This window comes from Ahaetulla prasina, chromosome 4, assembly GCF_028640845.1.
Source record: "Ahaetulla prasina isolate Xishuangbanna chromosome 4, ASM2864084v1, whole genome shotgun sequence".
NCBI lineage: Eukaryota > Metazoa > Chordata > Lepidosauria > Squamata > Colubridae > Ahaetulla > Ahaetulla prasina.
In genome coordinates this window covers 28,080,657-28,186,486 of record NC_080542.1, presented here as the reverse complement: position 1 = coordinate 28,186,486, position 105,830 = coordinate 28,080,657, and the positions used below count along the sequence as shown (strand labels likewise).

At 42.0% G+C, this 105,830-nt stretch overlaps 1 protein-coding gene across 1 annotated transcript; it reads right to left on the bottom strand.

Annotated features, from left to right (window-relative positions):
- Positions 1-7,043: 7,043 nt before the first annotated feature.
- Positions 7,044-67,101, bottom strand: KREMEN2 (kringle containing transmembrane protein 2). The gene is made up of 8 exons (XM_058183895.1): positions 65,945-67,101; positions 51,820-52,086; positions 49,883-50,007; positions 41,811-41,964; positions 21,368-21,700; positions 19,234-19,362; positions 14,538-14,610; positions 7,044-8,104 (listed from the first exon to the last, which is right to left on the bottom strand). Exons 1-8 carry the CDS (start codon positions 66,009-66,011, stop codon positions 7,807-7,809), a joined length of 1,446 nt encoding a protein of 481 aa, XP_058039878.1. The 5' UTR covers positions 66,012-67,101; the 3' UTR covers positions 7,044-7,806.
- Positions 67,102-105,830: the final 38,729 nt, after the last annotated feature.

Sequence of the window (105,830 nt, the reverse complement as noted above, 5' to 3'; positions counted from 1 at the left end):
AATATACGTTAAGATAGATATTTGATAAGTGAGTTTTGTCCCATTTTACGACCTTCCTTGCCACCCTTAAGTGAACCATTGCAGTTGTCAAGTTAGTAACAGGGTTGCTAAAGTGAATCTGGCTTCTCCATTGACTTTGCTTGCCAGAAATTTGCAAAAGCTGATCATATGATCCTGAAAAATTGCAACCACCATTAATACCAAGGAGCTGCTGATCCAATTCTACAGAGGAATTATTGAGTCTGTCATTTGCACCTCTATAACTGTCTGGTTCGGTTCTGCAACCCAACAAGAAAAACACAGACTTCAGAGGATAATTAGAACTGCAGAAAAAATAATTGCTACCAACCTGCCTTCCATTGAGGACCTGTATACTGCACGAATCAAGAAGAGGGCCGTGAAAATATTTGCAGATCCCTCGCATCCTGGACATAAACTGTTTCAACTCCTACCCTCAAAACGACGCTATAGAGCACTGCACACCAGAACAACTAGACACAAGAACAGTTTTTTCCCGAAGGCCATCACTCTGCTAAACAAATAATTCCCTCAACACTGTCAGACTATTTACTGAATCTGCACTACTATTAATCGTTTCATAGTTCCCATCACCAATCTCTTTCCACTTATGACTGTATGACTATAACTTGTTGCTGGCAATCCTTATGATTTATATTGATATATTGATCATCAATTGTGTTGTAAATGTTGTACCTTGAGGAACGTATCTTTTCTTTTATGTACACTGAGAGCATATGCACCAAGACAAATTCCTTGTGTGTCCAATCACACTTGGCCAATAAAAAAAATTCTATTCTATTCTATTCTATTCTATTCTATTCTATTCTATTCTATTCTATGAGTCAGTTGCCAAGGATTTGAATTTTGATGACATGACCATGGGGATGCCGCAGCAAGTGTGTAAAATAAGTCACTTTTTTCTGCGTCGTTATATCTTTGAACAGACACTAAACAAATTGTTGATTCCTGCCTTAGGTACGGGGTTGGACCAGGGGTGAAATGTAAAATTTGTTGCTACCAGTTCCGTGGGCGTGGCTTGAATGGGTAATGTGACTGGGTAGGCGTGGCCGTGTGATCATCAGAGATTTTTTTTTTACTTTTAAAAGCATTTTTTGGCTGAAGAGATTGTAGAAAAAAATGCTTTTAAAAGGCTCCTCTGAGGATCCCAACTGAGCCACGCGATCATCAGTGGCTTTGTTTTTACTTTTAAAAGCATTTTTGGCCGAAGAAAAAATGCTTTTAAAAGTAAAAAAAAAATCTCTGATGATCACGTGGCTCAGCTGGGCATGGGGGGCGGGCAGGGATTTTCTCCAAACCACCCATCACCATCACTACCGGATCGGGCAATCCAGTCTGAACTGGGAGCATTTCATCCCTGGGTTGGACTAAAAACTTCCAAGGTTCTTTCTAGCAGTATGATTCTATGACTACTCTTGGTCTTTGTATTATAAGATGCATTTAATTTTTAAATTGTTTGTAGAACACTTTTTCTCATGTAGATTATCTCCAAAAAAAATTCCATAAACAAGCCAATTCAACACTACGAAAGCATGTGCAGGTCTCCAAATTGCCCATCATAAATGAAAGTCTGAGCAAACTGTTTTGAGTTTTGAAGCCTGAGTGACTCTATAAGATTTCTTCAATAAGGGCTAACAGAACATTCCCTCTTATTTAGGAGGTTTATTTGTGCTTTTAAAAATGCCAAAGCATGTTACAGGCATGCAGTTTTCAGCAAGACAGAATTGGTTTGATAAGGCTTTCTTTTCAGATGCTTTGTGATGAACCCACAGGCCTGGAATTCCAAATCCTAATCAGATCTGATCTTGCATAGGCTATCAAGTTCAGAAAAGGTCAGGGCTCAATAATATTCCCAACAGCCCGGTGTGATAGTCTAACCACATATCATTTCCTTTAAATTGCTGATTGTTGACAATGATTTATCTGAGATCAGAGTGAGTGTTTGGCAGAAATAGACTTTGAAGAAGAAACTCCTAGTCTGTCAATATTCTGCCATTGTAAAAGGAGAGAATTCAAATCATATACTGTCGAAGATTCGCCATATATATGAAAGGAAGATACAAAATTGATGGAGTTTGGAATTGCGCTCCTTCACTTATTTTTGATGTAGTAATTTATGAATTTATTACAGGTTCTTTCACCATTCACCCACAAAATGCCCACATTCAGGACAAATTGACTATATTAGTCCTATCCATGTGAAAAAATTGTGTTTCTTTATTCCTTATTGTGTCAGTTTTAAATCCTGCCCAATGGAGGGTACACTATCCCAGTCACTGTCATACAGTGTATCTGGGCCAATGTTCAGTATCTGTTCAGTTGTATCTTAGCATCTAACCCAAATACACAAGTAATGGGCTTGCATCACAATGTCACAATATATATAATTTGTTCCAGGGGTGAAATCCAAAATTTTTCCCTACCAGTTCTGTAGGTGTGGCTTGGTAGGTGTGGCAGGGGAAGGATATTGCAAAATCTCCATTCCCTTCCCTCCTGGGGGAAGGATATTGCAAAATATCTATTCCTACCCCATTCTGGGGCCAGCCAGAGGTGGTATTTGCTAGTTCTCTGAACCACTCAAAATTTCCGCTACTGGTTCTCCAGAACCTGTCAGAACCTGCTGGATTTCATTCCTGATTTATTCTCTATTTCACTTCCCATTCCCCATAGATTTTTATACTCTGGGTAGTGCACACCAAGGGAATAAATAAAAGTGTACAAAGTATAGTGGATAATACTCAGATTAAGACTGCAAAGGGGATAAGAAAATCCATCATTAAATAGTAGTCATTAAATGAGTCATAATGTGACTACAACCAATTTTGCAATCGTTTTTGTCAGGCCATTAAGCAAATCACAGTGGTCATTAAGTGAGACATCACATGAGTGCAACTTGGAACCTTCCCTACCGACTACCCCATTGACTTTGCTTGTTGGAAGCTGGCTGGGAAAATCACAAATGGTGATCATGTGACTGCAGGATGCTGTGATGATCGTAAGTGCGAGGATCAGTCATAGGTCTTTTTTTTCAGTGCTGTCATAGCTGTGAAGTCACTAAATGAATAATCATTAAGCAAGATTTACTTATATTTCTATTAAAAACAACCACGAAAATCATCTGTGATTGTCTACAATCAAACTCTTGTCCTAACCCCACTGAAATAAAATAGGCTTTGGGGCCTTTCTAAATGCAAAGTGAGTCGAGGAAAGATGTACTTCAGATACGACCTGTTCAAAGGAAATCTGTTACTGAGAAAGTCTAACGCAGGGGTGTGAAACTCAGGTCGTCACGGCAGTGTCATGTGATATATATCGTGACTTTTTTCCCCTTCGCTAAATTGGGCAGGGGCATGGCTAGCACGTGATGCATCCAGCCTGCGGGTTTGACAGCCCTGGTCTAAGGTAAATAGCAAAAGAACACCCCTGCAACAGTAAAAAAATGACAATAAAGGTTATTTATCTATCAATATAAGCAATTCTGCTACATCTGGAACACCTCATTGATGTAAGCTGTACGTGTATAATATGGAATTGAGGGATTGGCACAGGGGTGAAATCCAGCAGGTTCTAACAGGTTCTGGAGAGCCAGTAGCGGAAATTTTGAGTAGTTCGGAGAACCAGCAAATACCACCTCTGGCTGGCCCCAGAGTAGGGTGGGAATAGGGATTTTACAGTATCCTTCCCCAGGAGTGGGGAGGGAATGGAGATTTTGCAGTATCCTTCCCATGCCACGCCCACCAAGCCACGCCCACAGAACCGGTAGAGAAAAATTTTGGATTTCACCCCTGGATTGGCAGGATATGAAACTTGCTATACCAGATTTTGGTGGCTTTGCAAGCCATTCTCAGTGGAGGATAAATCAACTCGTCTTTCTCTCTACTGATTACACAAATGGGGTTTGCAAACTGTTTATAGAAACTTGCTAGGTAGGAGGCAGGGATGTAGAGGGGGGATCAGCTTCTCTGTTCCCTGGCTGAAGGTCAAGGAAAGTCAAATGTCTCTTCCCCCTGATGCAAGCAGAATCATGGTTTTATAAAGCTCACGGAGCAGCTGGGTTCTTCAGCTGATTGTGTTACATCACCATCACAGTGCTGATATCAGCAAGACGATTGCTTTCCCTGTGTATGGTAGATTCTATTGTCTTCCAGAAAAGAAGACAATTTTTATTTCACTAGGAACATTGTAAAAAGATTTACTTTTGTATACGAAACTCACTTCTGAACATGAAGGTGTTCCCTCAAATAAACCAATGTGTATTGTCAGACCAGGCCCATATCCAGATCACACAATTAATTTTAATGGCTACCTGCTTTATTATGTTTTTCTTAATATACATGCAGCACAATTATTTCATAATAAGTTAAATAATTAAACAAATTTTAATTTTATACAAGAGAATGATAAGAGGAGTCAGCCTGATAAAAGTTTCGGATATGGATTCGATTCATTGAAAGGACAGAACAAATACCTAATATATTTGAATGTAGACTGTAGTAAATGATTCTAAAATAAGGCCCTGGAGATTCAGCAAACCTTAAAAAAAAATGGAGAAGGAATAGGGCATTAACCCAGGTCCCTTTTTGTGGAAAGGGCCCCATTCCATGCATGGTTTGGTATTTAAAACTGTCCAATGGGCTGCTATCAACACTTCCTAGAATACCATTTCAGCATCTTTCCAGGAAATTGTAAATAGTGGCTTCTAATCATTTCCAGTTGCCACAAAATGATTCTAAAACTGAGAGCTAACCAACATAGGGTGGGGCCCATCAAGAGACAAATCTGCCAGCCCTTGTTTTACAGTGCTGCCCTAGGCACTTGATGTAGTTACTAATGGTTGAGGGAAAGCACTTCACTGTTCAGTAAAGTTCAGAGGCACTCTTTATTCTTTCACATACTTGAGGGCTGAGCCCACAGCTCCCGGAGTCATGGTCTTAGGTTTAGGTTTAGTCTTGTTCTCTTTCAGTCTTAAAAATTTCTGGACTCGTCTTCTTACAAGTCATTGAAGAATTCCAAAGACTGGTCTCTGGTACCTAATATTGACAAAAGGCACGTGTGCAAACAAGGTCGAAGATCCTGAAATTAAAATGATTGGAACTGAAACATTCTGTACATTCTATTCGAATTAAACACACACACGCACACACACGCACACACACACACAACACACACACAAAAGTTTTCCCTAATTAGCATTGTTCCCTTCCTGGGACACACAAAAAGGATGCCCATTCAAACAAATCCTTTACAAACTGGGATATGTTAGAAGTACTAGGACTGTAATTCCTAGTTTCACTTTGTTTACAGGTTCAGCTATTAAATTATCAATTAATTTTATAATAATATATTTCTGTAATTGTTGTGTTGTTCTGATTTGTACTAAACCTTGGGAAAAGCATATAACAATGAGAACCTCGGTTGGAGGGCACCAGGTTGGAAAAATCTAGGGCAGGGGTCTGTCAAACTCAAGGCTTGTGGGCCAAATCCAGCCCACGGGGTCCTTTGATATGGTAGCGCTGCCCTGGAAACAGGGAAGGACTGGCTTGCATCACCTCTGCCGGTGTGTGGCCTACCTGAGCTCCGTTTTCGGGTGCAACGGCCTCCTGCCACTCTCTGCCAGTGAAAACGGAGCTCGGGAGTGCTATGCGCGTCCCTCCCAAGCTTCGTTTTTGCTGGCAGAACGCTCAGGCCAACACAGGTGCCCCCAACATGAGTGATGTTGAGCTGGCCATGCCCACCCAACCCCTTGAGATCACACACAACCCTGATGCGGCCCTCAATGAAATCGAGTTTGACACCCCTGAACTAGGGGATATTGTTTTGAAGTTAATAGCTGGAGCAGACACCCCTCCCCCCCAATTCCATTCTTAGTTGAAGAATTACAATAACCAGTGGATCACACTCCAAAAATCTGACTTTTATAGATGTTGAAAGAATAAGGTCTTCTCTTGCTCTCTCTTAAAGATAGTACATTATTTAAAAAAAAAAACCTGATAAGCTACATCGGGTTTTTCAAACTGGGCAATTTTAGGATATGTGGGTTTCAACTCCCAAAATCCTCTAGCCAGCATGGAAGTTGAAGTCCAGTCATCTTAAAATTGCCAAGTTTGAAACACACTGCATTAAATCAATGGCAGAGTTGTTCTGGATCCTGTTTCACTTTGTGGCTAACCAGATGCTACTGTGTACTCCAAATAGGAAATGAAAAGGAGATTATGCTGTCCTCTTCTTTTAAACAATTCTGCGCTGGCAACCATTATGACTAGGGAAGGAACACTGAAAGAATTTGGCACACGGACCTGCAAACAGCCTCATCACCACCAATCTAGTCTATGATTCAATAAAATAACACACTATTTGTATGCGGCAGATTCTGTCCCATTAGCTAGAATTTGCTTTGTGACAAGAAGAAAGTTGGTATTTCTTATATCAGTTCACTTTCACTGCATGTACTCATGTTCTACTATTGATGATTATTCTGCATAATTTTATACAATCATTGCCTGTCTTGCTCACCTCCTCCTCCTCATGAAATTCATCCCAACGTTGTAAAAAAAGTAACCTTATTTGGGAATTGCTCAAGGCTCCTAAGGATTTTGGTTGCCACCCTGTATTCTGTACCTTTTTTTAAAAAAAAAGAACAGCATAGATGCATAGCCATCCAAGCCTTGGCTACAGCTACAGGACTCACAGAGCCTTACGGATAGCCCCACCACACCTTACCTCCCAAACACACTGCAGGTCCAGTAGGAAACCAGGAATCTGAAACCAGATTAGCAAAAGTCAGGAGAAAGTACCAATGTTCCTCACTTTCTTCCAGAACCTGTCCTCTTATTCAAGATCACTTGGTTCCCCACAACTAATGACAAAATACTCACAGAAATGAGCCATGTTCAATGAAAAATGGACAATCCAGTGTATCTCCTACTCAGTCCAGGGAAGCAGAAAATCTATCAAGCTCTGAACACAACCCAACAGAGCTGATGACTTATAACACAGAAGCATCCTTGCCAATATGAAAATAATTTAATGAAGGCTTCGAGTTCCAAAATCCATCCTGTATCTGTGGAACAAAGGACAGCTAGTTTTCCTTTTCCTCATTCTTTGGTGTGTCTACAAAATTCCCTGAAGCCAAGTAAATAATGTTTCCATGGATCTCGAGGTCTTCGGACTGTTTGCAGCTAAATGTCTCACTGATGATACAACCACAACATGAGAACTGGTTTTCCCTAGTCAGTGTCCAAAAATTCATCAAGCATACTATACCCAGGCCTCCATTCCTTCCAAAGTTTTCCCCCTTCCATCGGTTATAAGGAACAAGTGTGTTGTCACACAAACCTACATTACTCCAAAATGCCATTGGGGAATATTTCTGGCATGATGGGAGTTTCTACCAGTCCTCTTTGTCCAACAGGACCTTTTTATAAAATCCCAGTACCATAAAGGCTGCTTTGAGATTAAATTAAGTTGACATGCCTTCCCCAGGGAGACATGGCAAGAGCGTCTCCACTCCCTCAGGCTTTTCCTGCCTCAAAGAAAGCTGTGATGTGGGGGATATTGTTACGGAGCCTTGCTACCCAGTGACCTTTGGCTTTCTGGAATTTGTTTCTCAACTAAAAGCCTCGACTTCCACTACGTCATACAGCCACAGCCGCTTGTCTTGAGTGGCTAAACACTGTAAGGCCCCAGTGTTTTTGTCCCTAATGAACAAAGGAAAATCCACTTTAACTGTCTGACAGCAAAAGTCACAAACTGCAGGATCTGAGCTCCTCAGATGGTGGAGATGAGAGATTTGAGAGAGGACTGGTTGGTAGAAGAAAGGTTCTCATAGCTGTGGCACAGGCATGAGCAGTCGGAGGACGTCTCGTCGTCTCCCCCGGCAACTCCACTCCCATTGTGCAGGGGACGGTGGTGGGGGGCCCCACGCGTTGTGCAGATTACCACACGGGTGTGTCGGTAGGCTACAGCCCATGCCTCACCCCCGAGACATTGGCAACGGTTCCGTGGCCCTTTGGAGGAGAATGGGACTAAAGAATTCCCCGTCTTCTTTTGTACAAAAAGGCAAGACCTGGAAAAGAGAGAGAAACAGGTGACATGGCCAGCTAGCTCTGATAGCAAGACGTCAGCAATAGCCACACAATCATGCCCAATGCCCCTCACAGAGCACATCATGAAAATCACATTTCATCACTTTCCCAGGCAGTTGGTTATACAGGTAGATTTGTTTAACAACTATCTTGTTTAGCAGCCATTCACTATTGCAATGGTGATGAAAATATAATTGGCACGAGTCTTTGCATTTTTTTACCTTTGCAGGTCTGTAAAGCAAAGGAGAACTGAAATAAGATTATAAGCATAATGGGAATTTTACTTAGAGACCACTTAGTTTAACAATTGAATTGTGGGTCGCAATATGGGAACTAAACACGGACTATCTGTACATTTCTAAATTGCCTTTAGTTGTCTTTTTCCCTATAAACAAACCAGCTTCAAAATGTAAAATTGACAGCTTTGGGTTATCCATTATCTTGGAGATAAGGTCAATTGACCGGTTGCTGATATGACAACCAGAGGAGTTTGGAGGGATATTGGTATGCCTCCTCTGATCATTTTTCATCCTCCATCTCAGCCTTTAATGCTCAGTCCTCTTTATTAATGCTTAGTTCTTTGAACTAAGTGAGTTTGGCTATAACTTAGGCCGGGGGGGGGGGGAGATGTCACCTGTTGGGTCATCTCTGGTGAAATATAAAATTTGTTGCTACTGGTTCTGTTGACGTGGCTTGGTGAGAGTCATGTGACTGGGTGGGTGTGGCCAACTTTTTTTTTCTTTTTTAAAGCATTTTTTACTACCTATTTGCCGGAACCAGTAGTAAAAAAATGCTTTAAAAAAGTAAAAAAAAAAAGGTTCCAACGATCATGCGGCACAGCTGATTGACAATTGACAATCAGCTGTGTTGTGTGATCCTCAGAACCATTTTTTCTTTTTTAAACCATTTTTTTACTACCAGTTCCGGCGAGTAGGTAATAAAACATGCTTTAAAAAGTTTTTAAAAGATTCCGACGTTTACGTGGCACAGCTGTGCCACGCGATCATCAGAACTTTTTTTTTAACCTTTTTAAAGCATTTTTTTACTACCGGTTTGCCTGAACCGGTAGTTTTTATCACTACCGGTTCTCCTGAACAGGTGCAAACCGGTAGCATTTCATCCCTGAGTAGGTGAGTCTTCTTTCATTCGCCATGAGCCAAAGAGATTTCTTTCACTTGTGGTAACAGTCAGAACAATTAATCAGTGGAACAACTTGCTTCCAGAAATTGTGAGTACTCCAACATTGGAGGTTTTTAAGAAGAGATTGGATAATCCATTTGCCTGAAATGGTATAAGGTCTCCTGCTTGAGCAGAGGGTTGGACTGGAAGACCTCCAAGATCCCTTCCAACTCTGTTATTCTGTTATTCTGATTTTCATACCCATTACTTCCTGGAGCAGATACCAAAATAAATAGATACCAAAAAAAATCTGAGGCTGACCTCAAAAAAGGAGAATAGAGGACAGCCACCTTCCAGTATTTTCTAGGAAAGAGAAGGTGGGGATATGTTTATCTCTGCTTGTTTTAGCTGTATCCTGAAACATGTCTTTATTTTAGCATGCAGAAGTCTTGCTTTTCTTCATGCAGAGAAGAAAGAAGGAAGCTGAACTGGGCTTCTGGTGCTTATTTGCTAGTTTCCCTATATTTGTCTGTTTTAATCATTTGTCTTCTCTTCTGGAAGTTGCTCAACAATTAGTCTATCAGATCTTTTCTCTACAGGACATAGCTACCTGCAGTTTCATTCCTGAGACTATTTCTATCCTGATGTCTTCCATTCATTCATTTATTTGTTCATTTATTTTACATTATTTTGATTTGGGAAATGCCAAATGGAGTAGGGTAGAAGTATCAGCCTACAGAACAGAAACCAAATCGTACACAAAATTTCTACAAGGCAGGGCCAAAAGAGGCAAGATGGCCTCACAGCTGGACTTAGGAATAGCACTTAAGACTTATATACCACTTCATAGTGCTTTGTAGGACTCTCTAAGCGGTTTACAGAGTTAGCATATTGTCCCCAACAATCTGGATCCTCATTTTATTGACCTCGGAAAGATGGAAGGGTGAGTCAACCTTGAGCTGGTCAGGATCAAACTCCTGGCAGTGAGCAGAGTCAGCCTGCAATACTGCATTCTAACCACTGCGTCACCAGGGCTCCTCACAATCAAAGCCCCCCCCCCCTTTTACACATTCATAAATGCCACAAATAGGTAGAAAGGGATTGAATTCGTTTGCACGGCTTGCACCCACCATCTTGCTAGATCAGGGATGTCAAACTCATGGCCCACGGGCTGAATGCATCATGTGCTGGCCTCGCCCAGCTTAGCCAAGGGGGGAAAAGTCCCAATATGTCACACGACGCTGCCGCGAATTTGACCCCCACGTGCAAGATGATTTCCCAGACCCCAGGTCACATATTCAAATGGAGACAACTTATCGCCTTGCCTGTAACAATTGCCCCATTCGTGAATCAAAACAAGGCCATTCAGCAGCAGCTTTGACAGATGCAACCAAGATAATAGATACCAAAAATAGCTGAGGGAATGGCCCTGGTGAGGCAGTAAATGTTGGCCAAATGTTGGTCAACATTTACTGCCCCCTCTAGACCGTTTCCTCAACTACTTTCCCCTCTGTGCTGACTCAGGTAAAAACGGGTGGGCAGCACTTTAACCCAGGAGTGGGGAAAGGTCCTGGGGCTATGCTGGTTGCCCATTCAAACTAGGTCTCCTCATAGTACTTGAACTACCAGTTCCATCAGGCCAATCAAGACAATATATACCTGGATGAGGAGGATAATGGACCCAGTTCATATGAAGCTAAATTAAATCAGTGACACCAATTGATTTCCACATTTTTGCTATAGCTGATAAAGCATGCTTCTAAACCGAGGGTCTCAAATTCCATATATCATGCAGTTACAGGTAGTCCTTGACTTATAACCGTTTGTTTAGTGACTATTCGAAGTTATAATGACACCAAAAAAAGTGATTTAACCACTTTTCATATTTATGACCGTTGGCCACATGATCAGAATTTGGGCACTTGGCAACTGGCATATATTTATGGCAGATGCACTGTCCTGACGTCACATGATAACCATTTGTAAACTTCCCAGACAGCTTCTGGAAGCAAAGTCAATGGGAGAATCCAGATTCACTTAACAACTGTGTTATTAACTTAACAACTGTAGTGGTTCACTTAACAACTGTGTTATTAACTTAACAACTGTGTTATTAACTTAACAACTGTAGTGATTCACTTAACAACTGTGGCAAGAAAGGTCGTAAAATGGGGCAAAGCTCAAAATAAATGTTTCACTTAGCAACAGGGATTTTGGGCTCAGTTGTAGTCATAAGTTGAGGACTGCCTACAATCTGTCCTTTTCTTCTTAGCAAAGCTAAGAAGTTTTGTTTGTTTTAGGTAGGTGAGAAAGCGTTTGAAGATTACAAAAAGAAGCAACAATTTCTACATACCTGAAGTTCCATGAATGAGGCAAAATGATTGTGTAACTAAGATGCTTGTTTTGAAAATGCTAAACTTGGGTTTAACACAACTATAGCAAAAGTATCCACAATAACTTGCGTGAATACATCGCACAGAGTCAAAATAACAGAACAGAATAACAGCGTTGGAAGGGACCTTGAAGGTCTTCTAGTCCAACCCCCTGCTCCCTATACCATTTCAGACAAATGGACCTCCAACCTCCTTTTAAAAACTTCCAGTGTTGGAATATTCACAACTTCTGGAGACAAGTTGTTCCACTGATTAATTGTTCTGTTAGGAAATCTCTCCTTAGTTCTCCCCCTGACTAGCTTCCATCCATTGCTTCTTGTCCTACCCTCAGGTGCTTTGGAGAATAGCTTGACTCCCTCTTTTTTGTGGCAGCCCCTGAGATATTGGAACACTGCTATCATGTCACCCTAGTCCTTCTTTTCATTAAAATAGACATACCCAGTTCCTGCAACCGTTCTTCATGTGTTTTAGCCTCCAGTCCCCTAATTATCTTTGTTGCTCTTCTCTGCACTCTTTCCAGAGTTTCAACATCTTTTTTACATCGTGGCGACCAAAACTGGATGCAGTATTCAAGTGTGGCCTTACCAAGGCATTATAAAGTGGTACTAACACTTCACGGGATCTTGATTCTATCCCTCTGTTTATGCAGCCCAGAACTGTGTTGGCTTTTTTAGCAGCTGCTGCACACTGCTGGTTCATATTTAAATGGTTGTCCACTAGGACTCCAGGATCCCTCTCACACTACTATTGTTGAGCGAGGTACCACATAACAAAACCTATGTGTTTTGTTTTTCTTGCCTAAATGTAGAACCTTACTTTTTTCACCATTGAATTTCATTTTGTTAGATAGCACCCAATGTTCAAGTCTGTCAAGATCCTTTTGTATCTTAAGCCTATCTTCTGGAGTGTTGGCTATTCCTGCTAGTTTGGTGTTGTCTGCAAATTTGATGAGTTCCCCATCTAGCCCCTCGCCCAAATGATGAAGATGAAGATGTTGAAGAGTACTGGCAGAGGTGAAATGCTCCCAGTTCGGACTGGCTCGTGCGATCTGATAGCAATGGCGACTGCTGGTTCGGAGGACCAGTAGCAAAAATCCCTGCCCCCCCCCCACCTCTGCTGAGCCGCACCATCAGCAGAGGGTGTTTTTTTTTTTTTACTTTTAAAAGCCGGTTTTTCTTCAGCCGAAACATGTCTTTAAAAGTAAAAAAAGCCTTTGAGGATCCCGCTCCTCAGCTGAGATCGGCAGAGCCTTTAAACTTTTTTTTAAAAATGTTTAAAGTCTCCTCTGGCGATCTCACCTGAGTTCCTCATCAGCAGAACCTTACTTGTACTGTTACTTGTAGAAAACATGTTTTCTACAAGTAAGAGTAGAGATTCTAAGGCACTTACCTGATTACTGATGAACGCATGGCTTTTTTCCAGCCCGAAAGCAGTTTCACTTTCAGCCCAGACAGAATCAATTGCTTAGCTAATCTATTTCCTCAGTGATCAACTAATGCTGGCTGGCTTTGCTGGCTGAGGAACTCTGGGAATTGAAGTCCAAAATAAAATAAAATAAAATAATAAAATAAAATATTTATGCAGCTTTCTGAGATTTGGTGCGTTTCTGTAGTGTTTCACTCTAACTACACAAACACACAAAATCTCAGAAAGCTGTACATGGCATTTTGTGTGTGTGTGTGTGTGTGTGTGTGTATGGGTGGGTGGGTCAGTTGTGGTGTGTGTGTGTAAAGTGTGAAAGTTGGTTTTTGAGTTTTTTGTGGCTGTGTGAAGTGTGAAGTGCAACTGCTTTTACATTGTGTGTGAGTCAGTTGTGTTGTGTTGTGTTGTGTGTGTGTAAAGTGTGAAAGTTGGTTTTTGGTACCTCTTACTGTTTTTTATACTTTGTTTATTATTTTTATTATTTATTGTTATTGGCCATGTCCACCCAGTTATCTGACCACCAAGCCATGCCCACCAATTAAGCCACGCCCACAGAACCGGTAGGGAAAATTTTTAGATTTCACCCCTGAGTACTGGGCCTAAAACAGAGCCTTGGGGTACTCCACTGCATACTTCCCTCCATGTAGATGTAGTTCCATTGAGGACTATACATTGAGTGCGGTTTGTCAGCCAGTTATGAATCCATCTGGCGGTGATGCTGTCTAACCCACATTTTTCTGTTTTATCTAGTAGTAGGTTATGGTCTACTTTATCAAATGCCTTACTGAAGTCCAAGTAAATTATATTGACAGCATTCCTCTGGTCCACTAATTTTGTCACTTTGTCAAAGAATGCAATAGGATTAGTCTGGCATGACCTCTTTTTTGACAAACCCATGTTGGCTTTTGGTTACTACTTTGTTTGCTTCTAGGTGTTTGCTGATTCGTTGCTTGATTATCTTTTCCAGAATCTTCCCTGGTATTGAGGTCAGGCTACTAGGTCTGTAATTTCTTGGATCTTTTCCCCCCCATTTTTTGAAGATGGGAACTACATAAATGCTTTTTCAGTCCTCTGGCAGTTCCCAGGAACTCCAGGGTTTTTGAAAGATATGATTTGATGGTTTTGAGATCTTATCTGCCAGTTCCTTCAGAATCTTGGATGATTTGAATTTGTCTAGGGTAGACAAGTGCTCACTTACCATTTTAAGTCATAAGTGGTCATAAGTCGAGGACTTATGTGCTTGATGACAACTTTTCTTTCATGGGCCTCAGGGAATTAGCCTGTACTTGTGCAGCCTTCACACACCTTGTTTTCAATCTTGGGCCTTAACTTACTTTTTCCAAAATTTATTCCCTTTCATCCTGCAAAACAGGAAGGGAAGCCACCACTCCTTGTTCCAAGCAAGGATGCCTGGACTTCCATTCCTCCAAGAAATTGGAACAACAAATTACACAACATCTCCAAGTCAGCTTGAACCTACCTCTTGCGCAAATGATATGAGACAATGATGATAGCTAAGATGAAGGTGCCTGTGGCCGAGTACATCACCCAAGCTGTGTCACAAAAGAACAGAAGAAATCAATGGGTGTTCAACAAATGTTGAACCATTAATCATGCTAAACACAACAGCCCTCCTCAACCTGGTGCCTTCTAAATGTATTGGAACTCAAGACCCCTAATTTCCTGCCACTAAAAAAAAAGAAGAAGAAGTGATCACAGAATTCCAAGCCAGGTTCACTTTGGCTTAACTGGGGCAGTTTTAAGACCCTTCATTGGCCTCTCTGTAATTGCAAAGCGTCTGCCACTAGGTGGTGCCAAATTTAATCTATTGAATAGTACCAATGTCTTCCACATGAGGTAGATAATGCAGAGCAGCAACCTCATTATTCTGGAGGAGGCAGAAGGCTAGAAGATGACACCCAATTATATAAAATCCCAGTTAGCCTGATGGACAAGAGGAGTAATTTACTGATGCCAATGTTCTAAGAACGTGGCACAAATTTCAGAAATGGAGATACTCGCTATGAAAATATGTGTCACCCAAAATACTTCTATGTATGGTATGTATATATACACACATGCAGGTTTGCATGAACCCAAGCCAACCAGAAATGTAGCCAAAGGAAGGCCCCTTTTATTGACAGCATGCATTCCATTCTCCTTTGACTGCGTCATGGAAGTATATGCCAAGCTGAAAATTTTTGGCTTCGGCTTGGTGTGCTCTTCTTAGTCCCTCTGGCTTAACTGACAGATTTGAAACTGGCAGAGCAACACTTAGTAGAACTGAAGTCAGGTAAGGCAGAGGCTGAACAGAAGCCAAAAAGGAAGTTTTCCAAATCACTTTTCCCATTCCCATAAAGGCAGCAGTAAAAGGTGTGCCAAATAAGCATATAGCTACGAACTTGCTAACATTGCATTCACTGTGCCCTGTTTTCTTGCACAGAGACCTGATTTATCTTGCTTTTGTTATTTTCCCATGCAATAGATTCAAAATCTTGTCCCATATAAGAGGTTATCTGCTAGGACCCTGGATGTGTTCATTCACCCAACTTGGAGTACAAACAGTACTTATATACATATATACTTTATATACGTATGTACTTTATATGTATATAAAGTATAGGTAAAGGTAAAAGTTCCCCTCGCACATACATGCTAGTCGTTGCTGCCTCTAGGGGGCGGTGCTCATCTCCGTTTCAAAGCCAAAGAGCCAGCGCTGTCCGAAGACGTTTCCGTGGTCATGTGGCCGGCATGACTCAATGCCAAAGGTGCACGGAACGCTGTTACCTTCCCACCAAAGGTGGTCCCTATTTTTTCTACTTGCATTTTAAGTGCTTTCGAAACTGCTAGGTTGGCAGAAGCTGGGACAAGTAACGGGAGCTTACCCCATTACACGGCAGCACTAGGGATTCGAACCACTGAGCTGCCGACCTTTCGATCGACAAGCTCAACGTCCTAGCCCCTGAACCACCGCATCCCTATATATAAAGTATATATGCATATAAAGTGCATCGGGAGCCAGTTTGATTCAATGGTTAAGGCTAGAAAGCAGGAAATTGTGAGTTCAAGTACCACATTAACCATGAAAGCCAGCTGGATGATTTTGGGTCCGTCTCAGCCCAACCCACCTCACAGGGTTGTCCTTGTGGGAAAAAGCAAGAGGAAGGTGTGTTGAATATATTTGCCATCCTGAGTTATTTGTAAAAACAATAAAATAGAACAAAATAAATATCAGAATGAGAGTAAGAGATAACCTCTAGTGCAATGTTTCTCAATCCTGGCAATTTGAAAACTCCCAGGCTGGGGAGTTCTGGGAGTTGAAAAGTCCACACATTTCCAAGATGCCAAGGTTGAGAAACATTGCTGCAGTGGTCCATTGTAAGACTGTGATGCCCCAGTTCCACAAGCTGACCAGACAGTCTCAGAATTAGGGAAGTTGCTGTGCTAGCACATCTGGAGAGAGACCATATTAGGAAAAATTGAGCTGCACATCAACCTGTTTCTTTTCCATAACATGATTACCTGTTTACAATGATTATATCCCTTTTCAGTGTGGTTTTTTGTTGTTGTTGTTTATCCTGCATCTAATTTTACAGAGCACTAGATATTTAAATAATTACATATTTTCTTTCAAATATTCCTTTACAGGCAGTCCTTGATTTATGACCGTAATGGAGCTGCCATCATGGTCATAAGTCATGACAGTTGTAAAAAAAAGGATCTGTTACAAAACTAATCTGATTTTATGACCTTTTTTTGCTCTAGACATTGAGCGAAACATTGTGGTCATTTAGTGAAGCAATGGTTTACTATGGGTGCGGTTTGGCCAAAAACCAAAAGTAAATACTGGGTTTTGGCAAAATCATGGTTTATGCAAAATCCATAAATACAATCATGGTTTATGCAAAATCCATAAATGCAACCTGGTTGCTGAGCACGCAAAATTGTGTTACATGACCATATATGGGGGGATAATCATCAGAACTTTGAATCTGGTCATAAGTAGCCCCTTCTGGTAGGTCTATTGTAACTTCAAATAGTTGCTAACCGACTGGTCGCAAGTTGAGAACTACCTGGTATGAACTCATTTAGAAAAATACACGTTCCAAATATGTGGCAACAAGAGAATACAGATAGTCCTCGACTTATAACAGTTCATTTAGTGAATTCAAAATTACAACAGCATTGAAAAAAGTTACTTATAGCCATTTTTCACATTTACAACTTTGTAGCATCCCCATGTGATCAAAATTCAGATTTTTGGCAGCTGTTCCATAACGTATGACCATTGTTGTTTCCCAAGGTCATGTGATCACCTTTTGTAACCTTCTGACAAGCAAAGTTAATGGGGAAGCCAGATTCACTTAACAACCATATTCACTTAACAACTTAATTAACAACTGCAGTGATTCACTTAACAACTGTGGCAAGAAAGATGGTAAATTGGGGCAAACTCACTTAACAAATGTCTTACTTAAGAAGCAAAATTTTGGACTCAATTGGGGTCCTAAGTCAAAGACTACCTGTAGATAGCCTTGCTTCAATTCATAATCGGCAGAAGAAGGAATGGTTTGTATAAAAACGTGAAAAGAACCCATTCCTCAAATGTTCCTTTTCTCTATTTGAAAAATATGTTTTAGATACTTTTGGAATAAGTTTTAGGGCTCCCCAGTGGGTTTCTATTTCTTTTTTTCAGCCAGGAACTATTTATGGGAAAGAGAAATTCTGCAAAGAATCAATAGGGAGAATGCAAGGTTGGGGATCTGCTTTCCATCCATGCTTGTTGCTCCATTCCAAATTATCAGCCTTGAAAATATCCAAACATCATCATCACTGTGGAAGAAAATGCTGAAAGAGTGCTCAGCTTAGAACAGTATCTCTCAATCTTGGCCACTTGAAGATGCATGGACTTCAACTCCCAGAATTCTACAGCCGATGCTGTTGGCTGGGGAATTCTGGACTTTGAAGTCCATGCATCTTCAAGATACTGAAGATGGATAGGATGCATTAATGTATTAATCAATATTCAGTTATGGGCGATAATATGTTTGTATGTGTTGGGGTTTTTTTAAAAAAAATTTTTGATGGACTTTTTAAATGTCTTGATTGTTTTGTGTTTTTTGTCCTTTTTTGGATTTTTATTTTTGAAGTTTTGTATTTTAACTTTCTTTTGAATAAAAATAAAATTATGATAGGAAGAAGATGGATATTTTTAGCTCTGGACAAACCTAGGGGAGGGTTATTTATATTTTTATAAATATATTTTGTATATTGTATAAATATATTGTATAAATATATATATATATATATATATATATATATATATATATATATATATATATATATATATATATATATATATATATATATATATATATATATATATATATATATATATATATATATATATATATATATATATATATATATATAGTTATATATATATATATATAGTTATATATATATATATATAGTTATATATATAGTTATATATATAGTTATATATATAACAACAAAGACTATATACTGTCACTAGAGGAGGGATTGAAATCCCCTTTACATTTTTCCAAGCCTGGAAGGCTTTAAAAGGCTTAAAGAATGCAAAAAAAAAATGTTGGTTAAACCTTGGTATGCCTCATCTATTATGCCTATTATGAGAGCAAAATCAGGCAGGGGCAGTTTTAAGCACTGTGATCTGATGATTCTTCTAAGAAAATGAGTCTGAAGATACATGCCAACCAATGGTACATACAGTTGGTTCACCCTAGATTCAGAAGAAAGAAACAGATAGGAAAAAGGATTAACTACATTTCATCTTGCGAATGAATTCTCTGCTTCGAATTCCCTCTTTCAAATATTGTTAAGTTTAAAGGCACCCTGATTCTCTTAGCAGGCATAACTAGAATGGGTTCCTTGGTCCAGGGCAAATCTACAGTGTCAAAGAATCTGTTTATATAAGGGGCGTGCATAAGCGCACAAACGTGCCTACCGTTCCTGTCCTATTGTTTTTCTTTTCTTCTTCCTATATATATATATGCTTATACCTCCTAACATTTACTCATATATATGTTTATATACTATATAATCTTTTTGTATGATGTTGTGACAAAATAAAAAAAAATGTAGCATATAACAGCTTCACAGTATAATATGCCCCTTCCAATCTAGTCCTTTACCTCCTACCCCAATGGCAGAGTCATTGGCACTGTAGGTCCAGGTTGAGTTCAGCCAATCAGAAGAGGTAGGGGTCAGACGGGATCCATCTCCTGGAAGGGTCCGTAAGTTGACCGATGAAGCTTTCAATCCTAGAAGGAAATCAGAATCATGAATCATGAAGAACTTTATAGAGGATGTAATAGAGGATAAAAAGTTAACTTTTTTATCAAAATCTCAGGCTTTCCTGATATGTTAAACTGTAACACAGCCTCACCAATTTTGTAATGATGAGAGCTGTAATAAGGCAGGTTGCACAAATGCAATAAATGCAACAAATGCAGCTCATTAGTAACTTTTTTGAATCCCCATACGAGAGAACCCATTTTTCAGTTAGTGGAAGCTCTGGACTGCTGCTTTAGAGAAAGGTTGAATAAAATACAAGAATTTAAATCACCCAACCAAGCAAAAACCTCACTGCAAAAGGAGCCAGATCAAAGCATCTTTAAGATTTGGAGATGCTCAACTGTAAAATGTCCATCTGACTTTTTCTTCTCATTGCCCACATATATCAGTTTAGCTTCCCCCCCCCACACACACACTGAAATTAGTGGCCCCATTAATGTGAATACGTAGAGATATATTTTTACTTATTACTAGGATGAAAACTACTGATCCAACCACTCATTTCAAAGACCCAGCCATACCTTGTGAAAGCCTGGCACAATTGTGCCTCCTAGCTTTGCAAATTCAGCTCTGGTCATCTCTATTAAAAGAGATTTCTGGGGACACAGCCAGATTATTGATCTAGGGCTACAGAAAGATTCAAAGGGATGTCAAGAGAAACTGGCCTACATTAACCCTTTGGGGATATTATAAAATTTAATTAAACTAAATGTAAAAACGTAATTAGAAAAATGTAATTAAAACATTTGGGGACATTACAAAAAAGCTGTTGAGACTTTGGAAAAAGCACAGAGAATAGCAGCTAGGATGATTAAAGACCTAGAGACTAAAACATATAAAGAACGGTTGCAGGAACTGGGTATAGCTAGTCTGGAGAAAAGAAAGGTTAGGGGTGGCATAATAGCAGTATTCCAGTATTTGAGGAGTTGCCATGAAGAAGAGGGGGTCAACTTATTTTCCAAAATACCACAAGGCAAGGCAAAGCAAGGCAAGAAACAATGGATGGAAACTAATCAAGGACAGAAGCAATCTGGTATTAAGGAGAAACTTCCTAACCGCAAGGACAATTAACCAATAGAACAGCTTGCTTTCAGAAATTGTAGGTGCTCCATCACTGAAGGCTTTTAAGAACAGACTGGACTGCCATTTATCTAAAATGGTACAGGGTTTCCTGCTTGAGAAGGGACTTGGACTAGAAGACCTTCAAGGTCTTCAAGGGCCGGGATAGCTCAGGCTGTTAAGAAGCCTGTTATTAGAACACAGTAGCCTGCAATTACTGCAGGTTCAAGCCTGGCCCAAGGTTGACTCAGCCTTCCATCCTTTATAAGGTAGGTAAAATGAGGACCCAGATTGTTGGGGGGGCAATAAGTTGACTTTGTAAATATACAAATAGAATGAGACTATTGCCTTATACACTGTAAGCCGCCCTGAGTCTTCGGAGAAGAGCGGGATATAAATGTAAAAAAAAAAAAAAGGTACCTTCCAGCTCCATTCTGACTGACTGACTGACTGACTGATTGAGAAACATTTTCATATAAGCCAGATAGCAATAAATTTGGTAATAAATTTGGTAATAGATTTCTGGCGTTTCTCAAGGAATCCTGAAATACGTTCCAAGATAGAACATCTCTACATATATGGATCTAGAATCTACTAATTGGGGAAACAAGCATAAGGGGAAAAGGTTACAAGCATTGGACTGAGCCCAGAATGCAGGGGTAAGATGTCACTAGTACAAGTGAGTACAATCTACCACGCAGGCCAAAGATTATCTATGGTTACACTGCCTGAAAAGTTGACTTCATTCATCTTGCTAAAATGGTCTCCCCTGTCCCACTCTGTAAGCAGGGCCACTTGGGAGACAGAAGGGGAGGGGGAAAGAGAAAGAACATCATCATATAAGTTTTAGAACTTTCCTCTAACATTTTAGTCAGGTGACCACATCATCCAGGAAGCTAATTCAGTGCCTACCTCGATATAAGATGGCAAAGCCTTGGGCTTGCAGAAACTGGTCTGATTGGAAGGAGAGAGAAAGACAGTCCGTGGGGAACAGCAGAGGTGCAGCTGGCCTTCGGCGCCCATCAAAGTGGGCCAGTAAAAGATTGCTGTGTCCATCCCGGACCTCTAGGCGGTCGTTTGGATCACGCACATCAAAGATCTGGAAGCTGAGCTCTATAGAATCATAACCTGCAGGATAAAGGACCCAGCTGCAGTTGCTGTTGGCCTCATAGTCATCTGGGAACTGCGGAGAGTAGATCACTCCAGACAGATCACTGAAGTTCCCCTGACAGGCCCCCATGGAGACTGGAATGGGAGGAGAAAAATCAGAACAGAATTGCAATCAATATTAAAGGAAAAGCCTCTGATGAATTAAGCTCATCTTCAGGTTATGAAATTTAGATATTTTTAAATTTTTAAAAAAATGATCAAATGCTGAAATACAAAGAAGCGCAACATTAACATAAAAGGGTACTTAATAGCTAAGTTACAAAAACTGTATGTTGTATAATGATGAAAATAAACTAAATGTAACAGAACAGAAAATAAAAAGAGTTGATTTTAAAAGATCCAAATGCTTGTAAAATTCATTTCATGTTGATATGAGATTATTTCAATCTTTAAGTTTATCATTAAATCTAGACCATATAGAGACATATTGCTTTGTCTTCTTATTTTTGGAATAAAAAGATTTCAAAGATAGATAACAGACTCATATTCATATCCTGAATCAATTCTTTAATATCAGGAGGATAAATTATATCTAAATTATATAAGATCATCCACTTTACCAAGCCCTAGGTTTAGGGTACAGCCAAATCTCTTCATAAAATACCAAATTCCTTGTTTTAGGAATATAATAAATATTTCATTTACATTCCATTTCTTTTCAAAATGATATTAAAAATATTTATAATGCTAGTACAAAAAAATCTAATGTCCAACTTTTTAAAAACTTTATTTGAGGAGTCCAGTAGACATAAAATAATAAGTTTTGTTGAATTTCTTAAATTGTTAAAAATAATAATAAATATGTTTACATTTTTTAAAAAAAATTGCACCCTTTGATTTTTCCAAAATTGGATGTTCCAATTCTTCATTCCACAGTACAGATATATAATTAAAGCTAGTCTTCCTTCTATTTTTTAAATTCCATATAAAACTGAATTGTTGGGTTCACTTTAAGTGCTGCATCTCTTAAGGATCTCAAGACTTAGGTACTTCTAAAACTGTTAAAAGCATCTGGGTTGTGCTGTTTTGTCAGTACATGTTACAACAATACGTACTGCAAAACAGATGTTATGGGTAAATCTTATTCAGAATACAATATCTCAAAATATTTAAAACAACTGCTAAAAACCAACTGACTTAAGGCATTTTATCCTTTGTTTGGTCCAGACATTCAAGCTGAAAATCCTCTTCTCTATTTTCAAATTTGGATAATTCAGCATTAGTTTCCTCTTGTGCATCAAAACACAAACACTTTACTACCTTCCAAATACATTTAGAGAGAAATCCACATAATGATTTAATATAACTTGTTACTTCAGACAATGTCCTTTAAGATAGTTAAAATTGAAGGATTTTGATCAACCAAAAATATTTAATTAGATTAGAACCAGGAAAACCCAAAATCTATCGTCCTCAATAGAAACTCACAGGTGACTCTCTTTCAGATAATCTTTGGTTAGTTGGAATCTTTTTCTGGACTTCGAGTTTCTGGAAAAAAATTGAATTAGCCTCTTGGCCCTTTCTTCTTTGTCTACTGGAGAGCACAGAACTTCACCCAACAAATTTTTCTTTTTTGATCAAAGAAATACAGGTAGTCCTTGATTTACAACAGTTCGCTTGGTGACTGAAGTTACAACGGCACTGAAAAGATGTGTCTTCCATTCATTTTTTGCACTTACGACAGTTGCAACATCCCCATGGTCACATGATTTACATTCGGATGCTTGACAACTGACTCGCATTTATGACGGTTGCAGTGTCCACACGGTCATGTGATCCCCTTTTGAGACCTTCTGTTGTGTCTTGCCCGCTCTCACAGCAGCCGGGGCCTTCTTATCTGCTCCCGAACACGGAGGAATGTATGCCTCCCGGCCCCAGTCCTGGCTCCATGCCCAGACAAGCTGAAGAGGAGGGGGCACCTCCCGGTCCCAGCCCTGGCTCCATGCCCAGGCAAACGGAGCAGCTAGACCCCTCCCCCTCCTCCACAGCATGTGAGCCTGAGAAAAGTTTATTTCCAACAGCTGCTGATTGGAGTGACCCTCGCATCAGAAGACTGGATAGGCGGAGGCAACAGAAGGAAGGGAGGGGCAGGCCTGGATGAGTGCTGAGTCATGGAGCCACACCCCATGGCCTATATAAAGGATCTGCTTTCTGGCAGTCTCTGAGTCAGGCAAAGTCGAACTTATCTTGCTGAAGTCACTTTCTGGTCTCCTGCTTGCTCTGAGGACTTTGCTAGGACTTTGGGCAGAGCTGCAGAGGCAAGCCTGATTCGGATTTCCCTGACCCGGCCGTCAGCGGAGGAGTGGGACACGACACCTTCTGACAAGCAAAGCCATTGGGGAAACTGGATTCACTTAGCAACCATGTTACTAATTTAACAACTGCAGTGATTCAATTTACAAATGCAGCAAGAGAAGTCGTAAAATGGGACAATACTCACTTAACCAATTTTTCACTTAGCAACATACATTTTGGGCTCAATTGTGTTTGTAAGCTGAAGACTACAGTCTTTTTATAGTAAATAGAGGTCTGTACGCAGGTAGTCCTTACTTACCAACTGTAATTGGAATTGGAAACTCTGTTGCTAAGTGACTCAGTTGTAAAGTATGTTACATGACCACACTGACTTGTGATAGCAGTTCTGCAATCCCAGTTGCTGTTGTTTGATGAATCTTGCAAAGGTTGCAATGTCCTGTGATCATGTACCCAGCATCTGAGACCTCCTGCTGGCTTCTCCATTGACTTTGTTTGTCAGAAGTTGACAGTGAAGATCACAAATAGCAATCATGGGACTGCTGTATGCTGTCACATGCAAGCTGGTCCTCCTCATTCCGCCCCGTCATAACTTTGAATGGTTGAATGAATGGTTTTTAAACAAGGACTATCTATTATCTATTATTACAATAACAGAATCTTGCAACTCTGAATACATCTCCCTCCTTTAATCTTCTTGAGAACTAGGGGGGGCGGGTGGTTTGTCTGAGACATTTACGCACATTACATTCTTGGTCTGGGCTGAGGCCCCTTTTATCTGCCCATGGCCTTGGTAGCAGCTCTTCCTCCTATCCCTCAAAGTCATCCCTTCTTCCCCCAATGGCCAGCAGATCCCATTATAGAATTTATTTATTTTCCTGATTGCTATTGCCAGCAGGACAAGGTAGGGTGATGAAAACTCCCCTTTCATACGCATAACAGGACTGTGAAGATGTCCATAAGGTATTGCTTGGGAAGCAGTGAGAATTGCCCAGCCACTACAAGTAGCAAGAGGTAAAGTCCTGATATGAGTATCCCAGGAGAGAGGACGAGATATCCAACATTTCCATGCTGCTGCTACACCTCTCCTAATAACTCTGTTGAGTTCTCATAAAACTGAAGAAAGGGGTTCCTCTCATTTTTAAATTTGCCCTGCCTCCCACTAATGTATAACCAATATTCTTGCCCTGACATATCCTACTTATTATTATTCATTAGATTTATACCCGATTTCACTCACATACAATTCCAGGAAAAGGTAATTCACAACAAGAGTTATGTGCACCACCCATGTATGCTCGAAATTCAGTGTAGACCTTTGAACCTGGATTGCTGCATAGCCTTAATGATTATAGAGGGCTGGTGAAAGCTGAATGGGAGCAACTTGCCTAAGGCTAAGCAGTAAGCACTTGGCTGAACTTAGATCTGAATCGAGCTTGTCAACAGCTACAGTAGTACATCCCACATCATAACGCTAAAGGCAATTAGCAGGGAGTATTAAACATTGCATCCAACTATCATGGAGTTGTTATAACCTGGCCAAAGGTAAGAGCCACCTACATGAACAGTTGGATCTTTTCCTATGCAAGCAAGATTCTTGCATCTTGCAGTTGGCTCAGATTTAACAATTATGCTTCATAAGCTCATCCATTTCTGTTTGCAACCTTGGAGATAAGAGGAACCCAGGAATGCAGCTGTTTAGAAGAACCATATGCATATCATAATACTCTTGCATAGTTAGGTAGCTTCCTTTGATGGGATGTAAAAGAGCTTGATTAAACTACCTCAATTTTACAGAACTTTCGCAGAGCATCAATTCTGCTTCCCAGGCTCATTCTCCCACCCCCACTAATTTTTTATTTTATTTTGTCACAACAGTATATATAATCATCAACATAAACAATAACCCATCACGAGAGAAAAAGTATATATAAGTAAAAGTATAAGTAAAAGTATGCATATAATACTATAATGAAGAGAACAATAGGACAGGAACGGTAGGCACTTTTGTGCTCTTATGCACGCCCCTTATAGTCCTTTTAGGAATGGAGTGAGGTCAATAGTAGACAGTTTTTGGTTGAAGATTTTGGGGTTTTGAGTAGAGACCATAGAGTCAGGTAGTGAGTTCCAAGTGTTAACAACTCAAAAGTCATACAAAAGTCATATTTTCTGCAATCAAGTTTGAAGCGGTTGACATTAAGTTTGAATCTATTGTTTGCTCTTGTATTGTTGCGATTGAAGCTGAAGTAGTCTTTTACAGGAAGGATATTACAATAGATGATTCTGTGTGTTAAACACAGATCATGACGGAGTCGGCGGAGTTCTAAGTTTTCTAAAACCAGGATTTCAAGCCTGGTGGTATAAGGTATTTTGTTGTTAAAATAAAATAAAATAAAATAAAATAAAATAAATAAATAAATAAATAAATAAATAAAAAAAATTAATTAATTAAATAAATAAATAAATTAAATTAATTAATTAATTTATTAATAAATAAATAAAATAAATAAAATAAATAAAATAAAATAATAAAATAAGGTATTTTGTTGTATAAGGTATTTTGTTATTTGGAAACAGACCTGAGATTGTTCCACTACTTGGAACTCTGAGGACAAGCAGGGCTGCCATAAAGCCAATCCCTCAAACTAACCCACAGGTGAGCACAAAAAATGCCATTTGTTCTTGACCTGTACACTGAGGTACAGCAGTTTCAGGAGCCACAAACTCCCTTTGCCTCTAAGCCAAACTGAAAGGTGGGTGGGGGGAAACCAAACTGCTAAGCCCACTCCAATGGTGGCATGCAGAAGCAATGTGTTTTCCATACATATTGTGTGCTTTTGTGGTTGGCATTTTGTAAAAACGTCCCTAAGCTATTAGGGAAAACTCCTTTTTCAGATAGTCCTCAACTTATGACCACCATTGACCCCAACATTTATATTGCTAAGTGAAAAAAATTGTTAAGTGAGTTTTGCCCCATTTTATGACTTTTCTTGCCACAGTTGTTAAGTGAATCACTGCAGTTGTAAAATTAGTAACACATTATTAAGTGAATATGATTTCCCCACTGACATTGCTTGTCAGAAGGTTGTAAAACTGGATCATATGACCCCGGATACTGCAACCGTCATAAATATGAATCATTTGCCACGCATCTTAATTTTGATGACGTGGCCGTGATGCTGCTGCAGTGTTCATAAGTGTGAAAAATGAACATAAGTCAACTTTTTTTCAGTGCCACTGTAACTTTGAAAGATCATTAAACGAACTGTTGTAAGTCGAGGACTATCTATTTATGTTTTGTTTTTTTCCTGCAGATAAATTCTCAAAGTCAGCATAATGCTGTAGGGTGCTACCTGCCCTTGTGTGGAAACTTCTTAAAGAAGGTGGGAAAATGTTGCAGGGCAGTTTTGAGGTATGGTGAAACTTGCTAGGAGAATTAAGATTGGGTTTGCTGATAAGGTTGCAAAATGCACTAGATCCAGGCTTCTCATCCAGGAGGACACATACCAATGATGGCATGCAGAACCAGTCAATGTGAGATGCAATTCTCCTCCCCAAATTGAGAAACAGTCTACAAGATAAAGGGGAGGATGCCAAAAAAGAGAAAAACAGGCCAGGCTCTAGTTTTAAGATGAGGCAGGCATATTAACAGTCCTGAAAATTCAGGACTAGAGTAACTTCCAAAAGATTTGGCCTTGGAAAAAAGATCAATATAGGTAGTCCTTTAGCAAGTTTTTTATTTTATATTAACAGTAACAGAGTTGTTAATGCTTGGAATACACTACCTGATTCTGTGGTCTCTTCCCAAAATCCCCAAAGCTTATAGTGACCAGACATCCCGCTTTTGGCGGGATAGTCCCGCTTTTTAATAATTTGTCCTGCGTCCCATGGCAATTCCAAAAAGTCCCGATTTCTTTTTCTTTTTTGTTTCACTCCCATTCTGAAAATGGGAGGCGGCAACGCAAGAGGAGGAGGCGGAGAAGGGGGAGTGGCAGAAAAGGGGGCGCGAGAGGGAGGAGAAACACCGCTTGACTTCACCCGAGAGGAAGAGAAGAGCCAAGAGGAGAGCCAAGCCTGCCTGGAAGAGCGGAGAAGCAGCAGCCGCTCCTCCTCCTTCAGGCAGATGGCAAGACTCAGCATGCATGCGCAGCCCCTCCTCCCCCCCGTCAATGGTGTCCCGCTTTGCCATCGCTGAAATCTGGTCATTTTACCAAAGCTTCAACCAAAAACTATCTACCATTGACCTCACCCCATTTCTAAGAGGTCTGTAAGGGGCATGCATAAGAGCACAAGAGTGCCTATCGTTCCTGTCCTATTTGTTTCCTTTCATTATATCCAATTAATATAGTTATTACATACTCATACTCATATATATGCTTATATATTGTATAATTATTTCATGCTTATGCTTATATATACTGTGTGACAAAATAAATAAATAAAATAAATAAATAAATATTGCATACCATATTTTTCGGAGTATATAACACTCCGGAGTATAAGACACACATTAGTTTTGGGGTAGGAAAACAAGAAAAAAAATTCTGCATCTGCCTACCAGCATCCATGGTATTCCTCTGGCTAGTGTCCTTGCAGCAAACAGCAAATAGCCTGGTCAGCTTCAGCACATTATCACAGCCTGATTCAGCATGAACAGCTGACTGGCAGTTGGATTGGCCTCACAGAATACCATAAATCAGCTGCTCCAGGCTGCAGGGATCGCCACAGTCCATCGCTGCCTCCGTGCGTCATGCTTTCAGCCTCCGCATGCCCCATTTTTGGCCTTCATTCATTGCATTTTCGGCAGCGGCAGCTCAACCCCTGATCCCCACCATCTGGAACCAGCCGTAAATGCAACGCACAGAAGCAAAAAAACAGGGAGTGTGGAGGCCAAAAACACAACATGCAGATGCCAAACATGTGACACGCATAGGCAGCGATCAGCGGTGATATGCTGTGGCAATGTCTGCAGCCTAGAACAGGGCGTGCGGAGCAGTAGTAGGTTTCAATTTCGTCTACTACCGGTTAGCTTGTGGGTGTGGGTGCACATGCGCTCGTTCAGGCAACACTTCTTCACATGCACAGAAACGTCCGGGCAGTTGGGCGGAGCTGCCGCATCCACCACTACCAGTTCACCTGGTCCGGGGCGAACCAGTAGCAACCCACACTGGTGGGGAGGCAGAAAACGCAAAGTGCAAAGACCTAAAACAGCCAAAGGGTGGGGGCTGGTGTTTGGGCGGGGCCTTGGCAACATTTGGTGCATAAGACACACTGCAATTTTCACCCACTTTTAGAGTGAAAAGTGCATCTTATACTCTGAAAAGCATAGTATACGTATCAATGCGTGAACAGTATGATGCTTGGGTGCATACATTTCAATACAGATAGTATAATATTATTGATCATAGTTATCACATTCATTCAGGTTATATATTTCTAGTAGTAATACACATTTATATCAAATTATAATCTTTCATTATTTCATATTGTTTAAACATACTGTGTTTCCCTGAAAATAAGACCCTGTCATATTTTTTTGAACCCTGACATAAGCGCTTGGCCTTATTGCCATGCCCTCAAAAGCCCAATTGGGCTTATCAGGGGATGTCTTATTTTGGGGGAAATAGGGTACATAATACTACTGCCGTTCAGTTTCTAAACCTCCCTCTTATCATTGCACTTGTCTTGTTTTATAAAAATATGTCTACTAATATTCCCCTTTCTCTTATTTCTGTCTTTATTCTTTTATACATGTCATCATTATATTAAAAGATGCTCTCTTTGCATTACAGTACTATCCTTCATTATTTCATTGTTCAATATTTAAATATACAATTCTAATACCAATCACAATATTATTTAAACTTGCAAATTAATTCTATTCATATTCTTTACATTCTTCCAATCTATATGATTCCACTATTAATACACCTGTTTATATTAAAATATGTTCTTTCATCATTTTATTACTCATTATTTCACTTTATTATTCCACTGCAAATCATAATATTATTTAAACAAACTCAATAGTACCATTATTTAATCTCTAATTTTCCCATTTTTAATGCTTAGTTCTTAATACATACTTAACAATTAATACAATTCACATTTCCCATATTTCCCTCTTTGAATCTATTTATATTAAAATCTTATCCTTCATTGTTTCCATTATTCAATGTTTCAATATATTTGCCAATCACGATATTATTTAAATATACATAATAACTCTACTCATATTTTTTGCTTTCATCCAATCTATATAATTCTTATATTAAGATTATAAGAATATTATTATAATGTATATTATAATATATAATATGTATTACTTGTATTAATACACATGCTTATATTAAAATATGTTCTTTTCATTATTTATTTGTTCTACATTTACCAATCACAATGTTATTTAAACTTACTTAGCAATTCCATCATTCAATCTCTGATTTTCCCATTTTATTATTACTTTTGTTTTATCATGTAAAGGTGTATATATATACAAGTAATCCCTCAATCTCTTATTGAACACATTCCTAACTCTATTCTAATTTCTCCTCCTGCCACCATTATAAAAAAAGGAAAGAAAAAGAAAAAACACTTTTTTCTTTCTTCTTTTTCCTATCCACCTTCTATCCATCATGTCTTGTCTGCATCAATACTTTAATTCTTATTCTTTTTTTAACTTGCCTTCCATATTCTTTTCTTAAATCTTTATCTTTGTCTGTATTTGTGTCTATATCCTGCCTAGTCAATCTAAGTGTTTGTCCCATCCCTACCCTCTTCCACTGTCTAGCTTTGAAATTATCAGCTGGGACCCCTGTCTCCCTTCCCCAAGTATCTTCCTGCTCGTCCCATTCTCTTTTCAGATTTCTTAGAATGTCTTCCTCCTGGTTTGATTCATCAAACATTATTAATTTTATTGATGACTCCTCATTATCTTCTTTTTGTTGATTCCTCAATTCTGTTTTCCCTCTCTTTCTTCTGATAGCTCCTTCCTTTCCTGGACATCTTGGTCATTACTCATTGTCCTTTGTATAATATTTTCCAATTTTTGATCTATGCCATCCATTAATTCCATAATCATCCTATGTTCTTTCTGTATCATATCCTTTATGCTTTGAAACATCCAGTTCATCTCGTTCAAAGTTCCGCTCCAGTAATGGTTGATACTGGTTCGGCCCGGATCAGGTGGTGGCGGTCGTGGGAGGCTCCACCCACCTGCCCGGAAGCTTCTGTGCATGCGCAGATGCAGAAGCATGCGCAGAAGCATCACCCATGCGCATGAGCGCCTATGCGTCCACAAGGAAACCGATAGCGATGGGTTTTGAAACCCGCCACTGTTCTGCTCATTTTGCCCTAATGTTGCATCTTATCTTGTTCTAATAAATTCCACTTTTGGCCAATAGCCCAAGAGGCATTTGTTCAAATCTGAGGTTACTTTTTGAAGTATACACTAATCACAGTTCTTTATGTTCTATAACTAGTCAGTCAGTTCCATTTACATAGTCCAGGGAGTTATCCAAGCCTCTTTAAGTCACCCTTAGATTCAGTCATATAATTTAACATTCAGGGGTCACTTTAATTAAGTGTCTTCCTTGTTCCCACATTTAAATCTCCAGTGGTCATAGGGTAGATGTATATAGTCCAGTAAATATTTTCAGTTCTTTAAATGGATATTCCCAGGCTTGTATATTTTCCTTTCACCAGCAGGTGGCACTGTCAGGTTAATTTTCAATTTTATTACTAAAAATCTGGTTTTAATTATTTTAAATTGTAATTCAATTATAGAAGAAGTGTTAATTTTTTAAATCCGTAATTCCAGTATTTTAAATTGCTTTCCAAATGTCACGTCTTTCCAATTCGAGAGTCCAATTTCCTACGTTTTTGGAGAATTTTTTTTCTCTCTCTTTAATGCTTTCCTTTTGGTCTGGTAGTTTTCTTAAGCACTTTGAAAAAACACTCAAAGAGGCGATCACTTTAACAGATAATTCTGAGTAAACCAGAGATTTCTCTTTTGAGGTTAACTTTTAGGTTGAAAAAAAATCCTCTCACCCAGTTCTACACTGTTCACAAAAATCTGCTCCAGCTCAAAGTTTAGATGGTCATCAGCTGTCCCAGCTTTGTGACAGCCATCTTAGGCTGTCTCTTCTCGTCATGGCTGAGAGGGAAAGTAAGTCCCGGGTCAGGCAGAAGAGTTGTAACTCTCCAAGACCTCGGAGGGCATCCGTCTTTGCTTCACCACCCTTCCAAGGCAGCTTTGGCTCCTTTCGGAGCCCACCAATGGGGAGAACTCAGCACAGAAACGCAGAGATCCGCTTTCCATGTCCGATCTTGCTGCGAAGTCAACCGAAACTTCCTCAGGTAGTCCTTGACTTATATTGTAATTGAGCCCAGAATTTCCATTAGGATTTTCATCATAATACCTTCATCCTGCTTCTGTCAATCTGTTCCCTCTTGCCCCTTCTTCCAGATGCTGTCCAAAACCAAGTTCTCTGATAGATGGAATTTAATACACAAAGGATGCTAATTTGAGGATTGCTATCCTAGAGCCAGTTTGGTGTTGTGGCCAAGGCATCAGGATAGAAACTGGGAGACAATGAGTTTTAGTCCCATCTTAACCTTCTTGAACTAATCACTTTCTCTCAGCCCTAGGAAAACGGCAATGGCAAATCACTTCTCAAAAACCTTGCCAAGAAAACTGTAGGGACTTGTCCAGGCAATCTCTAAAAATCAAACATGATTGAATGGAAGAAGAAAAAAAACACCTAGCGAATGCCAAGTAGAGAGGCAAGATTCCATCTATAGAAAAAACAGTCCATTCAAACCTCCATAGAGCTCCAGCACTGCAAATCAATTGTGGGAACTCAATGCCATGATGCCAATTGCTGGACTGGCATGATTGCTATGCCTGAAGGGCTCCTGAGTTGGCTATCAGGAAGACACTCAGGTACTTACTGTTTAGAGCAGTGTTTTTCAACTTTGGCAACTTTAAGATGTGTGGACTTCAACTCCCAGAATTCCTCAACCAGCATGCTCAGAGAATGGGTACCTAGAACTACCTTTAACAAATGTTCGTACGGAAAAGGGATTCTGAGTAGCACAAAAGCTAAAGCTCTTGACAACTGGAGCCATTCTCTCCCAGGCAGTTGACTTGTTGAACTCAGGGACTAGCAGAATGAGATTAAACGTAGTTAAATATCTGCAGCCATTGCAAAGGAGATACAATTAGATTGTCTGATTGTGGAGAAGCTGGACTAGGGTATGTTCTACTCACTCTCATCCCTTTTGGCCTCTTTTTAGTCCCCCATGTAGTCACACAGGTATGTTGGTGTGAAAATCAGAATGCTGTCAGAGATGATGACACTAAAGAAAATCTATTCTTCTTTAGGATGTCACCTAGATCTCAGAATTGGCCATTAATTCCTCCTGAATCTAGTTGCATGGATGTCAACTGTCCAGGAGGAGTTATTTTAATTTAATCTAATCAAAACTGGAACTGTTTAGAACTAAATGTGAAGTACCTGGATCACCTTAAGCTACTTTTCCTATTTCTGTAGTAAGCAACCTATGAGTCCCCAATGACCAGGCAAATGGATTGATTGATCCCTCTCCCAATATTTATGCCAATATATGCCAGCTCTTGAGACGGACCTGGTACAGGTACCGTAGTCCTTGAGTTACAACCATTCATTTAGCAACCGTTTAAAATTATAATGGTACTGAAAAAAGTGACTTATGACCAGACCCCACACATGCAACATATAACTCCTCTACAGCCATGTGACCAAAATTCAGCTGTTTGGCAACTGGCATGTATTTACGATGGTTGCATTATCCTGAGGTCATGTAATTGCTGTTTGTGACCTTCTCAGCTGAAATGCCAAGTCAAAGCTGGATTAATTTAAAAACTTCTGTGATTTGCTTAACAACCATGGCAAAAATGATCATAAAATAAAGTGTGACTTGCTTAGCAACAGAAATTCTGGTCCCAATCATAATTTTAAATCGATGACTATTTGTATTAGGAATGGGATGATTCACAGCAGTTAGGTGGCACTTCCAAGTGAGCATGGCTGGGTGGGTGTGGATAGATTGATGCAGAGGATTAGGTGTGCAGATGACTTGGGGCAGTTGGGTGGGCACGGCCAGGTGAATGCCACCACATGGGTTCAGAACAAGTTGCCCTGGGCAACTGGACATGAAGCCAACTCGGCTCCCCATCAGAAAAAAAAACACCTGGAAACATGCTGGCAAACATGAAGCAGGGAAGCAGCAAAATTTGAAAGGCAAGTGGTGGGTTTATCCCCCTCCCCCCACTTGCAGAAATGCTCCATTTTTCTTTCTCCTTTATGAGAAAAGATTTCCCTGCAAAGTTTAAAACGGAAAGGAAGAAGTGAGCTGGGTGGATCGAGCTGCTTAATTTGATGAATCATGCAAAGAAGGATCTAACTGTCCTCTTAATTTATTTATTTTTTATCAAAACTGTTCCCCCCACCATTCCGGCTAGGTTTTATTTTTTATCAAAATGTTTGTACATGACACATGATATTTCAAAGCAGTACTATTGATTTTACTTTTTTAGGATATTTTGGGGTAAAAGCAGAGTCAATTTCATATATCTTTGTCTATTTAGCATTATAAAACTGACAAAGACATGTAAAATAGACTAGACTAGGGTGAGGGTATAAAACTGATAGCAGAATAAGCAAAGGACTCTGAAAATGATAGATAGAAACAGTCCTCCTCACATTGTCCCTAGAAGATCCTGGTGAGCTGGAAGATTTTTTTTTCTTTTCCTTTTTCAAATAAAACTATTAAATTTAAAGGAACAAAGAACAATTCAAAAGAGAAAAACAGATTTAAAAGGCCAAGCTGAAGTTTGCAATTACAGAGCTGTTAGTCATAAAAAGCACACAAACTTTTTAAGCACCTCCCACTTCTCCCACAATTATTCAGTGTGCATCTCACGCACATATTCTAAACAAAGCAAACACTGCCTTGTTGTGTTTGTCATGTTTCTTCTAAGTTGCAATTGTATTATAGAAAACTGTCAGTGCTGGAAGGAGCTTCTACATAGTGGTAGACCCCAACTTGCTATGGTTGTTAAAAACTAATTAAAATGGAAATAATACTAAACTGCGAACAGCCTTTGTCAGGGTCAAAATCAGGAAGGAAAAGAGCCCAGCTGCATCTTAAATAAACAGGAAGACAAAACAAAGTTCTTGAAAAGTAACACTAGTTAAAATAAATAAATAACTGCATTCCAGATGTTGAGAACATAAAACTAGCAGGATGGGAGCAAATTATAGCCAAGGGCCAAAGAAAATACCATCCTTCTCTCCTCTATACCAAAAAATGTGCAAGAGCTTGTTCCTAAAATGTCCTTCCTATTTACAATGAGGGTTACGGCACTTGCAAATGAAACTTGCCAATGCACTCTCTGCTGTGGCAAAGTATGAACTCAAACACACCCCTCCATCATTAACAATGGAACTTTTCTAATTCTAGGTACAAAAGTGTTGTGCTGCAACATCAGTTTCCGCAAAAGAAAACACAATTTACGCAGAAGAGTCTTCAGGATGTCATCTTAAATGAGGAAAACAAAGATGCACCTTCAACAGTGCAAGCTCATTTCCTTTTGCACATGTGTGTAAGGTCACACAGTACACACAAAAGAGTTCATCATGATAGCGTGACATTGTTTTTGTCATTTTTTTCACCCTGCATAACCTTCTTGCCTCAGATGCCTCTGAATCTCTGAATGTCTCTTCTCAGGATTTTGTCCCACTCAATTTCATGGCACTTAATCCTCTTCTCCACAGCCATCAATTTACCCCTCCAAGTATAACCAGTGTTATGTATTAACAGTTGTGCCTTTAAATATTTGAGCGGGAAATCAGCACGTTGCTGATTGGTCGAAGCCTCCAACAGAACTGTATAAAAGGAGAGGTTTTTGCCCCAGCCTGTTGCTGGGTTCACCCTATATTAAAGAGCTGTTGTCACTACCCTGGTCTCCAGCCTCGTTACTTCCCGAACTTAACATTGGCGACGAGGATGGGATTTCGAGGCTAAGGAGAACCAGAACCGAGCTGAAGCACGCTAGTCCCGAACCCAGCAAACTCAGGGCAGAAACGCGGAAATGGCAAACACGCCACCCGCACCGTACAACCCGGGCAAGGAGAAATGGGGAACATATATGACCCGTTTCGAAAGCTTTCTAGAAGCCAACGAACTACAGGGGATCCCTGATAACCGCAAACGGGCTTACTTCCTAAGCCATTGCGGGCCGGAGGTAATCGAGTTTGGGGAAGCCCTGGCAGAGCCCACGCCGATACAATCGGTATCGTGGCCGACTCTGCAGACCTTGCTGAAGAACCATTTTGCACCGACGCCGTCCAAATACGTGCAGCGGTTTGAATTCGGAGCGTAGACAGATGGAGGCGAGTCCATCGGTGACTACATGGCCGCTTTAAGAAGAGCGTCCAAGGACTGCGGATACCAAGACTTAGGCGAAGTGCTACTCGAGCAACTCATCCGAGGTCAAGGACATCCGCCACGGCGACGACTGCTAGCCAGGAGCAACCTGACACTAGCCACCGCTCTGGGCGAGGCCAGAGCACACGAAATGTCTACTAAAGCAGCAGAGACCCTGCAAAGCCTCTTCAATCCAAGGCGGCGCAAAGCCAACGCCAGTACACCAGGAGGAGATTCAGTCCGAATCCGAAGGTGAGGCGAGGATGAGGAAGGGTCTGCCGGACCGAAAGCGACACTGAGGACCGTGACGAGTGCGGAAGCTGCGGAGGGCAGCATCAGCGCCAACGCTGCAGGTTTAAAGACGCAACATGCCGGCGGTGTGGGAAGAAAGGACACTTAGCTCAGGTTTGCAGAGCGGCCCAACCTTCCCGCCGAAAATTCAAATCGGCCAATCAAAACGCTGAACCGGAAAGGCGGCCCGCGATTGGTTCAAACAAGAAAGGCGAAGTCCAACCAAGCGACTGTCATTATAGGCGCGCCTCAACCAAAGTGGAAAGAAGATCTTCACAAAGCCCAAGATCGAGGGAGTACGGTGCAGGCTTGAAGTAGACACGGGATCAGCGATCACCATCATGTCCTGGGACACCCTGGCGAAGTCGCTGCCGTCCGTCGCGAAGCGCCATCTGCAAGCACAGCGGCTACGAGTGCACGACTACCAGGGAATCGCATCCCTGTTCGAGGGACCACCTCCGTCCGAGTCGAGTACGGCCCTCACAAAAGACCCTGCCCATCACGATCGTCGAAGGAACTCTGCCCAGTCTGTTGGGACTAGACTGGTTTCGTGCCCTGGGCATGGGAGTGACTGGCATCTACAGAAGTGACTGCAATTTGAAAGACATTCTCTTTAACGAGTTCAAGATGTCTTCAAGGACTGCCTGGGCAAGTACAAGGGGACCCCTATTTCCTTCAACTTAGACCCCAGGTAGCCCCCATTAGGCTTAAGGCGAGGAGAGTCCTTTGCCCTAAAACCAAAATTGATAAGGAGCTGGACAAGCTCATAAATCAGGGGTTTTGGTGCCAGTCGATCACGCAAAGTGGGAGACGCCAATCGTCACCCCATCAAATCGGACGGGTCAATTAGAATTTGCGCTGACTACAAGGCGACGCTTAACAAAGCCTTACAGAAAAGCGTGCCGGTTCCGTGGTGCAACATTTATTGCACTCCTTGGGGCAAGGGCAAGTCTTTGCAAAGTTAGACTTGGCCCAAGCCTACCAACAACTGCCAGTAGACGCCCGCACAGCGAAGCCCAAACGATTGTGACGCACAGGGGGCATTCAAGTGCACCGATTGCAATTTGGGGTTAGTGTGGCACCAGGGCTGTTCCAAAACCTGATGGAACGACTACTGCAAGGGCTCCCAGGGTAGTTCCTACTGATGATGTCCTAATTTCAGGGAAAACATGGAGGAATTGGGGGAGCGGTTAAGAAAGGTCTTGAGCATTTTCCGGACAGCCGGATTAAAGGTCAAGACAAATAAATGTCAGATAGGGGTCGAATCGGTCGATTTCTTGGGCTACCGGATAGACAAGAAAGGAATTCACCCTACTGAGAGCAAGTTAAGGCAATTAGGAAGGCTCCAGCGCCCAAAAACAAAGCAGAGCTGCAGGCATTCCTGGGATTGGTTAATTTTACGCGGTCTTTTGAAGAACAAAGCAACTGCTATGGAACCGCTGCATAGGCTCTTAGGAAAAATACTGTTTGGTCTTGGGGAAAGTCAGAAAATAGGGCTTTTGAAGCAGTAAAGAACCTGCTCTCAAGTGATAGCCTGCTCATCCAATATCACGACTCACTACCCCTAGTGCTGGTTTGCGATCGTCCCCTTATGGGGTGGGGCTGTACTCAGCCATAGACTTCAAACGGCACAGAAGCCCCTATAGCGTTCTACTCTAGAACGATGTCCTCCCAGAGAGGAACTACAGCCAATTAGACAAAGAAGCATTAGCCATTGTATCAGGGGTCAAAAATTCCATGAGTATGTCTTTGGGCGGAATTTTGAAATCGTGACTGACCACAGACCGTTACTGGGATTACTGGCTGGCGACGCCAACGCCTGTGGCACTTTCGCCACGCTTGACTCGATGGACTATATTTTTAGCCGCTTACTCATACAAGCTGCAGCATCGACCGGGAAAGAAGTGGGCATGCAGACGCATTGAGCCGATGCCCACTGCCAGGGCGATCAAGACCCCACCCGGGACACCCATCCTCCTTATTGACTCGTTGGACTCTGGCCCAGTCACATCAAAGGAAGTGGCTCGGCATCATACCGACATTGTGTTAAGGACTGTACCGGTTGGGTACAGAGAGGGTGGCCGCTGCGCCGGGCTTAACGGTTCAAAGAATTTGTTAAGAAACGTGATGAGCTCTCGGCTCAAGGGGTGCCTGTTATGGGGTGATCGTGTAATAATTCCTGTTAAGTTAAGGGCAAGGTATTGGACCTCCTCCACGAGGGTCACCCAGGCATCGTAAGGATGAAGGGGTTAGCTAGAAGCTATGTATGGTGGCCACCATGGACGCAGAGATTGCTGAGAGGGTAGGGAAATGCCAAGCTTGCCAAGAGTCCAGACCGCTACCTCCAACAGCCCCAGTCAGAGAATGGGAAAAGCCCCAAGGGCCTTGGTCAAGAATCCACATTGACTTTGCTGGCCCCTTTCACGGCCAAACGTTCCTAGTGGTGGTGGACGCATTTTCCAAATGGTTAGAGATCATACTTATGAAGTCCACCACAGCCGAAGCAGTAATCGCAACCCTGCGCCACCTATTCGCAACTCACGGGTTGCCGGACACCCTGGTGTCCGACAATGGGCCCCAATTCACGGCAGCCCAGTTTGAAGAGTACCTGGCAGAGGAAGGCATCCGACATGCCCTCTCTGCACCTTTCCACCCTGCGTCGAATGGCCTTGCAGAGCGTTCCGTCCGGAGCGCTAAGGAGGCATTGTCCAGGCTCAAGCCAGGTGACTGGCAAACAAAAATAGACTTTTTCCTAGCCGTCCAGCACAGAACCCCAAGCACAGCCACTGGGAAAAGCCCAGCCGAATTGCTAATGGGACGAAAACTCCGGTGCCCACTTGACCGTTTGAACCCCCATTACACACCCGAGGGTTACAAGGGGGAGCTAGAAAAAACAAGGGAAATGAGCATAGGCGACCGGGTGTGGGCCCGAAACTATGGGGACGGCCCGAGTTGGGTCGCCGGACAAGTAACAAAAGTAACAGGGCCAAAATCGTACGTGGTAGAGCTACCAGACAACCGAATGTGGCGGCGCCACATAGATCAGTTAAGGAAACGAATAACTGGCCAAACCAAACCAACAGAGACAGGTAATGACCAATACCACTTTGAATCCACAGCCGACAATGACCCGGGGGAGGCGCAAGACTTAGCTGAGGTCCCAGAGTTCCAGCGACGCCATCAGGTCCCCGAGGGAAACAGCAAGGAAAATTCCAAAATTAATCCAAGGCCGGATGGCCAAGAAAAAGAGTCGGCCAATAATCCAGAGCCCGATGGCCTAGAGGAAGAGCTGGGAGGAGACAACAGCCCCTCCGACCAGCTCAAAACACCACCCAGAACTGAACCGCGCAGGTCAGAAAGAACTAGGAGACGCCCAGGTTATTTGCGTGACTACGTCGAAAAATAACATGTGAATAAATATGTAAATAAGACCAAGTGTTTTCTGGGAGGGGAGGAGTGTTATGTATTAACAGTTGTGCCTTTAAATATTTGAGCGGGAAATCAGCACGTTGCTGATTGGTCGAAGCCTCCAACAGAACTGTATAAAAGGAGAGGTTTTTGCCCCAGCCTGTTGCTGGGTTCACCCTATATTAAAGAGCTGTTGTCACTACCCTGGTCTCCAGCCTCGTTACTTCCCGAACTTAACAACCAGCATTTCCATGCCAGTGTCCATATTAAATCTTATCTTATGCCAGTGTGATGGATTCAGCAAGGATTTTACCTTCCATCCTGTAAGCTGACTGACACTTCTTCCAACTGGTTGTCACTGCCCTCCCTTTGTCCCCATGATGCTGTAAACTCTCTGTGAGGTTTTGAAAAGTGATCCAAAAGAAAGAGGCTGAAAAAGGGCAGGAAGCTGGCATTCTTCTACCTTTCTTGTTTCCTTTTCACATTTTCATGAGAAGAATTTTAAAAAAAAAACAACAATCCTGACCAGCCTGGTGCATGGTGCAACTACAGAAGATGAACAAGAAGGTGGCAAGGGAAGAAAGAAGAAAGAAAATTCCAGCATCTAGGAAGTGAAACAAGGAGAAATGTTTTCTTCGGAAGAGGAAATGAGCCAGCAGTTAATTGGATCACTTTTCAAATTCTTAGAGAATTCACAGTGTCATGGGGACACAGGGAGAGGCAATTACAATCTCAGATCTTAACCTACTGTACATGTGAACGTGGGCTTAATATGTGCATAGAACAGGTTTTCTTAACCTTGGCAGCTTGAAGATGTATGGACTTCAACTCTCAAATGCAGGCTGGGGAATTCTGGAAGTCGAAATCCATACATTTTCAAGCTGCTGAGAAACACCACTATAAACAATATGAAACTTCTGAAAAACTCCTACAGTCTGAGGTTGTCCAATATGCAACCTAGGGCAGAGTTCCCCCAATCTTTCCAGGTTTACGGACTGGCGGGGTGGGGAGGTGATGGTTCTGTGCAAACGGTGGGATTCACACGCAGCATTCATACGCAGCTCCATTTGATGATACAAGTGGAGATGCACACATGCACTCACCACTTCTGTGGTCCAATTCTGAACGGCTCAAGGACCAGTAGAGGGCTACGACCCAGAATAGAATAGAATAGAATAGAATTTTTATTGGCCAAGTGTGATTGGGCACACAAGGAATTTGTCTTGGTGCATATGCTCTCAGTGTACATAAAAGAAAAGCTACCTTCATCAAGGTACAACATTTACAACACAATTGATGGTCAATATATCAATATCAATCATAAGGATTGCCAGCAACAAGTTATAGTCATACAGTCATAAATGGAAAGAGATTGGTGATGGGAACTATGAGAAGATTAATAGTAGTGTAGATTCAGTAAATAGTTTGACAGTGTTGAGGGAATTATTTGTTTAGCAGAGTGATGGCCTTCGGGAAAAAACTGTTCTTGTGTCTAGTTGTTCTGGTGTGCAGTGCTCTATAGCGTCGTAGGGGTTGGGGACCCCCGGTTTAGGGTGCCTTGGATTCCAAATCCTTGAATAAGAAGATAACTTGCATTTTGTCTTACTAAAAGTGTATTGAAGTTATTTCTAAACCCCCATCAACTTCACTGGATGGCCTTCAACGTCTAATATGCAGAAGGAGGAAGTTTCATCTGTATGCATTTGGCTGTAACAGACATATCTTTTATCTAAAATGTGTGTGCACATTCTCACACACTTACCATTGTATATGCCGATCCGGCCATCTCCTCCACACAATTCACTGGACTTGCCAAAGCAGACTTGATCACATTCCACAGCACTCACTTGCTGGCTGTGCCGGATATCCCCTTCATGGCCACAGAAACAGGCATAACCAGCTTCCACTCCAGCAAACTTTTCCAAAGAAAAGGAAAATAAGAGAAGATTTAAGATGGCGCCATCTTTTTAACTGCATGGCTAAAATGGTGAAACATGAAATTTCACAAGGAAACAAGGATTGGACAAGCAGTTGTCTTGAAGGAAATTCAAGATTTCCTATGACATGCTCATAGCCATGCCTGATTTAATCATGGTTTACTGAATAAGCCAAATTGGTTAGGTTCACTCAACATGCTAAACCATAAATCATGGTTTACTAACCATAAGGACTGTATTTGCATGATAAACTGTCAAGCCAGTTGTCCATTTTAGGACCAGAAGAAATGGTTTACTTTCTATGGAGCAATTATGCAGAGTAATACCAGCAGATTTATGTTTCCATAAAATAAAAGGGGCAGAGAACATGGAAGATTATAGGAAAAAAGCCAAAATTACCTGTGAGAGACCCAAATTCTTACTATTTCCAAATGAGAAAGCTTAAACAGGGGCCATAATCAAGTCACCAGAATGAATAATGTTTTCCCAGGTATTAAAAAATAGACTAATCTTCAAATTCAGTATCTCCAGAACAGAAGCATAACCATGAGGGCAGCCGTCTCAACCAAGTGTGACAAATGGATAACAACTGTGCATTTGTTGCGCTAATAAAAACTGATAGCCTGGAACGACAAAACAAATGCTGTTTGATGGCTGAGCTCTGTTTCACGGGGTGCCAAGAATTGGGCTGATGGGATGAAAATAGAGAAGGGGGATAATATGTGTCTACTCTACTCCCATCAGTTGTCTGAGAAGATTAGAAAGACCAATCCAAAAAAGGGAAAAATTTAGATCAGTGAGGACACATGCTCAGTGCAAGTGAATAAAATCAGGATTCAGGCCTTCCATGTAAGCTAACTCTGCCTTACTCTGAGGTTCAATCAATCAATTTATTTTTATTTTTATTTTTTTATTTTATTTTTTTTATTTATTTATTTGTCAAACACAACAATATATATAAATATAAGCATGAAATAACCATACGAATTGGATATAACCAAAGGGAACATTAGGACAGGAACAGTAGGCATGCTGGTGCTCTTATGCACGCTCCTTGTGCTCTTATGCACGCCCCTTTACTCAATTACTTTACTCAATTACTCAATCAATCAATCAGAATAGAGCTGTAAGGACCTTGGAGGTCTTCCAGTCCTGTCTCTTGCTCAAGCAGGAGATCTATACCATTTCAGACAAGTGACTGTTAAGTTTCTTCATAAAAACCTCCAGTGATGAAGCACTCACAATTTCTGAAGATAAGTTGTTCCACTGGTTAGTTGTTCTCACTGTTAGGAAGTTTCTCCTTAATTCCAGGTTGCTTCTCTCCTTGGTTAGTTTCCAACCATTGTTTCCTGTCCTGCCCTCTAGAGCTTTGGAAAAGTTGACCCAGGGTGAAATGCTTCCGGTTCGGACCAGATCGCCTGATCTGGTAGTGATGGCAGTGGGTAGTTCGGAGAACCAGTAGTAAAAATCCCTGTCCCCCCCACCTCCCATGCCCAGCTGAGCGACACAATCATCAGAGATTTTTTTTTTTTTTACTTTTAAAAGCATTTTTTCTTCGGCTGAAAAAATGCTTTTAAAAGTTTTTTTAAAAAGCCTCAGATGCTCGTACAGCTCAGCTGGGATCATCAGAGCCTTCTAAAAGCATTTTTCGACCAAAGAGGTTGTAGAAAAAATGCTTTTAAAAGGCTCCTCTGTCGGGACTTCCGGTGACTCCGCGCGCATTGGAGACAGTCCTCTCGGACCGCTGCCCCCGTGATTCTGTTAAAGCTGCTCAGACAAAGCAAATCAGCTGTCTGGTGGCTTGAAAACCTTTCCTCGGGAGAAGAGGGAAAGGTGAGCAGCCGGGTGGGGGTAGAGCTCCCCAAGAGCCCCAGGAATAATTCCTGGAGCTTGAAGGGTGAGAGCTCCCTGTTTAAACCTGGCAAATACTCCAGATCCGGGAAGCTTCTGCATCTATGCAGAACAAAGCGCTCACGACCATCTCTGCTATCAAGATGAAGATATCCTAATTACTTTAAACAGATGGAACGGAGGCAAGACGCAGGGTAGATGCATGTTTTAGACCTCATCTCGATCTTCGGAAGGTATTTGAGAAGAAGAAAAATGGCGGATTTGTTTAATGAGGCGTGAAAATGAAACTTAAGGAAGTCTTTGTTAACATTGTTAGTGCCTTGTTAACTGTTTAAATTTGATGGATTTTATACTTAAGTGAAGAAATCTTAAAGAGAAAAGCCGAAGGTTTATAGAACTGATTTACCCATTTCAAATAAGTTGCTTGAAAAGATTTGATTTTATTGCAATTTACAAAATTAAAGCAAGATGGCTTCTAAACAAATACAGCCTGCTGATTCTAAGGGAGCTGCCTTGCTAGTTCAAATATACAAATTACAAGAGGAACTGAAAGAATTTTTGAAGGCTCAAATTTTTGCTCAAGACAAAAAACTTAAGGAAATTGAGAAGAAATTATTGGAAATTAAAAATTCTGCTACAGCTGAGAATGAAGATTTACAAGAAGATATGAGGTCAGCCTTTATGACTATGTTTGAATTTATAAAAAAGCTGGATGGAAAAGTGCATGAGATTGATCAAATTAACTTGAATTTAAAAAGTCAAAAAGAGGAGCCTCGGAACAAGACAGAGAGAGCAGATGAAGAACAGGTTTTTTACAATATAAAATAATGGAATCTGCATTGAGGGTGAGAGGTTTAAAAGAAAATAAGCAAGAGAATCTAAGAAAGATATTCGGAGATGCTTTCTCACAGGTGATTGGACTGACATCAGTGGATCTTGAAAATCAAATTGAGAAAATTTACCGTGTTAATTCATGGGTGGCAAGGCAGAGACAACTGCCAAGGGATATAGTGATTTATTTTACATCTAGGAAGATTAGGAGTGAAATTTCACAAGCCTCCTATAAAAGTAAAATTCAAATATTGGGTCAAGAGGTTTTGGTGTTGAAAGAAATTCCTTCCAAAATATTGAGAGATAGAAAAGAATATGCTTTTTTGGTAAATGAGCTTAGGAACCGCCAGGTATGGTATAGATGGAATGTGCCAGACGGATTAACAGTAAATTATATGGGAGGGAAGTATTGTCTTAACGCAGTTACTAAAGTAAGAGATTTTTATATTAAGGTATTGAAGGCTGGAAGTTTACCAGACTTAAAAGTTAAGGTGGGAGGACAAGTGAAAGTGGCTAAAAAAAAAGGGAGAAGGAAGTAAAGCAAACACAATTTGAAATTGGGGCTGTAACTTTGGGAGAAGAAACACAAAAATAGCAGGGGAGGAGCAAAGGATGATAATCTCTAAAAAAGAGCAAGGAGTAAAGAAGCAACATTGTCAGATGAAAAGTGTTTCCTTTTATGGGAAAGGGTAAACTGTAAGTGAAAATTTCTGAACATAAAAAAAATAGAAAGGACAATGTGCATTTGTTTGAGTCTGTAAGTTAAATGTGGGTGTATTATATTTATGCTGTTATTATTATATATGGTGGATTTATCTATTTTGGATAAAAATTGAAAGTAAGAAAGGATAATTTAAATTCTTTTTTTATATAAAATGTTTTATAGATGGTATTTGGAAATCAAATTGAGAAAATTTACCGTGTTAATTCATGGGTGGCAAGGCAGAGACAACTGCCAAGGGATATAGTGATTTATTTTACATCTAGGAAGATTAGGGTGAAAATTTCACAAGCCTCCTATAAAAGTAAAATTCAAATATTGGGTCAAGAGGTTTTGGTGTTGAAAGAAATTCCTTCCAAAATATTGAGAGATAGAAAAGAATATGCTTTTTGGTAAATGAGCTTAGAACCGCCAGGTATGGTATAGATGGAATGTGCCAGCGGATTAACAGTAAATTATATGGGAGGAAGTATTGTCTTAACGCAGTTACTAAAGTAAGAGATTTTTATATTAAGGTATTGAAGGCTGGAAGTTTACCAGACTTAAAAGTTAAGGTGGGAGGACAAGTGAAAGTGGCTAAAAAAAAGGGAGAAGGAAGTAAAGCAAACACAATTTGAAATTGGGGCTGTAACTTTGGGAGAAGAAACACAAAAATAGCAGGGGAGGAGCAAAGGATGATAATCTCTAAAAAAGAGCAAGGAGTAAAGAAGCAACATTGTCAGATGAAAAGTGTTTCCTTTTATGGGAAAGGGTAAACTGTAAGTGAAAATTTCTGAACATAAAAAAAATAGAAAGGACAATGTGCATTTGTTTGAGCCTGTAAGTTAAATGTGGGTGTATTATATTTATGCTGTTATTATTATATATGGTGGATTTATCTATTTTGGATAAAAATTGAAAGTAAGAAAGGATAATTTAAATTCTTTTTTTATATAAAATGTTTTATAGATGGTATTTGGAAATTAAGTTGGGATGTATTTGTTTTAACTTGTAAGTAAAATGTAGGAGATATATTTTATTGACCTTATTTTATTAATGGTGGATTTAGTTACTTTGGATAAAAATTGATGTTGGGTTTAAAGTGTTGGGGGGGGGATTAAATTAAAAATTAAAACAGAAAGGGAGTTGCTTAAGGTTAAAATGTTAAAATGGTCATAAAATACTTGTAATTTATTGTGATGGAAATATGGGGGGGGGGGTGAAAAATTGAGATAATGTCAGTGTAATATTGGAATATGGATTATATGTTTGTTATCAAAGACTGGAGGTTAAAAATATTGAATTTGTTGGAAACTTCAATGTTCAGACTGAAAACCCACAAGAAAATATACCAGAATGAGGAAGATGGACTGACTACATTTAGAACAATTATTGGATGAAGAAATTATTTTATGAACGAAAATTTCCTTCTTTTTTGTTTCTTTTTATGGAGAAGGAGAGTTGAGGTTTTAGGGGAGGGATGGGAATTTATGGAATTAGGGTATTCTAGCTTATGATTGTTAGATCTTATACTTTGTATCCTGCTCTGAGAAGTCCGGGGGGCGGGGGGTGATGGTGGGTGGGAGGGGTGTGGGATGTAATGGGGAAAAATTTTCTTATAAAACTTTTTCAATTAAAAAAAAAAGGCTCCTCTGATGATCCCAGCTGAGTTGCCTAATTGTCAGAGGCTTTTATTTTATTTTAAAGGCAAAAAAATGCTTTTAAAAGAAAAGAAAAGCCTCTGAAGTTCAGGCAACTGAGCTGGGATTGTCAGAGGAGACTTTTAAAAGCATTTTTTCTACAACCTCTTCAGCCAAAGAGGTTATAGAAAAAATACTTTTAAAAATAAAAATAAAAAAGTTGGCCACCTCCACCCAGTCACATTACCCACCACCACCAAGCCACACCCACACAACCAGTAGTAACAAATTTTACATTTCACCACTGAGTTGACCCCCTCCTTTTTGTGGCAGTCTCTCAAATACTGCAATCCTGCTATCATGTCCCCCCTAGTCCTTCTCTAGACTAGCCAAACCCAAATCCTGCAACCATTTTTCATGTTTTAGCTTCCAGGCCTTTAATCATCTTAGCTGCTCTTCTTTGCACTTTTTCCAAAGTCTCAACATATTTTTTTGTAATGTGGTGACCAAAGCTGGATGCAGCATTCCAGGTGTGGCCTTACTAAGGTTTTATAAAGTGGTACTAATACTTCACATGATTTTGATTCTATGCCTCTGTTTATTCAACCAAGAGTTATACTGTATTAGTTTTTTGGGCTACTGCCGCACACTACTGGGGCATGTTTATATGATCGTCCACTAGGACTCCAAGGTCCCTCACACAGTTACTGTTTTCGAGCCAGGTTTTTGCCTAATATGTACTTGTAGCTTTGGTTTTTCCTGCCTATGTGTAAAACCTTACTTTTTTCCACATCAAATTTCATGTTGTTGGATGGAGCCCACTGCTCAAGTCTGTCAAGATCTTTTTGGATCCTGAACTCGTCTTCTGGGATGTTGGATATCGGTCATCATTTGATTTGCTTTTCAGATGTTGTACCTTGAATTTTAAATAAAGGGTGGAGAGCTAGTTGCCTGCAAAGTGCTGATGGTGCCAAAATCGGCAAACAAATCAACTGGGAAAGCTTTTTATGGCATGGAGATATGCACTGTTACCCATCAGATCAAGCAGCTGCTGCTCAAAGCCCAGTAGTTAAGATCAGTTCAGAAAATCTGGCAAATAAACTATCCATATATCAATATTAAATAGATAGTTCTTTATTAAAAACCATGGATCAGCGACCAGGAGGACCTCTATAGCTGCTTTGATGGTATTTGTTGAAATATGAGAGATGAGCCACGTTGGCTACCCATTAATAGAAAAAAAGAATCGTTATACTGTTCTTAATGGGAACTGTAGTTTAATGGGGTGTTAAGAGTACAAATGAAAAAGAGGTTGAAATTACAAATGGAGCTTCTCTATCAGATATTTTTTATTCAGGGAACTAAAGCTTTTTGGTTCCCGGACAGAGAAATAGTCAATCATTTGGACATCATTTAAATATGAGCGTGCTGCAGTTGACAAAAAAGCCAACACAGTTCTAGGCTGCATAAACAGAGGGAGAGAATCAAGATTACGTGAAGTGTTAATACCACTTTATAATGCCTTGGTAAGGACACACTTGGAATACTGCATCCAATTTTGGTTGCCACGATGTAAAAAAGATGTGGAGACTAGAACAGGGGTGTCCAAACTTGGTCCCTTTAAGACTTGTGGACTTCAACTCCCAGAGTCCCTCAGCCAGCAAAGCAAAGCTGGCTGAGGAACTCTGGGAGTTGAAGTCCACAAGTCTTAAAGGGACCAAGTTTGGACACCCCTGCTCTAGAAAGAGTGCGGAGAAGAGCAACAAAGGTGATTAGGGGACTGGAGGCTAAAACATATGAAGAACGGTTGCTGGAATTGGGTATGTCTCGTTTAATGAAAAAAAGGACTAGAGTGACATGACAACAGTGTTCCAATATCTCAGAGGTTGCCACAGAGAAGAAGGAGTCAAGCTATTCTCCAAAGCAATTGAGGGCAAGACAAGAAGCAATGGATAGAAACTAATCAAGGAGAGAAGCAACCTAGAACTAAGGAGAAATTTCCTGACAGCTAGAACAATTAATTACTGGAAGGACTTGCCTCCAGAAGTTGTGAATGTTCCAACACTGGAAGTTTTTAAGAAGAGATTGGACAACAATTTGTCTGAAATGGTAGAGGGAATAGCGAGTTGGACTAGAAGACTTCCAAGTCCCTTTCCAACTCTGTTATTCTTTAGTCACTAAATTCTTGTTGTGTTCCAAATTTCTTTATTCATCAATAATTACTACATAATTAAATCAATACATAAATTCATCAATTCTGTACTAAGAACCTCCCAACAGTCTCCAGTCCCACACTGGCAAAATTTGTTAGCTGTGCCAGAGTATTGCTTTGTATCTCTTTGAACCAGGATACATCCTTATATGGACCAATGTTAAATGTCATTAAATTAGCCTTCTCAAGCTTTGCAAACCAAGTCAGATGAGAGAAGAATAATCGGAAAGCATATAGTATTTGAAACAATGTCAGGATTCTACATATGTTTAAATTAAAAACAAGCCCAGAGCTGCATCACAGAACTCCAGTGTGGTAGATTAAAAGAATGAAATCCTTCTCACTGGTGCTTTTTTCCTAGGCTGGAGAGTAGAATGTGGGAACTGAGTGGAATCATTCCCTGACTTCTATTTATTATTTTATATTAATCTATAAGCCCTCTTTTCTCAACAAATGTCAGCTAATTGTATATGGACTGTTCAAGAACTCAATTCCTGGATTCTTAGTCCAGCCCAGAATTTTTAGTTAGCCTGTTATCTGGGAATTCTGGGAGATGTAGTTCTAACACATAGAAAACACCATGTTGGGAGGGCTGTTTGAAGCAACCTCTTCAATGGACTGTGAAGGCCTCTTGAGTTGTACATAACGAAGAGATGGTTGTACCTTATAGCCTCGCTTGCGGCAGAAACTGAGGCAAACTTGCACTGTGAGCTTGGTGGAGGTGCCACTGCTCCCACTTAGTGTTGGTGGAGTGCCAGAGTCCAGGAAGCAGCCAACATAGCCGGGCACTGAAAGAAACAATATAGGATGTGGGTAGAAATTTTGAATGTTTATGGAAGAAGGTATCACAACACGACACAGTTTTAGGACTCTACAAGTAATCTTCATTTTCCAACCACAGTTGGGATTTGCAACTCTGTAGTTAAATGCCACAGTCATTATGCAAAAAAAGCCATGTGATTGCGCTAGGCCTATGACACAGGTGTCAAACTCACGACATCACATTGCCGTCATGTGACATATCGTGACTTTTCCCCCCTTCACAAAACTGGAGGGGTGGGTGGCAGTGGTGGGATTCAGCCAGTTCTCACCTATTCGGGAGAACCGGTTGTTAACTTTCTAAGCAGTTTGGAGAACTGGTTGGAAGAAATCTTATTTTGTTTTTTTCCATTGTACAGGGCTTATCCTGTAAGGAAGGCAGGAAGGAAACATTCTGGTGTTGTTTCTAGCCTAATCTTTATTGCCCGGCTTACAGAAACTGCCTCTCTAGTTAACCCTTATTACATTGTAACAGCTAAGGTGAAGCACCCATCGACGTGAGTGACATTGAGTTGGCCATGCCCACATGGTCACATGCTCACCGAGCCCCGCCTACCCAGTTGGTTATTAGGGCAGGGAACCGGTTGTTAAATTATTTGAATCCCACCACTGAGGGGTGGGCGTGGCCAGCGCGTGACACATCCGGCCCACAGGCCATGAGTTTGATACCCCTGGCCTATGATGTCACTTCTGCTTCCGTCATAACACAAATCGCCATGATCGTTAAATAAAGCATCACATGACTGCAACTTGGGATTTCACTTTTGCATTCTCCATTAATTTTACTTGTTTGAAGCTGATTGTGAAGCTCACAAATGGCAATCACTTAACCATGGGACGTTGTACGGCTGTAAATGCAAAGATTGGTTGCAAAGCTGTTTTTCTTTTTTCAGCTGCCATAAATTCAAATAGTCACTAAACAAGGCAGTCAATAAGTGATGACTACCTGTGATACAAACTGACCACATGATTCATAGCAGTCAGTTGTGGGGAATTCTGGGAGCTGTAATCTTCCCATCCTGAAGTTGCCAAGGTTGAGAAACACAGCCATATTGTTGTGAGTGAAAGGCATCAGGCAGCTATCTCGAAATCGATACACTTCAGATACAATAGATTTAATGCCAACTTTTGCCTTACGGTTTCTTTGAAACGTTTTTCCCCTTATATTGTTTATGTTTTCCTGTATTTTTTTCAGGATGCTTGAAAATTTCATTCAGATTTCTCTTCTTGGTGTATTGTATTTACAGTACAGTCCTATTGAAACTGACGAGGGTGCTACAGCTGTATTTTGTTTCTTTCACTTCAAAGTCACCCTGGCTGATCAAACTTCAAAATCTGAAAAGGGCCAATAGAAGGAAACCCACCCACCCCCTTTGGAACACTGCCTTTGACCAAAGCAAAGACCAAGAGTGGATTTTCATCTATACCTCTTGGCTCTCCCATAATAAAGACAAAACCATAACACGCCATCTCTGGGAATTTCATTAAAATGTTACAGAGTGGACCAGTGGTAGTATTCAGCCAGTTCTATCCGGTTCAAGCGAATTGGTAGTGGCGATTGCGGGATGCCCTGCCCACCAGCGCTGACATCATGACGTCCCATTTTTCCAAAGTTTCTGAGGCTCTGCACGTATGCAGAAGGCCTCGTGCATGCGTGGAAGATGAGTGCGCACATTTGCAAACCAGTAGGGAAGGTAAGTGAATACCACTCCTGGAGTGGACCAAACTTTTTCATCCAACATTGGCTGATCCCCCACCTCGATGTAAAGTCTAGCACTTACTGTGGCAGGTTGGGATGTCACAATACTTCCAGTAGATCCCTTCTTCATTTTCTGAGATGTAGCACCAGGGCTGTACATCGCCATCCGGATTTCGGCAGTAATTGTGGCTGCCCAGCCCCCACTCGCCATTGGGATATTTGGCCGTGTTGTAGGCATGTTCTCGTGTCTGGTTCCAGTAGAGACAAGGCTTTCCAGTGGATCCAGGAGCAGTTCTGTTCTGCAGTCCCCGATAATCAGCTCCATTCACCATAAAGCATTCAGATAATTCTGGGGAATAATTAAGAGAGAAAAAGAGATAGTGGGAGACATGTTTACTCCTGCATATTTTATCTTCTAAATGGGTGGTGGTGGTTGTTATCGTGCGTTTACTCCCCATTCACTGACGAACAAAGTCATACAAAGTAAAGATTGTTTTGAAACTAATCATCAACTCTTGAAGAATGCATGGATGGTCTTCAACTTATCAGGCCCAACTCAGCCAAGCAATGCCTTATCTTCATACCTAAGCCATATTTGATTGCTGCTTTATGACGAAACCTAAGTGTTCCAACCCAAGATGTATCTCTCATCAACAACTCCCCTTTCCGTTCTCTCGCTTTACAGTCACAACAATTCTCTCTGTATCACATGCAACTGATAAACTGGATCATAATGCACAAAAACTAAAGATATATCAGCCTTTGAAGCAGCTTAAGAATCTGTTTTGATTTTCTGCAGAAGAGTAACACAGCTATCCCTCGGGAAACTGTTATACACAAACAAATTTGTCCTCACAACAACCCAGAGAGCTTGGTTAAACTGAGAGATAGTAACCAGCTCAAGTCATCCAAGGAACTTATGACAGCCTGCCAGGAAAACAACCCACAGTTTCTCATAGATGAAGAACTTGCAGCTCTCCTGGTATTGCTGATATTTCCAGCCATTGGCCATATCTGCTGGGACTGCTGGGAATTATAGTTCAGCAATGTCTAGAAGGCTATGGGTTCCCAATGAGACACATATATACACACACAAATATGTTTTCAATTACCTTTGCTACCAGTTTGGAAGTGGGAGTGCATGTGTGCGCACACACGCTTCACTCACACGTGGCCCTTCTGCGCATGCGCAGAGCGTCCAGGCGGGTGGGCAGAGCCTCCCACCACTACCAGTTCACCCAAACTGGGGCAAACTGGTAGAAACCTACTACTGATATGTATGGATACAAATTACATAACCAAGAAAGTAAAGGGATTTCAATTTTTAAAAACCTAAGGCTTCTAGACTAGTGAATTTGTACTTGGACAGAGATTAGTGGTCTCTTCATATAATAAGCTTCAGTCAGTCAATTAAAATATAGCAAATTCACATAAAACTTACTAACTTTTTCTGGTTTTGATCTTGGTCAGTTTTTGTGAGTTGGTATGTTGGGTGAATTCAACTTCTTTGATTAATGCATGATTCAGTGCATTGTGTAAATCAGGAAAATTCATGAAGGTTAAGTTGTGTGAACGCAGCTGATGTTCCCAATTGGGTCAGGTCAACAAGACTTTCTAATTATAATCATGAAATCCCACTGAATGTGTTTTCTTACAGAGGGAGAGTTGTGGCATTGATAAGACAGTCACAGTGAGAAACTAGTCCTTATTCAGTCACTGCCTCGTTTCGTGACCATTCACAGTTAACAAGGGTGACGAAAAATTAACTTAATGATCATTCCTCATATTTAGGTCTATAAAGCAAAGGGAAGCTCAAGTAAGTCATTTAGTTACCATTAATGACCGAGTTGCCTATCCCAGTTGTGATCGTTAAACTAGGACTATCACCTGTACTTGATTCAAAAATTCAATAGGCAAAAATTATGCAGGATAGCTGTGACATCCTATATAATCATGATTTGTAGAACTTTATTTCTAGATGAGGAAGAGATCCCAAATTTTCAAACAAATTTACAGCTAATCTCTCAGTCATACAGGAATCCTAACGGTGAATTCAGCCCTTGATTACTTATTGGTGAAGGAAACTCCCTCTGTCCCTTCAAGAAAGAGCTTCTGTGTTATAGTTTTATAATTAAATGAACAAGTTATAATTTTGGGGCAGAAAATTTGATAAGATAGTTCTGATTTTCTTTTACCAGTAATTGGAGAATTCACTTTGGTCAAAAAGTTGAAGGAAATGACATGTTTGAAGACCTGCAGCTGGAGAAGAGACCTTCTGGGAAATTCACAGGAGACCTCCAGCTGCCCCTTCTTTCATTCCCCTCCCAATCCTGAAATGTGGAGCTGGAGAAACATCAGAGCAAGCGTGACAAGACAAGCTTGGAAGAAGAGGGACTCCTCTCAAGACTGCCTCCAGGGTGGGGGCCAAAACGAGATTAGAGATGCTAAATGTGTAATCAGTTAAAGCATGCAAGGGCTTTGAAGATTCAAAAGGAAATGGTGGAGGGTGTCCTGTGAGATTTGGCTGGAGGCAAGAGACACACAGGAGACCCTTTTAGAACTCACATTTGGGAAGAGGAGGGATTGGAGGAGGATCAAAGAGTTCAAAGACACATTTAATCGCCCATGCCAAGACAGTCAAGTGCGGGCAGAACACAAAGAAAGAATATGGGGGGACAGTGAGATGGGCAGAGCCTTTGCTAAATCTCTGACCTCCACCAAGGTCAAAAATGAGTCATTGTAAACCAAGGATGAACAATATTTGGGGAGGGGTGTGTGAGTCACATTTGGTCTTCGAGTAGAGTTACAGGTGGGAATAGATTCTCCAAAGGTGGTAGAGACTACATAATGAACTGGGCAAAGCCAAGATAGAATTAAATTCAATTGGATTAAAATGGAATTGATTTATTTACATGCAGACGATAGGATTATTCCTATTTATTTAATTTTCCTGTTTAGGCTTATCATTTATCTTTATTTGTTGATTGAATGTCCATTCTTGTCTTCCTAATTGTTTATCTCAAAATCTAATTAATTTTATTAAAGCAAATATACATGCAACCAAGGACTCCTATTCAGGTATTTAACACTCCAGGTCGTTCTTGACTTATGACCACCATAAGAACCACAAAATTTGTTAAACAATGCAGTCATTAAGTGAGACATCACTTGCCCACACCTGTTGTTGTTGTTGTTGTTTTGCTATGGTCACTAAACCAGACATCACTTGTCTGCAACTGAGGTGCACCCGGAGGCTGCAGTTGGTCCAGAATGCAGCTGCGCAAGTAGTAATGGGAGCCACCCGAGGCTCCCGCGTAACACCTCTGCTCCGCAGTCTGCACTGGCTTCCTGTGGTCTTTCGGGTGCGCTTCAAGATTTTGGTTACCACCTTTAAAGCGCTTCATGGCTTAGGACCCGGGTACTTACGAGACCGCCTGCTGTTACCTTATGCCTCCCACCGACCCGTACGCTCTCACAGAGAGGGTCTCCTCAGGGTGCCGTCCGCCAAACAATGTCGGCTGGCGACCCCCAGGAGTAGGGCCTTCTCTGTGGGAGCTCCGACGCTCTGGAATGAACTTCCCCCTGGCATACGTCAGGTGCCTGATCTTCGGACCTTCCGTCGTGAACTAAAAACATATCTATTTACTCAAGCGGGACTGGCATGAATTGGTTGATTTTATTGGGGGTTTTAATCTATATTTGAAATTTGAAATTTGAAATTTGAAATTTATTTTAATTTGTCAGCCGTCTACTAATTTGGTCCATTTTAAATATGTTTTAATTGTATATATTTTGTATTTTACTTTGGCTGTACACCGCCCTGAGTCCTTCGGGAGAAGGGCGGTATAAAAATTCAATAAATAAAATAAAATAAATAAATAAAATAAACTTGTGACTTTTGCTGAGGGCTTCTCCATTGAGTTTGCTTGTCCAAAGCCAGCTGGGAAGGTTAGAAATGGTGATTACATGAATGCAAGATACTGCATCCACCATAAATTTGCAAGTTGCCAAGTATCCAAATCACAATCACATAACCACTGGAATGTTACAACAATCATAAGGGTGAGGATTGATCAGGTCACTTTTTTAAGGACTACCTATATCAGGGGTCTCCAACCTTGGCAACTTTATGACTTGTGGACTTCAACTCCCAGAATTCCCAGCATGGGCTGGCTGAGGAATTCTGGAGCTGAGGTTCACAAGTCGTAAAGTTGCCAAGGTTGGAGATCCCTGACCTAGATAATTCATTAAGAATTAGAAATTGTAGAAGGACTCCAAGTATTTCAACCAAAACTTTTAGGATTGATGGGTGATCATAGGATCCCTTACTAAGCATCTTGCCCCACTTGATATTGCAGATGCCCCAGTTGCATCTGCAATATCAAGGTTTAATTCTCCCAGGAATCCCATTTTTACAGTGTTTTCTCCTCACATCAGAAGCACTAATCCCAGCGGAAAGTCTTGTCTCTCTAGGTCAATGGTTCTCAACCCTGGCCCTTTTAAGGTGGGTGGACTTCAACTCCCAGAATGCCGGCTGGAGAATTCTGGGAGTTGAAGTCTACACCTCTTAAAAGGACCAAGGTTGAGAATTACTACTCTAGGCAGCTGATTGAAGTGGTAGAAATGTGAAAATGATGGGAGGAATGCACCACATTCGGCTACAAGTTAGTATGTCATCTCTAAATGTTCCTGCATATAAACAAAACCTACACTCCCTTTCACCCAAGTAAAAACTGATATATCAAGAACGTTTTTTCTTGATATATCAGTTTTTACTTGAGTGAAAGGGAGTGTAGCCCAACCCAGCCCTGCCTTTGCTTATATTCTCTTTCAAAGTCATACAAGCATGTTCCTCACTGCATTCATATGTGTCTACATACCAAGAGCCTTCACAAGTTAGTTCTGTCATCCAGAGTCTGCTGTATATGCTTTGTACAAATATTGGAACCCTGCCACTTATTTCCATTACAGCTTTAGGCAAAGAAAATAGTGTTCTGGATCAGAAGAGACGTCTCAGGCAGAAGACCGAGCCCAGTGGCCCCTGCCATTTTGAAGATTGCCTTGGCATTGAACTGCCCCACAAGGGGATGCAAAGGCAGAATGCTGGCACAGAATAATACTTCAAGGACGCAAAAGGATTGTAGGCAGCCATAAGGGCAATTTGCACAACCATGCTGAAAAAGTAGGAGCAAACACATTCATCTGTGCTACTTGGCACAAGACGAAATAGATTGCAGAAGTGGCAGAAGGCCATTTTCCTTGCAGAATTCAATCTGTAGTTCTCTCCCCCCCATCACCTTTTTTTTATATTCTGGAAAAATGGCACAGATTTAGCAAGTGACCCTTCAGTCTAAATAATGCCAAATGCCGGGTGGTAGAACTCACAAGGGTGAATAAAGAGAGAAGGGAAGCTGGCAAGGAGATCACACATCCAGCGGCTGCCCCTCACCCCCGCCAAGAACTTGAGAGTGTTGGCCCCCAGCCTGCCTTGTTTTATCCCAGGCATAGTAACGTCCTTCCACAGGTGGGAATAACCCATGACTTGTGTTTCTCTTCACTTGCCTCCTGCCATCAATCCATCCAACCACCCACCTTCCAAGCCCAAATCTCTCCTGGTGTAACCAGATGCCTTTCCAACCAGCAGACATAAGCCCCAGGGGGATGGAACCCACCTGTTGTTGGTGATGGAAATAACTGAGAACATAATAAACAGGTGGCCGATATGAAGCAAGCGGACTAGACTAGACTAGGAAGGGGAGGGTAGCAAAGTGAGCTCTTCATGGGAGGATGTGGAAGCCCACAGAGGCCGGAGACTGGTTGTCTAGCAGGTGGCGGGTGTTGGCAGCTGGTCCTTTAGAAGATGCTTAGGACCAGTGGAGTGCTATCTGGGGGGCACGAATGTGAGATGGCCCTAGGGAGGTGAGGGAGGGGGGGTAAAAATCAGGGGTGAGGCATTAGACAAATGGTACAGGAGGCCTTGGTGTTACCGCACTGTTGAATTGCTGAAGAAATGTGACATGAATGTAATGGAACGCATACAGGCAGGCTGGGAGGCTCATAGCTCTGTTTCAACAAACGTGGGATTAGCTATTTTGGTACCATTGTGGAAAGCTTCCTCCTGCTGGGGTTGCAGCTGTCGAAAGACCAACAGGCTGTGGAGAAAGGACGACGAACAGGCAAGAATGTCAAAAATCTCTGTAATGCCTTTCTTTAAAAAGAAATCAAGGGTATATTCGCACCTTTATTCTGTATCTCTGGGACTTGCACCTGTGTTCCGGATACTCTGGAGATCCTTGGATACTTACCAGGCCCCTTTAGTGAGAATAGCAGTCATATTTGATCAGCTGCTTTGGGTGTTGTCCCCAAATTTGGGTCTTAGCCTGGCGCCAAAGCCAATGAAGAAAACTAAACACGAGGTGCAGGGTTGATTTCCTTTTATTGAAGTGCTTCAGCAAAAGGGGTCCCAGCCATCAAAATGTCAGGACCCAGAAAAAAGGTTCGCGGCCCCGAGCAAAGGGGGAGGGAGGAAAGATGGAATGATTTTGTGAGAGAGGCAGAGCCGTGCATGCATATGCACAGGCACACGTTGCTCGTATGAGTGGGGCTGAGAGTGCCCACGACTGTCACATGAGTGGGGCCGCAGGTACCTGTCATGGTCACACAAGTGGGGCCATGAGCACCCACAATGCTAGCGCGAGTGGAACCACAAGCACCTATGACGCTAGCATGAGTGGCACCACAAGTGCTCGTGATACTTACCAAATGGTACCCTGAGTGCCTGAGATGCCTGTGTGAGTGGGGCTGTGTACGCTCATGCACCAGCCGGCCACTCATGCAGCCCAGTTGTGAATAGGCCATGGCCCAGTAGTGGGCAGTGGCCCACAGATTGTGGACCCCTGTTCTATTGGCTGTCTTACCCCTATTCCTTATCTTAGCAATATATCTTGTATGATATACCTGACAGTCAGCTCTTGTTTTCTACATTGAAAGGGGCCCCACCTGTCTACACTCCCTCTTCCATTATTTTTGCTATACAGGCTTTGCAAATACACATCTCCTCCCTTCCTTCTGAGTTCATGCCATAATCTTGCATTTTTACAGCAAATGGCCCCACAGCAAATGGCCCATCACTTGGGACAGCTGCTCCATCCCCATGGATCTTCTCCTTCCCCATCAAGCAGGCCAAGGGAGGACCTGAGGTGTTTTCCAGCCATCATTCATATGTTCACACAGTTCACATAGAAGTGGTCAAGCCTAAAGGGAGAACATTAGAGAAGCACCATTGCTTTGGATTTCAATCGATCTCTCTGTTTTTCTAGCTGCGTCGTTCTCTTTTCAGTTCAAACATAGCCAAAGTGAGATGGAAAAGGAATGGAAAAACACTGTGATGGACTGAAGAGGTAGCGAGGCCCAGAAATCCTAAAGGGCTTGGTGTTCCCCTTCTTCAGTACCATTTATATAGTTAAGTAAGGCTATCTACACTCTCTGCTCCTCATATTACATGTCAGTGGACAAAATTGTGAAGGGATCTGGGTTTATTGTTACTGCCACATCCAGTTTGGCCTTTAGGGCCCAGAGGTCAATAATGGTGCTTTCAAACAAATCCTTAGGGCAGCGTCCCTGATTCACTCAAAGGATCTGTGGCAAGCAGCCCATAGGAGATTTGGAAACAATTTGAACCCTGAGAGAATAAAAAATGAAATAGATACGAAAGTGACGCACTTCTTGATGCTTCATGTACAAACGTGAAAAGTAAAAAGCTCAAATGAGAGGTAGGTAAGGAAAGAATAAGGATATGAGGAGGAAAGAAGAAACAGTTTTCTAGCTAGCCATTTATAACTCTTCCAGGATATCCCATCCCGTTCCTCTTTATACCTAATTTTTCATCTCCCCACCTCCCAAAATATCAGTATAAATCAGACTCATTGGAGAAAGGAGCTCCCCTCTTGGTCTTTGTTGCTTTAATCATATTGTGTAATAAGTGTTAAGAAACTTCTGCATATATTTAAGTATATATAAGTATGTATATATAAATACATACAGGCAGCCATAGAATGGATCCCACTTTGATAAAAAGTGTCCGTGAAAGAGACTTAAAACAAAATGGATATTGGGCAAGTATTGTGGGTCCAATTGGCAAAAGAAAGTTCAGAACCTTATTGATTGGAACGCGGCCTTCATCCTGCAGTGGATAGACAATGGCTAAAATGATGGTGATGATGATGATGACGACAACGATGATGAAATAAGTACTTACACACATTCACACAAATATCATCTGTCAGAGTAAGCTGCAGTTCAACATTTGCCGTAATGTCATTACTGATAAATCAGTGCTGCTACGTCTCTGTTCATGACATTAAGTGGTATTTTTCTAAACATTTCAGGAAACAATAATTCTTGTTGCATAGCTTTGAAAACATTACCAAGGGATCCATAAAAGCGTAGAAGAGATAAAAAGTGGATGATTTTTGGATTTCTAGCACATGCCATTTACATGCATGTTATTGGCAGCATATAGTATCTGGGCTACTATACCTCAGGCAGCCATAAAATGAAGATCGCTTTTTAAAAATTGCCTTTTCCTTCTATTTTTTTCACCAACCAGATGCCCTTTTTGCTTGCAGCCAGCACAATGCAGCGTGAATGCAAAATCATTTATTCCTGCAAATTAAATAAATATACCAAGCAGCAGTGTTCCTTAATCTAATGCTCTCCAGCAGTGTTAAAAATCTAATATGCCATCATCCTATCCTATTTTAGGGGTGGGGGAGAGATTAACCAATTAAACTGAAAAACTGAAGAAAAATATGACCTCTTTAAACAGGGAATGTACAAGCTCCATAAAAATTCAGTTAAAATATTCAACACTTTAAAAAAGACAGTCAAGAAGAGAACTGAGAAACAGAGGAGAATCTGGAAAGTAAGTCCTCTGAAGGAGGAAAGAAAGAGCTCAGCATTTTTAACCCTAAGAAGAGAAGATCAAGCAAAAGCAATGCAGTGGTCTTAAATTCCTGAAGGATTGTCACATATAAAGTGGAGCTAAGTTCCCAGTTGTAGTTCGGAGACCTGGATTGGAAGCCATGGGTAGGAAAAGAAAAATGCAAGAAAATGTGTCCTTCTGGTTAACTTCTTAGAAGTCATTTCCTAATGATTGTCAGCTATTCACAATGGCCTTGGCGGTTTCTTCTGCTGTAGGGCTCGGAGCAGCTATTGTCTGGGGCTGATGTCATACTGTAGTACATCACATCTGGAGGGCACCGGGTTCAGAAGCTGATGTCCCTTCCAGCTTTGTAACCCTATTCTTTCACCCTTTTCAACATTTCACAAATGGGCCCCAGAAACCTACCAGCATGATACACTGAGATCCAGGCATATTTCCATGCTCAGCTATATTGCACACCAAATGACCTTGTGCTAATTACTGTCTCTTTGATTGACTTGTCTGCCAGAGGAATGGCTGGGAGGAAGGAGGAGGCGGCAGGAAGGAGAATCCTATTTGCTGCCTTGAGCTTCTCTGAGAAAAGGTGGGATAGAAACAGAATTCAAGTTTTCCTACCAGGAACCGATGCTCGAACACATCTGTTACACATTGCTGAATTTTCTACCCTGCCTGGTCTTCATTTAGCTTGCAATACTGTAGTCTGTCCGCCCCTGATTTAAAAAAGAGTGCATTTTTTTTTCTTTCAGTTGAAGAGTTCCTTGGAAAACCTAATTCAGAGTAAGCCTTCCCAGCAACCGTATTTGCAGGGCAGGGGCTACGCGTTCCCTCGTGTTTGTGCATTTGTATGTGGAAACAAAGACCTACAACCCCTTGCTGAGACCTAATTTGTAGCTGACTGGAAGAGGAAACTGAAGTTGGAAAGACTGACAGCTCCAGCCTATTGCATACATCTGAAGAAAGGGTAGACTACAGCTCTGGCGTCAGAATAATGGGTTTTACAAGTATAGGAACGTCTCTAGTGTACTTGTGAGAAACTGAAAGGCATGCACTTTTGATACAAGCCCTTTGGCTTAAGCCTTTTGGCAGGAGTTCTTGCTCATAAATTAATAAATCCTGACTTAGCCAAAATCCACACGCCAGCATAATGAAATGACTGGGTATTCCTACGGCAAGGTGTGACAATGCCGCTAATTCAAATAACTCTTTAATTTTGGAGCACAGATTATATATTAAGGTCACGCCTCTGCATTCTGCACTCTTAACTACTCCGCATTCCACAAAACTGGAAAATTGCCTTATTGTTTTCTTTTGTGTCTCTCTTCCTGAGTCTCATCTTTGAACAGGCTTCCAAAATGAAATTCAGCAGGTAATTAAGGCAACTATATTTTCAGGGGCAGTGAGAATTGCAGAGGCATTATTAAAGATCGTACCCTGGAGATTAAAAGGAAAAAAAAAACCAGAATAGCGTAGGGACATTCTGAAAATTGTCTGGAACAAAAGGAAGCAAACGGGTCTAACTGCCTCTGTGACCAGAGTGCCCCCTTATGGAGCCCGAAGCTTTAAAACTGGCTTTTTCTGCTCATTGTTCAGAACATAGAAAAACAGAAAGAAGCTATTTTGAAAGAGACTAACTGGCATTTCCTGTTACAAAAGAAATAGAAAGAAATTATAATTGATTTAAGCAAAACAACAAAGAGAAAATGGAGTATTTCATGATCTGCAACCATCAGAGTTGTCAACACTAATAACCCCACCTTTGCTAACTGCACCAAAGGGCAGAGGTTCAACAGGTGAATTTTACATGATCCATTACAGCTTCAGTACAGGTATTCATATTTCATCTGCTAAATTGCTGTTTTACCCTGAATATGTCAACGTAAGAGAGCATAAATAGCAGAGGAAGTTTCAGGAAGAGTTGGATCACATGATAGGCAAAACCTTCTTTCTCCAACAGGTAAATTCTGGGTAAATTAAATGTGGCCCCCTCCCATAAAAAAGTCCCAACAAGCTGAATGTCTTTACTCCCCATCATTTTCTTTTAAAAACAGATTAAGAAAAGCTCAAAAAGAATGAATCGATATACTAAAGTCATTTAGTAGATGTGCTCCAGATTTAATCAAGTCAACAAAAAAAGCTGTGGTGGTTGCATCCACATGACATGCTAAACTAAACAATGACTAACAGGTGGAGAAGTATTGATGGTGATGTGGGGGGGAGGGCAAAATAAAAGTGGGTTGGTGGGGAGGGCCCAAAGAAGAGTAGGTGGAGCCCAAACCAAACAATGGGTGGAGTTTGCAAAACTTTCACTTCTCTTCTTTGTGTCACCCCATCCTTTCCACTGCTGTTCTGATTTTGGCATCTCTCTTTGGCTGTTTTTGTGCTTCTTAAGACACACATTTCCCTATCCAAGTGACATCAAACCACTCTGAAGGAGGCCCAAAATGGGAAGAAGAAAAATGGAAGATTTGTTCTTCTTCTTGGATGAGTCTTCCATTCCTCAACTATCTTAGAAACCCCATTCTGAACCTCTCCGAATAATGGCATCCACCAAGCACACCCACGCATGGATCAACCATACCACCCAGGAGTTTCCACACCACTTGTCCATGAAAGAGAAAGAGAACAAAGAGTCCCCAAACAGAGGAATAAATAGAGATGTAGGATGACTTCAGGAAAGTATTACATCAAAGGCACTGAAGGACAGCCAAGGTATGTTTGGGGCGGGAGGGGAAAGGGGGAGAATATTGGCAGCCCTAGTAACTGTCAGATCTCAAGGATTAATATCCAGCTCCATGATATAAGTCCTTGCCTGGCTGGGAAAGTAGCCAGATATTTTTCCCTCTCCCTGGGAGATATAATGAAAGGAGGTGTGGAATAGAAATGTCTTCTTCCTGCATACCTGGACAGCATTTGTTATTTGGTCCTCAGCCCAGAACATATCTATATTGGCTGGGTTGTGAATATATGAAGCCGACTCATGTGGAGATGAACTGGTCCTCTGAGGCTGGGATAGCCTGCTCTGCCAGAAGGCCATCTCCGGAGGATAAAATAGAGATGCTTTCCTTCACCTGCTATAATTGGATTTTTCCAATGGAATCCAGCCTCTAGCATGCCAAGCAGGTACTTTAGCACGCTGCCACGATTTCTTCCCAAAGAGAAGTTCACTCTGGAATGTGTGCAAGAACATCGCAGAGTATGTAGAAAAGTGCACGCTCGGGAGGGATCACAATCCTGGTTAGGTCCTTTCAACATCGAGGGTCAGATTTCCCACTGAAATGGCACAGTGGTAGTTATTTTGTTTTATTTATTTACACCCTGCCTTTATAATTTTTATAAATAACTCAAGGTGGGAACATACCTAATACTCCTTCCTTCTCCTATTTTCTCCAAAACAACAACAACAACAACCTGAGGTGGGCTGGGCTGAAAGAGAGTGGCCAGAAGGCACCCAGTTCAGTCTCCTGGTTTCTAGCCTGGAGTCTTAACCACTACACCAAGCTGACTCTAGTGATGATGGATACAAACACACCTTTCACTAAACTCTTCCTCCCATTTAATTACTTTAATTAATCCACCATATCTCTGGAACTCTCTGCAGTTCCTTGCATCCAATTCCAGCTTTCCCCAATCTGGAGTTTTTCCTGAGGGTTTAAGACTACAGCCCCCATCATCCCAAGCCGGTATGTCAATTGCTTGAAACTAATGGGAGCTGTAATACAACATATCCCAAGAGGCACCGGCCTGTGTAAAGCAGTCCTGACTAAAGCTAATAACATGGAGCTGTTTCCCCAGCGCTGTACTTTGGCTCTTCTCCGTCCCTCTCCAGTTTTCCTTTCTTACAGCCCCTCTGGGGCAGCATCCTGTCCCTTCATTCTTCATCCAGTGCTGCGAGTGCTGAAAACATAAGCCTGACGTCTCATCAAGATCACAAGCTCCCCAATTTCTCCTTGCTGAAGAAACCTTAATAACACCAGATTCAATAGACAGCAAGTAATTCCCATCGCTACTCTTACAGCCAGTCGCTCCCCCCGCCCCACCGCAACCTTTGCTGTACCTCAGATAACCATCTTTGCAAATAAGTGAAAGAGGGGTCAGCTTGTTTGGAGAGGAGAAAAAGGAAAAACTGGGGAAAACTGTCACTGAAGCTGCTATCATTATAGCAGCATGGGAATGTTTTGGGGGTGTAGGTGAGGTTCATCCCCTCCTGCCATCACAGTCTTTTCTCAATAATAGTCTAGCCCAACCCTCTCCAGTCACTTAGGATTTCCATTTTACAGGTATCCTGGACTCCACTCAAGCACATCTGGAGGGGCAGAGGATGCTTCGGCTCAGAAGGGCTGCGGGGGGGTGGGGGAGGGCAGGATCTCTGCCAGGGTATTCTCCTCACATCCCACCACCATCCGAGCTGCAGATTGTGGTCCAGCAGCTGTCTAGTCTGCCTGGGTGAGGGAGAAATTGGCGAGGCTCATCTGTCTGCAGTCGGGCAGGACAGGTGGTCCAGCCAGGGTGTTTCTGAGGCCGAGGGCTCCTCGGGCCAAGCAGAGTCACCAAGTGAAAGAGGCAGGAGGGTCCTCCCAGGCCAACGGCAGAGGAAAAGTCTACCAACACCACTTAAGTGGCTCTCCTTCTTCTCTTCCCAATCTCTGCCGTATCCATGCTGAGGGCTATGGCTGGGTTTCCAGCTGCCACTTTCTGCATCTCAACAATCTAATGTGGCTAACACTCTCACAACAACCTCCACAGGCACACGAGGAACAAATAGATGCATGTTCATACAACAACTTGGTTCTGGAATGATCCTATTTTGGGGGTTTCTATCGTATTAGCACAGCAACATTCCCACAACCCCTGCAAGCCATGAACAGACAAACCAAGCTCAAAACTAAACCAGCTGGGCACCTTTGCCAATGCTGCTGGTAGATCTTTAATTGATATGACGATGTGTGAATGCTGCCTGCACATGAGATGGAGGGCATGTTTGCTCAGCTCTCCATCAAACCTCAATTGTGTGATCTAGAACTCCCATGATGCTGCTAGGAGTGCATAGAAAGGATTCCAATAGGTAATGGCCACTGTGATTGGGGATGATGGGCATTGTAGTCTGAACTGCCTGAGTAACACTGGTTCAGGAAAGCAGAGATGGCCAAGTGAGGATGTTTGCTCCTCATCAATAGCCAATACAGACTCTTTGTCCCACCTCCCAGGTTTTAAGTCCTGGGTCTTATGAGCCTCATTCCCTACTTTGTCCTCGCAGTTCACTTACCTGCTTTCTGCAGAGTCCAGGACTGTTGAAGGAGCACCAGCAGGAAACTGACCACTTCCCAGGGCATCTCTGGACAGTGTCACCCCTGCTCTAAGCATCAAGGCTGCCCCACAGCTGGAGGGTGTGGGAACCGCCAGGATCCCAACTGACAGCTAGAGCTGGCAATTGGAGCTGCAAACCCTCTCTGAAATGTCACAGTGCCGGCCAAGAGAGGACGGATTAAGAGGTCAGCTGGATTAGTGGGCAAGGTTTCCGTTTGCCATAGTCCTGGGGAACTGATTTCGCTGTCCAGGGTGGTTTTGTCAGTGGACTATGCTCCTCCTCTGGGTTTCTAGCGCGTCGTAGGCTGCCTTCTCCCGAAGGAGATTGTCCCGACTGCCTTTGAAGGAGCAAAGGCAGTCGACGCACCTGGAGTCTTTTTAGGCGCCCTCCCAACGAAGCCACAGATTAGGCTTGTCTTCCCGAAGACATTTGGGATTTCTCCGATTAGGAGATCATCCTAGCGGCGGGATTGAAGACTCGCCTCGGAGACGGGATTGCGCCTCGCCCTTCTCGGCTTCGCTCCCAAACTTCAGATCTCGAATCGGCTGGGTCTCCTGCCAGAAGCGGGATGCTTAGGGATCGTTCCCGGTCTCTGTCTCTCCGCCTCCCTTCCCCGCCTCTCTTGGCTTCCGACCAATCCCTTCTGCTCCTCTCTCGCTCCTGGAATAAATCCGGATATCTCCGGACCCTCCCGTCTTCAGATCGGTCAAACCCAGTTCCCGCCAGGTGTCATCCTCAAGTGGGTTTCTTCTATCCCTCGTGGAATCTCGCTCGGCTTCTACTGGACGGTGGCGTCCAGGACAATCCTGCCAGCTGCAGCCGCCTGCGGAGCCGGCCGATCCTCGAAGGACCAAAAGCCAGGAGAGCGGAACCCTTGGCGCTTGTTTACATCGCTTGGGTGACGCAGCTCAGGCAGCCCGAGTTGTGGTCCTCTCGGCTTGGTGACGGAGAGGTCGGATCCTTTAGTAGCCGTCCTAAAGCAAGACGACCACCTGTCGCAGCCGCGCGCCCCGGCTCGACGGAGCTTGGCCAGACGGCTCTGTTCTCTGTTCTCTGGCGTTGCAGCTGCCGCTACCGATGCCACCGCTGCCGCCGCGCTCCGTTCCCCCAGCCCGCTCCCCTGGCAGCCGGAGGCAGAAGGGAAGGCGGCTCCCCCGCCATCCCCACCCCACTCCCAGCAGATCTCCCCGCCCTGGCCGGCGGCCGCCCCTGGGACGTCCCATCCCGGAGAGGGAGGGCCGAGGGAGGGGAGGAAGAAGAAGCGGCTCTCCGGCGTCGTCGGCTTTACAAGCGAGTCGCTGCCTTTTCTCAGCGTTGCGCGCAGCCTTGAAATCCGAGACGGGGCGGAGCCAAGGAAGGAGGCGGCGGTTCATAATGAGAAAACGGGAGTTTTGGGGACGCGGGAGTGAGGCGATGGAAGTTGCTGGATGGCCGGGACAGGAGCTATGGATTGCACCCCGCCCGGCAGCTTTTGTTCAACACCCGCCCTGCGTCAGCAAGCGAAAGCTATCCAGATGAAGATCGCAGATGAGATACTAAGCGATCACCTAGTAAGAACAAAAATAACACCACGAATACTACAGAATAGTTCATTAAACAACAGAATCAGTGAATCAGCCCTTTTAACAAACACAGATCCGCAATTTAAAAAAACCACAATTTTTTTTTTTAAAAGCTCTGGCAATCCGCCCAGAAGCAAAGTGGGTGGGTGGATATGCATTCATCTGCCAGAATGCCATTTCTCATAAGCTGGGTCAGTGGGCAACTAGAAAACAAGATTGTCTACTGGAGTGAATAGCAGACAAGCAGGTCATAGAATATAGGCAATCAGTCAGATAGCCGGGGTCAACCATAGAACCTTTTACAGGTTAATAAATTAAACTGTGGGAAAAGCAATGGCGCCTAGCAGAGATATTTCAGTGACAAAAATATAGTTGAGGTACCCTGCCAGAATCAATACTCCTAACTGCAACTTTTTTTTTTTATTTTGTCACAACATTATATACAAGCACATACATTGAAAGGAAACAATAGGACAGGAACGGTAGGCACTTTTGTGCACTTATGCACGCCCCTTATAGTCCTTTTAGGAATGGGGTGAGGTCAATGGTAGATAGTTTTTAATTAAAGCTTTTGGGAGTTTGAGAAGAGACCACAGAGTCAGGTAGTGTATTCCAAGCATTAACAACTCTGTTACAAAAGTCATATTTTCTGCAATCAAGATTGAAACGGTTAACATTAAGTTTGAATCTATTGTTTGCTCTTGTATTATTGCGATTGAAGCTGAAGAAGTCTTTAACAGGAAGGACATTGCAATGATTCTGTGTGTTAAACACAGGTCTTGTCGGAGTCGGCAGAGTTCTAGGTTTTCTAATCCCAGGATTTCAAGTCTGGTGGTATAAGGTATTTTGTTGATACAGAGGAGTGGAGAACTCTTCTTGTAAAATATTTCTGGACTCGTTCAATTGTATTAATGTCAGTGATGTGGTATGGGTTTCAGACAGGTGAGCTGTATTCAAGAATAGGTCTAGCAAATGTTTTGTATGCTCTGGTTAGTACTGTAGAGTTTTTAGAAAAGAAGCTACGCAAAATTATATATAGATATAGATATATAAATATATAGTTATATCTATATATATAACTTTTTCACACCAATAGAACTTTCTGGATACTCTTCAAGGTAGCCCTACGTAGAGCTCACTGCAGTAATCCAGTCATAGTGGCTAAAGTATGGAGGAATGTTGAAAGAAAACCTTACAGCTGATGCAGTTAATTGTGGGAGCATTCCCTTCTGCTGCCACTCAAAGTCTGGAAGCCAAGTGGAGCATAGAAGCATTTCTAAGAAGCCTGTAACTCTTCTAGAACAATTTGAAATCGAAACCTGGGCCAAGCTATCTTTTCATCAATAGCAGCTCCAAATTGGCTCTGCTTGTTCACACTCGTTCAGCCCAAAACTAAGCCAGCCCAAGTGACAGTCCAAGATATCAACTATTTCCTCAGGGTGATCGATATGTTGATGATTCTCCAAATCTCACCTAGTGGTTTCAAATCAGTGTCACAAAAAACTATAGAGAAACTCTTCTCTGATTTTACGTGGCCTGAAGGTTGTTTTGGACCCTACTTTGAAAGGCAGAAAGAGCTAAGCTTAGGAGCTAGCCAAGAGGATTTTCTACACAGTGTTTCCATAGTTCAATACTTGCTAGAAATTCACAGTAAAAGCCTGATCTCACTGGTTATTAATTCAAGTAGAAATGTTGTCTTTTTATATTCAAATACTTTTTTTATTATAGTGATGTGTTTGTCATCTAATTCACTAGACTGATGCATATTATTAAATGGAATATTTTGGCTATAAAGAGATTCCAGGTGTGAACCTTGGGTGAATTTGTACAATACCCTGCTTCATCTCCTTGCAATAATCTTGGGGGAAAGAATACTAAGACACTCCAAGGTGGGAGAGAGATGAGCCCGTGCTCGGTTAATGGTTAGAGCAGTCCTCCTCAAAATGGCCTCTCCCTCCAGGTGCAGCAGACTCGTCTCCTTTCATCTCCACCTAAATCATTCTCTTAATAATTCTCAATTGATCAAAATGCATTTCTGACCCCCAGTTATTTAGCAAAAGCAACAAGATCAAATTATGTTTCCCTCAGAACAATGTTGCTGAGATGTAAGAAAATGAAACAAACAAAAAAAATCAGAATTAGGGTTTCAGGCGAAAGGACTGTCGTTTGAGCACTAAAAATTACATTCAGGGATAGTTCTGCTTCCTAATCCCCCCCCCATCCTGATTCCTCTCCTGAGCCACTGTTTGTCACCTACCCGCCAGGTAGATGGATTTGGAGGTTCTAGCAAAGACAGTCAACCCAGAAAACCTAAGTCTGACCATCCGTGGGTTGAAGAAAGTTGACACTGCAGTATTCAATTGCTTTAAGAAACTAGTTTAGCTACTGTGGATTTCCTTCAAAGATTCTTAGGAACCATTACACAACTGGTTCAAATTAAAAACACTTTTGAAGTCTTAAACTTCCCAGGATTATTTGTTGGGAAGGTCACAAGAACCAACTTGACTCAGAGCACACCACCCGACATCAGAACTTCAAAACTGAGTGGTTAGCAGCTTTGGAGGGGTCCGTTGTAACTTTGAACAGTTACTGAGCGACCAATCGTTAAGTGGAAGCCTACCTGTAAACAATGCTTTTCCCAAAAAAAGCCTCACAGCCATCAGCCTAATTGCTCTTACAGGGTTATTGTGAGATAAAGACCCATAGCCAAGGTACTAAGCACAGTCACTGTGCTGGTTATATGATGTTCCCTGGTCCCCCTGCCTGTTAACCAAACAGTGATTTCAGAATCTTTTGAAAGGTAGCCGTGGCTAATCTAATATCTGGGGAGGGAGGTGGGGTTGATATTCCACAGGGCAGATGCCGAAGCAAAAAAATTATGCCTTACAGCAGAGTTTCTCAACCTCAGAAATTTTAAGATGTGTGGACTAGTGGTGTAATCCAATTTTTTTTTACTACCAGTTCTGTGCGTGTGGCTTGGTGGGTGTGGCAGGGGAAGGATATTGCAAAATCTCCATTCCCACCCCATTCCAGGGGAAGGATACTGCAAAATCCCCATTCCTGGGGGAAGGCTATTGCAATATCCCCTTTCCCTCCCCACTTCTGGGGAAGGATATTGCAAAATTTCCATTCCCACCCCACTCTGGGGCCAGCCAGAGGTGATATTTGCCGGTTCTCCTAACTGCTCAACATTTCTGCTACCGGTTCTCCAGAACCTGTCAGAACTTGCTGGATTTCACCCGTGGTGTGGACCAACACCAAAAATTGCCTTAGAGCAGTTTTCTCAACTTTAACAATTTTAAGACATGGACTTCAACTCTCAGAATTCTGCAAGTTGAAGTCCACAAATCCTAACACTGCCTGAGAATGTTAACTCTCTGAGGGTGTCACACTGTGGTGAAATATGGCTTTTGTTCTACTCTGTTTTTCAAATAGGTTCTACTAGTGACCTTTCCACATTTCAGGGGACCAATAACGATCCCAACCTACATAAAATTAGGTCAATGCCTGGTAAGATAATTGTGCAGAGATAGAAGGGCATTGTTCCAGATGCGGTTTCCTAGGGAGGCTAAGAGTAGAGGAACAATGAGATGGCAGAGAAGGATGCCAGGATTAGCAAACTGGGTGGAAGGGACAAAACAGTGTCAGAACGGGTTCTTGTGGATTGGCATTGTGGCTTATCAGACCCAGAAAACCACACCTTTTTTCTTCTCCTCCTTTTCATCTGCCTTTTTCTTTCAGGTTCAAAGCTATCAAGGGGGAGGGGGCAGAGGGAAACAATTTTGTGGGGATCAAGGGGGGGATTAGGTGTGATGTGGCTTGCTTTGGTGTCTCTTGGCAGCTCCCTTTGCTGGCTGAGGGGGTTTCCGTGCAGGGAGGAGAAGAAGCCAGCTAAGATTTTGGGGCCTGCAGAAACCTGCCCCCTTTGAAGGGGGCTTGGAATCCCCCCCAGGCTTGGAAAAGGGGGGCAGGGAGTGGCCCCAGGTGGTAGCTGAAATAGCGGTGCATATTGGGGAGGGGGATGAGAAGGAGGCCGTGGAGGCATCAATCATACCTTGACTACAAAAGCTTCTGTGAACACTCAAGCATAGAAAAATCCAGACTTTGAAATGCAACCAAGTCCCTCAAATGCTGAGGCAAGCTCCAAAACGTTCCCCTTGCAACCACACACACATTCCTTGCCAGTAGCACAGCACGCAGGTAGCCCCATGGAATAGTGTACAAGTGCATACAGGCACTCACAAGGTGTTGGGGTGGGGGGAGAGAGAGAGCAAAGGCAGATAGTCCGTGACCCAGGAAAGTTTGAAGGGCTGCAACTCCCACTCTCTTCCCCACCAGGCCACATTGGCTGGGGCTGGTGGGAGTGGGAGAGTTATGACACATGGAGTCTGGTAGATGCCTAGCATCTCTTTGAACAGTCAGCCATTTTTCTGAAGGTGGACAGATGAGAAGAGTTCACCCCAGATGATTAATGATGAGCACATTCCCTTCACCAATGTCTCTTGCCAACTCACTTAAACTTATAATATTTTTAAGGCCAGAAAACTGGGTTGTAAGACACATGAGAGCTCCAGCACAGGTCTGTGATGAGGCCCCCCACAGATGAAGGCGCCACACGGTTGCTCCAAATCATCTCCCATGGCTGGGACTTCCTTGACTCTGGAGGTCACAGTCAAAGGTCCAGGGAGAGTTTGAAGTGGTCTTGTCTTCCTCAGGCGTTTTATATTTAATAAAAAGAACAAGTAATCCTCAACTTACAACCACAAATTGCCCAAAATTTCTTTTGGTAAGCGAGACCGTGAGTTTTGTCTCTTTTTACAATCTTTCTTGCCACAATTAAGTGAATCACTGCAGTAGTTGTTAAGCTAGTAACACAATTGTTAAGTGAATATGGCTTCCCCGTTTACTTTGCTTGTCAGAAGGTCACAAAAGCTGATCACATGAACTCAGGACACTGCAACCCAGTGGTGAAATTCAGCCGGCTCTATCCAAATCGCACGATCCGGTAGCACCGGCGGCGAGAGGCTCCGCCCACTCACCTGGACATCATCACATCCCATTTTTGACCCTCTGCGCATGCGCAGAAGGCTCTATGCATGCGTGGAGGAGGCATGCACACTCACATTTGCGAACCAGTAGTGAAGGTAAGTGAATAATATTCACTTTTTATAATAATAATATTCCTTTTTACTTACTCTTTTCGTGTATTCAAATTATTTTTATACTTCTATCTGTTATCTTATATATGCTTGACAAAATAAATAATACCCCTGTTGCGACCATCATAAATATGAGTCAGTTGCCAAGTGTCTGAATTTTCATCATGTGACCATGGGGATGCTGCAGAGATCGTAACTTTGAAAAATAATAATAATAATAATAATAATAATAATAATAATAATAATAATAATAATAATAATAATGTTTTAATTTGTATACCGCCCTTCTCCCGAAGGACTCATGGTCATTAGTCCCTTTTTTCAGTGCCATTGTAACTTTGAACAGTTACTAAACAAACGGTTATAAGTTGAGAACCACCTGTAGAAATCAAATACGGGTTGGTTCCATCTGTCCTTTCATTCAGCCTCCTCTTTCCATCAGAGGCAGCCCCATATTTTTCAAAACATTCTCAATAAATTATAATAAGGAAATGATAGGGAAGGATGAGAACCCATCCATTTCGCTTGTAGAGGAGCTAAGGGAATGAGAGGTGACTGAAGTAGATAATTTCATAAAAGGTTGGTAGCCAACTGAACGGAAAGGATGATAAAATTCAAATACTTGCAGACTTTAACTATACTACATTCAGCCATTTCAGACGATGAAGTGTGTGCAATTTCAAATATCAGGATGCATGGGAAGAGACCTCATATGAACACTGCCCAAGCTTTGGGTGCAGCCCACAAAATCTGGAATGGGGATTTGAGACTTCCCTCAAAAGTTGCCACCCATTTTTGGCAACACGATTGAAGGGGAAAATGTCAGGCAGTCGACATTTGGTGACCATAATTGGGTCATTAAGCAAAATGGCTGCTAAGGACTGTGTGGTCCATGCGATGGTGCACCGTAGTGACTCAGTGGTCAGAATGCGATACTGCAGGCTAATTCTGGCCACAGCCAGGGGTTTGTTCTTGACTATCTCAAGGTTGATTCAGCTTTCCATCTTTTTGAGGTCAATAAAATGACCCAGTTTCAGGGGTGAAATCCAGCAGGTTCTGGAGAACTAATAGTGGAAATTTTGAATAGTTCAGAGAACCAGCAAATGCCACCTCTGGCTGGCCCCAGAGTGGAGCAGGAATGGAGATTTTGCAATATCCTTCCCCGCCACACCACACCCGCCACGCCCACAGAACTAGTAGTAAAAAAAATTGAATTTCACCACTGCCCAGATTGTTGGGGGCAATATGCTGACTCTATAAACTGCTTAGAGAATGTTGTAAAGCACTGTGAAACGGTATATAAATGTAAGTGTATTGCTATAGCTATAGCTAAGTAAAATTGAGACTGTGCTTATGACCTTACTTCAGCTTTGCTATGCTGTACAGTTCTGCAAAAGTTGTAAATGTGAAACATTTTCATCACCGTCATAAGTATGAATGGCTGCTAAACAAGGCAGTTGCTCATACCTATATTAAAAATATGGTATAATCATAACACCTGTCTTCAAAGCCTCCCTTCCATTACCTCCCACTTTTAGAGGACGGCTCTTAAAAATGACAGCTAAAGACAAATGTGACCCTTGTTAAGATTCGTTCCACCCTTCATCTCCCCCCCTCTGTGTAAAGGAATGATTGAAGATATGTAATTAAGAAATAGAAATAATTTGAAATGAAAGCGGGGCTGCTCAGCTGCCATTTCAGAAGGGAATGGAGAGGGAGAGGAATGAGTGAAGGAAGAAAGTAGGTAGGAAAGAGAGAGGTAGAAAAGGGGGAAAGGAGAGGAAGAAGAAAGGGGAAAGAGAGAGGGTTAGAAAGGGTGGAAGAGAAGAGTAGGGAAGGAGGAGAGGATGTAGAAAAGCGAAGGAGAGGAAGGATGAAGAAAGTAGAAGAAAGTAGAGAAGGGAGGAGGAAAGGTTTGTTAAGGAAGGAAGTGGTAGCTGGGCAGGTCCGAATAAGTAACAAATGAAAGTTAATGACTAATGTTGAATAAGAGACTGTATATTGATACAAGAAAAAAATTAATTAATTAAAAAATTTTTTAAAAAAAAGATTCGTTCCACCCCTATTCACTTCTGTGGAAGAAATAGTAAGATTCTTGCATGGTAATCTCTTCCTCAGGTAAGTTCTTGATATATGGCCATAACCTGGCATGGAATTTCTGAAATAAGTCATGACAGTTGTAAGTTAAGTGCCCACATAACAAGACCTGATTTTGCGACTTTTTTTGTGGTGATCGTTCAGTGAACACAGCAGTCATTCAGTGAATCAATGTATTCTTATGAGCATTTTTTTGCCAAAAATCAACCCCTAAGGCCAGAAACTGGCAAAAAACATTGTAAATCATGGTCACAAGACTGCAAAATATAGCAGCTCTTCATAAATTTTTGGTGGATCCGTTGTACTTTAGAATAGACACTTAATAGTCATTAAGTGAGGACTACCTGTATTGGAATCAATATATTCAGGACTCTGAATGTGAGAAGGGAGCATTAATACCCAGTTTAAAGGAGTTAGTCTATCAGTTTCATTTATGATGGGTTTCTCCTTATTACAAACAGTTTGATTCAAACAATCAAAATTTGAGCTAACACCAGTTTTATTTTGGCGTACATTTCTTTGAATATCCTGACCCTCATTTCTTTGCAATAGTATAGTCAAATAACTGTTTTCACCAGAAAACGTCTTTGGTACATGATTTGAATTCAATAATTGCATTTTTGAACAGACTTTTCTATAATATGCTCCTCCTCCACAATTTATTTTAAACTGCTGCCAAACCACACTGCAGAATTTGGAGAACAGCTGCTTTTGAAACATGTCAGTGCACACTGGTTTGAAAATGCAAGATTATTAAATTCTAAAGAGATTTAACAAAGAGATATATACAGGTAGTCCTCAATTTACGGCCAAAATTGAGCCCCAAATTTATGTTGCTTAGTGAGAAGTTTGTTAAGTGAGTTTTGCCCCACTTTATGACTTTTCTCACCACAGTTGTTAAGTGAATCACTGCAGTTGTTAAGTCAGTCATGTGGCTGTTAAGTGAATCTGGTTTCCCCATTGACTTTGCTTGTCAGAAGGTTGCAAAAGGCGATCACATGACCCTAGGATACTGCAATCGTCATAAATGTGAGTTGTTAAGCATCTGAATGTAAATCACGTGACTAAGGCTAAGGTGAGGGGTTGAGGGAGTACTTTCTCAATGGTAGGGTGAGGCATGATGTCATACACAAGCCTGGCCAAGCAAGCTGAGAGGTCATCTCTCCGGGGCCATAGATCAAGAATGCGAGCAGGACAGGACATGTGAACCTGAAAGCTTCAGTCAAGACAAGCAAACCACTTTCTTATCTTTTTCAAACCAAGTAATTAATGCCAGAATTGGTGTTAAAACGGCAGGTGGGGTCTACTATTTGGATTTTGTACCTCAGAGACCCAAACACAGGGGTGTCAAACTCGATTTCATTGAGGGCCACATCAGGGTTGTGTTTGAACTCACAGGGCCGTGGTGGCTGTGCTGTGGTGGCCATGGCCAGCTCAACATCACTCATGTCGGGGACGCCTATGGTGGCCTGAGCATTTTGCCAGCGAAAACGGGCTCCTAAGGTCAGTTTTCAGCTGCAGCAGCCTCCTGCAACCCTCTGCAAGCAAAAAAGCTCAGAAGGGCCACATGTGGCCCTCCTGAGCTCCATTTTTGCTGACAGAGGCACCATGGGCCAGTCCTTCACTGTTTTCAGGTCTAACCTGAACCCTGATCTAAGCACCCCATGGGCTGGATTTGGCCCGCATGCCTTGAGTTTGACACCCCTGCCCTAATGGCTTGAACCTTTGGCCAATAAATTTTGCTGCCTGATATAAAAAGATGGATGCTCTAACCTGCCTCATGTCATCATTACTGCATCAATAACCCCAGCAGACAGGACAATTTTACACCAGTCTGTTGCTTCAGATACCAAACCTGCAGTGACATACAACAATATTGCCAGGTTCAGTGCAGCAGTGCTCAGAATTTATCAGTTGATGAGCTGTGCTCTATAACTAGATATAATCATTGAGTTCACTCATTCGAGTGTTTTGTAACTTGCCACAGTCTTTCACTTTAATGCTCCCTATAGCAATTGATTGCTACTACCCTTTGTTTCAGATTCTTGGTTTTTTATTTATTTATTTATTTATTTGCATTTATATCCTGCCCTTCTCCGAAGACTCAGGGCGGCTTACATTATGTTAGCAATAGTCTTCATCCTATTTGTATAATTATACACAAAGTCAACTTATTGCCCCCAACAATCTGGGTCCTCATTTTACCTACCTTATAAAGGATGGAAGGCTGAGTCAACCTTGGGCCTGGTGGGACTAGAACCTGCAGTAATTGCAAGCAGCTGCTGTTAATAACAGACAGACTTAGTCTGCTGAGCCACCAGAGGCCCTTGATTTTTGCATGCAGGTAGTTCTCAACTTACGATCAAAGTTGAAAGCAGAATTTCTCTGGCTAAGCAAGGCGGTGGTTTAAATGAGTCCTGCCTGACATTTACAATCTTTTTTCCTATGGGTTATGAAAAGAATCACTGCAGTTGTTAAGTAGATCACGTGGTCATTAAGCGACTCCCGCTCCGTCTGTTGACTTTAGTTGTTGGAAACCAGCTGGGGAGGTTTCACATGGTGATCACATCACTCCAAAGAGGCTGCAAACATTGCAAATACCTGACAGTTGCCAAGCATCCAATTCTGATCACAGGACATACTGTGATGTTCATAATTGCAAGAGCTTGTTGGAAGTCACTTTTTTCAGCGCTTCGAACTGTCACTAAATGAATGGCTTTAAGACAAAGACTACCTGTATACTTTGTTTTGAATTCATATGTTTTTGTATCTTTTAGTTTTTCATCATTCTTTTTTTAGATTTAGATTTTTATTTTTACTATTGATATTTCCTTTATATTGTTTTTATGACTGTTCACCACCTTATGGCTGTAATAAAGATTTGATTTTGAGAGATTCTGATCCCAGTCTGTACACAGCACTGGAACAGGCTGGCAGGTTACTCTTACTTTATTTCTGGCAACGGGAAACATTTTCCCCAGCTACAATTTCAAGGCATCAGGGTAGAGCAGGAGCAGGAGCAGGAGCAGGAGCAGGAGCAGGAGCAGGAATAGAATAGAATAGAATAGAATAGAATAGAATAGAATAGAATAGAATAGAATAGAATAGAATAGAACAGGTATATTAGGCCTTATGATTACTGTATTTTTTTGCAAAAGTGGGTGGAAATATTGTGCGTCTTATAGAGTGAATATTGCAGTGGGGGAAGGAGTGTTGTTGCGATGGCAAGCCACCACCGCTGCTGCCGCCTATCACCGCTGCCGCTTTTTGCCGCCATTCGCCGCCATTCATCTCCGGGGAATGCCGGAGCCTCCACTGCCAAGCAGCTAATTAGCGGTTGGATTGGCCTCCCGATCAGCTGTTCTAGGTGGTGGGGATTGTCGTTGCCATTCACCACCATTCGCTGCTGTTCGCCGCTGATCACTGCCGCCAACCGGTGGCAATCGGTGGCGAACAGCAGTGAATGGCGGTGGCAATCGGTGGTGAACGGCGGCAATCCCTGCTGCCTAGAACAGTTGATTGGCAGTTTTCCGGGAGGCTGATCCAACCACCAATCAGCTGACTTGGCAGCGAAGACTCCAGCATGTGCCAGTGGCACTGGCAGCTCAGCTCAGTTGACCGGTGGTGGTTGCAATGGAGCAGAGCTCTGATGAGCCACATGCTGGAACTGTGATAATGTGCTGAAGATGATCAGGCTGTTTGCTGTTTGCTGCAAGGACGCTACCAGATGAATACTGGATGGATGCTGGGAGGCAGAGGCAGATTTTTTTTTTCTTGTTTTCCTCCTCTAAAGCTAATGTGCGTCTTTTGGTGTGGTGCATCTTATAGTGTGAAAAAGATGGTAGATAAAAAGGAATTTGTCTCTGATGCATAAGCTCTTAAGAGTATATGCAAAACAACAAAATAATAATAATCATATATCAAAGTAATAATAATCATAATAATGATACTAATAAGGAAGGTAGGAGAACAAATGAGAAGATTAAAAGTAATACTGCCATACTATATGGGTATATATACTTAGATGTAAGATAGTACTGTGGGAATTAGGTGTTCAGCAGAATGATGGCACAAGGGAAAATACTATCCCTATATCTAGTTGTTTTGGTATGCAATACCCAGTAGCAGAGCCTGATGGGGCGTAGTTGTCCAGGATGTGAGGGGTTTGTAGATATTTTCACAGCCCTTTTTCTGACTCATGCAGTATACAGGTCCTAAATGAAGACAGGCTGGTTGCAATAGTTTTTTCTGCAGTCCTAACCATCCACTGAAGTCTGTACCTGTCCCGTTTGGTTTACCAAACCAGACACTTACAGAAGTACCAAAGACAGACTCGATAATTCCTCTATAGAAGTGTATCAACAGCTCCTTGGGCAGTCTGCACTCCTTGAGTTGACACAGGAAGAACATTCTTTGTTGTGCAAGATGGGAACAAGCAGCTCTGCCTTTTAACAGGGGATGATGGAACACACACACACACACATACACACACACGCAGACCATCAGTATGTACCATCAGAAGCTGTTACTATTATTAAAGTAAACCCAACCTCAAGCTCTGAACATAGAACCTCCATATTTGGAAGCTAGTTGTTGTTTAATCATTCAGTTGCGTCCTACTCTTAGCGACTTTACAGGCAAGTGATCTCCATGCTACCATGTCAAGCGCAGCTTTTTTCAATTGTTGGATGTTCATTTTTGTATCAGATTTGATATTACCAAGCCAGTATGTTCTTTGGGTGCCCCTTCTTCTTGTTTCACTATCCATTCCTAGCATCATTGACTTCTCCAATGAATTTGCACGTATGACATGACGAAAGTAAATCAGACGTAGTCTTGTGATATTAGATTCCATGATGTGTCTGGTTTCATATGATTTAGCACCTCTCTGTTAGTTATTCTGGCTGTCCATTTGAAAGCAGCATACCTGTAATTAGGAAATGTCCCTGGGGCAGTAAACTGCAAGCAGTCACTGCCCCCCCCTTCACTGCCTGACATTCTAATATTCCTCCTCCTCCCCAGGGTGAAAAGAGGCCCCAGTGAAAAAAGGGGATTTCCAGAAGTGATATGACCAGTCCGTGCTGCTTGCCTTGTTACACAGAACCAATGATTCAAAATGTCGCATCTGATGACCTTCCAGCTTGGTGCTGCTGAGGAGCAAGCATCCCCACCAGATTTGAGTCCTGCATCCCATTTGCAAGAGTACCCCTGAGCATTGCCCAATGCATGCCTTCCGTTGCATTCAGTAAGCGCAGCCTGGCATAATGAGCTCCTGAGATGATGGTGTGGAGCTTGAATCCTGGTGTTTCTCGGTAAAGGAATCAACCAGGGAGAGCAAACATTATCACCAAATAAATACCCTTCCCCCTATAGCTGGGGTACCCAAAGTCTACAAACAACCCCTCCAACCGGTTAGCCAATGAACAGCTTCTACATCTGTTGGCACCCAGTTTGCCAGCTGGAGCCCAGTGGATGTTGCTTGATATTAGAGGGAACCACTGGTCCATTTAATCCAGAGTGTTTTTTAAAAGTGTGGTCTAAGAACCCTGACCAACCACTGCCTATCCAACACATACTTCATCTATAACGGACAAAAATACAAACAAATAGAAGGAGCACCCATGGGATCACCCCTCTCACCTGTCATTGCCAACCTCTACATGGAATACTTTGAAACCCAAGTTCTAGAAAAATCTGATCACAAACCCAAACTCTGGCTCAGATACGTAGACGACACCTTCATAATCTGGCCACACGGGAAAGAAAAACTTGACAACTTCCTCACACACCTCAATAGCCTACACCCCAAAATACAGTTCAACATGGAAACAGAAGTTAACAACCAACTTCCCTTCCTAGATGTCTTAGTCTACAAGAAACCCAATGGCTCCCTAGGACACACCATCTACCAGAAGAAAACACACACAAACCGCTATCTGCACGCACTCTCACACCACCACCCAGCACAGATCAACTCTGTAGCCAAGACACTCATCTCTAGAACAAAACGCTTAGCTGACAAACAACACCTAAAAACCGAACTACACACTCTCACTAACGTACTAACATCCAATGGATTCCAGAGAAGTAAGATTACCAAACTAATCCAAAAAGAACCCCCACTAAAATTCAAGACAGAGAACAAGAAAACGGCACAGCCCTCCTCCCATATATAAAAGGCACTACAGAAAGAATCAGCAAGATCCTCCACAAACACAACATCAAGACAGCATTCTGCACAAACCGAAAAATATCCACCATCCTAGGAAACCCCAAAGACAAAATTGAGTTAGAAAATCAAGGAGTATATGAAATCCCATGCATCGCCTGCCCCACCACATACATTGGACAAACCAACAGAAGAATAAGTGCATGCATTGAAGAACACAAGAACTCAGTCAAAAAAGAGGAACCAACTTCTTCCCAGGTCCAACACCTTAAAGCCATAGGACACGATATTGACTTTAAAAAGACCAGAACTATCGCCAAAACTGAACACTTTAACAACAGAATAATCAGAGAAGCCATCGAGATAGAAAAACGCCCACACAGCATGAACAAACGAGATGACACCTCCTGCCTACCAGCCATTTGGAAACCCGCCCTTATTGACAAACGAGTCCCTAACACGAGGAATGACACCAGGCCCACACTCACGAGGTCCACACAGGATGTCACCACCACACATCCACCCAGAAAGCAAACCCAAACCCACACTGATCATGAAGCACGACCAAGGACCAGAAGCCAGACTGCAGCTGCAACATTAGCCATTTCAAACCCCTCCAATCCATACATGCAGCAGACTGACACCCACTATGAAGATGTAGCACGACCACGAAGCCAAACAACAGCAATGCAGCTCACCAGCTCAAATCCCCCTGCTACTCAGACTAATCTGAGCACAACCAAGCCCCCACCCAAACAGGACACACTCCCAGCCAATCAGAGCACAAAAAACCCCATCCAATCAGAGCACAGCCAAGCTCCCACCCAATCAGTTCAAACGCCCACTAGCAGTTAAAAAGGAAGAAACAGCTGCAATCACACATTGCTCCCAGAAGCACGAAGCTGAAGCCTGAAGATGACGAATGAGACTTCGTCAAAACGTCGCCAAGACACTTCCAATTTTATGCGGGAGAAAACCCGAATAACCAAAGACCTACACACACACACACACACACACACACACACATATATATATATAAAAATAAAATATCATGTAATAATGTTAAAAGTTTACCGTCTTATGGTGCTGCATTACCAGCTGTCCAGGGCCACATATGGCCCATGTGCCACAGGTTGGACACGCCTGATCTCATGGGTTTAATATTGTTTTAAAATGATTTGGTAAATAAACATTCTATGAACGCATCAATTTTAATTGTTAAATATTGATATATTTATACATATCAATATTTATCTATGTCTGTCTGTCTGTCTAACTATCTATCTACCTACCTACCTACCTACGTACTTACCTACCTATCTATTTATATCCCATGCAGACAAAAACTCTTTTGGAGTTATCCATATTTTTTAAAAAGTGGGAACAGGTCCCCAAAGCAAAAAAATTAGTAAAGACTGACTGGTCTGTTCAGCAGTGGCTGACCAGGTTATAGGCAGATGAGTGTCTCACGATCTCCTGCTCAAGTATCTTATTATTGGCCCAAAGATCAAACTTCAGAACATCTGCATGAAAACACATGGACTCGCCCTGAAATTATAGTCCCTATTCTAATCAATTTTTTTTTAAAAAGCAGACATTTCTAGCCATTACGTCTGCTTTGTAGGGCTCTGAAAAATGATGAACAAGGCTTCTTGAAATCTACCGCTGATAATTAGCAATAGATTTTAAAGCTAAGGTTTGTAGGAATGTGGGCTGAACACTTGAATGGAGAGCCAGCCAGTCAACCAACCAACCACCAACCAACCTCAATGTTCAAGTTGTCCAAAACGGAATTCTATTCTCAAATTTCTCTTCTTCCAGATCATGGAACATGTGATCATGGCTCCCCTTCATCTTTTGTGTCCCTTCCAGCAATCAGCATCTTGGAAGTAGAACTGGATATGTGGGAAAGGAGGGCTGGCAAGAGCCAATTTGGGGCAGGGGGGAGGAAAAGACTGGTTTTTATGCACACACGATTGAGCGAGGGTTTTCCCATTCTTTGCCAAACCACTGGAAAGTTAGCCCTCAAGTATCTAAGGATCATTTTTCCTTTTATAAGTGAGGGACCTAAAGCGAAACATCTCACATGAGACAAGTTTGTTTTCTCATCTTTAATATATGATTACTGCAGAATAGTTCACAACTGTCTCAGGGCTCAACGTGCAGGAAATTTCACATCATCCCTAAAGCTCATACAATAAAGGTCGGCAACATTCTGCTAGCATCCGGTAGATGGATGGATGGCAAGAAGCCAAGCCTCTTCCTTCTCCTTCCACTCACTTACTGACTCTAGAATAACTCCCAAATCGGTATTGCAAAAATCCAAACAAGCTTTTCAGGAGACTGACTGTAACTTTTTTTTTTTTAAAGGAAAACAGAACAAGAAGTCGCTTTCAGCAATAAAAATGGCAAAGGCAAGGATTGGGCCTATTGGATGTTCACCTGAAGGCAGATCCTTTCAATGGGAGGAAAATTTTAATGGCACGCAGCTCCTCACACTGCTTAATCACGTGGCCTTAAGGCCAGACAACAACACATCACAGCAGCTGCAACACCTGGAACACCAGCCCAGATGAGGTCATATTGGGAAGGAAGCCAGCTAGATTCCCCTGCGGATATCTGCCCCCTTTTTTCCCCACAAACACTGGTGAGGCCCATTTTCTCCTTTTTCTGTGGCTGTGAAGGATTTATTTTGCTAGCCCAGCAAAGACCTCAATGGGTCTGATTTTGTCCTATCCCCTTAAAGGCTGTTTCAGCAATGAATTCCATCAGTTAATTACATATCGGCAGAGTTCTCACAGTATCCTAGATGAGCCTAATTAAAGCTGGGTAGTTTGTGGTTCTCTGAGTTGTGGGAATCCAGACAATATCTTAGCACATTTTCTAAAGCGGGCCACCATATTAAATGGTTTGTTTGGGAGTGGGAGGGAGAGAAATAACATGTTTATATGAGCTCAACAATTATGTGTTTTGGTTGGATTTAAGATTGAATGTAGTCTTGGAATCTATCCAGTATGTGTGGAAAGATTGTCGTATAAAAGACTGACATTAATGTAACAGCCCATGGGCTATAAAGGTGGGGCCATGGGTGATTGTGGGTTGAGAGGGGGAGAGCTTTTTTTTTAAAAAAGGTCAAAATAGCAGTTGCAACTGTGTGACTGAAGCCACCCAGCTTTTTATGTTCACATACAAAGAAACAGTACAATTGCAATGTTGAGGCTGCCATTTTGAGTTTTTTTTTCTGCAGATGTCTCTGGGTGGCATGTGTGTGTATGTTACTACACATATGTTTGTGTGGGGGAGAGAGTATTAGATGTGGTCAAAATGACCCAAATGATACATTTTATTTTACTCTTCCTCATAAAGTTAGAATTTGGGGTCATCCAGTCGAATAGTTTGGCAGGAAACTTAGGACAGACAAAAGAAAAAGGGGGAAAAAAATCCCGCCACACAACGCGTCATTAATTTGTGGAATTTGCTACCACAGGATGTGTTGGTGGTCAGTAGTTTGGAGGCCTTTAAAAGGGAATAAGACAAATCCCCAGAGGCAAACTACATGATAACTATATATTTTCCCTGTGATTCAGATTCACTACCTCTCCAAATGTTGAGGAGAGAATTGTAACTTTTTACCGAAAAGTTGTGGCCTAAGGATAGATAATATATGCCTTGCGTATGGAAGGCCTCTAACCATCTGCAGACAGGGAAAGCTCTGAAAAGATTTGGCTGTTCTCCCACAACACACTCCACCACTGTGGCTTGCCAGTTTATGTCTCAGAGTTGTATGAATCCATCCAGTGAGTGACTTTATGGTTCACTGTTTTTTGTAAACCATTGGCTGAACTGTGGGCTAACTTTAAAATGTTGTGTGAACACAACCAGGGTATAAGTGGGCTTTTCATGCTAGTGCCCTACAGATAATACACCTAAATCGGTGTTGGCAACCCGCAGCTCCAGAGCCGCATGCGACTCTTTCGTCCCCCTGCTGTGGCTCCGTCAGCTGAACCCACCACTGGCTGGCCCTGCCCCTTGTCCTCCCCTCCCAGTCACTCCTCGCCTGAGAAAGTAAGGGCAATGGCTGCGGATGGATGCTTGTTCCATATTCCAGAGCAGGACAGAAGCACCCCTAAACCTGCCTCTTCTTCCAGTCCTTGTTGGTGCTATGTGCAACTTTCCGCTGGCCCAGCCCATGTCTCAGGGCAGAGAGAAAGTTGCGCATCCCCCCCAAGCGACCAAAGTGCATGCAGCACCAAGGACCAGAAGAAGAGGCAAATACAGGGGCGCTTCTCTCCCACTCTGGAATATGGAGCAAGTATCCATCCGCTGCCGTTGCCCTCATCTTCTCAGGCGAGGAGTGACTGGGAGGAGAGAGTGAGGAGCGGGGCCAGCTAGTGGTGGGTTCAGCTGATAGGGAGCCACAGAGGGGGACAAAAAAGCTTCACTTATCTGGGAGCCTGAAATGACTCTTGATTTAAAACATATGGTAAAAAGCAACCAATGAAGAAGAAGAACATCAACAACAAAAACCCTTGCCTGTTTTTGGAAATAGTTCAAGAGGGAACACAAGAGAGGGAGAGAGGGAGAGAGAGAGATGAGAGAGAGACAAGGGAGAAAGAGATGAGAGGGAGAGAGAGAGAGAGAGAGAGACAGAGGAAAAAGAGAGAAAGTGAGAGATGCGAGGGATGCGAGAGAAATATGAGAGAGAGAGACGAGGGAAAAAGAGATGAGAGAGAGAGAGATGAGAGGGAGAGAGAGAAAGACAGAGGAAAAAGAAAAAAGTGAGAGATGAGAGAGGGATGAGAGAGAGAGGGAAAAAGAGAGATGAAAGAGAGAGGGAGAGAGAGGGAGAGAGAGAGATACCTGTTTCCCAGAGAAAAGAAAATACTGGGAGCCACAAAACCTGGATAGGCCTGGCTGGGGCGTGTCATGTGACTGGGTGGGAGTGAGTGATATGCCCACCCAGGTTTTGTGGCGCCCGGTGTTTTCTGTCCAAATAGCTCTTTGAGTGTTTAAGGTTGCAGATCCCTGACCTAAATGTTCAGGGAAGCTGAAATACTGGCAGTTGCAGCCCCAAATCACATTGAGGGCACCAGGTGGAGAAGAGTTCTGGGAGAAGTGAATGGAAATCAGGTTAGATTTTGTGGTTGTGTTGGCACAAAATGCTAACTAATCCAGGAGAAGATGGACTTTTGATCATCCCAAGGCTTCTTGGCCTAGTGCAGGTACAGTAGTCGTTGACTTACAACAGTTCATTTAGTGACCATTCAAAGTTATAATGGCACTGAAAAAAGTGACCATTTTTTACACTTGCCACCACTGCTGCATCTTCACGGTCATATGATCAAAATTCAGAAGCTTGGCAATTGACTCATATTCACGACGGTTGCAGTGTTCCCGGGTCATGTGAGCCCCTTTTGCGACATTCTGAGAAGCAAAGTCAATAGGGAAGCCAGATTCACTTAACAACCCTATTATTAATTTAACAACAGTAATGATTCACATGACAAGTGGGACAAGAAAGATAATAAAAGACAGAGACAAAATTCACTTAACGGTCTCAATTAGCAACAGAAATGTTGGGCTCAATTGGAGTCGCACGTCGAGGACTACCTGTACACAGTTGGAAGAATCCAACAGGGTCCACTTGGACTGTAGGATTCCAGTTCCCATCTGTTCCAGCCAGCCTGGTCAATATCAAACGACTGTGGGAACTGAAGATCAAAACATCTCCAGCCTTATCTTGTGAGCTGGGAACTGGAGCTATTCTGGGCTAGCCTTTGTGCAACCCAAGCAGCGGGCAATTCCATGCGAGATTGTTTCCTAACCCATGTGGGATACAGGACACTGCCCTGGGGAAGTTCCTTCTTAATCAAACAGGTGGTTCCGGAGGGGAGGACAAGTGTGGGGTACGGAGCGGGTGGCAATTTCTGTCTCTTCCTGTCCATTAATTAAGGATTAAGAAGAATGCAAATCAAATGGTGACAGTGTGACAGGCCTTGTCTTCATCTGGCCTTCAGCTGCAAGAACCGGCCTCAAAAATCTCCACTTCCCACCCACTCAATGCCACATCCCTTTTCTTTTAATTTGGCCCTGATGAGTCCCAGAATTGATGCTGCAGCAGAGGGACACGGACACCCCCTTCCTCTCCCACTGCTGAAGGCCACCCCTGGACTAGGGTGCAATGTGGAAGTAAAAGAAAAACTGAAGCTAGAATTGCTCCAACACAGTAATGATAAATCCAGTGTCTCTGTATGTATCAGTCTTCTGTAGTCTGGCACCCTCCAGTTACATTGGGACTACAACTCCCAGAATTCCACAGCTGGCAAATTGCCTTGCAGGTTGGAACATACAGCATGCCAGCTGTGGAAATCTGGATGTCGCAGTCCCAACACTTGGTGGGCACCAGATTGGGCAAGGCTTCCTATATTTATGAATGGCTATGGAGATTTTCAGTCATCCAAGTCATGGTTGTCCCAAAAGTGCTTTTACAAAAGGCAACTGGACTTTGCTTTCCTTGAAGATATTTCGCTTCTTGGAGAACAAATGAAATTATATAATATAATCAAGAGAGTAAAAGAATTGAAATTGAAACGGGCAAGAAGAACTGATGGCAAGTGGACCAAAGCAGTCAGAGAATAGAGCTCACTTGATAAAAAGTGTCCCTGAAAGAGACCTAAAACAAGACCGATCAATTTCCTGTTTGTTTAATTGTAGCCTATGACTATCATTAAGTGTTGATGAAGGTATTTTTTCCTTTATGTACACTGAGAGCACATGCACCAAGACAAATTTTGTGTCCAATTACACTTGGCCAATAAAAAATTCTATTTTATTCAAAGACACCAGCAAATATTGTGGGCCCAACTGGCAAAAGAAAGCTTAGGACCATATTGGTTGGAAACATGCGGAAGAGGCCTTCATCCTGCAGTGGATAGACAATAGCTAAAATGATGATTTCACCAAGATTATTATACATGTTTTCAGGCTACTCAATAATTATGGTAACTACAGTCCACTTGCCATAAAGAAGAAGGTCATGCCAGCATTTTTCTCTTCACTCAACTGGTATCCTAACACAGCACGTCACATTCAGCCATTGAGAAAGCGGAGAAGAAAGTCAGATACATCATGTTGTTCTTCACATCCGCTTCTAAGCAGAAATGCTTTGGTTGAATGGTGACAACCTGTTGAATGAATATGAATGAATGAATATTTTAATTTGTATACCGCTCTTCTCCCGAAGGACTCAGAGCGGTGAACAGGCAGATAAAATACAGATACACACAATAGTTAAAAACATCCCTTAAAAAACTAATTTAAATTTGCCCAAATGTTAAAATAACACACTCCCCCATAAAATTACAAAACTTTAAAAACCCATCAAATTCAATTAAAATTCAAAGGTAAAAATCAAGCTAGTCCAGCCATACGAAATAAATAAGTTTTAAGTTTGCGGCGAAAGGTCCTAAGGTCAGGTAATAGTCGAAGTCCGAGGGGAAGTTCGTTCCACAGGGTCGGAGCCCCCACAGAGAAGGCCCTCCCCCTGGGGGCCGCCAGTCGACACTGTTTGGCTGACAGCACCCTGAGGAGTCTCTCTCTGTGGGAGCGCACCGGACGATGGGAGATAGAGGCCGGCAGTAGACGGTCCCGTAGATAGCCCGGTCCTAAGCCATGGAGCGCTTTAAAGGTGGTAACCAATACCTTGAAGCGCACCCGGAAAACAACAGGTAGCCAGTGCAGTCTGCGCAGGATAGGTGTTATGTGGGAGCTCCTAACCGCTCCCTCAATAACCCGCGCAGCCGCGTTCTGAACTAGCTGAAGTCTCCGGGTGCTCTTCAAGGGGAGCCCCATATAGAGAGCATTGCAGTAATCCAGGCGAGAGGTAACGAGAGCATGAGTGACTGTGCATAAGGCATCCCGGTCCAGGAAGGGACGCAACTGGCGGATCAGGCGAACCTGATAAAAAGCTCTCCTGGAGACGGTCGCCAAATGATCTTCAAAGGACAACCGACCATCCAGGAGCACGCCCAAGTTGCGTACCTTCTCCATCGGGGCCAATGACTCACCCCCGACAGACAGCCGCATCTGCAGCTGACTGTACCGAGGTGCCGGCATCCACAGCCACTCCGTCTTGGAGGGATTAAGTTTGAGCCTGTTCCTCCCCATCCAGACCCGTACGGCTTCCAAACACCGGGACAGCACTTCGACAGCTTCACTGGGGTGGCCCGGGGTGGAAAAGTACAGCTGAGTATCATCAGCGTACAGTTGGTATCTCACCCCAAAGCCACTGATGATCTCACCCAGCGGCTTCATATAGATGTTGAACAGGAGGGGTGAGAGAATCGACCCCTGCGGCACCCCACACATGAGGCACCTTGGAGTCGATCTCTGCCCCCCTGTCAACACCGTCTGCGTCCGGTCAGAAAGGTAGGAGGAGAACCACCGATAAACAGTGCCTCCCACTCCCAACCCCTCCAACTGGCGCAGCAGGATACCATGGTCGATGGTATCAAAAGCCGCTGAGAGGTCTAATAGGACCAGGGCAGAGGAGTAACCCCTATCCCTGGCCCTCCAGAGATCATCCACCAGTGCGACCAAAGCTGTCTCCGTACTGTATCCGGGCCGGAAGCCGGACTGGAACAGGTCTAGATAGACAGCTTCATCCAGGTACTGACATGCCATCACACTCTCTACAACCTTCGCCGTGAAGCGAAGATTGGAGACTGGCCGGTAGTTCCCTAAAACAGCTGGGTCCAGGGAAGGCTTCTTGAGGAGGGGTCTCACCACCGCCTCTTCCTTTGTTGTTTGTAACAAGAGTTCTTAGACATGCAGAGCTAGTCTCAATGTGCCAAATTCACACACAAATGTGAACGGAAAAAAAGGACAAGGGGTGACATGATAGCAGGATTCCAGTATCTCAGGGGTTGCCACAAAGAAGAGAGAGTCAAACTATTCTCCAAAGCAGCTGAGGTCAGGACAAGAAGCAACAGGTGGAAACTAATCAAGGAAAGAAGCAACCTAAGAAGAAATTTCCTGACAGTTAGAACAATTAACCAGTGGAACAACTTGCCTCCAGAAGTTGTGAATTCTCCAACACTGAATGTTTTTAAGAAGAGATTGGACAACCATTTGTCAGAAATGGTATAGGGAGCAGGGGGTTGGAGTAGAAGACCTCCAAAGTCCCTTCCAACCCTGTTATTCTATTCCAGGGGTCTCCAACCTTGGTCCCTTTAAGACTTGTGGACTTCAACTCCCAGAGTCCCTCAGCCAGCAAAGCCAGCAAAGCCAGCAAAGTCCACAAGTCTTAAAGGGACCAAGGTTGGAGGCCCCTGTTCTATTCTATTCTAAATCCCCAAACATCAGTAGTACAGCCTTTCACCCATGGCTCTATTGTCGCTGGTGTTCCCCAGAGCTAGTGTCCGGACTACATAAATGACTTTCAAGAATTTTTCAGTACAGGTAGTCCTCGACTTACAACAGTTCTTTTAATATCCGTTCGAAGTTACGACAGCACTGAAAAAAGTGACTTATGACCATTTTTCACATTTACGACTGTTGCAGCATCCCCATGGTCATGTAAATTATATTTGGATGCTTGTCAAGTAGTCCATATTTATGATGGTTGCAGTGTCCCAGGGTCATGGGATCCACTTCTGACATGCAAAGTCAATGGGGAAGCCAGATTCACTTAACAACCACGTTACTAATTTAACAACCGCAGTGATTCATTTAACAAATGTGGCAAGCAAAGTCGTAAAACGGGGCAATAGTCCCTGAACAAATTTCTCACTTAGCAACATACACTTTGGGCTCAGTTGTGGTCGTAAGTTGAGGACTACCTGTACCTCTTTGGCAACGTCAGTGATAGTAGAGCCTTTCTGAAATCTGCAACCTGAAAAAAATTCTGGGATGATCCAAAACGAAGACTTTGCAAATGCCCCATTTAATATCACTGGGACTGGGATCTCTCTGCCCCATGAGAGTCTCTGCTGCTCCCTCCTCACCCTCTCCCTCTTCAGTGCCCCTCTCCCCAGCTTCCGAGTAACCCAATCCTCCAAGCACATCAGCCAGGAATGGCTTTCTTCCCACCACCCCCTCTGCGTTCAGATCTGCCTCCAGCTGCACCTGGCAAATGTTGAGCCTGCTCTGATCCGGCTCCTGTTTGAAGCAGGGCGCCTGAGATTCCAGGCATGCTGCCTTTTGTTCCTCTCATCCTATAGTCTACCAGGCGCAGCTATTTCTGTCTCCTGCTCTTGGCATCCAGCTACCAAAGGGAATGGCAACAAATGTGTTAAGAGGAGTGGATGGATGCTTGGGGATTGGTCAGGGGTGACCCGAGGGGGGAGAAGTACAATGTGTGTGTTGTGGGGGGGGGGCAGATACTGCACAGTTGGATTCCCCTGGGAGCAATTCTCCAAAGAGCCACCGGGGGGAACCAGAGGGCATCCCTCGCTCTCTGTCACCATAGTGTTCCTGTATGACAGAGTGTCATTTAGCCAATGTTACCCCTCTGAGTGGGGTGTCCTAAGGAAAGGGGTGGATGGGAGGGAGGCAGACCTTAAGTCGGTTCTTCTTTCATTCATGCACACTTACAAGCAGTCCGTATTATGAATGGTAATTAAGTACGCTAATGGGATTATTCGGTTCAGCCCTTTCCTGATGTTAGAAAGATCAGCTGATAAGTTTCGCATTGGCTATGGAAGTACAGGTAGTCCTCAACTTACAACCACAACTGAGCCCAACATATCTGTTGTTAAGTGAGACATTTGTTACGTGAGTTTTGTCCCCTTTTAAGACATTTCTTGCCATGGTTATTAAGTGAATCACTGCAGTTGATAATTTAGTAACCTGGTTGTTAAATGGGAATCTGGTTTTCCCATTGACTTTGCTTGTCAGAAGGTTGCCAAAGGTGATCACCCAACCCTAAGACACTGCAATGGTCATAAGTATGAACCGGCTGCCAAGCATCTGAATTTTGATCACATGATCATGGGGATGCCGCAAAGGTTGCAACTGTGAAAAATGGTCGTTTTTCAATGCCGTTGTAACTTTTGAGTGGTCACTAAATGAATGTTCCCTAAATGAACTTTGAATGGTCTCTAAATGAACTGTAACCTGTTGGATCTTTGTAAATGGAGCTTGATGCAAAAAGCAGCTGCTGCTTTTCTGGCTCTTTTTTGCTATGAAGACCCTTGAATGCAACTTATCATGGACCAAGCATTGTCACACAATTTAGGTTCACTGTATTTATTGGCATAAAATTTTATGGGTTTAATGTGTTTCATTTCAATCTGTAAGCCACTCTCGTTGCTTTTGATTAGATTTTTTTTTTTTTTGGATCGGTGACCACAATAAATGATCAATAGCTCCAAGATTCCCTGGAGCTTTGGATGTGGTCACCAGGCTCCAGATCCTGCACATCCGCTATGTAAAAATGTTGGTTCAGTGATTCCACACCACAGGCCTATAACTCCTCTGCCTTTGCCTCACACTCTTGCATGACCCGCTGGGTCCTATCCACCATGTATGGAGGGGCTTCAAAGCAACTGCTTTAGCCTTGTGTTTTCAGTGCAGTCACATCCCTATAGGTACAAGCACAAGTACCTCTCCAGCAGAGGTGGGTGTGGGAACAGCTAGTTCACAGTCTGAGGAATGTTCATTACACAACCCTCCAGATGGAGCAACACAACCCTTCTGCCAGATGTGCATCAAACATCCCCCATGTGTAACTCACAGCGCTGGGAGATAGCAAATGTTGTCAAGCATGTGTCTCTCTCTGCATCGGTGTATCAGTGGCACGGAGCAGGAGTTACTGGTGCTCCACAATTGAGACATCTGCTTATTTGGCATTTCTTGCAGTTGGGCAAATTTGTTAAGTGCCCTCTGTCAGCAAACAGAAAATTACGCAATCAAGTAAGCATTAGGAGTGGGCATACTGACTGATAAAGTGATAAGAATTGTCCTTTTTAAGCTTTGTTTGATCCCACTGAAATCTACCTCATCCAGCAGCTTACAGATGATCAGTACCAAAGCCACATTTGATACTTACAAGCCACCTCACTATCTTCTTTCAACTAGCATCCAGTATCCAGATACTTACAAGCCACCCATCTTCTTTCAACTAGCATCCAGTGGTACACTGCTCCTAAATGTGGCAGATCCATTTTAACTTTTGCTGGCCTTTATTATTACTAATGCTAAAGTTCCGCAATTAACTGTGGTTTTTATGCTATAGTTAGCGCATAAACAGGCTTCGGAGAGTTTTAAAACAGACATAAAAGTCAAAAGATTTGGCACTCTATAAATGTGATGAATAATGAATAAAATAATCAATAGAAGTATAATGGCTAACATGTGTGAGAGCAGTGATAGTTATTCATTAAAAATGGACAGTAGTTGTGTGTGTGTGAGAGAGAAACTTAATACGTTCGTGTGCGATATAATATATGTATATGTAAAAGAACAGAAGCTTTTGTGCTGGAGGCAATTCAGGCAGCTGTTGAAGTTTGCAGAGGGAGGGAGGACTGGTTTGGAAAAAGCAACTGAATGTGTGAGTGTGTGTGGGGAGGGAGGGAGAGAGAGACGGGAAGAGAGAGAATATACTGAATGTTTTAATACTTCAGAGTGGTATCAACATCTTTCTCTTTAAAATCTTCAACTTTGTTCACAGCAGTACATACTTTTTTTGTTATAATGCTAAACCAAGATGGGTAGAGATGAATAAGGAAAGTTTGGGGGCACAACACTAACAATTTTGCCTGAAGCAAACGTTTGTCAACATTTTGTGTGCATGTTTTGAATGCAACTTCCTATCTGTAAGTGGGTTGAATTCTGCGTAATATGTGGGTGTGCCAACGCTATTAAAGAACACACCAGGGCAGTATGCAGCCTCTTACTATGGCTTGTGAGTCACTATAAATGCAGACATGTTGATGTGATATTTGACATGTGGCAATTGGCGAATATAGTCCTTTGAGCCATGCTGCCCTTTATTGATTTCACTAAATGTTTTTTTAAAAATAAAAAACAGGTCTCAGTCTGAATCAGCCCCATCTGTGGCACTCAAGTTTGCTTAAAGGCACTAGAATGGATTTCTATCCATTTGCAGATCTTCACCAAAAAAAAATTATTTTTTTTAAAAGACAAAGTGCCAGATACACCTATAGGTTTCCTTGGATAAACATCCCTTTGATCTCAGGAAAGAATCAGAGCTGCTACCAATCAAATTTTCTTCCTTCCCAGTCCCTCAGAAAAGGGAAATTGTAAACTAAGCCTCTTATAAGTCCCATCATGTATAATAAGTAGGACAGATATTATTCTCTGTGGGATTGGTCTTTGCTGTGCTATTTCAGCTCGACATTGGAGCTTGAGAAGCTGAATCCAGACAGAAAGGCAAACAATGGTGTTTCCACTTGCTGTTCCATACATGGCTCATGAATTCTCATTTGCATTGAAGACCACAAATGTCCGGTTCTTGGCATTCTGTGAACACACTCTCAAGTGTGACCAAAAACGAAACCAAAGGAAGTGAGACCGACTGCTTCCAAGTAAGGAAAAACAAGGCATTTTGTAAAAAGTTGGGGCCAGACTTTGAGATAATCTTCTAGAGAGGGAGAAATCTGTAGCTTGGCTTTGTTAAACAAGGAATCCCTACTGCATTTTTTCCCAGGCTTGGCATTGGGAATTGAAGTCCACCCATTTTAAAGCGGCCAAAGTTGGGAAACAGTGCCCTAGGACAAGAGCACCCAATGTATTTCTAAGAAACACCGCAAAGTTAACAACCACAATCCATGTACTGATTACTGTGATGAGATATATTTGAGCCTTCAATTTAGCCCGGTGACTGCCAGAACAATTCCCTGCAATTTTAATGGCAATATTTTCAGAAGTAGTTTGTCTTCTTAGTGCCGAGGATTGACTAGCCCAAGTTGGCTTCAGGCTTAAGTTGAGACTAGAAGTCACAGTCTCCTGGTTTCTACTTTGGAGTCTTTAACCACTACGCGTAACCCAACTCGCTCTCTTGCCATAGTGATCGGATTATATGAAGAAAGATAGAGAAATATCAGTGAGGGGTTCATAAATCTATTCGCTATTTATTTACTTTCTATTCTCTATCTTATCTACTCTCTACTGTCTTCCTATCATCTCCGACCAAACCAAATTACTGTAACTGTGCTCCTTAAATTCCTCTCTTCTTTGGGACAACAAAATCATTTGGACCTACCAGCAAAGCAAAGGGGCAGGGATGACAGGAGGAATGAGAAAGGATCAACTGTTAGCCTATGAATCAACCAATAGCTAGCTAGACAAACTCTTCCTTCTCTAGATTATAACAAGATTTTTTCCTTTATAATCATTATTATTATTATTATTATTATTATTATTATTATTATTATTATTATTATTATTATTATTTATTAGATTTCTATACCGCCCTTCTCCCGAAGGACTCAGGGCAATGTACAGCCAAAATAAAAACAAACAATACAATATACAATTAAAACAAGAATTAAAAAACTTATTACACAATTGGCCTAAGACTTTAAAAACGTTTAAAATTCTAAAAACCCATTAAAATTCATAATATAAATTTAAAAAACCAACAAAATTTAAGCCAGCCCCGCACGAATAAATAAATGTGTTTTCAGTTTGTGTCGGAAGGTCCAAACTGGCGCAAACCAGGGGGGTTTGATCAGATTGGGTTTCTGCATTGTGCTCTCCCCTGTGCTATATAAGGGTCCTGTTTTCCTCATGGCCACTTAAAACAGCCTTCCCAAATGCAGTGTTTACAATTTGGTTGGGCTGTGATCCCATCATCCCTAACCAACACTAGCAGAGATGTCCTGGCTACAAATAACCCAACTGGAAGCTGAAGGCTGGGGAAAATGGTCCAGGTGGTACTGAAGGCCACTGTGGCTTAAAGTTAACCATATAAATCCTTAGGCCAATGAAGATATGGCTTTTCTGGGATAAGTGGTAAACATTAAAGAGCGAAGTGTTGTAGACTCCTCATTTAATGACTAACTCATTTAGCAACCATTCAGTTACAATAGTGATGAAAAAATAACTTTATGATCAATCCTCACATTTATGACCTTCGCACATCTATAGGCAAAGGAAAGTTGAAGTAAAATTGTTGCAGTTTCACTTAGTAACTGCTTCAGTTAATGACTGAATTGCTGGTCCCTATTGTAATCACTAAACGAGGACCACCTGTAATTGCAGTGGGTTCCTAATAAACTCAGTAGTGTTTATTTACCACCTACCGTACTGAACCTTAAAAACAGAAGACTAACAAAATGTTAACTGTAGTCTTACAACATGTTGTCCCTAAGCACGTAAACAATATTATGGCTTAATGTGATGGATTGTCTCAAAATGAGAGCTGGATTTCCACACCAGGGCTACAGAGTTTACACTGCAAAAATCCAGATCTTATAGTTTCTGTATCTCTATGCCATCCTCTGGTGGTAATCCAGATTTTTGCAGTTTAGTTCTGGTAGCTTGAAATAAAATTGCTGAACCATTAACTATGTACCAAAGCTCATTTTAGCTTGTCAAAAGCAGAAACTCAGCGGTTTATAAAACTCACCTCGTCAATTAAGAATAGAGGGGCCCTGTGCCTTTCAAAAGACAAAGAAAAGGCATTAAGCGTATGAGCACCATCCAGCCTTGTTTGTACGTGTGCCTATGTCCTTTTCCACAGCCTGGGAACTTCCCAATTGCTCCCTCCACTCCATCACATGCTGAACAGTCTCACAAGTTTCCAAATTGTCAGTTAAAAACATTATTTTCCAACCACAGACAACTGTTTGACATTACTGCCGAGTGAGGGAAGGCAATCCAGGGTAGGGAGGGCACGTAGCCATATGTGAAAAGCTGGAGAACCCAGGAGCTGTGGGCTCCATTTTGGCTTGTACCAGGCCAAAAGCCACCAGCTGGCCTTGTGACAGGGAGGCAGTGTTGAGGGAGAGCTGCACTTGGCTTTATCCCATGTTTCAGAGGGAGAGTTGGGCTTTCCTCAGAATGCAGATCCTTTATTTCAGACAGACTTTCATCACCCTTGACGTACTTACAACAGTGCCCCCTTCTGCCCCAGGACCTCAAAACTGATTAAAAACCACCTATTTGTAAACATGACTTGAGAAAAAGACAAAGCAAGACTGGCAGAAGAAAGAAAATGTACTTTTTCTTATCTAGCATGTAATCCTTTACTAGTAAAAAATGCACTGGGCTTTACGTATGCATGTTCCTTCCCAATCAGGCACCTAGTAGTAGATTAAACTCCCATCCACAGCAATCTTCCTGATCCCTCCCAATGTTAGATTACAAGTTCCAAGAAGAATGGGGTAATAAGAACTGTCACTCCCCGGTAAAGTGAGGTTGATTTACAATGCATGGTTAAAAGTAGTTGTTTCAATGCAATCAGCAACTCAACATTCCTGTTAACTAACCTGGCACTTAATTAATCAGGCTTGCTAAGGAGTAATAAACAAATTAATTTTCCTTTTAGTGAGTTGTTTATGCAAAAAAAAAACAAAACACAACACTCATAGGAATTTTAGATCTACTAAGGAAAGTTGTATTATGCTGCATACTGGGTTCGTCTAACTAAACTGGCAGGCAAATATTGATTTGACCTTGCTAGAAAAGCATTGTGGTTGTGGGTTGAGATGATCCAAGGGGCCCTCTCAGGGATGGTAGACTAGTGATATCCCTTGGCAAACCAGCAATTGCTCATTGTTGTAAGTCACCAAGGAACAGATACTTACTTGTCTCAATATCCCATATTCTGGAAATGGGAAGGGATCACATAAATCACTTAATCTAATCCTAAATGAGTGGGATTTTACTACAATAAATAAATAAACAATAAATAAATAAACCTCTTCACTCAATCTTTTCCCATGTCCTATCAACCAGATCTAGGCTACAAAAAACTGGACAATCATTTTAGAAGACAGAAAAAAAAATACAAGTTTACTACCCTGCTCCCCCCCAAAATAAGACATCCCCTGATAATAAGCCCAACTGGGCTTTTGAGGGCTTATTTCAGGGTTCAAAAAAATATAAGACAGGATCTTATTTTTGAGGAAACATGGTAAATATGACTAACACTTACTAATTGCCCACATTTTTGTGGTGGGATCTGGTCAGCTTAGATTTCAGAATGAACGCAGGAGTGGGAATTTTATTATCCAGCCCTAACTCCTTTTCCTTTAAAAAACAAAACAAAACAAAATCCTTAATTAGGGAAGAAACAGATAAAATTTTGGAGAATCTGACAGCAGCTTCACAAATGTAATTACCAGCCTCCTAATGTTCAGAAATCCAGATTTACTGATGAGGGTGGGTAAAACAGAATGGATTTTCAGAAGGTTTTACCATGTTTTCACAAAAATAAGACCCTGTCTTATATTTTTTTGAACCCTGAAATAAGTGCTTGGCCTTATTGCCATGTGCTCAAAAGCCCGATTGGGCTTATTATCAGGGGATGTCTTATTTTGGGGAAAACAGGGCAGTGGTGAAATCCAAATTTTTTTACTACCGGTTCTGTGGGTGTGGCTTGGTGGGCATGGTGTAACTTGGTGGGCGTGGCAGGGAAGGGATACTGCAAAATTCCCATTCCCTCCCCACTCCTGGGGGAAGGATATTGCAAAAACTCCATTCCCACCCCACTCTGGGACCAGCTAGAGGTGGTATTTGCTGGTTCTTTGAATTGCCGCTACCGGTTCTCCAGAACCTGTCAGAACCTGCTGGATTTCACCCCTGAAACAGGGTATGTCCTGTATGGTAATTGCAAATGAGCTTTTAATATCATGAAATCAACAGTGATAATTTCACTTCACTTCCTGCTGCAAGGATATCACATATAAAAATTATCTCCCGGTTTATCATTCCACCAGAGTCATGAGGGGAGAGTAGTAGATTATTGAAACGCTTCTCGAAATGGGCTTAATAAAGGGCACCTAACTGAATGTAAGATTAATCCCAATATCCTGCAATGATCTCCTTCCAATTTCTAACAATCTGAACAGGAATTTCAGCCGCGCTAACTTTGGCATTTTAACACAGTGTAGATTCCTTTTGAAATGGGGTGTTTGCTACTCGCTTTCAATTATTACCATCATGCACAACCCCCTCTGCCGCTGTCCTCCCCTTGCAGCTGCTTGGAGAAGCAGAAATCTTCCCCACATAAATCAGTTGCGGCCCCTTGACAGCCAGACCTGTGTCTGGGAGTCTAAGAATAGAGGTCAGATTGTAAAATATTGGGGTACATGACGAAAGGTGCAAGAGGGGACAGCCTGAGCCAGAGGTGTGTGTGGGGTGTTGCATGCTATTTGTCCTTGGGGGTCCATGCACTCAGCAGATTAATGGGTGGGTGGGCTGACAGGTGTGGGGGAACCCTGTCAGGACAAAGGCACCCCCTCCTTCCCTCACTGCTTCTCTCCTCCTGGCAAAGGAACCGGTTAGTCTGCCCCAGCCTGCTGGAATTGGCAGGAGAGAGACAGCAGCTTAATGAGAAAGTGTGAATGATGAAGGCCTGGGGGAAAGGGAGGGTAAAGGCAGGGGACACCTGAGTTTGGTGGGAGGGGGCTAAAAGAGAAGGTCTTGGGTCAGGATCTTAATGCAGGCAGTTCTTTAGGGACAACAAATGCAATCATGGCGTATCTATCTATACTTTACTTAAAACATGTTGCAACATGTTGAATCCCTAGTATTGGTCTCCTGCATGAGCAGGGGGTTGGACTAGATGACCTCCAAGGTCCCTTCCATCTCTGTTACTGTTACACACACTTTTGAGTTTCACAGAAGCCTTCAGCAGAACAGAATCGACCAGAGTGAGGAAACAGAGGAGGTGGAAACATAAAGGAACCTGAATTGCAGAGAGCTAGAAAAAGATTCCTTTAAGCTTCCACTGGTTTAAATTTATTAATTATATGGTCTGCAGTTAATGAATTAGCGGCGTAATCTTTTGTGCAGTTACTTATGCATAAGTCAAGTCAATGGGAATTTCTTTGTAAATGTGAGATTTGCTGGGAATTGGAATGCAGGTAGTCCTCATTTAGTGACTATAAGTGGGACCGGCCACTTGGTCATTAAGCAAAGCAGTCATTAAGTGAAACCGCAACGATACTTATGATCTTACTTCAGCTTTCCATTGATTTCAGAGCTGGAGAGGTCATAGAGAATTGGTCACAAAGTTACTTTTTCTACCCTAACTAAACATTGCAAAACAAGACAGTTGCTAAACAAGGACTACTTGTAGCTTTACATAAAAATTAGACCATCTTTCATTTTTGACGATTTAAGGTAGTGGGGCCTTACACAAGTTAGAAAGGCCATCTTTTCTCTATATGTAACAAGAAATGCCTGTTGCAAGACGTAGGCAGACAGCCATTGCTTTTTTAAGTATATGTACTAAAAATAAAGGTTTATTAATCTAGCTAGCTTTTCATAATTCAACACTGCTTGAAAATAGTGGATTAGGTTAATTAATATAATTGCTTGATTGCTTAAGTTATCAGCCTAGAACTAGAGTGCAGACAGATAAAGGGACAGTTTACAAAATGCCTAGCATGAAATGAAGTTTATTTTCCTTGTTTGGTGCCTCCTGTTCTTTGTATTGTGTCCAATGACAGCCTTCTTCAGGCAGGTATCCTCCAGATGTGTTGGGACCATAACACCTAACACATCTGGAAAGCCTCAGGCTGATGTGCTTTGATAAATGATATGGCATAGCAAATTACAATAGTTTAACAAGGAGGGAAAGATGCATTTGCTCAAAACTAATGAAAGGGAACATCAAATGGCTTTTTTCTTTTAACAGATAGTCCTCAACTCACAATCAGAACCATAACTTCATTTATAAGTTTCTTCAGTCATTAAGTCGAGGCATCCCTGGATCAAAATCAATTTTACAATTGTTTTTACAATGGCCATTAAGAGAATCACATGGCTGCAAGTCCAAATCCTATGGTTGTTAAGTAAATTTGCCTTGTCTAGTGGTTCAGACACTAGGCTAGAAAGCAGACTATGAGTTCAAGTTTCACCTTAATCATGAATGTCACATAGAGACTTTGGGTAGTCACTATCTCTTAGCCCAACCCACCTCACCGGGTTGTTGGGGAGGGGAATAGGAGAAGGGTGTGTTGGGTATGTTCACCACCTTGAGTTATTTGTAAAAATAAAAAGGCAGGATACAAACAACAAATAAAATCACACAGTCATAAGAGCAAATCCATTCTCCCAAATGGGTGGGGTCTTTTTGCAGGATATTGCAAATCCGGGTCCTGTGATTACAACCCTGCAGTTGTAAGCTGGTTGCCAAGTGCCCAAAATGTGGTCAGGTGACTGTGGTGGGGGAAGCACATTTCACAATGACTAGAAGTGTCTGTAAAGCACTCTTTTCAAAGCTGCCATTAAACAAGTTGAAGGCTACCTATTAAGGACATTCCTGGTATGCAGTGGTAGAATTCAATTTTTATCACTACTGGTTCTGTGGGTGTGGCTTGGTGGGCATGGTAGGAGAAGGATACTGCAAAATCTCCATTTCCTCTCCACTCCAGGGGAAGGCTACTGCAAAATCTCCATTCCCTCTCCACTCCAGGGGAAGGCTACTACAAAAGCCCCATTCCATCCCCACTCCTGGGGGAAGGATATTGCAAAATCTCTATTCCCACCCCACTCTGGGGCCAGCCAGAGATGGTATTTGCTGGTTCTCCAAACTACTCAAAATTTCCGCTACTGGTTCTCCAGAATCTGTCAGAACCTGCTGAATAGCACCCCTGTTGGTATGTCATCAACAATAAGGCAACAAATTAACAAATAAATAAATATTGTTAGTAGGACAGCAGAGATCTGAAATTGAGGTCGAGATGCTGGCAATTAGCTCTTAGAAATTACAGTTCACGTGAGCAGTAGTATTTATCTACTGTAGTAAAAGTCATGCTCCTCCATCTTTTCATTCAATAGTTGCTTTATATAAGAGGTTAATAAATTTACAGAGTGCTCACAATTTTAATTCTGAATTAAATTTTACATTCCTAACTTGAATTTGTGGCATCCACTGGAGTTGAGCAGCCACATCTCAAATATATTAAACTCCCAAATGAGCCAGTAGTTAAGTGTTAGACTTAAGAGTCAGGAGATTCTGGGTTCCAATCTACCCTGAGCCTTGGAAGCTCCATTAGGTTAGTTACTTTTTCCTAATCCAGTCTACCTATTGTTGCTTTGGGGGAAAATAGACAAGGAAGTGCTGTGTGTGCTGCTGATTGGTGGGATCTGAATCAAACTAAGTAAATGTTGAAGATGTGAAGTTCACTGGTAAATTTTACATTTTTAATTTTCTCCTATCAGCATCCATGTTGCACAGATATTTTCTTTTGACAGGTTGAAAAACTACAATTGATATATTTGATCTAACTCAAGATAGAAAATGCAGTCTGAGTTGTTGGGGTTTTTCCCCAATGATATCATTTTCACTGAGTTAGCAGTTTCCTCCCAAGGTCAATGTAGAGATGGTTGTATCTTTAATCATCTCAGATTTTGTTTGCCTTTGCTTGGGTCCAACCCAGAGGGCAGTTAAGCACCAACAGCTTCCTTAATACATTCCCTGTTACCACAGCATTTCTTTGCCCCATGTGTTAAGTTTTCCAGATTTCTGCAAACAGCATTTTTGAGCAAACACCTGGTAAGTCAAAAGCAAGGCAGGGCTTTCTTTCACAGGCCCTCTAGCCTTGCAAGGCAAGAACCAATTTTGAGTGATGAGGAGAAAAACTATTCATTATCTTTGATGGGATAAAAGTCCTTTTCTTGTCTATGCTCAGTTTGCCATCCAGTGGTTCTTTTCAGGAACTTCACTCATAGGAGCATCCTAAAGCAAACTCTTTGGTTTGCCAGAAATGCAACTTGTTTTGACTAGCGATACTCCCTTCAGTCTCTAAGGAATTCTATTAAAAGTATATGAGAAACGTAGAGAGCTCTAACAGGAGAGCCATTCATTTCTCCCCCATATTCCCAGATTTCTTTTGAGAGATACTTAACAATTAACCCAACTGAACTTATGGCTTAGCTCCAACTTAAGAGAGAGCAGAGCATCGATTTTAATTTGCTATGCCAAAAAAAATAAGATTCAGTAAACACTGAAAAGTTACCAGGTTTATTTGCATTCCATATTCAGCTTCGGACATAGAATCAGAAAGTGAGAGAGGAGAAATATCATAGATGTGTCTTCATGTCTTTCACTAACAATGACTCTCTGCACAAAACAACAGGAATTCCCCTTTCATACCGCTAGTTGATTTTGGTGTTTTCATTCTACCAAATATAAACAGGATGGAGGATTGAGGAAGAGAGGGAGCGGATGTGATGATGGTGATGATGATGATAATAATAATGGGAAAGATAGTTCCATGACTTCAAATCATTGGAATTAAAACCCAGTCAAGCAGACTGTAATATTTATTTCAACAAACATTGAGCAAAGGGTTTGGAGTAGAACACCTCCAAGGTCCCTTCCAACTCTGTTATTCTGTTATCTTCATCCTGATTTTCTTATAGGTAGTCCTCAACTTACAACTGCAATTGGGACTGAAATTTTGGTTGTAAGCTGTCACAGTTGAAATTTGAGGCACCCATGTGACCGGACCTAATTTTAAAACTGGTTTTACAGCAGGCATTAATCGAATCATACCTCCTAAATGCGAGCTCATTCTGCTATAGGGGCAGTTTTTGCCAGATAAACCCACAAATTGCAGTCATGTAACTATGGTGGTGCAACCTGTTGTAAATATGAGCTGGTTGTCAATTGCCCAAAATGTGGTCATATGTTCACAAGGCAGACTGGTGTGGCATGACATTTCACAACATCTGGAAGGGCTATAAAGTACTCTTTCCAAGGCTGTCCACTGTAACTCTGAATGGTGCTTAACCAACTGGCCATAAGTCAAGGACTACCTGAATTCTTTATTACAACTTGCCACTGCTCCGTGTTCCATAACTGAAAGGAAAACTGGACATGATGATGTCATCCTTAGTTGTTAAAAGGGTAATCACACCTCTCCCTGCCCTGTAAAGATGAAACCTCTGTATTATTGGGGGGGGGGGGGAAGGAGGGTAACCATGTAGGTATTCAATGGTTTGGGAGCACTCTTTGTTATGAATGGCTCAGAGGCCCCCAAAAATTTTAAACTGTTGTTGTGAGACCATTTGTAGGGAAATGTCTCTCTCCTCAGGTAATTGCACTTTGCAAAGTGAAATGAATCTTGCTTTCCTATCACATAACCAGTTTTGGGATTAAAAGACCTAGATTTCCAGCTCAGATATCACTTCTTGGAAAGCTGCCCTACCCATTTCCCCAGGCTCTTTTTCAAAAGCTTGGTCTAGTGGTTAAGGCACCAAGCTAGAAAAAAAGGAAGCTGTGAGTTACAGTCCAGCCTTAGGCATTAAAGCTTTCTCACTCAGCCTAGCCCACTTCACAGGGTTGTTGTGGGGAAACTAGGAAGAGGAAGGAGTATTAAGTATGTTTGCCACCTTTAGTTACTTATAAAATAATAAAGGCAGACTTTAAAAAATCTGATAATTAAAAATTTAAAAAAATAACGATGGTTCTAACATTTCTGACCCTTCATGCTTATCAAAATATTGAGTTTCTAATAAGATTACCAAATGACCATACTTTCTAGCCAACCCCCAAAGCAAGAATCAAGACCTCAGAGGTTTTTACAATTTTTACCAGTAGTGCTATTTATTAATTTATATCCCATTTTTCCTTAAAGAACTTAAAATTGGCATCCATAGTCCTAGATCCTATTTCTCCTCAATCCTGTGAGACAAGAGAGCTAAGATGAGCCTCAAATAATTCAATGAGCTTTTTGGGTTCAAGGATGAGCCTGTGTGGTCTTAGTCCAGCTCCTTAACCCACATTAAATCACTGTGCAGAGCATATCATAGCCTAGGCATGCATATAAGGCATTAAGGAGGATAGTACCAAGGTCAGTATGCTTCATCATTCAGAAGTTGAGACAGTCTTCCAGGATTCAGTCTTCCAGAATTAAGGAGAAACTTTCTAACAGTGAGTACAATTAACCAGAGGAACAGCTTGCCTTCAGAAGTTGTCGGTCCTTCATCACTAGAGGTTTTTAAGAAGAGACTGGTCAGCCACTTATCTGAAATGGTATAAGATCTCCTGCTTGAGCAGGGGGCTGGACTAGAAGACCTCCAAGGTAACACTTTAAGTTCTATTTTGATTGAAGTTCTGACTGATTTGACTTTTTCTGCAGTGATCCTGTCTATTGAAAACTCTGACAAAAAAGTTCACCAGGCATGAGCAAGGATTCCTTGAAATCTTTGGTTAAGAAATAATTCTTGAGTCTGCTACTTGTAAATGCTACTTTAAAAAATGATATATATTTTTTTATTTTGGAGGTTTTTAAATTTAGGCCAGTCACTCTAAATTATACAAATTGGTGGGTAAGTAGATATACTTTCTACTTCATACTCTTTCCTTGGTAAACCCATTCCTGAGTGCAGGCAAAGTTTGGTGTTCCTAACTTAACTTCAACAACATGTGCAGAGAAGCGGCATGTCATATCGTGCTCCTTTTAAAAGGCATTGTCTCATGCTGTCTTAGATGGCAAGAGTTTTGGGGCTAGGGATTTTTTGACAAGGCTTATTCTTCCTCCTCAGTGAGTCTTTTCTATTGAATTATATTTTAAAGTAGTAAATGGCAAATACTGGAGGTTAACTAAGGACCACAGCATCACTTGGAACCCTAGTAAAAAAATAAGTAATAAGACAAAGTAAGTGCCAGATTAAAACCCCACTTGAAAAGACCCAAGTATGTAAACTATCTT

Coding starts and splice junctions, on each gene's coding strand:
- KREMEN2 (XM_058183895.1), bottom strand. CDS start 66,011: ATGCCCTGGGAAGTGGTCAGTTTCCTGCTGGTGCTCCTTCAACAGTCC. Junction 50,008..51,819: donor TGACATCCCAACCTGCCACA/GTAAGTGCTAGA, acceptor TGTTTCTTTCAG/TGCCCGGCTATGTTGGCTGC. Junction 21,701..41,810: donor CCGGATCGGCATATACAATG/GTAAGTGTGTGA, acceptor CTCCCATTCCAG/TCTCCATGGGGGCCTGTCAG.